Raw genomic sequence first — 136,320 nt, forward strand, 5'->3', positions numbered from 1 at the left:
CATGCAGTGAAATACAGGAGCGTGCAGGGGGCAAATGCCGTTGTCCTGGGATAAATGGACGTACCATTCCTCCTGATGCTCCGCGTTTAAATTTCATAACTCCTGGACAAACAGGCATCAGTGTGAGCTGGTGTTCCCCTCTGTCAACAGTGCAGGGATACAGGGTGCTGTATGGTGCTCCAGAAGGACCACTGGAGCAGGGACCCTTGCTCAATCAATCTTATCGCTTATTCTCAATACCCAACCTTGTCCCAGGGATGACATACAGGGTGTGTGTGGTGGCCATAAATGATGCAGGAAAAAGCCAAGTGGAGCCAAGGGATGAAGAAGAGAGATGGCCGGCCCAGAAAGGATTTGCAGGTCCATGTGCCCTCTATAATACCTATGACCCCTATGGATCATACATTTACTTGGCAGTAGGAATTGGCTTGGCAATACTTGCAGGTCTTTTAGGGATATTTGCTTTTGTTTATTGGTTTAGGTGTAGAAAGAGGAGTAGAAAAATCAAACGAGCCATTGGGGAGGAGATGGGGGTCACCAATATGTCATTTAGGGCAGAAAGTGTTGAGAATCTGTGAAAGAACATTTTTTGGGGTGTATAATATGACGCACTATTGTTATATGAATGGATAGAAGAAAGCATAGTATGTACATATATATTTTATGTTAATATTTATTTATTTATTCCAAATAAATCTATTTTTATATAGTTCTGTTCCTTTGATGTTTGATATCACACCATCATGTTGTAGATGTAATTAAATACACATGCAAACTTACAGCTTTAGCATACTGAACAACTAAAATGTATTTTGGCACATTTGAATGAAATAAGATAAAGCTTTAAAGCATATATAAAACCCCCCAAAAAATGTAGTATAATAAATAATATATTCAATCCTTAAGCCTCGTACACACGACCTGTTTTCCCGGCAGAAAAACTGCCAGGAGAGCTTTTGGCCGGGAAAACCGGACGTGTGTATGCTTCCTCGCAGTTTTCCCATCAGGAAAACATCCGGGAATCCTGTCGGGAAAATAGAGAACCTGCTCTCTATTTTCTCGTCGGGATTCGCAGCGTTTTTTTTTTCCGCCAGAACTACTACTTTCCTATGGGAAACACTGTGAGGCAGTGCCGATGGAGCATACACATGGCCGGGATTCCCGGCCAAAGCTCCATGGCAGTTTTCCTGCCTGGTTCTCTGCTTTCGCCTCGGTTTTCTCGGCCGAGAAACCGACCGTGTGTACAGGGCTTCAGATGTGATGGTTGCATTAGTTATACTTTTTATGCATTTTTCCTTTTATTCACCTGGTGGTCTGGACAGTAATACACTTCCTGTCTTAGGCTAGGCTCACACTGTAGCGGGTGGTGCAGCTCATGTTTGCGTGGGCACAGCAGCCCAATCATTTGAATGCCACTTATAATAAAACTAAGATACATGGGAATTCAGAAAAGCAAAGACTACTGTGTTAAAGCGTTTGTTACCCCAAAATTTCATATTTCTGATATGTGCCTGCTGTACCATGTATATATAAAAAGTATCCTTTTTATGGTCAGTTCTTTAGCTATGCTGGAAACCCAGCCTGATCCAATGATCAGACTTGTCCTGACAATCCCCCTCCCCCTGCACAGCCATTCACTGGGAAGATCAGTGTCCCACTGCTTCTCCTCCCCCTAGCTGTAAACACTTATAAAAAAAAGGGAAAAGGGGTATTAATACCTTTTTTTATATATATATATATATATATATATATATATATATATATATCTATACAAAAAATTATTTGTCTTTCGTTTCTATTTTAAACTGAATAGGTTGGTTTACAAGGTGAGGGTTTTACACTTTAATGCTTGCAACAGACTACATTATAGGAATAAGTCATTTTCTATTTCCATTTTCAGTTAGCCTACCTTCATATTGTCCTTCTATAACAAATGCATTTAAAAAAATGCACTTTGCTCTTCTTGCCTAGCATTCTTGTGTTGGCTGCACTACTCTGTAGAGTGCAGGGAAGTAAGAAAATCCACAGACTTCTGTGAGCGGAACACGTTAATCTCTCTGCAATGCAGGGACCGTTTTAATGATTTAGAAAGTACTAAAGTCTTTGGATTAACATAGCAGCAAGGCAGTGACAATTTTCAGAAGATGAGATCAGCAATCGCAGCCACTATATTTTTTATATTTTTCCAGTACAGGTTTTCTTGGATTATCTATTACTAAAATCAGAAAAGTGCTACTAAAATACTAATAAAATAAAGGACATATAAAAAATAAGGATTGTAAATAAGACTGTTGTAATAGAAATTAATAGGCGTTCTATTGTCAAAGCTTAGATGAACAAGCTGGAGTTAGAAGCTGATTGCGCCAGATTCTGTGTACACCAGTTTTAGTAAATCATCCCCTATTAGTCCATCTTACCATGCAAAGGAGCTCCAGGACCACAAAACAGGTCAGTCTACCTCTTTACACTTATGCTTGGATCATCTTAAAAATGCTTTTTCTTACTATAAACTCAGGCCCTTTGTAATAAAAATACTATTCCTATTTCCAACACTAATTGTCAAGTTCTATCCCACCTCCTTCAACTGACAATACAGTTCTTTTTACCAATTGGTCCGCTCCTAATTTGAATTTGTCAATGAAAAAGGAAGATCATGGTGTTATAGAACAGTTTATGTTAACCTCCCTGGCGGTAAACCCGAGCGTGACTCGGGGTTGGTTTTCAATGCTAAAATCGGTATCCCCGAGTCACGCTCGGGGTGGACGTGCAGCGGCGCGGCTTACCTTTCGCTGGATCCACAGGCAAATTACTCACCTTGTCCCTGGATCCAGCGATGCCACCCCGCTGTGTGAGCGAGCGGGACCTCCTCGCTCGATTCACAGTCTCCCCGTGTGCCGCCGATCTCCATTCCCTGCGACGTTACGACGCACGGGACCGGAGAACGGCGCCAAATTCAAAAAAGTAAACAAACACTTTACATACAGTATACTGTAATCTTATAGATTACAGTACTGTATGTAAAAAATACACCCCCCCCTTGTCCCTAGTGGTCTGCCCAGTGCCCTACATGTACTTTTATAAAAATAAAAAATGTAATTTCTGCCTAAAAACTGTAGATTGTCCAAAAGTGTCCCTATATGTCAAAAATGGTTTTAGACCAGCTAGAAAACAGCGATAATAAATTATAATCACTTGCAGAAATGTGCGATAGCGATTTGTGGGGAAATTCGTCATAAAAAAAAAAAAATAATGACAGCGACAATTCTGCAACTGAGCAAATTTCAGTGATTTTGAGTTGATTACATTATTGAATATTTTTTATTATAATTATATTATTATTTGTTATAATTATTTATAATTATTTATTATATTAGAATTTATCATTTTGTTTTAAAAAAAAAATCATACCCGGGATGCCTACAAGACTCTTGCTTGGTCAGATTTAAGTGAGTTATTTCTAAAAATTACAGGCCTACAGTATAAAACGCCAAATTTCCTTGCAAAATAATTGTACCGCTTTTGGTACGTAATTTCAGACAGAATCATACCGCCAGGGAGGTTAAAGCCCCGTACACACGATTGGATTTTCCGACAACAAATGTGTGATGGCAGTGATGGCAAACCGACCGTTTGTACACTCCATCGGACAACTGTTGTCGGAATTTCCAACAACAAATGTTTTATAGCATGCTTTCAAATTTTCCAACAACAAATGTGTGCCGTCGGATTATCTGATCGTGTGTACACAAGTCCATGTCCGAACCAATTTATCAGGGAAATAGACGTGCTGATGTGCATGCGCGCAAAAGGATGCACGGTGCCGCGAATAGGCCCACGCACGGCGTGATGATTGCCCGGCCTATTTAAAACCGATGCTGACACTGGCACATTGCTGGTGTATCTTCAGCTTGTCCTGCATTTCTGAGTTCCGTGCATATGCTGTTCCTGATCTGTGTACAGACCTGGCTTGCCCTGACCTGATCCTTCTGACCTTCTGGCTTGATCCTTGGCTTGCACTTGACTTCTCTCCGCCTGCTTCCTGCATCTGATCCTGGCCTGGCTACTGGACTCGTTTACCTTGCTCCCTGAACTTGACTCTGATTCTGGACTGATTTCCTGTGTTGACCCCTGGCTTGGCTCCCGACTCCACCGGTTCCTGCTTCCTGGACCACCCAAGCCCGCCTGTCTCCAGTTCCAGCTTCCCGACACCCGTGCTTCTGTGGGCACCACACCTGATGTATCACCTTCAGTGCTGTGCTTGGCCACAAGGGGAGCCCTCCTAGCATCTCAGCCTTCTACCAAGTTCCTGACACAATGCTAACCATAAGACAACATTTGCAGAAGTTGCCCAAAGGGTGGCGCTAAAGAGCAGAAAAAACACATAGTTTAATGCCCAACGCCCTTCGCAAAATTTCACGGATTAGTCCGATGGAAATCCGATTGTGTGTACGAGGCTTTAGTCTTGCTATCATCACCAGGTAATCAGCAGTGGAAATGAGTGGTTAAGGTGCCCTTTATTTACATTTCAAGCTTTGTACCAGAAAGTAAAAGACAGTCATGATAATTTATTCAATGTGGCCAAGGATGCAATGCATTTCATACAATATCTTAACATTTATGTAGACATGAGAAACATGGTACCTCCTCTTATTTATTATACCCTTATGTTGACTAATGGGTCCCTCTGTTATATTTGGAGGTAATAAAAAGGAACAGATGGCCAAAGTAATGGACCAGACCTTGACCATGGAATCTGTGTTTAATAATCACATGGCTAGGGTACCAACAAAACAAAGAGAGGAGAAAAACAAAGGCAGAAGGCCTTGGGAGAGATCCTTATGGAAAAGTAAAAGGAAAGACAGAGGATCAAGTGCAATGATGTATTTAGATCTTTGAGGTTGCTACGCTCCCATATGAGGGGTCAGACAACCTGGTGCAAGAATCAGTTGCTAGATGGGTTGGTCTGGTTGACCCTGTGCACTGTGATCTATGAATCCCAGTGTATTTGCAGAAAGGGGTCTTGGAGCCCCGGAAAATCCAGAGGCAGTATCAGGTGAGATGCCCGAATGTAAAAGATAGGCTAAGACAGGGGTGTTAAACTAAATTTCATGGGCTGCATCAGCATTATGACTGCCCTCAAAAGGGCCGGTTGTATCTGTAAGATTAGATGTCCATAGCATCCCCTCCACATATATTAGATGTCAAGAGCCACCCCACCATCAGATGTTGAGTCCCCCACTCTCCCTCACAGTGCACCCCCCTTTCCTTATGCTGCTACTGGGTAGAAGCTGGATGCATTGCTTGAAAGCAGAAAGTAAGGGTCTGGAGGAGGACCAGAGGAGGGCTGGAGCTCTCTTGCACCTGCAGGAGAGTTGCGAGGGCCACATGAAATGGCCTGGAGGGCCGGATTCGGCACGTGAGCCTTGTGTTTGACACCTGTGGACTAGGAAGTGAATTCTTGATGTTGATATTTATTATCCACAGATTGATATAAAAACACCATAAACACATTTTGTGACAATATATTGGCCACTCCCTCAGAATAGTGCATAAGAAAATAATGTATGTGTATATTGTATGTGGTATTTCTTACAGTAATGATCAAATCCAAATAACAAAAATATAATATAAGGTCACATAATGACACATGAGACAATAAGATAAACTATGTTAAATACGTCAAGATTTGTATTAATAAGATTTAATCATAAGCATTAGAAATATTACATGTACACATATATTCTTTTATCAGTCTATTATGGACCATCCGGAGGAAGTGGTCAGTATAGTGCCACAATGCATGTTGATGGGGTTTTTATATCATTTTGTGGATAAGAAACAAACTTTATGAAGATTCAGCTTTCTAACTTATCCTTTATATTTGAGTGTCTCTGCTGGCACTACCTTATTTGGGGCTCCAAAACCTCTTCCTGCCATTAATAACATAATAGAACAACTGGGTTTTGGTGGGCCAGAGCTTAACCATGAACATTGGTATAATTGTATAACATGATATTAATTAATGCACAGTGCAAACGTAAATGGGCTCTGAATGTTTCAATCTTTATAGAAATGGGCAGCTCTCATGCTTATCAAATCAGTAAAATTGAAATCTGATCAAAGTTTGGCCAATCCAGCATGGCCTGGCTGAATTTCGATCAGTGTGTGGGCTCCTCCACTTTACAGAGTCGATTGTTGATCAACTGACTACTTTTGAAGGGACATGTTGAAAATGTTTTTATTGATCAGCAGCTGCAGCCGCTGATAAGTGTATTCTGACAATGGTGGACGCCGCTATTAGAATACAATGTCCCCGCGGGGTGAGGGGTTGTTAGTGGGGATTCCTCCATCCACCTTATTTGTATAGATGGTAGAATCTGGCTGTGTGAAAAAATGGTGTATGGCCAGTTTAAAAGAGTAGGCTCTCACATTTCATAAATAAATCTACTTACTAATATATAATATTACTATGTTAAATTAATCATACATTATGGAAAAAACAAAGGTGCAAGTAGCAAATATGTACTAGTAGTAAAATAACATTTGTAGCACCCTCTACTTAGGTAGGTGCTAGAGTTAGGATTTTTGTGAGAGCAGGTAAATTTAAGCAGGCCTAGTTGGAAGCTAGGCCTGTTTGTTTTGATCTGTGTGGGCTGGGCGTGTCACAGAGCTGCAGCTGTGACTCACAGACAGCATCACTCCACTGTCACCTCCCTCTTTCTTCTGGGGGATTCTAAAGGAAGAGGAGGGGAAGAGAGGTGGAGTGGTCTGGGGTTTCTCAGGGAGCCTTGACCAATTCCCAACTAGGATTGGCAGGGGGCAGGCCTCCTTGAAATACCCAAGTCAGCCCAGCTGGAGAGAAGTTGTCGGGTGGAAGAACTGAGGATGGAGTACTAGGCTGTCGGGACCCTTGAGGGAGCTGCCCAGTCTGGGGCAGGGGTGACCTCAGGTCTGGAACTCGGGTGCCGGACAAATCCCTTCAAGGACTCATGAAGCATCTGAACAGGAGGCACAGAGAGGAATCAGAGAGGACAGCGGGAGCTAGTACTCCCAGGCAAGTCTTCAGGAGGGAACCACCAGTTTGCAGCCAGAAGGGCTTGTTGAATGACATGGGCAGTCGGGAGGACTGGAGAGGAAACAGTCAAAGCTGGGTGTGGAGCCAGTGAGGATTGCAATGTCACGGGCAGTGAAGTTGGGCAGCTGCAGCTAGGAGGTCTGGCAGGGCCTGAAGAGCGCTTACTGGGAGCAGTAGTCCACCATAGGACAGCTAGCACTAAAAACGTCCTTTTCTTCTTTTGTTACACTAAAAGGGACCCACTGAGTTTTCATTGGTTAACCGATGAAGTTGACTGATGGTCAGTCGTGCCTACACACCATTGGTTAAAAAAACGATCGTGTCAAAACGCGGTGACGTAAAACACAACGACGTGCTGAAAAAAAACAAGTTCAAGCATGCGTCGACTTGATTCTGAGCATGCGTGGATTTTTAACCGATGGTCGTGCCTACTAACGATCATTTTTTTTCTATCGGTTAGGAATCCATCGGTTAAATTTAAAACAAGTTGGCTTTTTTTTAACCTATGGATAAATAACTGATGGGGCCTACACACGATCGGTTTGGTCCGATGAAAACGGTCCATCGGACCGTTCTCATCGGTTTGACCGATCGTGTGTACGCGACATAACAGTTTGCAAGCAAGAGATGTGCTGGAGGAAACTGGAGTGGCCATATATACAATCAACCAATTGCTTGTTCTACTGGGCATCCCAATTATCCCTATCCCAAAGTGCAAATCCCTCAATAAAAATACAAAACAATCACATGGAGTGTTCATTGTCTCAAAAGTGACTGGGAAGTGAATGCCAGGCTGGGCAGGGTGACAGATGGGCCACATCACTTAGCAGCCTCTACGAGGGTACCTCTACACGCATTTCTGTTGATGGATTTTTTGTAGATATTGCTTTGGTGATTTTTGCTCTGTTCTTTTCAGCTATGTTCAGCGAAGTGGGAAAATAAGGTTAGAAATTTGCTGTGGATTTTTAAAAACATTTTGAAGTCTAACAGAAAAGTAACTTATGAAATTCAGCACAATCTCTGTTATGCTTTGTGTTTTTTCCCCCTTTTTTAAGTTTTGGGGGTTTTCTCTTTATCTGGAAAGAAACATGTATACATTTACACAGCCTCAACGTCTCATTGTACACCATGTACACAGTGCTTTCTTAGGTGTGATTTGTTCCAGCAGGTAACCTCTCCTCTGCAGACTCTTCTCCTTTGCTTTGCCTCCGTCTCTCAGATGCCGTGTCCTCCCCTTCACCCTCCACAAGCTGTGCTTTGCGCCTCAGACGGAATTTATCGCGAGGAGTAGTGTCCCCTTCATTAAACGATTCAGTGCTGCGAATTGTGGAACTTAATTTAGCACGGCGAAACCGAGGGGGTGTCATGTGAAATGCCTGACTGTCCACGCTGACAGAACTTTTACTGCGACGGAGAGTTACCTCACCTGAAGAGGACAAAAGCAACAATGTGCATGATGGTTAGTGAGGAGATAAATATTTGAGAATATTGGTGGATAAGGAAAGGATAATACTAATCTGGTGAAGGTGTATAACTTTTTAAAATTACTTTTATTTTTTTTAGTTCAATATAGTAAAGATTATAATAAATCATCACAAACGTTGAAAGTTTAAACTGATGATATAATACAATGAATACCCCCATAAGCAGAGGTTACCTTATATTACCTTATATTAAACCACATATCAAAACAGATAGTAGATCCAGAGATTTAGGAAGGCAGCTGAAGTTACATGTGTATCTTGACTGAGGCCTCGTACACATGACCGAGGAACTCGTCGGAAAAGACACATCGTTTTCCTCGACGAGTTCCTTGTTAGGCTTGTCGAGAAACTCGACAGGCTTTCTTTGCGTACACACTGTCAAGACCAAATCTCCTCGTTCTCAAACGCGGTGACGTACAACACATACGACAGCAGGGGAAGTTCGATTCCACTGGCATAACCCTTGGGGCTGTTACTGCGTGTTAAAGGGTCACTAAAGGAAAACATTTTTTTTGCTGAAATGACTGTTTACAGGGTATAGAGACATAAAAGTTAACTGATTTCTTTTAAAAACGATTAAAAATTGATTAAATTCAATCATATAATGTGCCTCTAGTTTCACTTTCATTTTAAACTGGTTTCATGTTTATGTGAAGTAAAGAGACCCACAGAACAAAAACAAACAAATCCAGGGCAGTGTTTTGTTTTTAAAATGAATCTGATTGGTTCTGTTAAGTTTTAGACACACAGTAATGACAGCTTAGACCAGTGGTTCTCAACCTGGGGGTCGGGGGTCGAATGACGATTTGCCAGGGGTCCCCAAATCCTGGGCTGTTCGTGAATCCCACATCACTCCCCCAGCCAATTCGTGGTCACCCAGCAGGGCTGTGCCTGGAGCCTGTGACTGCCCAGCTGGGCTGTTTCTAAAGCCCGCGGCCGCCCACTCAGCCGCTTCACAGCTGACCATTCAAATCACAGCATAGTTGGGGGGGCAGAGACTAGAGGTCAGCTGACTGATGAGGAATGTGAAGTGGGAGGGGTTGGAAGAGACCCTATCTCCTGATTTTGGCATAGTTGTCACTGCTACAAGACACCACAAAGTCAGAGACACAGTGATGGGCAGCTGACCTTGATCAAGAGCACCTAAGTTGACTGATCAGAACTCCCCCCAGCACTGCCACTGATCCCACGCCCCACCAGCACTGCCACTCATCCCAACTCCCCCAACCAAGGAGTAAGATGAGGAATAAATATAGAGAATACATGGAAGGGAGAGGAAAAGAGGGGGATGAACAAAGAAAAGGGGAGAGAAAGAATAAGAAAGAACAAGAAAGGCGGCTAGAGAGATGGATGGGGTAAACAATTTGGATAGAGAGAGATAAAATGCAAAGAAAGGAGAACAAATAGAAAGAGTGGTACATTCTAAAATGTACCATAAGGGGTATTAATACTGTACGAGTGGAAGGGACTCAGGGAGTGCCAAATATCTGGGGGCTCGGGGTGCAAATGACTTGTCTTTCCTTGGGTGCTGACAGCCCCCGCTACAATTTTTTTTTTTTTTTTATTACTGTTAGGGGTCCCCACAACTTGGGAAATTTTATCAAGGGGTCACTGCATTACAAAGGTTGAGAACCACTGGCTTAGACCATCGTGAAAAGCTCCCAGTATGATGGTTATAAGGAAACTGACAACCAGGAAGTGTGGAGATCAGAGCAGTTTTACAGCAACATCAAAGCAAAAACGAGCAATAAGGACATGAAACCAGTACTGCAGTAAGGTAAAGGAAGCTATTTAGCAAAAAAAAAATTCCTTTAGTGATCCTTTAAGTAAAAGTTTGGTAAGAGACGATTTGCACTTTTCAGTCTGTTACAACGTGACAAATATGCTATCTCCATTACAAACGCAACTTTTACCGAAGGTGCGCTCCCGTTTCATACTTTATTCTGAGCATGCGCGGGTTTCTAAGCATACACACGATCGTGTTTCTCGTCGAAAACCAGCCCGACGAGGAACACGACGAGGAAATTGAGACTCCCGTCGAGGAAAAAGAGAACTTGTTCTCTTTTTTCCTTGTCGAGTTCCTCGACAGTTTTCTCGATTGAAAAGCATACACACGACCGTTTTCCTTTGGCAAAAAAGCTCTGCCACCAAGTTTCTTGATGGATTCTGTCGAGGAAAGTCAAGCTTGAACCACCCATCTAAGGCTGCACATTACCAATATAGCTGGGAGACAGAAGGGTGGTCAAAATCGAACTTTTAATCAAGATTTGCATACAACTTCAACTGCATTTACTGTACTTCTGGATCTAATTGTATTGACATGCAGTTTTCACTGAAGGTTTTTTCTACTTATGCATTTTTGACATCAGGTTGTCATTTCAACTCCTTGAGGATTTTAACCATAGGAGATACAACCTAATAAAATGTCAACAACGTTTTTATCTCTTATGTATATCTCCTCTCCCCCTGCCACCGGTCTCTCCTTATTACTGGCAATTACCAGCTTTCAAAATGTATTGCATAGCAGGAGTCGGCCTCAAAATGCATGTGTTATTGAGTATTGCAGTATAACAATGTATTATTACATTGTATTTACTATTTTATTCCTATGTGAATCAAATATGTGACCTTTAATTTACATACGACATTAGTTAAAGAAACCTAACAAGTAAAACAGACAGCATGGATTCACAAAAGACTTGTCAAACAAACCTGATTTCTTTTTATGAGGCGGAAAGTAAAACTTTAGACAGAGGGGTGGCTGTAAACGTGATATACTTGGGTTTTGCAAAAGCGTTCTATACAATTCCCCAAACACGGCTCATGTGTAAGGTAAAGTCTACAGGATTGGAAATATCAGTTTGTAAATAGATAGAAAACTGGCTAAAAGACAGAATTCTGAGAGTAGTGGTAATGATTCTTACTCTGAATGGTCTAAGTGGTGTACCCCAAGGTTCAGTGCTGGGACCCTTACTTTTTAATATCTTTATAAATGATAATGGGTCTGAGATTAAATGTACCTTTTCAGTCTTTACAGATGACACCCAGGGCCGGCGCTACCACTAGGCAGACTAGGAAACTGCCTAGGGCGCACTGCCGCCTAGAGCGCCTGGCCACTGTAGACAGAGCTTGCAGTTGAAATTACACTATACACCAGGCAGCCGCTCTGACTCCTCTGAGCCTCTGACATGTGTGAAGCAGGGCAGCGCCCCCCACCCCCCACTCCCGGTCTCCGCTCTGACATCATGTGTGTCCACAGTGTGCAGAACATTTCCCCGCCGCTCTCCGCCTCTGACATTTTTGCAGCGGATTCACCCCCCCCCAGCCTCTCCGCTCTGCACTCTGAGCCTCTGACTCGGAACGGAGATCATTCTGACACAGTGACATGTGCCCTGTGTCCAGCACCCCTCCTAGCCCCCCCGACGCTCTCCACTCTCCACTCTCCGCTCTGACATGTGTGTGTCCAGCGTCTACCCCCCCTCCCACCCAGGACGCTCTCCTGGGCTGGCCGTGTCACACTGGAGTGGAGGGGAGTAAATCATGGGACAGTCTTGTAGCATGGCACCTGGCGGCGGCTCTCCGGGCTTGTGGACAGGTGGAGACTGGAAGAGGCACAGACAGAGGCAGGTACATGCATGTATTTTTTATACTAAACCTTGAGTGAATTTTTGCATGGTGCACCTTGAAAGTCCCATATCTCCAACCAAATCCAATTTATAGGTAAAGTTGATCCAGGGAAAATCCAAATGGCTCTCTGGGATCAGGAAATAATTTTTTCCCCTGCTGTAGCTAATTGGATCATGCTTTGCTGGGCTCTTTCGCTTTCCTCTGGATCAACTGTGGGTATAGGATTGGGTATATGGGATTGTATGATATTATTTTTTATTTATTTATTAGTTATTTAAAATGTTACTTTTATTATTTAGAATGTTTTCATTTTTATTTGTTCTGTTTATTTCTTCATTGTTGTATTAAAAAATTAGCAAAATTGAAAACAATATATATTTTGTACCAGAAACATAATTTTAATGTAATTTTAAACACTTCCATCACACCATATAGCAGAATGACGGCCGGAAAGTGGTTCTGTTATCCTGACTGGGCGTCATATGATGTCCAGCTGTCAAATCACAACTCATCACAGTGTAAATAGGAAGAGACGTTTATCAGCTTTTCCTCCACTCGCACTGACAGGCACGATTAGAGGAAATCCAATAGGCTGCTCTCCTGGCGGGGACGGGTGGGTGGGGGAATTCTGCGCTGATAATAATCAGAACATTGATTATTAGTGCTGACCCATCGAGGATGCCCACCAGGGATGCCCAACCATGACCACCAGGTATGCCAATCAGTGCTCATTAGAGATACCATGCTGTGCCCATCAGTGATGCCTGTCAGTGTCTCCTGATCAGTGCTGTCTAACAGTGCCATCTATCAGTGCTGCCCATCAGTGTCACCCATCAGTACCCATCAGTGCTGCCTATAAGTGCCCACCAGTGCCACCTACGAGTGCCCATCAGTGCCGCCTATCAGTCCCCATCAGTGCGGCATACAAGTGCCTCATCATCAGTGCCCATCAGTGTCAATCAGTACTGCCTCATCAGTGCCCCTCAGTGCAGCCTCCTCAGTGCCATCAGTGAAGGAGAAAACATACTTATTTACAAAGTTTGTAACAAAAACAAAGAAATTTTTTTTCCCCCCATCAGTTCATCCCCACAGTTATTACCTTTTGTTTCATTAGACTCTCCCTTCTAGATTGTAAACTCTAACAAGCAGGGCTCTCTGATTCCTCCTGTATTGAATTGTATTGTAACTGTACTGTCTCCCTCAAGTTGTAAAGCTCTGCGCAAACTGTTGGCACTATATAAATCCTGTTTATTAATAATAATAATAATATTCTGAATCCAAACTCAGGGTCTCTGCTGTGTCTGGTAGTGGATTCACATATTAGGCCACCTGAATTGCTGGACAGCTCCTTGTCCAATCAGTCTTCTTTGACACCCAATTTCTTGCTGAACTCTGAACTCCTTGCTCTTCGCCGTAACTTCCTATTTAAGTTATGCTTCTGTACTTACAGTTTGCCAGATTTATGTGCTTATGTTTGTATCTTGCTACCACTACTTGTGAACCCATCCTTGAGTGCATGTGCACCGACTATTCTTTGTTGCTCTCCCTTACAAACCTGATACCTTCGTCTACTGACTTTTGCCGCGTAAACATGGTCAGAATTTCCAACAACAAATGTTCGTTGTGAGCTTGTTGTCGGAAAATCCGACCGTGTGTATGCTCCATCGGCAGTGTTGTAAGTAACGGCGTTTAAATAAACGTTGTTACGTAACGATTGCCCGTCAGTGGGTAATTAGTAATGTAACTGATTACATTTGCCCCAGCGGGAGCGCCGTTGCCGTTAGATTCGCTGCGTTACCGAAAATACTTAGAGCGTCTCAGACTGTCTGTGACATGACACGTCAGTGCGGGATGGAGCTGGCCTGTGATTGGATGGCCGGGTCATGTGACGCACTCGTCGACGTGACGACGTTGGAGTGACTCGTCACTCGTCGTGGGTGGCGCTGGCCTGGCGCATGCATGCGCCTGGAGTCTCCGAGTCCTGCCCACCCTGAGGCTGTAGCAGTGCCAGTGTGTGTCACGAGGAGGGAGTGAGTCTCAGTCTGGCTCATCTCCTCACCTCAGCCGACAGCCGCCGACATCTCCCCTGTCCCCCGGGGGGGCTCCGCTCCACCATCCACCGCCGGTCCGGAGTCACCTCACCTCGCCAGCAGACCTAACAGCATTGCACCGACCGACCGTGGCCCTGCGCAGGTAAGGAGCCAAGCGGTTTGGATTGCTTGGAACGGGGAGTGGGGGCCTGGGGGGGGGGGGGGGGAGAGAGCGGCCTAGTACCAGAGAATCTTTTTTTTTTTTTTTAAATAGCTGCAGACTGGAGAGTGTGGGTGTAAAGAATTGGACTTTTGTATCGATGGCTGAATTAGCAGGGAGTGCCAGGGACAGCAATGAGCACAAGTAATTAGGGTGTGCTGCCTGGGCACACCCCGCATGTCAGTATTCCTGGCGCAGCCTGGGCAGTGATGGGCACTGGGGCAGGTGGAGTTGATATAATTAATTGTACACAGTATTGCATTTGCTGGACATGTGGAGCGGTCCGGTGGACTGTGTCACACAGTGTGACACTCTACCAGACCTCTCTACATGTCCAGCAAATGCAATACTGTGTACAATTATCATCACACTCCAGTGTCCAGCAATACTGTACAATATAGATTCAGTGTGCAGTGTGAGTGACACTGCTGCAGTGCACACCGAATCTATATTGTACAGCAGCCCTCAAAATTTCCACTCACCTACTAGCATTTGGCGAGTGGATATAAGCTGGGGGCGAGTGATGACAGGGCTGCATGACCAATCTCCCTCCAATCTGTGCCTACATTTAGAGTCCCGATGAGATTGGCAGAGGAAAGGTGCATGCTCGGGAAAAGTAGTCTGGTGAGCCGCGCACAGGCAGAGCAGTACACAGGTGCTCTCCTTACAATTCTCATTAAGCCATGGGACCCAACAGTATGACCTCTCTGAGTCTGCCCCCTCCCCCCGACCAATGTAGCTGGAGACCAGAGAGCAGGAAGCAGGAAGTAATGAGTGAGGTGAAGGATTGCCAAAATTACCACTCCGGTGCAGCGCTCACTGAAAGTTGCCCTGACATGAGAGCGGCAGCCTTCCAGTTCGTGCAGTTTTCTTCTCCTTATGCTCTATGTAAGTGACCAACAGTTCAGCCTGATCACTGCAAACAGACTGGTCTCAATGTGTGCTGTGCTCCTCACTGCCAGCCTGAATAAAAGGGGGAAGTGGGGACATGCAAGCGTGGAGCCGCACACACAGGCTCCTCCTGATGATGAGATGAATAGGAGAGAGAGAGAGGATGGATGGGAGTTGCAGAGGAGACAGCAAGAGAATGGGGAAGAGACCCAGTTCTAATGCCCTGTCCCTCTGATCTGCCCCCAGTGCCCTGTCCCTCTGGTTTGACCCCAGTGCCCTGTCCCTCTGGTCTGCCCCCAGTGCCCTGTCCCTCTGGTCTGCCCCCAGTGCCCTGTCCCTCTGGTCTGCCCCCAGTGCCCTGTCCCATTTTGTTAAAGTTGTTGTTGGTAATATTTAATTGTGTAACTTGATTCTGCATAAAACATTTAACAGTGTCATTCCATGAGATAATCTATGAGGGCGTGTTTACGGGTGCAATCAGGCGCAGGGCAGTGTATGAATTAGGTGGGGCAACTGGTGGCGAGTAACTCTTGAGGCCTGGCTAGTAGCTCAGGGCTTGAAATTTTGAGCCCTGTTGTACAGTATTGCTGCCTGGGCAGGTGGAGTGTGATGATGATATTAATAATTTTACACAGTATTGCATTTGCTGGGCCTGCCATATACTGTACTATACTGTATAACTGCACTACAAAATTCCTTTACAAATAATGCATATTTTAAAATGTTATTAGTAATAACATTTTAAAATATGCATTATTTGTAAAGGAATTTTGTAGTGCAGTTATACAGTATAGTACAGTACAGTAGATGGCAGGCCCAGCAAATGCAATACTGTGTACAATTATTAATATCATCATCACACTCCACCTGCCCAGGCAGCAATACTGTACAATATAGATTCAGTGTGCACTGCAGCAGTGTCACTCACACTGCACACTGAATCTATATTGTACAGTATTGCTGCCTGGGCAGGTGGAGTGTGATGATGATGATATTAATAATTGTACACAGTACGAAATGTTCTAAAATACTGTATATAGTGTTTTTATTCTTCAATTAGTTAATATAAACATCTTTGATATTAAAGATGTTATAGAACGTAATAGCATTGTAGAATATAAAAAAAAAAATCTCAGTTACTTTTCCGAGTAACTAGTTACTTTGCTAATAAAGTAACTGAGTCACTAACTCACATACTTTTTCGGGCAAGTAACTTGTAATTGTAACTAGTTACTTTTTTAAAGGAAGATGAACAACACTGTCCATCGGACATTTGCTGTCGGAATTTCCGACAACAAAAATTTAAGAGCTGGTTCTCAAACTTTCCGACAACAAAAGTTCTTGTCGGAAATTCCGACCGTGTGTACACAATTCAACACACAAAAATTCTACGAATGCTCGGAATCAATTTGACGCATACTCGGAATCATTGAACTTCATTTTTCTCGGCTCGTCGTAGTGTTGTACGTCACTGCGTTCTTGACGTTTGGAATTTCCGACAACATTTGTGTGACCGTGTGTATGCAAGACAAGTTTGAGCCAACATCTGTCGGAAAAAAAATCCACGATTTTGTTGTCGGAATGTTCGATCGTGTGTGCGTGGCATTTGTCTTTATCCCTGACTATGTTTCTGCTTGCTCCTATACTGCAACTTGTGTACCAAACCCAGTCTGTTATAACTACAAACGTTCCTGCTATTTCAGCTACTGTACTCCAAGCCTGATCCATGCCAGACATGAACATGGCCAGATAAATTATACTGATTTTCTAGGTATAATTGTTTTTCTTACGTACCATAACATTACATAAAACAACCACAACATGTTGATTAAACAAAAGATAATTACCTTTAGAAGGACTTTCTGGCTCTACATCAGTAGGAGGTTTAAGAAAACGAGAGGCTTCTCCAGCTCCCTTTGAAGGTCTGTCCTTATTCTTCAGGAGCCTCTTCATTTTATCTGCAATCCAGTTACCTCTCCTATGACTAAATACAAAGCATCCAATTAACTCCCATATACCATACATCTGATTACTTTTAATATTCAGAACAGTTGCTTTGTCAAGGATACATGGTGATTATCTGGATGCAGGTCTCTGGTACCCCCACTGGATCTGGAAGTTTGGAGAAACTTCTAGAAGTTAGTGGGTGGAGGCTAGGAGAGCTTTTCTGCATACTTGAAGGACCTTGGCCAATCTCCAGACAGAGGGCCTGGCAGGGGGGTTGTATCGGCCCTTAAATACGGGAGAGCTATGCCAGCAGGGAAGTCGGGTGGAAGATGGAGTGTTGAGAAAACTGTTGGTGGCCTTAAAGGGGGGCCCCTTTATTTGGGGGGCTCTGCCTTGGGCTGGGTTCGGACTGGCGTGGGAAGATCCTGACAGGAAGGTGGTTTGAAAATAATCTTGCCAAAAGAGCAGCAGGGAACAAGGTGGATAGTGTGAGTACACAGGAAAACAGCCTGAGTCATGTATTTTCAGTTTTACCATTGTGTGTAAGAACCCCTAGATGTGAAGTACTAGCCTGAGTCATCTATTTTCAGATTTACCAGTGTGTGTGTGTGTAAGAACCACTAAGGCCGGGTACTCACGACCAAACATGTATGGTGAAAGCGGTCCGTCGGACCGTTTTCACCATACATGTCTGCCAGAGGGCTTCTGTACGATGGTTGTACACACCATCGTACAGAAGTCCGCGCGTAAACAATACGCGGGGCGTGTCCGCGGTGTCGCCGCGTCGATGACGCGGTGTCGCCGCGACAATGACGCAGCGACGTGGGCGGCCCGCCTTTAAAATGCTTCCACGCATGCGTCAAAGTCATTCGACGCATGCGAGGGACGGCGGGCGCCTGGACATGTACGGTAGGTCTGTACTGACGACCGTACATGTCCGAGCGGGCAGAATTCCAGCGGACTGTTTTAAAACAAGTCCAGGAATATTTGTCTGCTGGGAAAAGGCCCGGCGGGCAAATGTTTGCTGGAATTCGGCCCGCTCGCGCCCACACACGACCAAACATGTCTGCTGAAACTGGCCTGCGGACCAGTTTCAGCAGACATGTTTGGTCGTGAGTACGGGGCCTAAGTGTAAGGCCCCTTTCAGACGGTCGGACCGTTCAAGTCCGCATGTCAGTTTTGTCGGCGGACCTGAACGGCCGCTCAATGCAATCCTATGGAGCGTCGGATGTCAGTGGAGTCATGTCCGCTGACATCCGACCCGATCTGCCAAAATCAGACGTATGGCGATACGTCCCCATCCGTCCATGGTGGATCGGATCGGGTGAGATCTGATGAAAACGGACATGCTGTCTGTTTTCATCAGATCTCTCCATAGGAGACAGCGGCGCTGCACAAGCCCCTCCCTGCTCAGTGAGTAGAGAGGGACTTGTCATTCGCCGCTTAGCAGAGATCTGCAGAGAGATCTCCTGCTGAGCTGGCGGGAGCTGGCGGACTCCTTAGCGACGGAGTCTGCCTTGTGTCAAAGAGGCCTAAAGTACTAGCCTGAGTCATCTATTTTCAGTTTACCAATGTGTGTAAGAACCCCTAAGTGTGAAGTACTAGCTTAAGTCATCTATTTTCAGATTTACCAGTGTGTGTTATGCCCCGTACACGCGACCTGTTTTCCTGTCGGAAAAACTCAGATGAGAGCTTTTGGCCAGGAATCCCAACCGTGTGTATGCTCCATCGGACTTTTTCCTACAGGAAAACTGCGGGGAAAGAAAAGAGAGCAGGATCTCTTTTTTCCCCATCAGGAAAAAATCCTAGCGGGAAAACCATTTTTCTGTATGGAATGCCGACGCGAAAAAACACACGCATGCTCGGAAACAATTTGACGCATGTTTGGAAGCATTGAAAGTCTTTTTCTTGCCTTGTCGTTGTGTTGTACTTCACCGCGTTCTTAACGGTCGAAAGTTCAGAGAACTTTTGTGTGACCTTGTGTATGCAAGGCAGACTTGAGAGGAATTTTGTCGGAAAACCGCTCGTGTGTACGGGGCATTAGAACCCCTAAGTGTGAAGTACAAGCCTGAGTCATCTATTTCCAGATTTACCAATGTGTGTGTAAGAACCCCTAATGCCTCGTACACACGGTCAGACTTTTCTCGGAAAGTCCGGCCGTGTGCAGCCTTCATCTGACTTTTTTTGTCGGAAGTACGACGGACCTAAGATAGAGAACCTGTTTCTTTTTTTTCCGACAGACTCACAGCGGACTTTTGCACGGTCAAAAGTCTTACCATGTGTACAAGGCATAAGAGTGACTAGGAACTGTCAAATAGAATAGGCCAAGGGCCAAATGACCCTTCACACCCGCAGTAGCCTATTCATAACCAGTTGAGAGGGGGCAAGTCTGGGAGTATCAAGCCATGGCTGCCAAATAGAAGAAAATGTACAGTTGGCGTTTCTGTGTTCATAAAGCCCCGTACACACGATCGGACCAAAATCACATCGGAATTCCGACAGATTTCCTTTTCGGAGTAAAAGAGATGGACATGTTCTCTATCTAAACTCCGATGCAATTCATCAGAATTTCCGATGGAATTACAGGTTTATGTAAAAATTCTTTATTTAAAAAAAAGAACTTAAATGTAAAACTGTGCGTTTCCTTGTACATTAGATTTGAGTCAGTTATCAGTGTCTGAAAATAAAACAGAAAATGGCTGAGTTTTGATACAGAAGAGAGGAAGGGGGCTAAACTTTAGCCCAGACAAATATCCTTTGTTTGGTATAGTAAGCATTTTGAGCTCTAATCCTGTGCAATTTGGATTACCTTTGTATTGCGGGAGCTGGTTCTAATACTCGGTACTGATCCATAATCTTATCAAGCAGTTTTTGCTTTTCGTGCTTAAGCTCTGTCAGCTTTTCTCTATGAATTAAAAAAAACAAAAAAACAACGATCATTTGGTATATACAATTTCTACTTGTATTTCCATAAGCTTTAGTTCTAAAATATTTGATATTTGTCAGATGTGCTATGTAATGTATTGTGTGGAATAAAGGGCAAGTTCCATCCCTGAGGTGCAGAAAAGTGCTTTTACATTTGTTAAAGCGGGGGTTCACCCTAAAAACTATTTTCTAACATTACATTGAGCTCAGTATCGACATTGACAGTATGCCGATTTTTTTTTTTTTTTTTGCTGTACATACCTCGTATAGCTATTTTCTTGGCCGGCTTCCTGGGTAGTGAATCCCGCGGGAGTGGGCATTCCTATGCAGCAGTTAGTGATTGACGTGATGACAAAAACTACTCCCCCCATCGCATAAGGAGCGTCACGAGTTGCCGAAAGAAGCCGAACGACGTTGCGCAAGCGGCTTATAGCGCCGACTCGATGTTCGGCTTCTTTCGGCAACTCGTGACGCTCATTATGCGACGGGGGGGGTAGTTTTTGTCATCACGTCAATCACTAACTGCTCATATACTTATGAGTATCAATGTATACATCAAATTTGCTAAATGGTTTACTTGGAGCACATCTCAAACCCAAATTTAGGATATTCATCTCTTTATGTGTCAGTGTCACTTTACTCTTTACTTTTATAAATACCTTCATTTAATATTCTTTTCTTCATTTGTTTTTTCAGTTGAAGCCTTCATCCTACCCTACATCCTCTACACCCATTTCTGCCTCTTTTCCTCTCCACTCTGATTCAGTGTATTTGGGTAACCTTCCAGTCCCCCTACCTCTCTCCTTTACTCTCTGGCTTGCAATTTTGGGGGGTAGAGGATGTAGGGTAGGACGAAGAAGGTATATACCTTCTGGAGGGTGTCCAACTGGGTTAAGGACTTCTCCAGGAAAGAAACTAAATTGATTTATGATCTCTATTCTTTGGCACCGGATGGTTTGAGTACCGAACTTAATTTAAATTGCTTTATTAGTAATTATTAAAGTACTGTAATTAGATATTTGTATATTTTATAAGACTTTTTTAATATTGTATGAATTCTTAAGGTTTTAGAAAGTGAGAATCAGATTTTGATGTGTTATATATAGAAAAAATGTAAAGTCATTATCACTTATAATCAAGAAATGTATGGTTCTTTGGCGGTAGTAGGGGTTTATTAAATGGCTGGATAAATATGCATAGTGATTTTGCTGACCCACTATACTTTGTCTGTTAGGATGAGGCGGATATAAAAGTATAGTTGCCATGCCATGTAGCCACTTCCTGTGATGAAGTTGGAAGGCTACGTGGCATCCGGAAGTTATATCAGAGACAGAACCAGAAGTCACATATTGCATGCGGCCGTGAGTTCAGGACGTGGTTAGAGGTGGGTGTTAGGCCGGGTACACACGAACAAACATGTACGGTGAAAGCGGTCTGTCGGACCGTTTTCACCGTACATGTCTGCCAGAGGGCTTCTGTACGATGGTTGTACACACCATCATACAGAAGTCCGCGCGTAAACAATACGCGGGGCGTGTCCGCGTCGTCGCCGCGACGATGACGCGGCGATGACGCGGAGACGTGGGCGGGCCTGCCATTTAAAGGCTTCCACGCATGCGTCGAAGTCATTCGACGCATGCGAGGGACGGCGGGCGCCTGGACATGTACGGTAGGTCTGTACTGACGACCGTACATGTCCGAGCGGGCAGGATTCCAGCGGACGGTTTTAAAACACGTCCAGGAATATTTGTCTGCTGGGAAAAGGCCCGGCGGCAAATGTTTGCTGGAATTCGGCCCGCTCGCGCCCACACACGACCGAACATGTATGCTGAAACTGGCCCGCGGACCAGTTTCAGCATACATGTTTGGTCGTGTGTACGGGGCCTTAGTGTTTCCATTACTGATGTGATGACACTGATTGAGATGAGCATTTTTAACTCTTGGTGTTTTTAAAGTTGCTACACTACCAGGGGCTGTTTTGTTATAAACCAATGAGTTGATTTATTTTACATTATTACCAATGAGTCGGTTTATAACTGGAAGGAGAAATAATAAACCAGCACCCCCCAGGAACCTATGGATAGATACAAGCTCTATATACCAAACATGCAAATGAGTGGCATATGAATCTGGCGAGTTCCTGCCTAGAGGGAGAGGTATCTCACAGTTGCACATGGTGACCACGGAAATATCTGGTGGACACTTGAATATTATTGCAGTTTCATGGACTTGTTGGGACTGTTTTTGGTGCACTATTTTTTACTATATTGGCGATAAATACTTATAACACAGTGCTGCTTTAAAATTAGAGTAGCAGTGAGTTGGCACTCCTATTTTAAGTTATTTTGTAATGGATATTGGAGTAAGGCATATGCGATTAATTGTTTTATTTAATCTTTAATTACATTTTTTATTTGTATTTTTCATTTTGTAGGGTGAAATTGGGATTTTGAAAATATGCACATGCTCTTAAGCACAGGGTAAACTCGTTACTATTGATTTTTTTTTAAATACACAATATAAAAAAAACATTGCTTCCCATAAACAGTATGTTTTTGCCCTTACTCTTCCCACAGTACATATATCATCATTTCTATATGTAGCCAGAATGCAGGTCAGTTGTTCCTAAAACTGAAATATAATTATTTTGACATTACCGGAATTGCCTCTCCTCCTCTTGTCTTAAAGCTCCGCTCTCCAGACTGCGCTCTAATAAATCGCGGTTATCGTGCGATAGAGAGTTAATCTGAGACAGCAAGATATTATTCTGATCTTGAAGAGACAATTTCACCTGGGATAATACCTGTAAAGATACCAAACAACTGTTATATGGGCTAACAGGTAAACACTCTAAACAATATACCCATTATCATTGATGTTTCCAGGGGCGATATGGGGTGGCTCCTGCACCAAACTAGTAAATCATAGGTAGACAGCTGTTCTACCATTATATCACGTTACTATAGACCAGCCCTCAAAATTTCCACTCGCCTGCTAGCATTTGGCAAGTGGATTTAAGCTGGGGGCGAGTGATGACAGGGCTGCATGACCAATGTCCCTTCAATCTGTGCCTACACTTAGAGCCCCGATGCGATCTATGTAGGTGTCCAGCAGTTCAGCCTGAGCACTGTGAGCAGACTGGTCTCAATGTGTGCTGTGCGATGTCAATGTGCGCTGTGCTATGGTGTCAACGGCTGTGCAGTTGTGTGGATCTCTGCGCTGGATTGTACTCCCTCCCGCTGTGCTGCAGCTCCTCTCCTCACTGCCAGCCTGAATAAAAGTGGGAAGTGGGGACATGCAAGCGTGGAGCCGCACACACAGGCTCCTGATGATGAGATGAATAGGAGAGGGAGAGAGAGGATGGATGGATGGGAGTTGCAGAGGAGACAGCAAGAGAATGGGGAAGAGATCCAGTTCTAGTGCCCTGTCCCTCTGGTCTGCCCCCAGTGCCCTGTCCCTCTGGTCTGTCCCCAGTGCCCTGTCCCATTTTGTTAAAGTTGTTTTTGGTAATATTTAATTGTGTAACTTGATTCTGCATAAAACATTTAACAGTGTCATTCCATGAGATAATCTACGAGGGCGTGTTAAGGGGTGCAATTAGGCGTGGAGCAGTGTATGAATTAGGTGGGGCAACTGGTGGCGAGTAACTCTTGAGGCCTGGCTAGTAGCTCAGGGCTTGAAATTTTGAGCCCTGCTATAGACAATGGGTGAACAACAAGCAAAGGCAGTAGACTGTGGTGGATTATAATGGCTGTGTATGACTGTGCATACCTTTGAGCAGTGAATAGCATAAACCAAAATGAATCTGCAGGGCCCATGGCGTATTCCCACACAAAGGAAAGAAAGCATGATGGGATGTGCCAGGTACTTAACTAGGTTTAAGGTGTCCACATAATTTAAGTATCTCCTAAATAATTTTATACACTTTATCATGGCTAACACGTATTTTTACAATGATACCAAAAAAAGAGACATTAACCTGACACTGCTCGGTTAGCACTGAATTACTGATCTCCATTCGCTGTACAAACTCTTTTAGTTCCATACGCTCTCTTTCAAGTTGTTCGCTCTGTCTCTTGACAGCTCCTAGCTCCCTCTTTAGTTCTCTCAGCTCTGATGTCTTTTCATTAGAAATCTTCTCTAAGTGTGACAGTTCCACCTGGAGCCTATATGGGTACAACAGGTTAAGAATGACTTATCCTCATACCATATCAGTTATTTTATTTTCATACCACATAAAACACTTCAATGTGCTGCCCTACAGCTGAGAAATACGCAAAAGAAGTCCCTGGCCTTTCTTTAAAATTGCGCTAAACTCTTTGATACCATGCATTTTGGGGTGTGTGAAAATATGCAAATTAGCAAGATGCGCGGCAATTCAATTAAGGATTACTGGCCCAGATTCACGTAGAATCACGGCGGCGTAACGTATCGTAGATACGTTACACCGCCGCAAGTTTTCATCGCAATTGCCTGATTCACAAAGCACTTGCAATGAAAACCTACGCCGGCGGCCTCCGGCGTAAGCCCGCGTAATTCAAAGGGGCGTGTGCCATTTAAATTAGGCGCGCTCCCGCGCCGGACCTACTGCGCATGCTCCCTTTTGAATTTCCCGCCGTGCTTTGCGCGAAGTGACGTCATTTTTAAGAACAGAGACGTGCGTAGCGTACTTCCGTATTCCCGGACGTCTTACACAAGAAGGAAACAATTTTAAATGTCGACGCGGGAACGACGGCCATACTTTATACAGCACATACGTGTGCTGTGTAAAGTTAGGGCACCTAAAACGACGACTAACTTTGCGACGGGAAACTAGACTAGCAGCGACGTATCGAACGCGAAAAACCATTGTGGATCACCGTAACTACTAATTTGCATACCTGACGCTGGTTTACGACGCAAACTCCCCCCAGCGGCGGCCGCGGTATTGAATCCTAAGATCCGACAGTGTAAAACAATTACACCTGTCGGATCTAAGGGCTATCTATGCGTAACTGATTCTATGAATCAGTCGCATAGATACTCTGAGAGATACGACGGAGTATCTGAGATACTCCGTCGTATCTCTGCTGTGAATCTGGCCCACTGGCACTGCAAAATGGCTGCTAAAGGGCTACGTGTTTTATTTTGCGGTGTAGAAGCAATGCACAAGTGTGAATGTAGCCTGAATTCAACTGAATATTTGGACAGTGGACTAACAGATACCCATATGTTCACCAGTTGTTAATTTTGACATCAGATTTCGATTTAGTTTTAGTTATAGTCTTTTGACTAACATGTCATTTTTGTTTTAGTCATATTTTAGTCTTTTGACAAAAGTGCCATTTTAGTTTTATTCGTATTTTAGTTGACTTAAATCTCCAATACATTTTAGTTGACTAAAATCGAATGGGTTTAGTTAAAGCGGAGGTCCACCCTAAAAATAGCCAAAAAGGCTACAAAAAAATTATAAAGTTTTTTTTTATCCTTTTTTTTATACCAGAAATGGCTGTTACTAGCCAGATTGTTCTAATCTTCCACTTCCTCATCCGCGGTGGTCTTCTTTCTTCTCCGCCTCGCGCTGCCTCCTGGGAAATGGGGAGCGGTGTCTTCTGGAACCTTGTGTGTGTCCCAAAAGACATCCGCCCATTCACATAGCGCCGCGCGACTCACGCATGCGCAGTAGGGAACCGGGAAGTAAAGCCGCAACACTTAATTTCCTGATTCTCTCACCGAGGATGGCGGCGGGGCAGCCGAGACCCGATCGATTGCTCGTCTTCGGCTGCCAATATCGCGGGCACCCTGGACAGGTAAGTGTCCTTATTAAAAGTCAGCAGCTACAGTGTTTGTAGCTGCTGACTTTAAAAAAAAAAATTCAACTTCTTGCATGTTTCTTGCACATATGACAGCCCATTGAAATTATTAGGCTGCCCTAAAGCTGGCTGCGGCCATTAAATTAAAGTGAACTATTGGTCCAACAGACAAGTGCAGTTGTCAGTGGATTTACTAATTCTGAATTCACACCCAGTTTCTTAGAAGATCCATTCCTTGAAGGAGCCACTCCTTTCTGGATCATAAAATCTTGTGTTCTTCAATCAGTATGATCCCGTACATTCCAATAATATTAAGACCGGGTTCACACATATGCAAATTGGATGCAGCTTTCCCCACATTCAATTCGCATGACAAGAGATTGTGACCGGCTCTCAATGGAGCAAGTTTACACACCTCTGGGGTGGCCGCGGAACGCATTTAAAAAGGGTCCTGTGTGTCTTTGGTTCAGATTCAGGAGCAAATTCAGGCAAACATTCGGATCTGATTCACACCTGAATCGGTGAACAGGGATGCACCAGACCCCATGCTGTGAACTGCAGCCGCAGCATATGTGAATCCAGCCTAAACCATTTCTAAACTGCAAGGTGTACTCTGCAATACTTTATTTAGAAGGTTGTTCTGCATGTCTTCCAGTTCACTCACCTATTTTGCTCTTCCTGAAGTTTATGATGTTCAATCTTCATCTCATGCACCTTGTCCAATTGCTCTTGCAGTTTCCGTTGATGTTCCTGCTGTGCTTGTTCCTTTTCTATAGAAAGCTGAGAAAACCTGGCAGAATTGAAATGCAATGAAAAAATATTTTACATATTGTACTAGCAAAGTATATTTCTGTTTATTCTACTGGCCCCCACAATCTCTGAACCTTCTGAGATGAACAAGACAAACACTGTATTGCAGCAACACTTGTGTAAAAGAAGACATGTATTTCACTTTAGGAATTTTAATGCATTATATCCAAAAGTAATGGCACGTGCTAGGACTGCCCTTTATCCCCCTAATCTCTATTCTGACCCTGGAGACCCTTCTTTGAACTGTAATGCCCTGTACACACGATTGGTTCATCTGATGAAAACGGTCCGATGGACCGTTTTCATTGGACGAACCGATCGTGTGTGGGTCCCATCGTTTTTTTCCCCATCAACGTAGAAAAAACGTAGAACCTGTTTAAAAATTATCTGATGGTTAAAAAAACGATAGAAAAAAACGATCTTCTGTTGGCAAGTCCATCAGTTTAAAATCCATGCATGCTCAGAATCAAGTCGACGCGTGCTCGGAAGCATTGAACTTCATTTTTATCAGCACGTCGTAGTGTTTTACGTCACCGCGTTCTGACACAAACTGATTTTTAACTGATGGTGTGTAGGCAAGACTGATGAAAGTCAGCTTCATCGGATATCTGATGAAAAAATCCATCGGTCCGTTTTCATCGGATGAACTGATCGTGTGTACGTGGCATAAGAGCTGCAGAGTAGACATGTACAACTTCAGAAAAAATTTTGGTTATTTGGAGTTTCGGATGTATTCGAATCTCCGAATGAAATAGCAATGAATAGTTGTGAATTTAGTTGAAAGTCTTTAAAATGTGTTCCATTTATTCGTTCTCTAACAAATTAGAAATTTTCAGAATAATTAGAATTCAGATCGGTTGAAAAATGATCATCCAATTCAAATTCTGTGTAAAGAATAGCTGGTTGTTAAGCAGCGGGTCGTGAAGCCGACCACCCCGTCCTTAACAAACAATGACTCATTCCCCATTGACAGCTGAAATGTAAACAAAACATTGCCGGCAATAGAAAATTCTTAAAAAAAACAGCATGGCCCCCCCCTTTGGATCTGGTATGGATTCTAAAGGAAACCCCACGCCAAAATCAAAAATAAAAACGGTGTGGGGTCGCCCTCAAAATTCATACCAGACCCTTATCCGAGCATACAGCCCTGCAGGCCAGAAAATGGGGTATTAGCGAGCACCCATCCCCCTCCTGAGCCATACCAGGCCACATGCCCTCAACATGGAGGGTGCTTTGTGGTTGTGGGGGTCTGCAGGTGGGGGGCTTAACAAAAGGGCCCCCAGATCACAGCCCCCCATGTGAATGCTCTCTTGTGACATCATCAACCCAGCATGCCTCGGTCATGACATCACAAGGGGGCAGGGTTACCCACTGATGTTATCGGGTGACTCCGCCCCTTAGCTATTTAAGAAATGTCAGATGGAGGAGCAGGCAGTCTGTTTTTTTCAGGTTCGGTGATGCGGCTGGTGGTATTAGATGGATCTACATGGGGGGGGGGACATTGTGTTTTCGTTTTTAATAAAGGAATTTCAAAAAGTTGTGTACTGCCTTTATTCACATTTCACACATTTTTTGTGAATGGGTAGGCATACTAATTCACAGGGGGTCCGGGAACTGGGGGGCCCCCTTGTTAAAGGAGGCTTCCAGATTCCGATAAGCCCCCCAGCCCACAGACTCCCACAACTACAGCCCAGGGTTGTAAGAAAGAAGCCCTTATCCCCATCAACATGGTGACAAGGTGCTTTGGGGTGGGGGGCACAGAATGGGGAAGCCCACTGACAGCTTATGATTCATCGGTTGTTAAGGACACGGCGGCCAGCCTGCTGCTTAACAACCAGCTATTCTTCACACAGAAATCAAATTGGTCGATAATTTTTCGACTATTCCGAATTCAAATCATTCTGAAAATTTGAAATTCGTTAGAAAATGTATAAACTAAACTAAATTTCAAATTAACAAAACTAAATTTAATGACAACGAAACGAAAATAAAATAATTCCGAAACGATACTAAATGAATTCAAAAACAAAATTAGTAACATAAAGAATATATTTGAAACAAATTTTTCTTCACCAACAGTCTCAATCCCTGCACTGCTTTGCAAGCTGGAATGATATAGTTACCCATCTAATTTTCGGAATCAACCTTTTAAATTCAGTCAAATGGTCTGATTTGCATATTTGTTATCCCGGTATGAACATATCAGTGTGTCTAGAGAGAATTTTCTAACTTAATTCCGCTCCCCAAGCCAAGGTCATAAAGGCAGACCTCCAGAAATGGGACAGAGAAGCCTTTACATGGTTTGGACGCAACAGCGTTCTGAAGATGAATGTTCATCCCTGTCTACTATATTTGCTAAAGACATTTCCAACTAAACTTCTGCCCAGTTTCTTAGGAAACCTAAGGGCCAGATTCCTCTCCTATCTCTGGAAGGGGATGAGAGCCATGATAAACAGAACGACCCTAACTTTGCCGAAATAGTGGGGAGTAATAAGGTTCCCCAACCCGGTTAAATACCACGCAGCAGTCCATATGTCCAGACTCTTGAACAGGTGCACCAAAAAAGTGTAAACCCTGGATAGATCCAGAACAAGCTAGCATTGAAGGGTTTGCTTTTAAAAGGGATCCCTCCTTCCCAATCCACTGCAACTTTAGGTCATACAATATTCAGCCTACTCCAAACATTACGCCCATTCACCTTGCTGGAACAGCTCTGCCATGATAGCACCCCTCTGTGACATAACGTGCCCCTGTTTTACATTATGTTGACCTCAGACATGGGGGGAGGGTGACTTGCAGAGAACATTTTAACAACCCCAAAAAGATAGGATACTCTTCTTTGCCCATAAAGCATCTATAGTTAACAGCTACCAAGAGAACGGCTACAAAATTATGTCAAGCTGGTACAGGACCTCCCAAATTCTACATAAAATTGGTTCCCAATTACACTCTGTCTGCTAGAGATGCAATTGAAACAAAGGCGCTCTACTCCACATATTTTGGGATTGTCCGGCTCTACAGGACTTCTGGACTGCAGGGCTCAAATCAATGTATACAGTGACAAATGTCTCCCTTGCGGGAGATCTAGTGGTATGCTCATTCCACGTTACCGGTCCATCCAACGCTACAAAAACTCACATAAGACATGCTTAACGCAGCTATGGCTTGTATACCTGCCATGTGGAAGAAACCTTCTCCATCTACTATTGAACAATGGTTGGATCGTGTACCTGACGTATGCCAATTGATGGAGCAGATGACAGCCGATGTCAGAGAACAAACAGAAAAGAAAATCTAAATTTGCACTTCCTGGTTCATTTACAGGGACCCCATGAACACGTATAGTATATTTAATTGAAAAGCAGAAAAAAATCAGAGCTTACTTGTTGCCAACGGCCTCAAGAAAGTCAAAATGTTGATAATTATTGTTCCCCCTGTATTTACATGTAGCAAAATTTGTTTTATATATTTTTGGGTTAAACTCAAGCATTTCTGCCTTGTCTTTTCACAAGTCAGGCGGCGTACACACGGTCGTTCCAAACCGATGAGAATGGGCCGAGGTTCAGTTTCATCGGTCCAAACCGACCGTGTGTATGGCCCATCGGTCTGTTGTCCTTCGGTCCAAAATTTTAAAACATGCTTTAAAATCAAACCGATGGACCGCTGCCCGATCTGTCCAAACCGATGGTTAGTGCACAAAAGCATTGGTTCAAAACCCGCGCATGCTCAGAATCAAGTCGACGCATGCTTGGAAGCATTGAACTTCGTTTTTTGCAGCACGTCGTGTGTTTTACGTCACCGCGTTCTGACCCGATCGGAATTAGAACTGATGGTGTGTACGCATATCAGGCCGTCAGGCCACTTCAGCGGTGAAGCGATGGAAATGGCCCGTTGGACCATTCTCATCGGTTTGGAACGACCGTGTGTACAAGGCCTCAGTCTTCATCAGAAAAATGTCTCTTGTAACCAATGCACCATTTAATCATCTCTTTGCTTTCCTACCTGTCTTGTAGGTCCCGCTGTTCTTGCTTCAGCAGCCTCATAGCACTTCGGCCTTTACGCAGCTCTCTTTGCATACGTTCTAGCTCCCCTTCTTGTCTCTGTAGGTCTCTGAGGAGAGAGTCATAACGTCCCTGAAGTTCTGACCTCTCTCTGCGCACACTATGCAATTCCAGCAGAAGCAATGACAGAGGGGACTCAGTAGCTGCTTGGATAGTTTCAGAAGCGGGTTTTACAAGAGGTAGAGATTCAAACGTATCAGATGGAGTCATTTGAAGTGGTGTTGTGGTTGATACAGGAGATTGTCCTGACATAGTTGTTGTTGCTGATGGTGATGAAGGAATGGAAACGGCAAGTTCAGAGGCTGGAGATGCCACTGGAGTAGATGGAGAAAACACTGGGAACAAAGGAACAGAACTCGTGGTCCACAAAAATTTGAGATTAGAAGAAGACTCAGAGGATGCAGCTATATAAACACTGTTTTCTTTAACGTGTTCATTTGTTTTGTATTGCTTTCCACCACCAAGCAGTTGGTTTACTTGTTCCTCTTGGTTTTTCTTCCTTGGTTCTGTGCTTTGACTGGAGCTCTCCGTTTTGTTTTCAATTTTTCTCTTGTGTGTTGTCTTTTCTCCCGTTCTATGTTCTAATTTTCTTTTAAGAGACTGAACATCTTCAGAACTTTCATACAGTTGTTTCTGCAGAAGTTCTGCCAGTTTAATGCTTTCATCTAGTTTAACCTTCAGTGACTGCTCTGATTTTTCTTTTACTTTGAGATCTTTTATCAAGGCTTCCTCCTTTCCTGTGTATTCTTCCAACTGTTTTCTTAGTAATTGCATTTCTCCTTCTTTTTCTTTAACTTGTCTCTGGGAACTTTCTGCTTCTTCAGTGCTCAACTGAAGCTGCTTTAGGAGACTTTGAGATTGTTCATCTTTTTGTTGTACCTGTTGATGCAACTCTGTATTCTGCAACTGCTCATTACTTTCATTAGTCTGCCTAGAAAGGGATTCTTTGTTTCTAATTATTCCATCCAACTGCTTCTTAAGCTGCTGGATCTGTTCATTGTCATTTAAACTTCTTTCCATTGATTGGTTATTGCTCTCATCCAAGCGCCTTTTCAATGACAGCTTCTCTCGTTCATGTTCTTCAAGCTGGATTTTCCATGAGTGCTCCTGCTCAGCAAACTCTTTTAACTGTCGCCTGAGGAACTGAAGTTCAGCAATGTTCTCCTCAAGCTGTCTCTTAAGTGACTGTTCCCTTTCCTCCAAGCGTCTGTGAAGCAAAAAGTTCTCCCCACTTCTCTCCTCCAGATGTCTTTTTTGTGACTCGGTTTCTTCTAAACATTTTTGAAGCTGTTTATTCAAGGAATCTACTTCTTCTGACTTCTCCTGAATCTGTTTGTTAAGGGCAGTTTCAGAAGTCGCCTTCTCTTTCAATTGTAGTTTTAAGGTTTGTATTTCTTCAGCATTCTCTTGCAATTTTATCTTGCATGCTTGTCTTTCTCTTGCATCTTCTTCCATCTGTCTCAGCTGGACCTTTCTCCTTCCTTCATTTTCTTCCAGATGTCGTTTTAGCAGTTGCAACTCCCAGTCACTCTCTTCTAGTTTTCTTTGCATGGACTGCTGTTTTCCAACGCTCTCATTTAACTTTCTCCCCAAAGACTGAATTTCCTCCTCTCTATCCTGAAGCTGTGTCTGAAGAGATTGTATGTCAGCTTCACTGTTTTTTATCTTTCGTAATAAACTTTCTTCTTTCTCAGCTGCAATCTGAATTTGGCTCTTCAGACTCACTATTTGCTCAGACATCTCATGGAGTTGTTGCTTAAGTGAAGTTGACTCTGCTGTTGGAGCTTGCAAATCATTATTTTCAACTGCAGGGTCTTTTATTTGCTGCATATATTTTTCTTCTAAGTCTATAAACTGTCTCTTTAAAAGTTGTATTGATGCATCTTTCTCCTGTAGCTGTCTCTGTAAGGACGTCATTTTATCTGAATTTTCTTCCAGTTCTCTGTATTGGGATTGCTTTTCTCTTTCGTTCTCCTCTAGCTGTCTTTTTAGTAACTGCTCTTCGCTGGTAGTGTCTTGCAACTGTTTCTGAAGAAAGTGGATGGTAATATTACTTTCTTCCAGCTGCCTTTTCACTAATTGCTCTATGCCCTCTATCTTCTCTATGTTTCTTTTGAGTTCCTGTACCTCTCCTGTTCTCTCTTCGAGCTGTCTTTTCATTACCTGCTCCAATTCATCCCTTTTTATCAAGTTTTGTTTGAGTTCTTGCACCTCAACTATTTTCTCTACCAATTGCCTGTTTGCCAGCTGCCCTCTTTCTTCCTCTTTTGCCAGGTTTTCTTTTAACTCTTGAGCCTCCTTAACCTTAACTTCCAATTGATTTTTCAGAAGCTCTTCAATTTCTTCGCCCCTTTCCAGGCTTCTCTTAAGCATTTGCACTTCACCTTTCTTTTCTTCCAGCTGTCTTTCCACTAACTTTTCTAATTGCTCTCTTTTGTCCAAGGTTCGTTTCAGTTCCTGTACCTCTTTACTTTTCTCATCTAACTGCTTCTTTATATAATGTTCTATTTTTTCCCTTTTCTCCAAGCCTTTCTTTAGGGTTTGTAATTCACCTGTTCTCTCCTCTAGTTGTCCCTTTACAAGCTGTTCTAACTCTTCCCTATTTTCTAAGTTTTTCCTAAGTAGCTGTATTTCTCCTGATCTCTCTTCCAACTGTTTCTTCAATAACTGTTCTACTTCTTCCCTTTGATGCCAGTTACTTCTAACAGTTTGTACCTCTATAGTTCTCTCTTCAAGATGCCTTCTTAATGACTCAACTTCCATTGCAGTATCTTCACACTGCTTCCTAATCGAGTGGTCCTCTCGTTCTTGAAGATGCAGCTTTATAGACTGCATATCTCTTGTGCTTGCTTCTACATGCTTTTTTAAAGAGAGTATCTCCTCAGAACTCTCTTGAAGGTGCTGTTTCAATGAATGTGATTCTTTCAGGTCATGTATTTGCTTCTTTAATAACTGATTCTCTAAAGATTTCTCTTGAATATGTTTCTGATGGACGGAATTTTCTATTTCTTTCTCCTGCATCTGTTTTCTAAGTGTCTGTATCTCATGTGCACCCAGTTCTACTTTGGTACCTAAAGAATGTACCTCTCTAGAACTTAATTCCAACTGTGTCTTCATAGAGTGTACTTCTTGGGTGCTTAGTTCTAACTGTGGCTTTAGTGATTGTACCTCTTGAGTGCTTAACTCCAGTTGTGTCTTCAGTGAGAGTATCTCCTGAGCATTTAGTTCAGATCGTGCTTTCAATGATTGCAACTCTATAGCACTGAACTCAAGTTGTGTCTTTAGTGAATGCACCTCACTAGTACTCACTTCCAACTGTGTCTTCAGTGAGTGCACCTGTCCATTACTCTGTTCCAGCTCTGCCTTTAATGACAGAACTTCATTAGCTTTTTGTTCTGATTGTTTCTTTTCAGATTGAACTTCATTTGCAGTCAATTTCAGTTGTTCATTTAATGAATGAATATCTCCAATGCTTAATTCAAAATTTGTCTTTAGTATTTGTATCTCTTCTAATTTTGATTCCAGCTGTGTTGTTAAAGATTGCTTATCTTTATTTGTCTGGTCTAGTTGAGTCAGTAGTGACTTTACCTCTCCAGTGCTTAGCTCCAGTTGTGTTTTAAATTTTTGCACCTCTTCAATATTAGATTCCAGCTGTACCTTTAGTGATCTCTGCTCTACATTACTCAGTTCGAGCTGTGTCTTTAAATACTGGATCTCCTCAGAATTCTTATTGTCTACAGTGCTTTCCTCCAACTGCTTTTCAATCAGCTGCACATTGTCTTCATGTTTTTTCTCTGTAATGTCCTTCTTTGCAATGGCTTCCAAATGTGCATTTGATTGTTTTTCTTCTGTTTTTTGGGACTGCAACTCTACAGAAATACTTTTGGGAATCGTCTTTTCATTTTGATTTATATCTCCATCTCCATGTTGATGATCTTTATCCACTAAACTGCCACCTTCTGGCTCCTAAAATACAAAAAAAAATAATTCAGATTACTAAGACTAAAGGTGAATTCCAGGCACAACATTTTTTGTTTAAATATATTCTTTTACATCGACAAAATACATAAATCTACAAAATAGTAGTGAAATTATCACTGTGCTTCTTGCAACCTGTTCAGAGAGCAGAGCTGTGGGGGGACCTAACAGGACCAACTCTAATGTACTGACTGCAAGAAACTAGAGGGGCAGGGACAAGACCAGTAACCCCACACAAGGAGAGAGAGCAGCAGTAACTGGTCTTTATTATAAGGAACTCCTGCACAGAGGCAAAGTTTCAAACTAGATTACTGCACAGATCTAAACACAGCACACCAAGATCCCATTAAGAATACACATGCCCAGGGACAAACTGATCCAATTCTAAATCCTACACAGGATCTACTACGTGCCCCAATGCCTCCACCGCATATACCCAGCCTCATCGGCCAGCTGCAGGAGATGCTCTGGTACTCCTGTAGGCTTTCACACATATATTCTGTGACTTCCCACAGATCTGGGATTATTGGTGAGAGGTAACTCAATTTATTTATGGTTTAACCACCATTCCTATCCCTCTAACAATTAGTGTCTGCCTCATTGGTCTAGTGGAACAACTATCACTAGCTAAAGCAACGCATACCCTCATAAGTATCTTTATTTTTTATGCGAGAAAAGCCATAGTACTGAAGTGGAAGTCAGCCAATCCCCCCACCCTGTCATCATGGAAGCATCTAGTTAACACAATGATACCCCTCTATAAAGCAATATATCTGTCCCGAGGATGCCCCAAAAAATATGATAAAGTCTGGCATCTGTGGACGGACTCAGAGTCCACAATAGATGATCAGCCCTCAAGGGATTAACCCAGATAGATTTTGTCTGTATCTTCCTGGCTCAGCTAAGAGCTGAGATCCAGAACCCAGATAGACAATAGGAGGTGTAAGCTTAGAATTCAAAATAACCACACTTATTATTAAATATCTTGATAGCATTAAAGGCCAGTAACTAAAAGATCCTGGTCCTTCAAGAAACAATATCTCCTATAGCAATCCTAGCATGCGTAACCTGAGTGATGACTGTGTTAAGTTTAGTTAGGAATGTGTAGTTTTTAAGGTAAACTGTTAGTCGTACCTTGTCATGCACATGGCTATGTGCACCGGTTGGCCGGGGTATGCCCCAAAGGCCCTGATCTGTACCTCAACAGCACAAGATTTTCAATAAAGAGAATAAAAAAATAAAAGAATACACATGCCTCTTGTATTTAGACAATGTTTGGAGGCTTCGACTAGACAAGCAGTTGTTGAACGAACAGGTGAGTGCAAACATCCCTAGCCAGGTTTGAGAGTGTATGCATCAGAAAGAGGGTAGATATTTTCATATATAAATTGGGAAGATCAAAATGACTATAATCGATTCCCTTATATAGGCTCAAAATTGTTTAAACCACAATTATTTCTTACACAAAATATTTTATACCTTACAGAAATCCATTAGGATAACATAACAGGTAAGACAGGATACTGTTTATGTTGCCTGGTCGAAGATGTCCCTACCTCACCATTGCATTTAATTTTGGCATGCCTCTTTTGGTAGAAATTGAATGATACAGAATGCACTAGCACTTGGTCTGATAGTCAGCTAAGAGGATATCATTAATACCTGTTTTTAAACAATCTAAATAGTGGAATTTGCACTTACCTCCCGGACACATGAGGCTTGTACGTTTTTCAAGACCTGACCCATGAGCTCCTTCTGCCCCGTATGATATTGTACCATGCTTTCAGTTTCTACATTTCCTCCTGTCAGTACCTGCAACCTCTCTCTTAGGATATGATTTTCTTTCTCCAGTCGCAGCAGAGCCTGGGAGAGTTCTGAGCTCAAGTCTAAAACTAGAAAATGAAATAAAAGGCAACAAGAATGCTTTGCAGATATTATCGCTCTTACAGTTTTCCATTATATACAAATATTAAAAAGAGGCAGAAGTAAAGAGATGTTTACTACTCACCTGTCCCCAGACTGACTATCTGCATGAAACCATTTAAATAGTTCTCACAAGAATTTTAAGGCTGGGTTCACACTGGTACGAACACAGACATTGCATGTAATTCACATCACATTGCTGGGCAGATCACATGCAATGTCTGTGCGATGCAAATTCAGCCATACAGACTGTATGGATGAAATTGTATCACATTCGCACCAAAATGGTGAAGGACCTTTTTTTGGCCCGCACTGGAATCAGATCGCATGGGTGTTCACACCCACAGTATGCAATCTGATTCCTGCACCATTTCATAGTGCACACTGCAATCTGAGAACCAATCTGGGGTTGTCATTAACTTTTATTTATTTTTTTAATCTTTTTATATTGGTGCCATTTACATTACATTGACACCCGCAGCAGTTCGCAGGTGTCAGTGTGAACCATCGGCAAGTGACATGCAATGTGGGAACCTGCAATGGAATCGCGCTGGTTTCCGCATCGCATATGTGTGAACCGGGACAAAAACAAGTCCCCACTTGCCTTCCTAAGTGTTTTTAATGTGAAGTTTCTAATGGAAATTCCAACTAAGAAACCTCTGCTGCATATTTACATGATCTGTTTGCAAAGCTAAGATTTTAATACCAGTGTTGTGAAATTTGAAAAATAATTTCTCCATAATGCCTATAGATACTGAGATGAATGTACTTCTACTGCTTGTTAGAAATATGTAAATACTTTATTGTGTGTGAGCACAGGATCACTTTAAACTCCTTTTAAATTTGCATAATTATCTAAGAGAACCCTATGACAACTTCCCTCTTCTCCTCCCCTATGCTGTGCAAATAGCGCATTTTTTGTTTACCCACTCACCTATGCAAATGATGTGCACTATGCTTGCTTTACCTCCTGGGATATCACAAGTCACATATCCCAGGAGGCATAGTCCTTCATTCACAAAGAAGGAGGGGGGTGGGCCAAGTGGTGCATCATGCCTGCTGGCTAAACCCAGAAGAGCTGGCAGCCTTTCGATGATGTCACACAAGAAGATGGTGGCGCGGGCTGAGTAGGGGCTGAAGAGTGCATTCTGCAAGACAATGCTGGATCCACTGGGTGGGTGAGTATCTTAACTGTGCATTACCCACAACCAGGTAAGCAGGGATTTAAAAAAAAAATGGGAGAAGGGTGAAAATGCGCTTTCATTAAAACTATGTCAATATTAATATTGTGAAATAAATATGGTGACTACTAAAACACACTTCAGTGTCAGCAATATTAAGCAGCGCTCAAATGAAATATGTGTATATTCCTCTCAAAAATGCACACACAAATGAATAGATACAAAAATAATATTGATATTGACAGTCTGCATCATATATCAATTTTTTTTATTTTTTGCCATTGGTTCAACTTTAAGTATACATAACTATAGCCAGTTTTGAAGGAAAGAGTAGTTTGACGTTTATACCAAAAGTATGATTATGTGAAGAAAAATTGCAGTGGTCAGACAATAAATAATTATTGTATGCTATCTCTTTAACTTTGAGGTAGAATTGAACAGTTAAGTCATGTGGCAAGTTAAAATTGTTAATGTTGCTTCGAATCATAAAAGGTCACTCACAATAGATTTTACTACCTACTGGTAAATATAACTTCAGCACATACAAATGCAAATAATGAATACAATATTTTTTTCATAAACCTTATTAATACATACATTCTTTTTCTGGCTCTTGCTTGACCCAGGCTTTTCCTCTGATAGTCAAGTTTTCTCTCTCCCACTTTGAGATGGTGTCTGTATCAGCCTCATAATCTCTCTCCCAGCCTTGAGTTGCCTCTTGCCTAAGTTCTCGAATCTCCTCAGCCAGAGTTAAGTTGTCCTGGAGTAGACACTGCATTCGCTGGCACTCTGTATCTCTTTCCTGAAATACAGTTTAGCCTCATAATACATACACCCATAACCAAAAGAGCAAAAATGTATTATATATATATATATATATATATATATACACACACACATAGTTAGAATGCATGTGCCTCCATTGTGGGAACACTCATTGTTTAGTGTTAGGACCACAGATTACAGGGTGCCTTGGCACGGCTCTGTGGCTCACGCATGCATTTGCAAATGTGTGCGGACAAAACCCCTGTTTTTAACGCATACTGTTAGACAGGTTAATTGGTTGTTCTGCAGGCTGGTCAGTAAGTAGGCTTGGTTGTTCCCTGGGCATTCCCCAGGTTTTGTTGTTATCTGCTTTAGCCTTCCAACGCTACTTACTGCCATGGCCAGCTATAGATGGGGCGGTGGACACGATTATGTTTCACCTGTGTTGCTTGTATTGGTCCAGCAACACACCAACACCTTTGCAGCCACTGTGCTATATGCTGGGTGTTTGGTTTGCTCCTGCACATTTAAGGAGGGGTGGCTCCCCTTCAGTCCACTTGCCCCTATCTATCTATTAGAATGCATGTGCCTCCATTGTGGGGACACTCATTGTTTAGTGTTAGGACCACAGATTACAGGGTGACTTGGCGCGGCTCTGTGGCTCACGCATGCGTTTGCAAATGCGTGCGGACAAAACCCTTGTTTTTAACGCATACTGTTAGACAGGTTTATTGGTTGTTCTGCGAGCTGGTCGGTAAGTAGGCTTGGGTTTTCCCTGGGCATTCCCCAGGTTTTGTTGTTATCTGCTTTAGCCTTCCAATGCTACTTACTGCCATGGCCAGCTATAGATGGGGCGGTGGACACGTTTATGTTTCACCTGTGTTGCTTGTATTGGTCCAGCAACACACCAACATCTTTGCAGCCATTGTGCTATATGCTGGGTGTTTGGTGTGTTCCTGCACCTTTAAGGAGGGGTGGCTCCCCTTCAGTCCACCTGCCCCTATCTATCCATTAGAATGCATGTGCCTCCATTGTGGGGGCACTCATTGTTTAGTGTTAGGACCACAGATTACAGGGTGACTTGGCGCGGCTCTGTGGCTCACGCATGCGTTTGCAAATGCGTGCGGACAAAACCCTTGTTTTTAACGCATACTGTTAGACAGGTTTATTGGTTGTTCTGCGAGCTGGTCGGTAAGTAGGCTTGGGTTTTCCCTGGGCATTCCCCAGGTTTTGTTGTTATCTGCTTTAGCCTTCCAATGCTACTTACTGCCATGGCCAGCTATAGATGGGGCGGTGGACACGTTTATGTTTCACCTGTGGTGCTTGTATTGGTCCAGCAACACACCAACATCTTTGCAGCCATTGTGCTATATGCTGGGTGTTTGGTGTGTTCCTGCACCTTTAAGGAGGGGTGGCTCCCCTTCAGTCCACCTGCCCCTATCTATCCATTAGAATGCATGTGCCTCCATTGTGGGGGCACTCATTGTTTAGTGTTAGGACCACAGATTACAGGGTGCCTTGTCGCGGCTCTGTGGCTCACGCATGCATTTGCAAATGCGTGCGGACAAAACCCCTGTTTTTAACGCATACTGTTAGACAGGTTTATTGGTGTTCTGCGAGCTGGTCGGTAAGTAGGCTTGGTTTTTCCCTGGGCATTCCCCAGGTTTTGTTGTTATACACATAGTTAGGTCCATATTTATTTGGACACAGGCACAATTTTGTGTGGGCTACTCCTTTGTTATTTCTTCATCAATTAAGCGGGTAAAAGGTCTGGAGTTGATTCTAAGTGTGGTATTTGCATTTGGAATCTATTTCTGTGAACCTACATCATGCGTTCAAAGTAACTGTCCATACAAGTGAATCAGGCCCTAGTAGGGCTTTAAAAAACAAAACAAATCCATCAGAGAGATAGCAGTAACATTAAGAGTGGTCAAATCAACAATTTGGTACATTCTAAGGAAAGAAGAACGCACTGGTGAGCTCAGCAACAAAAAAAGGCCTGGACGCCCACAGAAGACAACAGTGGTGGATGATCGCAGGATCTGCTCTATGTTAAAGAAAAACCCATTCACAACATCCAGACAAGTGAAGGACACTCTCCAGAAGGTGGGTGTATCATTGTCAAAGTCTACAATCAAGAGAAGACTTCAAAAAAGCAAATACAGAGGGTTTACCCCAAGGTGCAATCCGTTCATAAGCCTGAAGAATAGAAAAGTCAAATTATACTTTGCCAAAAAACATCTAAAAAAGCTGTGGAAAAGCATTTTTTGGACAGATGAAACTAAGATTAATCTGTACCAGAATGACGGGAAGAAAAAAATGTGGAAATGTCTTGGAACAGCTCATGATCCAAAAGCACACCAGTCATCTGTAAAACAAGGTGGAGGCAGTGTGATGGCATGGGCAATGGGTATGCAAGGCTTCCAGTGGAATATTCTGCAATGGCCGAGTGAATCACCTGATCTCAACCCAAATGAGTATGCATTTCCCTTGCTGAAGGCAAAACAAAAGGCAGAAAGACCCACAAACAAAGAACAACTGAAGACAGCTGTAGTTTGAGCCTGGCAGAGCATCAGAAAGGAAGAAAACCAGTCTTTGGTATTGTCCATGGGTTCCAGACTTCAGGCAGTCATTGCCAGTAAAGGATTCTCAACAAAGTATTACAAATTAACATTTTATTCATGATTATATTAATTTGTCCAATTACATTTAACCCCCTGAAATTGTATAAAAATGGTTGCAGTTCCTAAAATTTGTAAATTATATTTATGTTCAGCCCCTTGAATTAAAACTGAAAGACTGCACTTTAAATTAATTTGGATTGTTTAATTTTCATTTTATTCTGGTGGCATACAGAGCCAAAAGTATGAAAATTGTGCCTGTATCCAAATATATATGGACCTAATTATATAAATATATATATATATATATATATATATATATATATATATATATATATATACTGTATATATACACACACACACACATACACACGAATTTCAAGAAGTGTAAACATACCTAGATATATCTTACCATTTCTAATCGTTTGATTCTCTCTTCTAGTGAGTGCTTTTCTCTTTCGCACATGCGCAGTCTCTCAGAACGTTCTCTTTCAGCAGCTAGTTGATGTTCTAATACCTCTTTATCTTCCAACAGACTCCTAGAGAACTCTTTCTCTTCCTGTTAGAAACAAATATATTCCACATCAGTCTTTTGAACCTACCCATAGTGCCAATAAAGTGAAAGTGGGCTTTTGAAAGGACAGACCTGAAGGGATCGCTGATAAAAATCCATAATGCGTAGCCTCTCTGTGAGAGTGCTCACTTGTGTCTCAGAACGTCGTGAGCGCTCTCTTAATGCATCAAGCTCATCACGGTAACTACGAGAGAGAGCAGCCGTTTGCGAAAGTTCCCGAACCTAGGAAATGTGAAGATATGTTTAACACATTGCAGGAGCGAAAGAACGAGCCGTCAATGAAAAATACATAAATTATATATATATATATATATATGTGTGTGACATTATGAACTATGAGGTGATTGATGGATGTTATGTTTCACTTAAGATCTAAGATCAAGCTTGAGAAAGGAGTGCGCATTGATTTTATTCACTCTAGTGTGCATTCTCCGAAACGTGACACGAGCACGCCAGTGATGTTAGCACGGACAACGCTGTGTTCCGGCCTTAGTTGCAGCTTGCATTCCAGCCCTTGTTCTCCATGACCCACCACCTTCCCAGAATCCTGATAGTCAGGACAAGCTCCACGAGTGGCATGCAACAGCTCTTCAGCATGGACCAGTGCAGCTCCCCCCATCGGATTACCACATATGCCTTACATTCATGTCCTCCGTGTGAGTTTTATTCCTTTATTCTAATATTAAATGTTTTACAGGCTACACTCAGAGGCGCCTGGATTTTCTTTGTTTTCACATTATTGGTCGAGGGCTGAATAAACCTTTAGATCAATAAGATTAAGGCGGTCCAAAGTGGCCCCAACCTATCAATAAAAACAAGTTTGTGCATTTCTGGGGATCACAGGGTACTACAGGCATTTTATACCCAATTATTATACCATCTGCAGCCCCACTGACAGATCTGATGAAGGGTAGAGAGTCGGTCATGATTAAGTGGAATCCGGAGGCAGAGAAGGCATTTCAAATGTTGAAGCAGGCTCTTTGTGCACAACCTGTGCTTGTGACCCCAGATTTCACAAAGGAGTTTGTGGTACAGACTGTATTGTTGGTGCAAATACAAGATCATAATTTGTATGGATCTAAGCAGACACCCTTTCCTTTTACAGTCAATAGGCTCATGGGCATTTCACAAGGAAAAGAACAACACTCCCATAAACCCATGATTCCCAGCAATTCTAGTACCAGCTGGACTGTCCCAATACTCTGCCTCCAGTAGGGTAGTGAAAGGGTTTGATTTTGTCAATGATGAATGCTGTTTTCTAAATTATGGCTGAATTTGGGTGTAGCATGAACAACTGGCCAAGCACAGAAAATGCAGTTAATGAGGTTTGGAATATAACATTCTTCAAAAAAATAATTATCAAAAAACGAATGAGATATTGCTCTACATTATGTTCACCCCTTTACTAGCTGAACACAAATATATAACAATTAAAATGGCAACACTTGGCACATCCCAGTATTTAAATATAACTCCTTGGCTGCATGAAGTATCTATAAGGGATTCAGAATTAAGAATTGTGGGCCAGATTCACAGAAGAGATACGACGGCGTATCTCCTGATACGCCGTCGTATCTCTGTGATCCGCCCGTCCTAACTATGCGACTGATTCATAGAATCAGTTACGCATAGATAGCCATAAGATCCGACAGGTGTAATTGACTTACACTGTCGGATCTTAGGATGCAATTATGATGAATTAGGCGGACTTGCACCGAGCGTATTTACGTTACACCGCCGCAAGTTTACAGGTAAGAGCTTTGTGAATCAGGCACTTACGCTGTAAACCTGCGGCGGTGTAACCTAAATCAGATACGTTACGCTGCGGGGGAGCAACTTAAATGTCTCTGAATCTGGCCCTGTGTTCTTTGCCAATGATATTCTTCTTTTCACATTCAGGCCCCAACATAACATCCTAACCACACAACAAATCTTTGAAGAATATGGAAATGTCTCTGATCTCCATATCAACGTCTCTGAAAGCAAAATCCTCCCTATTACAAAGTTCAACAAATATACCCCAATACAACACACTTACCTAATTGTAGCACAAAAGAACCTGTATATCAGTTACTTTACTATTAAATTTGGCAAGATGCACGCCTCCCTATATCTTATCAATTTCACCCTCTGCTATTGAAAATTGTTAAAGAACTGGAGGCACTGGGAGACTTCCCCTTATCATTGTTTTGGGAAGAGCAATCTAACTATAATTTTAAGTTTTGCTCACTTGCTGTAACCTATTCAAGCAATACTTTTATTACTGAAACACAAAGATTAATCTTATTAATTAAACAACTAACTAAAGCAATGACAGAATTCTTATGGCATGGCAAATACCCTCTCGTATAGCAGACATTAAATATTTACCCATATTTTCATATAAGGTAATTTTGGATTCGTAAGGTGCCATTGAGAGAAAAAAAACAATATATTATGTATAAATATATTTTATAAATGATATATTGTTTTTTTTTCTCAAGGGCACCTTAAAAATCTAAAATTATCTTTTACAAAATATGGGTACATTTTCCAGGGATGTGGTGCCTTGAAATAGTATCTCCTGAACAGTGAGGGAGGCTTAGGTCTTCCAAACGTTATAGCAAATAACGGCCCGGCTGAAATTCAAGCCATATATGGGCAGGCTTTTGGAAAATTTTCTTTTTGATGATCAGTATATGATGAAAGAAGCAAAGTTTTCCTGCTGTTAGAATAGAATAGCTTGGCAGGAAGGAACCAAGCAATTTTCTCATGTATGACCAGCCTTAAGCCCCATACACACTATCAGTTTTCCTGCAGGTTTTTCTCTTCAGGTTTACCAAAACCATGTAGTGCAAGGGCCTGCCTGATTGCATACGAATTAAAAAATCTTAAGGTTTGACCTCATATTAGATGGCTTTGGTAAACCTGAAGAGAAAAACCTGCAGGAAAACTGATCGTGTGTATGGGGCTTAAGTCTTGCTTACATCCACATGCTCTTGACTGGATAATGCAGTCTTCTAGATACTCTAATCTCAAAGTAGAAACAGCCTTGGAACCAGACTGGAATTCTTCCCAGCAGAATTTCTCAACCATCCCCTAGTCTCTGCAATAACATTATTTTCAGAAACACCACTATAGCTTGATGTGGGTTGCAGAAAATGGGGTTATCACCTTGACTCTCTCACTAAAACCCTATAAAGGACAACCCAATGTCCTCAAAAAACAGGGACTTTGCAACCTTTACAGTGTGGGATCAGACTGGTATACAAAAATTTCTAAACATTTCTAAACATAAATGCTTCCAAGAACTTTCCCTACATACGAAATACAAAGTAATTATTAAGAAGATTCAAAACAGTCAAGTTATGTTGTGGCAAATTAAACACGGAGGGAAACGCAATTTAAAAACCTTCATGGGACCACACACCCACCATTACAGACATTACAAAAGATCTTGTGAAAAATGTCTTTCCAAACTTCACATGAGCACAAACTACTCAGCAGACTGAGAAGATTTATATAAAAAGCTTTTCAAAGACATAGACCTCTTCTGCTACATGGAGTGGTATGCAAATGCACAACTAGTGCATAGCCTAGGAGCTCTGAGAGTTGAACCTACCCAGTGCTGTGGGGTGGACATTCTGACCTTTTCCCTGTTTATGCGATAGCTGGTGTTTTGAACATCTTTCATGTTACATTTTTGTTTTTATATTGTGATTTTTTATTTTTATTTTATGAGCCAACCATGCCTGTAGTTTTCAATCTAGACGAATATCTGTGATGTGAGGAATGTTGTGACCGCCGCCATTACTAGTAAAAAAAAAAAATATTAATAAAAATGCCATAAACTACCCCCTATTTTGTAAACGCTATAACTTTTGCGCAAACCAATCAATAAACGTTAATTGCGATTTTTTTTACAAAAAATATGTAGAAGAATACGTATCGGCCTAAACTGAGGAAAACATTTTTTTTTATATATTTTTGGGGGATATTTATTATGATAAAAAGTAAAAAATATTATTTTTTTTCAAAATTGTCGCTCTATTTTTGTTTATAGCACAAAAACTAAAAACAGCAGAGGTGATCAAATACCACCAAAAGAAAGCTCTATTTCTGGGAAAAAAGGACGCCAATTTTGTTTGGGAGCCACGTCGCACGACCGCGCAATTGTCAGTTAAAGCGACGCAGTGCCGAATCGCAAAAAGTTCTCTGGTCTTTGACCAGCAATATGGTCCGGGGGTTAATACATATACATTTTAAAGGCTCAAAGGGCAGTAAGATAATTCAATATATATTATGTTGTATTAGCGAAAAAAGAGGAAATTGCTTAATGTACATTACTAACAGATAGGATTAGGGTGTGTATCTGACTAAGCATGCCATGGAGCACAGCCATGCTGGTAAAAACATACAGCGCATTTTTCAATCCATTTTATGACGTTAAACAATGACTCATTCAGTAGGAGAAGGTAGAGCATATCACCCCACCATCACCCCACCATATATGGAAAGGGATTTCTCTGTATAGACAGAAAAAAACACTGCGCTATCATGTGAATAAATTAACAGTGAAAAAATTAATTTCAGTGAAAAGCTGCCAGTATTAATTACTAAAATACCATAGTAAACAAAGAAACAAAAAACAAGATAATACGGCGCTATTGTTTAAACCTGTGAAAAAATATATGTGCGAAATATATCTCAAAAAGCTGAATACAACACTTATAAAAATAAGTGTGAAATAAATAACAAAAAGAATAATCAAAGAATTGGATAAATGAATTGACAATATGGTATTCAATGTGACAAATCCAACCATAAAAATAAGTGAAGTGAAAAAGAAATAGTCCATAAAAAATCAATGCAATTAAGTCCAATTAAGGTGAGCATCTGTGATTAATCAGGAAAGGGATCCTCCACCAAAAAGGTCACCCAATGTGTGGGAAATGAAATCTCCTTACCAGAGAAAAAGACCGGGCTCTCAACGGTCTAGTTCAACATAAGGATGTTTAAAGTCTTCCTTGAAAAGACTATTCCGGACACTGCTATGAATCACCAGTATTGATAACTCCACAAGATAGAATCCCATTCAAATCCGCTCCAGTTAAACATTGGTGTTCATAAAAAATAAAGAATGGTAGGAAACCACATAGTGCATTACTGTGTAAACATTGAGCTTTAATAAAAACAGGTGTGCACTTACAGCAAAAACTTTGTAATCTCGCATGTGGGATATGATATGGAAGGGATGGCGTTTCCCCAAGCCTCCGTTCCCTTCGTATCTCCGTCCGTCACGTGTCTCTCCCTCTAACGTGATGACGTCACTGTGGCTAAGCTCCTCCTACGCGTTTCGTCGCAATACGGACGTCTACGGGGATAGGCTGCCTGAGAGAACGTGATCACGAAGCTCATTATATATAGCCTCATCCGCCATGATGGAAGAGGGCAAAATCAATACGAGCTATGGGAAAGAAAAAACGGAGCGTGCACGTGTTAATGTGCGACGCATAAACAAAGCTAATTGTAGAAAGGAATGTTAATATTCAGATGGATGCCATCTTGTGGACAAAGGGGAGTAAGACACGTGGACGGAATAAACACAGCAAAGGATACTATAGGAAACACCATCGCAGCTATCCATAACTTAACATCTCTTAATGAAAATATGACATGCGAGGCCTGTACAACTCATATCTCCTCTAAACATGCACAGATGCATATAAGACATGAATCCTGTATGTAATTACAAAATCGTAAATTTCTTGATATATTTGAATTATATTTGTACATTGAAAACATTAGAAAATCAAGAAAAGAGCCCAAAATGTAATAAAATTACTAAAAATGTGTTAAAAACATTAATAAAAAAATGTTATAAAAAAGATGGACATAAAAATATGAACTTTAAAAAATGTGGACGGGGACAAAAACTATCTAAGCGTTATTTAAAAAACAATTAATGTCCCAATCCACATTTAACCCGTGAGGCCTATATGATCGCATATTAAAAATCCAGCGAGTCTCAAGCTGGGAGATAGTGCGCACTTTGTTTGTACCTCTCCAATGTGGACGTAATTTTTCCATAGGTAGAAACAATGTACCATCAATACTTTGGGTGTGATGCTTCGCATAATGTTTAGATAAATTATGTTTAGAGAATCCTCTACCTATGTTGCCTACATGTTCATTTAATCTAATGTTAACAGCTCGTTTGGTTCGTCCGATGTATTGTTTTTTACAGGGACACTGTATTAAGTAAACCACATGGTCACTTGTACAGGTAATAAATGTCTCAATGTCATATACCTTAAGGGTCTGAGTGGATTGAAAAGTAGTGAGCTTACGTCCCTGAAATGCATTAATTTTGCAAATATTGCATTTTCGACATGGATAAAAACCCTTCATTTCTTGAAAAAAATTTACTACTTTAGGAGGATCTATGATATTTGGGGCAACCTTTAAACGTAATGATGGTGCTCCTCTAAAAATTACTATGGGTTTCTCTGGAATGATCGATCCCAATATCTGATCATTCTTTAAAACACCCCAATGTTTTCTTAAGATCTTTTTTACAGAGAAGTGTTGGTCAGAGAACCCAGTAATTAAAGCGAAGCTAAAAAAATCTTTATCAGTAGCTGTCTTTTTTGTAGTTAAAAGCTGATCTCTATTTAAAGTACTGACAGTCAAAATAGTTTCATCAATACTGTCTTCTTTATAGCCTTTATCTAAGAATTTCTTCTTTAGAATTTGGGCCTGTTGTTGAAAATCATATAGGGAGGTACAATTGCGTCTAATTCTCTGGAATTGTCCCTTTGGGACAGCCTTAAGCCATTGTGAGTGATGGCAGCTCGTAGTAGGGATGTATGCATTGCGATCAGTTTCTTTAAAATGGGTCATGGTAGTTAATGTCTCATCTTTAGCAATGATAATAAGATCCAAAAAATTAATTGTGGATGCACTAATATCATATTTTAAAAAAATTCCTCGGTCATTAATATTTAGGCTAGATAAAAAACTATCAAGGGATGGAGTATCACCCTCCCAGATCACCAAAATGTCATCAATGTAACGTTTCCATAATTTGAGTTGACTTGGAGGGTTGACATCAATGACTTCTTTTTCCCAGAAAGACATAAACAAGTTTGCCACACTAGGGGCAAACTTGGCGCCCATTGCTACTCCGCATTTCTGTAAATAATAATCACCACCAAACCAAAAATAATTATGGCTGGTTGCAAACACCAAAAGGTTAGCAATAAAGTCTCTTTGAATAACCGAAAGTGACTTATCTTGCTGTAAGTAAAAACGGACCGCCTCTAGACCATGATGGTGTGAAATGACCGTGTACAATGAATTTACATCAGCAGTGGCTAATAAAAATCCATTCTTCCATTCACAATCTTTTAGTAAATTAATAACCTGGGTGGTGTCACGTAAATAGGATGGGGTGGAGATAACCAATGGCTGTAAGAACTCATCTATATATTTGCCAATACGTGCCGTTATAGAGTCTAGACCACTTATGATCGGACGACCCGGTGGGTTAGTGGTACTTTTATGCACCTTGGGCAAGTAATATATCACTGGTACTTTCGGTGCTGATGGAATTAAATGAGCTTTTTCTTTTTTATTTAAAACACCTAGTGAGAAACCTTCATTTATTAAGGCCTGGAGTTCTTTCTTATATTTTACTGTTGGATTGTTAGCTAAAAGGCTGTAAGTGGTGGTGTCAGACAAAAGCCTGTGCATTTCTGCTATATAATCGCTCTTGTCCAAGACCACCACTCCACCACCCTTATCCGCTGGACGTACAACCAGATCATTACGTTTACAGATTTGTTTCAGTTGACTTTGAAATTCAAATGTATTTCTAGATCTGGGAACTTTCAGGTCTGCTATATCCTTTAAAACAAGCTCCTTAAAAGTCTGTAAGGAAGATGAAATAAGACCTGGTGGGTTATATAAAGAAGCATTTGCCAGTTTGGTGTGTCTGGTTGGAACCACAACATCACCAATCGGCCCACTACTTGTTGATGGTAGAGAACCTACTGGTGCACTTATATATATAACCTGATTTTGGTCTCTAACTCCCATAGGGTTAAGAAGAAAATGCCTCTTAATGTTCAGTTTTCTAATTAGTTTGTGGGCATCTATGAAGGTCTCGAATTTATCCAGAGTTCGTGGGGGAGCAAACTTTAAACCCTGACTGAGTAAGGCCTGCTCACCTTGTGAAAGTTGGGCCGAACTAAGGTTAAAGACTCCTGAAATGTTTATCTCTTTCTTTTCTTTGGTCCTGACCCTCCTCCCCCCTCTGACACCCCTCTTTCTTCGTGAGACCTTTTTGGTCTGGTGTTGTCCATGGGAAAAAAACGAGGTGACTGGTTCCTTTCATGCACTTGGGGTGTATCATGTTCGCGTCTGAACCTTCTTGAATGGTCCAAATATTCTTCAGGGTGTCTAAGGGTACTAGATTCATCCACCGCGTCACTACCCCCATAATGCATAAGGGGGGCGAATCTGTTTTGAATAGAAACATGATTGTTCCTAGGGGTATATCCATAATTCCGACCATCATGGTACACCCCTCGTGCATCATGATGATCACGATCACGACCAGAGTGAGTATACCCTTGGTAACCTCTCAGTGGGGAATCATAAGCACCCCCATGGCTCACATGACCATAGAGGCCACGGTCATCGTCATAATACGAAGGCCTCCTCCTACGAGGTGGATGGTGGTTTACACCTCCCCCGTATTGACCCTCAAGTGTTTCTACCCGGGGTCTTAATTTTTTTGATCTATTATGACCTTTTTTAGGTTTCACCGAGGTGTAGCCATTAATATGGGGGACGTTAGTGTGACCAGTTCCTCTTATACTGGAGTTGGCACCAGAGCAGGATGGAATTTGTGTTGGAATAATGCCTTCTTGAATAGCATTAATCTGATGGGACATAGAACCCGAGACAACTTCCATAGTTTCATCTATCTTAGCCTGCCATTTGAACACTAATTTATTAGAATAGTCAACAGAATCCCTGTTATACTTTTTCTTTTTCTTCAGTTTTTGTTCTTGATCCTCTTTTTCTAAAAAGATTTTCAGAGAGTTAGATTTAGTTTTATAAATTTCATCTTCCTTAAACGGAGTAAGCTTATCATTGAGTTTGATCACCTCTTCATTGAGTGATCTTAATTTCCCCCGTTTTTTATCAATTAAAAACTGTAGGAATTTTACACCAATACCATTAAAATAAGAAAACCAACCATCTAAGTCAGTTTCCCCCTTTTCACCCCACCATATATGCTTAGAGTCTCTTATGCTGACCATGAACGATTTTCAGGCAGTTTAAACTTTTAAAAAATAGCCATTCTTAGCAGAAGAAACTGTTGCTTTGAGAAAGTAGCCTAATGTTGTGGCGTCCATCCATTGCATAATTTTTTCATCCTTCCTGGAAGGAAACAAGACACAGCATACTAATTCATATGAGGCTAATTCAAAAGATGCAGGAAGAAATATGGAATACATTTTTCTGGTAAAGGACAATGTAACCCTAAACAATTGAACATGTGTACCTGCTGATGTACTTTTCTCAGCTCTACTTCCAGTAACTGCACCTGCTGCTGACTGTCCAGTAATTCCTCCGACTTCTCCTCCCTTTGGAAATGTAAAGAAAGAGATTAACCATAAAAGTCTAAACTGCATTTTATGTACACTTAAACTGTACATGCCAAAACTATAGTGGTGCATCTATTACTGATTCCACAAAAATTTGCCCATTTTCTTCTACCAACATCCTATATTCCAAATTTGCTCTATTAATCACAGAAGTTTTCACCCTTTTCAAAAAAGATTCACCTAACATCTGTTTTGTAATGGGAAAGTACTTTTTTGGTACCATTTATGCTTTTTTATCACTAAGTGAATGTAGATTCTGAAGATTATGCTTGGCCCCGGCTAGTGGGCGAAAAAAGGTTAAAACCACCCGCAAAGCTCTGCTGCAGTGACGCTTTGCCGGCGGTTTGGCCGCGCTACCTATTCATTTCAATGGGCAAGAGCGGTGGAGGAGCGGTGCACACACTGCTCCAAGGACATTTTTTAACAGCCTGCCAGCACATCGCCTCAGTGTGAAAGCCCTTTTCAGGTGCTTTACAGAAGCTATTTTTAGCGCAAAAATGCCCCAGTGTGAAAGGGGTCTAAATGCATATGCAAAATTTGGTAGGTTTTTTATACTGCTTTTTTCCTGCCAGGAGCAAGATTGTCCAGGGGAGGAAAAAAAATGTCCTGTGTGCATGAGGCCTTTATATAGAATATGAAATGTAACCCTTCTAGTGTTGAAAGTATAAACGCAGTTTCTGGCACCATAGAGGCCATGATGGCAAAATAACCAAATGACATTCTATTTATTTAATACGATCCCCAAAAATAGCTGCTACTGTACTGTGAGATTTGTCCTGGGAAGTATCGCCACAGGGTGAATTCTGGGAGAAATTGACAGATGAATCTTATTTAGATAAATTTAAAAAAATCAATTCAATGGGCAAACTTGAGTTTACAATCACTTTAAATAGTTTTTTAGGGCTTGTGTACAAAGTTAATCACTGTGAGCCACCGTATTCACACTTTATTTGAAGCAAGTGGTGTGGAACTCTCTGAGGCCTCATACACACGATAGGTTAACCAGAGGACAACGGTCTGAAGGACCGTTTTCATCGGTCAAAACCGATCGTGTGTGGGCCCCATAGGTTATTTAAAAAAGCCAACTAGCTTTAAAATCAACCTTTGGATTCCTAACCGATAGGTCAAAACCGTTAGTAGGCACGACCATCGGTTAAAAATCCACGCATGCTCAGAATCAAGTCGACGCATGCTTGGAAGCATTGAACTTTGTTTTTTTCCAGCACGTCGTTGTGTTTTACGGCACCGCGTTCTGACGCGATCGGTTATTTAACCTATGGTGTGTAGGCGTGACGGACCATCAGTCAGCTTCATCTGTTAACCTATGACAACGGTCCTCCAGACCGTTGTCCTCTGGTTAACCTATCGTGTGTACAAGGCTTTACACAACTTCTATGGGCTGTATGGAGCTACCAATATTCTACCTAATTTCTAAAGGAGGTTGCTTTAAGGTATAGTACACATGACTTATCACAATCACTGGTAAAACACTGGTAAAAAGTGATTTCTAAAGATGAACTACAGGCAAATATTTAAAAAAAAATGCAATTAAACCCAATTATAAAAAAATGTAGATGTAATTGGTTTCTAAAGTACCTACTATACCTGCTTTCTGTTATTCCCTGTACAGTAAAAACTGGACTAAAAGAGGAATTGCATCACCAAGAATAAACCTGCCTCTGCTGAATGCAATTTGCTGATAGGGAACATGCTGACTGTACCAACCTTGATGAATAATTATATTATACATACTGTTCTTGACGCACACGTCGAAGTTTGCTCTGTAGATCAGCAATGTGCAAAGAGTGATTCTGCCAAGTGTTAGGATCAGATAGAACTGTTTTGGATACACCTTGTACTTTGGTATCACTGGGCCTGTTTTGCTGGTCACATCGCATTATGGACAGCCGCTGTAAAGAGATTAATACAAGATTTTAAATTACCAACATTCAGAATATTCTGAATGATAAGAAAACAATTTGCACCTAACCTGGCTGCGTGCATTAAATTGTTAGTAAAGGCTAATGCCAACTATTCTTAAAGCGGTAGTAAACTGCACCAATTTTTTTATTTTTAAACCCCACAAGGTAAAGGCATAACGTGCTATTATGCATCGCATACTAGCACATTATAAAAATGCTTACCTTAGAACAAAGCCCTCCAGCGGCGTGCTGTCACTGCTGAGAGGGCTTTCATCCTCACCTTGTCTTCCTTTTAGGTTTGTGTGCTCCGCCCATTTGATTGGCCACGGCGCAATGACATCATACATGAGAGTCATGGACTGTGCCATGGGGCTCTAAAGGGATAGCACGGTATGCTGTACCCTCAAAGCGCATGCGCTGGTGACATCACCGGCTGCATGCAGTTTGAATATCTCCTAAACAGTGCAGGTTTACCAGATATTGGTATGAGAGACTTACCTTACCTGTAGGTACAAGTGAAAATAAAGAGTTTACTTTCACTTTAAAAAATTTCCTGCCAACCTCCTCCTACCTATCCTAAATACCCTGTATAAAAGAAGATCTGTGTACTTAATTTTATTTAATCCAGTCTGGTTATGTTATTCAACAGCTCAGGCTCTCCTGTGTAAGGGAGCATTTAACAACAGCTGTGATTTCCCAGAGCCATGTTGTCACTCATAGGCTCCCATGGCCTATCCATTGTCAGTGCTCTCTCCTCCCCCCTGCAGCTGATTTCTGATACAGGGGAGCTGGAGCTGTTGGATCATGTAACTGGACAGGATTAAAAATAGGTGCCACGTGTTCACAATTTTTTTTTTATAAAGGGTATGCAGGATAGATAGAAGGGGGGAGTGAACATTTTAAAGTATAGTTGGAGTTAGCCCTATCTTCCACTTCAACCCCAAAGCACCTACAGAAAAACACATCTTGCTGTACAAAAAGAAAAGATAACTTATTTGGTAATAATGTCTAGTAGTTTGATGGCTGAGCTCCAAACTGGTAGACTGACGATCTGATGTTTTCGAGTGGTTAAAATATGCTGGTTTTCTATTGTTATGCCAAGAAATCAGGCAAGTAAAATCTTGCTAAATGATGCACTCTACAAATATGAATGACAGCTTGTATTTGTACTTACACAGAACTCTCTTTTAAAGAACTCTAGTCTCCAAAATGACCTTTACATACAATCTGGAAATATTATCTGTACAGGTATTGGGATTTTTTCGTTTTGTATAGAGTATTGACCTCCCCTGCCAAAGTTTTACTGCTATCGCTTTCCCAACTAGGAGGATTCACACTCATGTTTTGTCCTGGTAACCACTCTAACCAGTTCAGAAAGTGATTGAAATGCATTTTTTTCTCAATTCTTTCATTATTCACACTTCAAAATTGGTTATTACACATGGGTACTGCAGATCATAAGCATGGGACTTTAGAGACAAAATTGTGTAAACTATAATGCCCTGTACACACGATCGGTTCATCCGATAAAAACGGACGGATGTATTTTTTCATCAGATATCCGATGAAGCTGACTTTCATCAGTCTTGCCTACACACCATCAGTTAAAAATCCGATCGTGTCCAATGCGATTTTCCAATTTTCACCGATGGGAAAGAAACTGATGGGGCCCACACACGATCGGTTCGTCTGATGAAAACGGTCCATCGGTCTGTTTTCATCAGACGAACCGATCGAGTGTACAGGGCATTAGAGTAAAATAATATCTTAATAGGTTATAGATCACTGTACAGTAGCTCCTAATAATAGACATGAACATGAAATTCATGTTACACATATCAATTCATGTTACACATATAAACTAATGTATGCATGATGGTCTGGGTGATGTAAAAAATTTACTTGGTGTCTATATTTAGTTATGAAACAAGAATGCTTATTTAAACAGTACTGTTTGAGGTGACTATGTTAGAAGAGGAAGGTGACTCGAAAGTATGTTTTCCGTTTTAAGGTAAAGTATAGGAAATGGGAATAATGTGATCCAGAATGTCAAGATTGGGGTGTAAAAAGGAGTAGAGAAAGTTGTTTGTAAGATGGTAGTAGAAAGCTATGAAATTAGCTGGGTCAGGAAAGGGGTGGGGGGCAGGAAGGTGAGGTAAGGGAATGAACTAGGAAAGGGAGGGACCCTCACCAGGTTATGCAATGGTTAACGTTTACAAACAGCTACTCAGTAGGGCCTTACCCTCATCCGAGAAGATAGAATTTCAGTAGAACCATGTTCAGAGCTGTTTCACATTTATTTTGAGGAGAGTGGCTAAAATGTTCTATCCTTCTGATTTCTTCCACCTTATTGAACCACATGGTTACTATGGGTGGTTAATGGGTTTTCCATTTCAGGGGGAGGCAGAAAATGATGGAGAACTGATTTATGGCAAGATTTGAGAATTGTATCAGCGAAAGAAGGTGAGTCATTTGCAATTTTTTAATCTCAACATTTTTGGGATATGGTCTTGACTGCACTCCAAGAAGCCTTCAACTTCAGGCAGGACCAAAATATATATAGTGAAGAGTGCGCTTCTCCCTTCCCACTGCCAGAAAATATTGGTGAAGATAGGGAAGAAGGTGTGTAAGAGTGATGGGGTCTTATACCATCTTTTGAGGAGTTTAAAGTTAGTTTCCTGTAAGTTAGTGTTCAAGAAGGATTTAAGGGGAGATGTATAATTTTCTGGCATTGTTCTTGTGGTACAGGAGGCAGAAAGGGGTCCTTATGCCCCTGTTGGGGTGTGATCAATTGGGCATGTAGGATTGATAAAGAGTGCCTAATAGGGTCTTTATTGGTACAAAGGCATTTAAAGGGAGTCACTGGCCTTGAAAAAAGCATTGCTGGTGGTAACATAGTAAGAAAATGCCATAGTTGAAGTGCCTTCCGTATGTTTAGTCCAAAAGGACTGTCTGCTCTCAAGTCTCCCACCATGGCCTATTTACTCAAATGTGATATAAGGCACTGACGGTTTATGGTATAGGGAATAAAAGGGTTGGGTAAGGGATGCCAAAATGAATCTCAGATTGTAACTAAATCGGGCAAAGCTGGGATTCGAATTCCATTTAATGAATGTTGCTGAGCAGCTGGTTGGACCTAGAGCATTCTATTTACTTACTGTGGTGACTCTGGGACAGGAAGCAATAGTAAATCTTCCTAAGGACAAGATTGCATTAAAAAAACAGCTGGAGTTTAACCATGGCCTACTCTGTTCACTATGAAGACATTTCCTCTCCAATTCTCATTACCAGGACAGGAGGTGAAAGGGAAATCTCCCCGGTGGTACACAGACAGCTAAAACCAAAAATGACATTTTGGCATTACATTCACGTTACAAGATTTCACCTCACTTCCTGTATTGTATTGTTTGACACCTATGAAACAGACATGTATACAAACAGAACGAAAAAACCATGAGGGAGGTTCTAAACCTTTTTAATATTAATAGGGGACTTCATCTCACTCCCTTTTCTAACTGATACCCATCTAACAGACAGACAGATATGTAATCCTAGAGGTAGTGGTGGAAGGGCGTTGGACATGGATTTTATCAGGTTATCAAAATATGGACAAACTCATTACTTGAGCCCAATTGGCCTGTCTTTAGCAGCTCACCACAAAGACGGGGATCCCCCAGGGAAGGACATTCACCTGAGCTGAAGTGTAATAAGTAAAAAAAGCACCAAATGAAAAATCCTTGGGAGTCCAAAGTCTTTATTGCTCAGCTGGTCACAACAAGCAGGGCAAAGGACAGCCGAAAATACAATCCTAACAGAAGTTCTAACATTGCTGTACTCTTTAAAAAATAGCTTTAATTGGATTTAAACTGTATAGAATTATATATTTTTTTAAATTAGCATAAATTTTAATCAACAGTGCTGATCATTATACAAAAGTTGTTTCATTAAAATAATTAAAAGAAGCAAAACATCCAGCATATGGATATGGACATTGTTGTCCTTACCTCGAGAGCATCATCTCTCTGCTTCAGGATGTCTCTCAGGTGAGCAGAGAGTAAACGGACCAGCTCTTCCAGGTCAAAGGTTGAGAGGTCAGACAGTTCTGACCCAGGCAAAGACAATATCTTATGAGGGTCTTGTGTAATCTTAACATAAAGAGGAAGAAAATTGCTGGTGAGAAATATTATATCAAGTCTGGAAATAAAAAAGGAAATGATGGAATTATAAAATTATAAAAAAGACAACCCAAATTCACCTCCTGAATTTTTTCAGCAAGCTTTGTCTGAAAATCCAAATGTAGACTCCTTATTGTACCAATTATTTCTTCTCGACCTTCACCCTATTGTATTTTTTTTTTAAAAAAAGAAAGAAAACAATTAATTAATGGCATGAGAGCATGAAAATCTGTCTTTTTGTCAAAATACAAATTTGGATAAACTTGCTCAGGAGTCAATAAAATTTTCCATCTATGATGACGACAACGTACTAGATGGAAAAAAAAATATATAGCAAATCCAAAGAACTATATATATGCCCACACTCTTCTCTTTTATTGGTTACATTTTTTTTTATTGTATTGCCATCTGGGCTCTTGAGTTCTGCTAAGCAGTTTCTGGGGGACATGCGAATAGAAGACTACAAACGTAACTTCTTGATTAAATAAATACAAAATATTAAAATGAAATAATTCATATTTACCAGAATGACAGAAAGCAAAATCTTTTTTTCCAATTAAATTTTTTATTCCACAGCACAAGAAAAACAAAACCACTATGGCCCGGAATCACAAAGACTTACGCGGACGTATCTAATGATATGCCGCGTAAGTCCACGGATGCGCCGTCGTATCTATGCTCTTGATTCTGCAAACGAGATACGCCTGAACTTTGGCTCCATCCGACCGACGTAAGTCTCCTATGCCGTCGTATCTTGGGCGCATATTTACAATGGCCGCTAGGGGCGCTTCCATTGATTTACGCGTCGAATATGTAAATGACCTAGATACGCCAATTCACAAACGTACTTGCGACAGCCGCAGTAAGCTACACCGTTTACGTAATGCGTACGGCTCCCGGATGTCTTATCCTCGGAACGTACGTGGGCTGCGTCCCTTGGATAAGACTGACGGCCGTCTCAGCCAATCAGGTTCACCGATTCTGGTTATTGGTAACCTGATTGGCTGAAGCGTCATCGAGGGTGGGAGAGGACATCGAGGGACAAGGAAGCAGAAAGGTAAATGCATTTTACAGGGCACAGCGGCGACAATGGGCACAGAGGCGACAAAAGGGCACAGTGGCATCAATGGGTACAATGGTGACAAAGGGCACAGTGGCGACAAAGGGCACAGTGGCATCAATTAAAGGGCACAGTGACATGCACAGTGGCAACAATGGGCACAGTGGTGACAAAGGGAACAGTGGTGACAATGGGCACAGTGGCAACAATTAAAGGGCACAGTGACAACAATGGGCACAGTGGCGACAATTAAAGGGCACAGTGGTGACAATTGGCACAGTGGTGACAATTGAGGAGCACAGTGGCTGCGTTTGATGGCATGGCACAGTGGTGACAATTGATGGCACAGTGGCTGTGTTTGATGGCATGGCACAGTGACTGTGTTTGATGGCATAGCACAGTGGCTGCGTTTGATGGCATGGCACAGTGACTGCGTTTGATGGCATGGCACAGTGGTGCGAATTGATGGCATAGTGACTGCATTTGATGGCATGGCATAGTGGTGATAATTGATGGCACAGTGGCTGCATTTGATGGCATGGCACAGTGGTGACAATTGATGGCACAGTGGCTGCGTTTGATGGCATGGCACAGTGGTGACAATTGATGGCACAGTGGCTGCATTTGATGGCATGGCACAGTGGTGACAATTGATGGCACAGTGGCTGCGCTTGATGGCATGGCAGAGTGGTGACAATTGATGGCACAGTGCCTGCGTTTGATGGCATGGCACAGTGGTGACAATTGATGGCATAGTGACTGCGTTTGATGGCATGGCACAGTGGTGACAATTGATGGCACAGTGGCTGAGTTTGATGGCATGGCACAGTGGTGACAATTGATGGCACAGTGGCTGCGTTTGATGGCATGGCACAGTGGTGACAATTGATGGCACAGTGGCTGCGTTTGATGGCATGGCACAGTGGTGACAATTGATGGCACAGTGGCTGCGTTTGATGGCATGGCACAGTGGTAACAATTGATGGCACAGAGGCTGCGTTTGATGGCATGGCACAGTGGTGATAATTGATGGCACAGTGGCTGCGTTTGATGGCATGGCACAGTGGTGACAATTGATGGCACAGTGGCTGCGTTTGATGGCATGGCACAGTGGTGACAATTGATGGCACAGTGGCTGCGTTTGATGGCATGGCACAGTGGTGACAATTGATGGCACAGTGGCTGCGTTTGATGGCATGGCACAGTGGTAACAATTGATGGCACAGAGGCTGCGTTTGATGGCATGGCACAGTGGTGATAATTGATGGCACAGTGGCTGCGTTTGATGGCATGGCACAGTGGTGACAATTGATGGCATAGTGACTGCGTTTGATGGCATGGCACAGTGGCTGCGTTTGATGGCATGGCACAGTGGTGACAATTGATGGCACAGTGGCTGCGTTTGATGGCATGGCACAGTGGTGACAATTGATGGCATAGTGGCTGCATTTGATGGGCACAGTGAGGCTGCAATTATTTATTTATTTTTGTTTGCGCCCCCCCAAAAATTTTGAGCACCAGCCGCCACTGATTTTAACTTATAACTAAAGGCTATACTTTTTAGTTTTTGGATAGCGTGCATAGGGATTAAAACCTCTGTCAGGTTTTTAATACTGTTTGTGACCCCATTAGAGAGATTCACCCTCTCTATTTGTCCTGTTTACCATTTTCAGTGAAAGTAAAAGAAAATCCAATGGGAACACTAGTTCTGGTGACCCTGGTGACACCCCATGTTTCCCTCACTTTGGAGGGATTTTCTCTCACTTCCTGTTTTGGCTGTGGGACAGGAAGTGAAGAGAAATCTTCCCAATGGGACAGACATGGCAAAAATAAAAATGACCTGGGTTATAACTCTTCTTTACTCTATCCAAAATTTTAAAAAAAATTCTCCTTATACCCCTGATACAGACAAAGGTTCTGTCATTGCGTTAAGACACAGACAGCTCTTGTATTTTCTAATCAGTCTTGGCTCTTGTATGTGTTGTAAGAGCAACTTTTAGCCTGACACACAGGGAGTGTGTGTCCATACCTGTCTGGCCTACACAGACAGGCTCCCAAGTCAGAACCAGAGTCTCAGTACACTTGTATTTAATTTTTATTTTGAAGATTTAAATACATACAGTATCTTACAGAAGTAAGTACACCCCTCACATGTTTGTAAATATTTTATTCTATCTTTTAATGTGACAACACTGAAGATATGACACATTTACTACAATGTAAAGTAGTGAGTGTACAACTTGTATAACAGTGTAAATTTGCTGTCCCCTCAAAATAACTCAACACATAGCCATTAATGTCTAAACTGCTGGCAACAAAAGTGAGTACACCCCTAAGTGAAAATGTCCAAATTGGGCCCAAAGGGTCAATATTTTGTGTGGCCACCATTATTTTACAGCACTGCCTTAACCATCTTGGGGATGGAGTTCACCAGAGCTTCACCGGTTGCCAATGGAGTTCTCTTCCACTCCTCCATGATGACATCACAGAGCTCGTGGATGTTAGAGACTTTGTGCTCCACCACCTTCAGTTTGAGGATGCCCCACAGATGCGCAAGTCCATCACCTTTACCCTCAGCTTCTTTAGCAAGGAAGGGGTCATCTTGGAGGAGTGTTTGGGGTCATTATCATGTTGGAATACTGCCCTGTGGCCCAGTCTCCAAAGGGAGGGGATCATGCTCTGCTTCAGTATGTCCCCTGATTATACACTCAAACATGGACTGTGAATTTGATGGTGCTTAAAGAGAACCTGCACACAGAGCCATATGCTTATGGGTACCAGTGATTAGGGGGTGCCCAGGCACACCGGTACACCCCCTGCGTATGCCTATGCCTGGCACTGAGAGGATGGTAGGCGCAAGCAGCTTGGTACAGTATTGCAAGGTGTCTTATTTGATTTTTGGATGCCCCACAGCTCACTCTTTAGAGCTTTTGCCTTCTTCCTATAATACACGGAAGAGACTTCCAGATATTACAGGAAGAAGAGCTCTAGCTCCACGCAGTGCTCTAAAGCAGTGTCATAATAGTGAAGGGGCACGTTGTCACTATGTTAAGAAAGAGTTGTGCTGTACTGAAGGACAGGTAAGTGAAACAATTTTGTTTTTTGTTTTATCTTCACAGAGTGCTCCACTAGGCTAATCAGGGAATATAAGGGACACCTTCCAGTGCTGGGGGGCGGGGTGGGGGGGGGGTGGGGGGGATTTTACGCCTAGCCACTGGCCACCAAAGCAGGGTAGGTATTTTTTTTAAGTCAGCCAATGACAACTAATGCTGGTCTTTACACAGACCTACACAGATGAGCGCAGAGCAACCTGGAAGAGCTGAATTCATGTATAACACAGTTGAAATGAGGAAGTGGTCGATAAATACTTTTCCTGGTGTGGAGGGTCCTGATACTGGTTTGGGTCAGAGAGGTTGAATCCCACATCTAACAAAACTTTTATCGACTCATTATTATCTTAGGGACAAAAGTGTCTGGTGAGTTTCTACCTATGGGGCATGTGGCAATACAATACTGTGTGTTTTATTTCTGCCGTGGAGCACAGACCATATCCTTGTTTCAGAACACCTGTCTGGACTTGAAGTCCTGTATGTAATTTATGGACGCAAATACTGGAGCACATCAACTTGTTGGGAGAGTTTTATTTAACATTGTATTTGAATGATTCACTGAATGTATTGTTGGAATAAATATAATGCAATGTTTCAGAATTTGTGATTTATGATTAGTTATATTGATTACTTTTCTAGATTTTTTATATTTTTTTTGCCCATAGCACTGCTAATCACACTTGTTACATTTTCACATTGGTGTGCACATTGCGGGGAGTATATATTGAGCAGCTTCTGGGGTGTAAATATATACATATCCATGGTGCAGGTAAAACTTTATTTGTTTTAAATTTTGTTGCGATGTATATTAGTTACCGTATATATTTTAAAATAAATATTGTTCTTGTTTAACCCTGTTTGCAGTGTTTTTGTAGCGCCGCATTCAAATTTACAAGATACATGTCACTATGTTTTGTTACAGAAACACAACTTCAGTACTGTATGGAGGAGAAAGCTACCTCAGTTCACAGACAAGGAATGGGTATCATATTGTGTTGTATTGTGCATTGCAGTGTGCTGAGGTAAAGTGCATTTTACAGGTGTAAAGGGCCCTCTGTGGTACTGACCCAAGCTTAGTCCTGACTTCATCTGCTTGTCTGAATGGAGTTAAACAAAAATGATTGGTGCTTTTAATTACCTGAACAGCAGCTCCTAATATAAGTGAAATCAGCTTTTCCATTTCTTGTAGGGAAACATCTAGAAAAGAGATTGTAAAGGATTTCTAGTGTAAATAGTTCTAGGCAGTGTAGCATGCCACACATTATATCACAAAAAAAACAGCAATTTATTTTTTTAGAATGTAAGTAGTTAGCAACAAAGGGCCAGATTCACAAAAGGGATACGACGGCGTTTCTCCTGATATGCCGTCGTATCCTTTTTTCTATCTATGCGACTGATTCATAGAATCAGTTACGCATAGATATCCCTAAGATCCGACAGGTGTAATAGTTTTACACTGTCGGATCTTAGGATGCAGTACCGCGGCCGCCGATGGGGGGAGTTTGCGTCGTAAACCAGCGTCGGGTATGCAAATTAGGAGTTACGGCCGATCCACAACGGTTTTTCGCGTTCGCTACGTCGTCCGTAGTCAAGTTTCCCCTTGCAAAGTTAGTCGTTTTTCTTGGTGCCCTAACTTTAGTCAGCAAGTGTATTGCTGTCTAAAGTATGGCCGTCGTTCACGCGTCGAAATTCTAAATTTAACGTCGTTTGCGTAAGCTGTCCAGGAATACGGAAGTACGCTACGCGCGTTGCCGTTCAAAAAAATGACGTCACGGCGCGCAAAGCACGGCGGGAGTTAGGAGACGGAGCATGCGCAGTAGGTCCGGCGCGGGAGCGCGCCTAATTTAAATGGCACACGCCCATTTGAATTGGCCCGCCTTGCGCCGGAGGCCACGGGCATAGTTTTCATCGCAAGTGCTTGGTGAATCAGGCACTTGCGATGAAAAATTGCGGCGGTGTAACTTATCTAGGATAAGTTACGCCGCCGCGATTCTACGTGAATCTGGCCCAAACATCCTACAAGGGTTTTCAAAATTCTAAAAGTAGTGTGTTAGTTACACTCAAGAATAAACTTTTTTTTAGAGATTATTTTATTATCAACCTTTTATTAGCAGTGTCACCAAATATAAGCTTGGCAAGGCATTGGAATGCTCATTGTGAGTGTGCCAATGTTTTTGGAATCTAAAGGTTAGTGTAATGATCAGTCTAAGGCCAGCCATACACAGAGCAATTTTCTATCCTGCAACTACTGGTTGCAGGAAAGAAATTTGCTTTATTCCCCCATCAACACTGACTTCCATCATCCAATCACATGCAAGCAAAAATTATATTTTTAAAATTTTCCTTGTATGTGATTGCGTATTCTTTCCCAAATGAAGCTTTACCTCATTGACTAAGCTTTTCAAAGTAAAATTGCACTTTGCAAAGTGCACAGTCTATTTGCCTTTAGTAAATCAAACCCAATATTACACATATCTGCATATTCGACCTAGACTCATAATCAACTCTTGCAGTTAGAGGTAATCTTCTGAAAAGTACAAAGGCATTCCAATATTCTTAAGCAACATGTATACAAACTAAAAGTCATCATCTGCAACAGAGTATACGCTGTCTATCCCCCTTCCATTTTAATAAAGTTAGTATATGCAACATGCTGCTGCTGTCTCAAAGAGAACTGTATACTTAAAGCGGAGGTTCACACAAAAAATGAACCTCCGCTTTTTGGATCCCTCCCCCCCTCCGGTGACACATTTGGCACCTTTCAGGGGGAGGGGGGTGCAGATACCTGTCTGAGACGGGTATTTGCACCACTTCTGGGTCTGGTCCCCGCGGGGAATCCAGCCTGTGATGCCACAACCCCCCCCCCCCCCGTCGCTGTCTTCTGGAAAACACTGTTCCCAGGAGAGAGCGGGACCAGTGACGGCGCGCTGTGATCCTCGCACATGCGCAGTAGGGAATTGGGCCGTCAGGCTTCACTTCCTGATTTCCTCACCGAGGATGGTGGCGGAAGCAGCCGAGGACCGAGCGATTGCTCAGCCACGGCTGCTGACATCGCAGGCGCGCTGGACAGGTAAGTGTCCATTTTTTAAAAGTCAGCAGCTGCTGTATTTGTAGCTGCTGAATTAAAAAAAAAGTTGGACTTGATGGACTTGTGTCTTTTTTCAAACTCACCTACTATGTAACTATGCTGGAGCGCCCCGACATCTTAGAAATCTGAGATGTCTCACCTATGCCATCTAAGGCCCCATGCACACGAGAAGCAAATGCAAACACATGTAAACTCAAGTTTTCAAAGGCAAAAACCGGCATTTAAAACGCCCGTTTTTGCCGCAAATTTTGCAGCGTTTTGCCGCGTTATCAGCGTTCATAACAAAGACATTATAGACCCTCCCAAAGCTTTGAAATGCAAAAACGTTTGCGTCTGAACCCAAAATTTTGCGTCTGAAAAAACGAGCCTAAACCCAACTGCTTTAAAACGCAAAAAAACGTGAGTGTGTGCATGGACACATAGGATAACATTAAATGTGTTCAGGGGCAGTTGAAAAAAATGCCCAAATGCCTCTGAACTCGAGTTTACCAGCGTCTCGTGTGCATGGGGCCTAAAGAGGTTCAGGGGAGTGTGATATACTCAAAGCATTATAACTAACTGAAATTATCTCTGCGTAGGCAAAACTAAATGAAAATGTAGTTTGCAAAGTCAACATGCTCCACTCCTTTAGTAAATGAAGTGTATTGCCTACCGAAGGTCTTTACCCCCATTAGTAGTTTCCATGTCTCATTGTCATGGAAACATTGAATAACAATTAATTCAATTTAGCTTTTCTTTTTCTTATTTACATTGATTGATACAAATTAACTATACTTTTAAATGTCAAAGTGAAAACACATTTGCAAAGTTATCTGTTTTCACTTTGACATTAAAATGTAAGTAGAAACTTTTTTTTTTTTTTGGATAGAGTGTGTTTTTATTGCTTTTTATTAAAAGGTTGTGTCCCCATTCAAGCATGTCACATTCACAGGAAAGAGTAGGCTGAACTTAGAGGACCGCATTTTCCAGGGGACAGCATAATGTCTACTGAGAGTAACACCTACCTAATTCCAGAAAAAGTCCCAGAAACAATTGCAATTTACCATATTTATTCCCAGAGACAGAGCCAGAAAACATTTCCTGGGATGATGTAAGATAAAGTACCAGAGAACAGCTGGGAGTTCATTGGATTGCTTTTTTTTTTCACCAACATTCTCAACAAAACAGAAAGTAAGGAGAAATCCAAACTTTAAGTGCCGGTTCACACTATAGCGACTTGGGATCGGACTTGTGTCGCCTCAAGTCGCGCGACATGAGAAATTCCATTGAAGTGAATGAGAGCCGTCTTAACCACTAGCCGACCAGCCACCGTCATTATACGGCGGCAGGTCGGCTCTCCTGGGCGAGAGCCCGTAGCTATACGTCCTATCGTATAGCCGCCACTAGGGGGCGCGTGCGCGCCGCCGGAGGCGCGCGCGCGCGCTCCCCGCTCGCCCCCGACTCCCGTGCGTGTGCCCGGCGGGCGCGATCGCCGCCGGGCACACGCGATCGCTCGGTACAGAGCGGGGAACGGGAGCTGTGTGTGTAAACACACAGCTCTCGTTCCTGTCAGCAGGGGAAATGCTGATTTTCTGTTCATACAATGTATGAACAGAAAATCAGTGTTTCCCCTAGTGAGGCCACCCCCCCCCCCACAGTAAGAACACACCCAGGCATACTTAACCCCTTCCCCGCCCCCTAGTGTTAACCCCTTCACTGCCAGTGGCATTTTTATAGTAATCTAATGCATTTTTATAGCACTGATCGCTATAAAAATGCCAATGGTCCCAAAAATGTGTCAAAAATGTCCGAAGTGTCCGCCATAATGTCGCAATACCGAAAAAAAAATCGCTGATCGCCGCCATTACTAGTAAAAAAAATATTAATAAAAATGCCATAAAAATACCCCCTATTTTGTAAACGCTATAACTTTTGCGCAAACCAATCAATAAACGCTTATTGCGATTTTTTTTACGAAAAATATGTAGAAGAATACGTATCGGCCTAAACTGAGGAAAAAAAAAGTTTTTTTATATATTTTTGGGGGATATTTATTACAGCAAAAAGTAAAAAATATTAATTTTTTTTTAAATTGTCGCTCTATTTTTGTTTATAGCGCAAAAAATAAAAACCGCAGAGGTGATCAAATACCACCAAAAGAAAGCTCTATTTGTGGGGAAAAAAGGACGCCAATTTTGTTTGGGAGCCACGTCGCACGACCGCGCAATTGTCAGTTAAAGCGGCGCAGTCCCGAATCGCAAAAAGTCCTCTGGTCTTTGGGCAGCAATATGTTCCGGGGGTTAAGTAGTTAATGTACACTACTGACGTCACTCCGACTTCAGAAAAGGTTCCTGTACTACTTCAAGGCAACTTCTAGGCGACTTCTACCCATAGATTTCAATGGAAGTCGCCTCCAAGTTAGATCACATCTTAACTGAAGCAACTTTACAGGAAGAGAAAATAGTTTTCTCAGGCAAACCCCTCCCTCCCACAGAGCTGATTATTGTTTGAGTGGCCACTGGTAAAGTCGCCTGTCCTGGAGGCAACTTCAAGTCGCTCCAAGTCGTGCTGAACTCGCCTTGCAAAGTCACGCTGTAAGTCAGGTTGCCCCTGTGTGAACCGGCACTTAAAGGGGTTGTAAAGGTACCATTTTTTTTCTCCTAAATAGCTTCCTTTACCTTAGTGCAGTCCTCCTTCACTTACCTCATCCTTCCATTTTGCTTTTAAATGTCCTTATTTCTTCTGAGAAATCCTCACTTCCTGTTCTTCTGTCTGTAACTCCACACAGTAATGCAAGGCTTTCTCCCTGGTGTGGAGTATCGTGCTCGCCCCCTCCCTTGGACTACAGGAGAGTCAGGACGCCCACTAACACACAGCTCCTTTATCTATCTGCAACATAGAGAGCGTCCTGACTCTCCTATAGTCCAAGGAAGGGGGCGAGCACGACACTCCACACCAGGGAAAAGGCCTTGCATTACTGTGTGGAGTTACAGACAGAAGAACAGGAAGTGAGGATTTCTCAGAAGAAATAAGGACATTTAAAAGCAAAATGGAAGGATGAGGTAGGTGAAGGAGGACTGCCCTAAGGTAAAGGAAGCTATTTAGGGAAAAAAATTGTACCTTTACATCCCCTTTAAAGCGGAGGTTCACCCTAAAAACATTTTTCTAACATTACATTGAGCTCACTTCCAACATTGACAGTATGCTGATTTTTTTTATTTTTTTTATGTACATACCGTCGTATAGCTATTTTCCCCCCGGCTTCCAGGTAGTGGCTCCTGCGGGAGTAGGCGTTCCTATGCAGAGGCTAAGTGATTGACGTGATGACAAAAACCTCCCCCCGGTGCATAAGGCGCGTCACAAGTTTCCGAAAGAAGTTTCTTTCGGAAACTGGTGACGCGCCTTATGCGCCGGGGGAAAGTTTTTGTCATCACGTCAATCACTTAGCCTCTGCATAGGAACTCCCGCGGGAGCCACTATCCTGAAGCCGGGGGGGAAAATAGCTATACGACGGTATGTACAGAAAAAAATATATAAAAAATCAGCATACTGTCAATGTTGGAAGTGAGCTCAATGTAATGTTAGAAAAATGTTTTTGGGGTGAACCTCCGCTTTAAGGTTGTCAGTAGAACAACAAACAAGAATGAGTGAAGAAACCTGTTCCAATGACAATTGTATAAGAAGGGAATTACCCTCACTTTGAGGAGATTTCTACTCACTTCCAGTTGCCCCACTGGGAAAGAAACTGTTGGGGATCTCCCATATGGGACACAGATGGCATAACACTAACTTGATAGGGGTTTTAAACATTTCCTACTCTATCCAAAACAAAAAAAACTTTATGTACTGTATATAAAAATATGTTTTTGTTTATGTGATACTGTTAGATTGTTATTTATTTTGTGTTTAAAAACCAACTGTCCAGGGTCCTTTGTGTACGATAATTAGGGTTACAGCTGGTAAAAATACAGTTAAAATATTATTGTGCATTGTACAAAACCTCCGCGTACACACGATCGGAATTTCCGACAACAAATGTTCGATGGGAGCTTGTTGTCGGAAATTCCGACCGCGTGTAGGCTCCATCGGACATTTGCTGTCGGAATTTCCAACAACAAAAATTTAAAAGCCGGTTCTCAAATTTTCCGACAACAAAATCCATTCTTGTAAATTCCGAGCGTGTGTAGACAATTTCTGATGCACAAAATTCCACGCATGCTCTGAATCAAATACGAGACGGAAGCGTTCGGTCTGGTAAAACTAGAATTCGTAATGGAGATAGCACATTTGTCACGCTGTAACAGACTGAAAAGCATGAAGCTGAAAAGCGCGAATCGTCTCTCACCAAACTTCTACTAACACGAGATTAGCAGAAGGAACCCAAAGGGTGGCGCATTTGGTATTGAACTTCCCCTTTATAGTGCCATCGTACAAGTTGTATGTCACCGTGTTCTTGGTGATAGGAATTTCCGACAACATTTGCGCGACCGTGTGTATGCAAGACAAGTTTGAGCCAACATCCGTCGGAAAAAATCCACGGTTTTGTTGTCGGAATGTCCAAATTGTTGTCTGAAAATCTGAAACTGACAATCTTGATCCACAATAGCATACACTAGTGGCATTTAGACATATTCATCATCTGTTTTAGCAGGATAGTTGTAACCTAATGCCGCGTACACACGATCGGAGTATCCGATGGTCTAAATTCCGATGGATTTTTTAATCGGAATTCCGTTCAAGCTGTCTTGCATACACACTGTCAGACTAAATTCCAACCGTCCAAAACGCGGTGACATAAAATACTATGACGAGATGAGAAAAATGAAGTTCAATGCTTCCGAGCATGCCTCGACTTGATTCTGAGCATGCATGAATTTTTCTCAGACGGAATTCCACACAGACGATTGGAATTTCCCATCGGATTTTTTTCCATTGGAAGAATTTAAAACATGTTCTATTTTTTTACACCGATGGAAAAAAGTCTGATGGGGCCCACACATGATCAGAATTTTCCGATGAAACAAGTCCATCTGACTTTTTTTCATCGGAAAATCAGATTGTGTGTACGCGGCATAAGTCATCATATGAGAGTACATCAGGCATGAAGAACAGATACAGTATATTAAATGCATTAAAATGTTGGCTCACCTGACACTGGATCCTGGACTATAAGGTGTGTATCTGGGAGTGGCATCAATATCATCTGATGGAGCAAATCCTGAAACATGACATCATTTAATCATTCACGTGGTCCATTCACACATGTACAAAAGTGAATATAACACCACTTCAAAAGTTGGGTACAAGAATAAAGCAATCTGTATTTTGCCTAATATCGACACTAAAAGTATTGGAATGCCTGCCTTTACACACACATTATCTTTAATGACATCTCAGTCTTAAGCTGGATACACACTATGGGCCAGATTCAGGTACATTTACGTTACGCCACGGCGGCGTAATGTATCGCATTTACGTTACACCGCTGCAGGTTTACAGCACACTTTATGGACTTTCTTTCTATTTTATACTATAGTATTATTATGTAATTTTGCGCTGCACTATTTTCACTGTATATTTTATTGAGGTGCTTTTTGAATTTACCTTTAGTGCTGGCCTGCATATATTTTTTGTATATTTATTTAGTTGTGTGTTGTTTTCCAGCGCTGAATAATTTTCTATTTACTTTACAGCGTAAGTGCCTGATTCACAAAGCTCTTACCTGTAAACTTGCGGCGGTGTAACGTAAATCCGCTCGGCGCAAGCCCGCCTAATTCAAATGGGGCGGGCACCATTTAAATTAGGCGCGTTCCCACGCCGAACGTTCTGCGCATGCTCCGTTAGGAAATTTCCCGACGTGCTTTGCGCAAAATTATGGCACCCCGACGCTTTTTTTGAACGGCGACGTGCGTTACATTGTTTTCTATTCCCGGACGTCTTACGCAAAAAAAAAAAAAATTGAAATTCGACGCGGGAACGATGGCCATACTTTAACATGGCTGTTCTAAAGATAAGCCATGTTAAAGCAGGCCTAAGTTTGCGACGGGAAAAACCGACTAGCGACGACATAAGAGATTGCGACAAACGCGCGTATCTTCGTGGATCGCCGTAAGTAGTCATTTGCATATTCTACGCCGACCGCAATGGAATCGCCACCTAGCGGCCGGCCTAGAATTGCATCCAAAGATCCGACGGTGTAAGTCAATTACACCTGTCGGATCTTAGGGCTATCTATGCGTAACTGATTCTATGAATCAGCCGCATAGTTAGGACGGGCGGATCACAGAGATACGACGGCGTATCAGGAGATACGCCGTCGTATCTCTTTTGTGAATCTGGCCCTACACAACTATTGTTGTTAGATTTCCTTTAAATTTACCTTCAACTATGTAGTGCAAGGGCCTACCTGATTACATACAAATTGAAAGTGTTTAGGTTTGACCTCATATTATATGGTTTTGGTAAATCTAAAAGGATAAAAATCTAAAGAAAATTGTATAGTGTGTATCCAGCTTTAGTCCATAGGGTTCAATATTGAGTTGGCCCACTGGGGTTATTTTTCAGGGGTTGGGCGCAGCCCCTTCGTGGGAACTCTTAAGGCATCAGCATACCAAGACATTTTGGACAATTTCATGCTCCCAACTTCGTGAGAACAGTTTGGGGACGACCCCTTCCTGTTCCAACATGACTGCGCACCAGTGCAAAAAACAAGGTCCATAAAGAACTTAACTGGCCTGCACTGAGTCCTGACCTCAACCAGATAAAACACCTTTGGGATGAATTAGAGCAGAGACTGCAGGCCAGGCTTCCTTATCCAACATCAGTGCCTGACCTTAAAGCGGTAGTTCACCCACAATCCCATGATGTTACCATCGAGACAGGCATTGTAGCGCGAGCTACAGTATGCCTGTCCCGATTTTTTTAACCCCGTACTCACCTCGTAGTCGTCCATCGTAGATTCCGGCTCCCGCGGGGAATGGGCGTGCCTATGGAGAGGGAGGATGATTGACGGCCGGCCCTGGCACGTCACTCTCCCCGAAGACAGCCGGAGTAGGTCTCGGCTCTTCACGGCGCGTGCGCACAGGCTATGCGCACGCGTCGTGAAGACCAAGCCTATTTCGGCTATTTCCGGAGAAGCGTGACGCGCCAGAGCCGGCCGTCAATCATCCTCCGTCTCCAGAGGCACGCCCATTCCCCGGTATCTTCGATGGACGACTACAAGGTGAGTATGGGGGGAAAAAATTCGGGACAGGCATACTGTAGCTCGCGCTACAATGCCTGATTTAAAGGTAAAAGAAAATTTTTTTTTTTTTTCCCGTCGATAGGGTGAACCCCCGCTTTAAGAAAGCATTTCTGGAAGAATTGTCAAACATTCCCACAATCACATTACTATAATCTTTTTATATGGACTATAAACTGAAGGACCTATGAATTAATGGTTGTGGAACAAATCTGAGTTTCCATTATTTCCTATGGGGAAATTTGCTTTGATATACAAGTGCTTTGGATTACAAGCATGTTTCTGGAACTAATTATGACAGCAATCCAAGGTTTTTCTGTTGTTTTAAAACATATGTCTGTTTTTGATCCAATCATAGATATCACAATCAACAATATTCATAATTACAGAAATGCAAAACTAGCTTGGAGAAATGTGAACGGACATCATTTTAGTGAGTCTTCAAATATTTCTAATATAAGACGTCTGTAATGGTAGCCTGGTCGTTGGCCGCAGTATAGGGCTATGCTATAACAGGGTGCTGGTAAGGAGTTACCTGGTAGTATGATCGTAATCTCAGTTTGAGGCTGTGCAGATCCACATTTCCATGGTATGAGCGTGAATCACTAACAAAAAGGAAGAATATAGTTGTTTCAGTCAATGTACATGAATTTTTTTTAGTTAAACCATACCTCCCAACTTTCTGAGATGGGAATGAGGGACACCTATCAGCAAAAGTATGTAGGCATAGGACACATCCCTTGCCACGCCCCCTTAAAGGAGAATTGTACAAAAAAAATAAGATTGGTTAAACCCACAAGTGCTTTTTTTTACCACTACTATTTCTTTATATTGGCTTTTGGAATTTACAAATGCAGCAATTTAGAAATCAGATGAAAGGTTTAGCACTGGGAAACACTTTTTGATAGATAAAAAGTGAATTGTATATACAACTATATAGATCAGACCAAAATGAGGGACAAATGAGGAGAATGAGGGGACATTGTTCCAAATCAGGGACAGTCCCTCGAAATCAGGGACAGTTGGGAGGTATGGTTAAACCCATTACATGTGTTGTAATATAAGAAAAGTACACAATATCCTACCTTGACCATTTTGGTGCCACTTATACTTACTACTTGGTGAAATTAGTAAGTTAAAGGCTGAACAGGTGCTGGGGTTGGGTTTAGTGTTAGAGTAGTAGGTAATAAACTTTCTATGGGTGTCTGTGACTCCATTGAGGGGTTTTCTTCTCATTTCCTTTGCCTGTGACCAGGGGCGGACTGACAACTCATGGGGCCCCCGGGCAATAGAAGATTATGGGGCCCCCAGGCTTACAGATGGCCACCACGCCAAGAGGCAGTGCAGAGGCAGGGCAGTTAAAATCTCTGGATTTTCACATCAAAAGCATGTCGGTTTCTGACATATCAGGGACAGATGTAAAAAAAACACAGATTTTTACATACTGTCCCTGGTTTTATTGATCCTGGCAACCCTAATGGGGCCCCCTAGTGGCATGGGGCCCTCGGGCAGTGCCCGAGAGCCCCAATGGTCAGTCCGCCCCTGCCTGTGACACCAGGACACTAAATGAACCGGCAACCTCAGGACAGGAAGACCGCAAGAGAAGGACAAAATTCTAACCCTTTCAGACTTTTACTAAAACTAAAAAGACATTTTGACTGGAGCGTTGCTTTAAATGGAATTATTCACTATTTGTGCTTATGGATTGTATGTTTCTGTACTTAAAGAGAGGATAATCTACTTGTGAATTGTAAATTGTATTTGTAACTTTTTAGTATTTGATTGGTTTCTGGGTCATTTGCATGCATGCACAGTATAGCTTTTGTTGATGCTGACCATAGACTTTGCTTGATACTGTGAGCGTGACACCATGAATCAGAGCTAGGTCATGTGGTGATGAATAATGATGTGCGGGCAGAAGAATGTGGTTACCATAAGCATGCCTTTGTCCTTTATTTTAAGTTTTATGATTACTGTTTAATCAAACCTGTTGTAACAGTAAATAAAATCAGACTGATGGGAAATAAACTTTAATTAAAGCGGATGTGCCACTAAAAAAATATATTAAAAGCCAGCAGCTACAAATACTGCAGCTGCTGACTTTTAATATAAGGACACTTACCTGTCCTGGAGTCCAGCGCCGTCCGCAGCAGATGACGAGCGATCGCTCGTCACCCTGCTGCTCCCCCCTCCATCCACGGTGAGGGAACCAGGAAGTGAAGCGCTCCGGCTTCACTGCCCGGTTCCCTACGGCGCATGTGCGAGTCGCGCTGCGCCCGCCGATTGGCTCCCGCTGTGTGCTGGGAGCCGAGTGTTCCCAGCATACAACGGGGGACGGACGGGAAGTAAGGACAAAACCCGTCTTTTGCCCGCATCGTAGGGCCGGAAGTGGGTGCAGATACCTGTCTGTAGACAGGTATCTGCACCCCCCTGAAAGGTGTCAAATGTGACACCGGAGGGGGGGAGGGTTACGGTCAGCGGGACTTCACTTTAGAGTGGAGATCCGCTTTAAAGATATGCTATATTGATTATGGTTTCAAATTCCAATCTTTTTTTTGTACTGATTTTTACATGTCTGAATGGAATTTCCATTCTCTAATGCCGCGTACACACAACCGTTTTTTCCGTCGGAATAAACTCCGACAGGTTTTTCTGACGAAATTCCGCTCAAGCTGTCTTGCATACACACGGACACACCAAATTCTGACCGTCTAAAAAGGCGGTGACATACAACACTACGATGAGCCTAGAAAAATTAAGTTCAGTGCTTCCGAGCGTGCATCAAATTGTTTCCGAGAATGCGTGTTTTTTTCTCCGTCAGAATCTCCGACTGAAAAAGTCAGATGGGGCATACACACGGTTGGAATATCCGATTGAAAAAATTCCATAAGGCTTAGATTTTGGACAGATATGACCATAATATTTAAAGATAGTGCAAACCCTTGAATACAGCTCTTCTGTATATATAGATCTCTTGCTCAATACTCGCCAAAAAGTTCCTATCCAAAGGAGGAGGGAGGCAGAGCAGCGAGACTGAAGAGGCAAGTTTACCACCACAATGCTGGGCTGGAGTTTTTATTTTCCTTCCACTCACTAATCTCACCAATTAGGGCTTACTTTATCCCACAGACACTAATAACTGGTACTTTTTTTTTACTAGCACTGACACTGATTGGCACTTATTTTACTACAACTGCCACCAACAATTGTAATGTATTTTACTACCACTGGCACCAATGATTCAGACTAATGTAACACCTTCTAGTGTTCTACTAGTGTTGGTGTAGGTAAATTTAAGCTTATGACTTATGGTAGGTTATGTGAGTCTGTAATTGGGTTGGGTTATTGCAGGTTCAAGCTGGATGGCTGTACAGATGCAGGTCTCTGATACCTCCCCCTGGATCTAGAAGTTTGTAGAAGCTTCTGGAAGTTAGTGGGTGGAGGCCAGGAGGTTCTGATCTGTATACTCGAGGGAACTTGGCCAATCCCCAGGCAGAATGTTCTGGCAGGGTGGCTAGGTGGCTAGGTCAGCCCTTTAAATGTGGTGGAGCCATGCCAGCAGGGGAGTCAGATTGAAGATGGAGTGCTAAAGAGGCTGTTGGTGGCCTAGGAAGGGTCCCCCTGGGTCTAGGGGGCTATGCCTCCAGGCTGGGTGGGAAGGATCCTTTCAGCACCCAGTTTGAGGAGGAATCTCGCCTAAATGCAGCAGGGAGTAAAAAGGACAGAGTAAGTACATCAGCACACCCAGAGATTCACAAGGGGAGAAACTGCCACATGTAGCAAGCTTTCAAAGGACAGCATTGTGCTTAACCCTTTTTGTCCCTTGTCCTGGGAGATCTTTGGAGCAGCCATGTAGGCTGGTAGACAGCAGCCAGGAGGGCTGGTAGTACCTATAGGCACGGGAGCTATGAGCAGTTCTACAGACGAGAGGAGAGGAGAGGAGATACTCCTGAATGTGATTTTGCAACATTTTGTGCTATTTTCCAGAGGGGACTAAGAGCTCCTAGTTTGCAAGGGACTTTTGCTGACTAATTCTTAAAGACTGATTGTGTCCAGGAAGGAGAACAGTCCAGGATCCTTTCTCTGTACATAGGAAGGAAGTTGTCCCCATCTGTTGTTTCAGTCAAGTTGGGCATCCCATAACCCCTCTACCCCATCCAAGTTTGTGCTCCTAAAAAACAACAAAAACAAGCCCAGGGACTGAATTTTTGTGTCCGGATGCAAGTGGAAAATGTGTGTTTCAGAAATAAAACAGCTATTTGGTAATTTCACTACCTGCACCATTGTACAGAAGTCTGATGGTTTCAGTTAAATTACTAATTATCCTAAAGAATGTGTATTAATTCATAGGTGTGTGCAGCCTATTGCACTAGGGTTTGCCAACCTCTCCAAGGGATTCTGGGTTCCACGGGCCCCTCGCCCAAAGTGACTTCCGTCACAATTTAACTGGCATACATGAATACAATACCTAGAATTGATCTTCTAGTCGAACAAGGTGGGGGGAGACCTATATTCTTGGCACCTGACTTGCCCTGCTCTGTCCTGCCCTGCTAATATGCCCATTCTTAGGCTAAGTTTACATATGTCAGACCTTGCCAACCCTCTGAAAAGCAATTCTTGCTGGATCGTTTTTTAAAGGCATATTATAGTTGGGGAGGAAGTGATATGTTGCATCCTGGGTACCTCTTTTAACCCTATACAGGCCACCCCACTGCGCTGCAACTGCGTACATTGCATGTGGTTGCAGAATGGTTGTGGCATGGCCCATTCTATTGAAATGGCCCTGAATGGCAGCAGTACTGCCCATTGAACGCAACAGAGGATATCATTTTTATGCTGCCTTTGCAGAGAGCCGCACTAAAATGCTGCCATAGTATAGAAAACTTCCAGTACGATCCCTGATATGCCTGGAGCAGTGGTGACTTCACACACTACTAAGTTGTGGGCAAGGGGCCGGATTCACGTATCTGGGCGCATCTTTGTGCGGACGTAGCGTATCCGCAACTTAGACAGGCAAGTGCAGTATTCACAAAGCACTTTCTCCGTAAGTTGCGGCGGCGTAGCGTAAAATGGCCGGCGTAAGCCCGCCTAATTCAAAGTAGGCTGGTAGGGGGCGTGTTGTATGGAAATTAATCGTGACCCCACGTAAATGGCGCGCGCATGCTCAGTATCACGTCAAATTTTCTCCCTAAGTTACGCCGGCTCAATGCTTAGTCGACGTGAACGTAATCTACGCCCATTCATGTACGACTTACGCAAACGACGTAAAATACAACGCTGTTCCGACGTTTCCGACATCCATACCTTAACATGACTTACCCCTGCTTTATGAGGGGTAAACTTACGCCGGACCGACGCCTTACGTAAACGGCGTAACTAAATCCGACTGGTGCAAGTACGTTTCTGAATCAGCGTATCTAGCTCATTTGCATATTCTACACGTCAATCTACTGAAGCGCCCCTAGCGGCCAGCGTAAATATGCACCCAAGATACGACGGCGTAAGAGACTTACGTCAGTCGTATCTTGGACAAATTCTGGCGTATCTGATTCTTTGAATCAGGCGCCAAGATACGACGCCTCACATTCAGACTTATGACGACGTATCTGGAGATACGCCGTCGTAAGTTGTTTCTGAATCTGGGCCATTGTGTACAGGCTAGTGCCCCACAGCTGGCCTAGGAGAGCAGAAAGTATACATCTGCCTCTGGTTTTAATGCTTGAAAGTGAATGGTAAACTTTATGAGCATATGACATTGCAGGAAGAAAATATATTGTCTAATTATCCTTTAAGATACAGTAAAAAGTGTTTTCTAATTGTTTTTTATTCTCATGAAAGGTGCATTAGAATCGGGTTAGTATTAAATCTACTTTTGTAGTCAAGAAGTATTTCTCTAAGTTTTAATAAATTTGATAAATGATACCGACTGATGATAGATTATGATACACAGAAGATAAATAAACAATTATTTCAGTGATGTTTAGTTTCTTACTGGGTCATCCTTGAGATTTTCAGGTAAAGATGGTAAATGCCAGAGTTCATGCTGTTCATATATTTTTTCAAGTACCAAAAAAAACATATTACTAATCATTTTAAATTAGGGATGAATGGCAAGTTAAATGTCCTATAAGTTAGAAATGTGAAAAATTGCTGCCCCCTGGAGGAATTTACAGAAAATACAATAACTAGTCATGGCCTCGGGAAGTCAGTTTCAGGTTATTACCTGGAATTTTAGTCAGTGGAGATTACTTTTGTTGCAAAGTGGGAAAGTACTAGCTTACCGATGAAAAGAATTTTCCCAAATGGGGTTATTGCGCAGCTCAAAAGGAAAGAGGTAATACCATGTAATAAAAAAGTTGTGTTTATTCACATGTTAAAAAGTGGACAAAAATTGGGTAGCATAAATGGATGGAGCATGAGTTGTATCAAGTACACAAACAGCATTTACATAAATGTATAACAAGCAGTACACAAACAATGTTTATACAGTCAAAAATGTGCATTGTAGTAAAAACAATCTAACAAACGTTTCGACCTTTGAAGGTCTTCTTCAGAGAGTTTGTGTGGCTGGAAAGGAACATATAGTAGTTAGACATCTCATGATCATAGTTTAGGTAATAAGAGATACATTGTTGGTTTTACAAAAAGCCCTTTGGCTAGAGGAGCAGTGTGCAAAAGGATGTAATGAAAGCAAAAAGTCAAAAAATTAAGCAAATTCGTGTGCAACATTGCAAACAAAAGTATCTTAAATACATTTTTTAATTTTTAATTTTTAGTTTTTAATTATTAATTCCTTTACCTTGATGATGTGTCTCAATGATGTGCTGCAGTCCAAACGGCAGCATCAGGCGGTCTAATAAGGATAGCTTCCATCCCAGGCAGAAAAAACAGCTGTCCACATAATGTGAAACACCCCGCTCAACACCACAAGAGGTCACCCCCAAAAATTATGGGGCCAAGATGGAATGACCATATAGGAACCAGGAGGGGTAGGGGAACGTCGGTGGAACGAGGAGGTTTAATAAAGAAGCCTGTAAACAGAATAGTAAAATTGGTATTCTGGATGTCTACACATATATGTAGTGGCACGAGTTATTAAAAAGTTATTGGGGCTCTGAGGTGAGAAGTGACGGTGAATGTAGATAGCCGTCACAGGCTATAATGAAAAGAAGTGCTCAAGAGTACTAAGATAAAATAATAATCTCTAGAATACGGAAACAAGGGTCTCCCCAAGGACAAAAGGAGAATGAAGAAGAACATAAAAGGGAAAGGGAAAAATTGCCTTCCAAAAATTCACAAACAAAAAAATCCCCCGCCAGGAAGACCGATAGTCTCCGGCAATGGGTCTATATCCGAAAATTTAAGTCGTGTGGTGGACAGTTATTTACAGCCTTATGTCATACTATTACCCTCTTATGTAAAGGATACGATCCACCTTTTACAGATTACAGATGAGGGGAATTTCTTTGGTTGGCTGCAATATCAGCACTATCTCAATTATCCAGACTCCTTCAAAAATGTAAAACTATAAATTAACTTTTGGTTTAAGCATTTAAATCTTTTTTGCTCCTTAAATCCTGAGCTATGGACACAGGGTGACTGCCATGTGCCCATGTGACCTATGCTCTTTGTCCGCCGTTTGTTATCTGTCACCCTGTTATTTCATGCTTTTTTAGAATAATACTTTAATTAATTTGGAATATACCTGTAGTACACATGTACATAAGGACAAGTATGGGATGTCAATTATGTTTAGAATATACATGTATGTTGTGATAGGGTCACCAGTGTTTTTGTAATTATGTGTATTAAAATATGGAACTGTATATATTCTTAGGACTATATATGTGTTTGCTCTCATGTTTCTGAAATATATTTATAAGTAATTCCTTTTTCCTGGAGTATTCCCTCTCCCCTTTTCCCTATGACATGTCTCTTTGTTTGGCTGGTCTAGGATGCTCCCCTCCTTTCCCCAGGTTGTGGCAGCTGCCACTCATGTGGGCGTCCCGTCCACCGCCCAGCAGGGTGAGACAATAGCGCAATTCGTTGCGCTATAGCAATTCCCCACATGATGGCGACAGTGCACGGCCGCCGCGTGTGGGGAGCGCATTCTCCCCCTGCTGGTGGCATGTACGCACCGCCCTCACACCCAGTGCCGTGCAACGCGCGTGCGCGGCGGGTCCGCGCGCATGCGGTGACGTCACATCCTCACGTGGGATGGTGGGGGCGGCGGCTGTAAGCCGACGACGCTGGCGTGCGTACACGCCGAGGAGACCACCGCCGCCATGCACCTGGCTTTACCAGGTGCGTTTTTTTTTTTTTTTTTCTCGTTGCGCTATAGCAATTCCCCACATGATGGCGACTTTTTTTTTTTTTTTTTTGGGACCCTGACCCACCAGAGTGGGTGTGGAACGTTGTGCTTGATTAGGCAGAGGGGCGGATCGACCGCAGCCCCCTCAGGTGGTACTCGTTCCTTCCCCCCCTCCCCTCTCCACAGGTGGTACTTGTTTCTTCATTCCCTACAATTAGGCTAGATGCACTCTATTTAGTCTGGCCTTACCTGCTGGTTTGGAAGGATCTTGCTTGGTACTTCCAACTACTAGCATATTGGTGGCCTCTATGCTATAGGTGAGTTTTATTTTTTACATCCTTTTTCTGGCCAAACTTTTTGGCTTCTCTGGTTTCATTCCAAAAATGACCCTTTTTACTCTTATATTTTAGAAGGAATCACCTTGTCTGCTTGCTGCTGCTATTTATATCCCAGCAGCTTTTGTATCTGACACCAGTGATCTCTGCTCAGGAAGTCTTCCAGTTTCTTTTAATTCCTAACTGAATCTCTACAATTCAAAGGTACAGCTCTCTCCCCCCCCCCCACTCACCCTTATCCTTGATGCGTTTTTATCATCAGGTGTTTGCCATTCACTGTTACATTTTTGCCCAGCTACCCTCACTTCAATGTATCCTGCATTTTCCGTTCCCCATGTGTCACTTGTCTCCATTCCCATCCTTTTTGCTTTAGTTTATACAATTCCCTTTCTGCACTATCACCCCCCCCATTCTCTTTCCCCAGTCCAGTTCCCCACACCGTTGCCTACTTTTCACTTCTTGTTTCTGTACCTTCACCCCTCACTTTTTCATTTTCCCTCCTTGTCCTTCTCATTTTCCTTTTTCCCGTCTCTTTGTTTTACATTTGTGTTTTCCTATCAGCTAATTCTCACTTCCGCATTCTTGCGGCTGATGCATGTTTGTTTGTGCATCCCTAGGTCATTCACTTCAATCACTCACCGCCATCTCCACTGTTTTTTCATTCCTTTTCACTACCTCTCACTTCTCCCCTCACCTCACTCCAATCTACTCCCATCACCCCCATTTCCTTCACTCCTCATTCTTTTCTTCCCTCTTACCCTCCTTTTTTTTTTTTTTTTTCCCTTTCCCTTTTATGTTCTTCTTCATTCTCCTTTTGTCCTTGGGGAGACCCTTGTTTCCGTATTCTAGAGATTATTATTTTATCTTAGTACTCTTGAGCACTTCTTTTCATTATAGCCTGTGACGGCTATCTACATTCACCGTCACTTCTCACCTCAGAGCCCCAATAACTTTTTAATAACTCGTGCCACTACATATGTATGTAGACATCCAGAATACCAATTTTACTATTCTGTTTACAGGCTTCTTTATTAAACCTCCTCGTTCCACCGACGTTCCCCTACCCCTCCTGGTTCCTATATGGTCATTCCATCTTGGCCCCATAATTTTTGGGGGTGACCTCTTGTGGTGTTGAGCGGGGTGTTTCACATTATGTGGACAGCTGTTTTTTCTGCCTGGGATGGAAGCTATCCTTATTAGACCGCCTGATGCTGCCGTTTGGACTGCAGCACATCATTGAGACACATCATCAAGGTAAAGGAATTAATAATTAAAAACTAAAAATTAAAAATTAAAAAATGTATTTAAGATACTTTTGTTTGCAATGTTGCACACGAATTTGCTTAATTTTTTGACTTTTTGCTTTCATTACATCCTTTTGCACACTGCTCCTCTAGCCAAAGGGCTTTTTGTAAAACCAACAATGTATCTCTTATTACCTAAACTATGATCATGAGATGTCTAACTACTATATGTTCCTTTCCAGCCACACAAACTCTCTGAAGAAGACCTTCAAAGGTCGAAACGTTCGTTAGATTGTTTTTACTACAATGCACATTTTTGACTGTATAAACATTGTTTGTGTACTGCTTGTTATACATTTATGTAAACGCTGTTTGTGTACTTGATACAACTCATGCTCCATCCATTTATGCTACCCAATTTTTGTCCACTTTTTAACACGTGAATAAACACAACTTTTTTATTACATGGTATTACCTCTTTCCTTTTGAGCTGCGCAATAACCCCATTTGGGAAAATTCTTTTCATCATTTTTATCGGGGTGAGCAGCCACATTCTCTCCACCATAGTGTCCTGTCTCTTTTCTAGTACTAGCTTACCTAACTACATAAATTACATTTGCATTGATATTTTATCTGCCAGGAAATAAGAAAGGAATTCCATCCTTTGTTTTGGGTGGAACAGTGAAGCATTTTATTGCTGTTGGCAGTACATTTTTCCCTCGTTTTCTGTTCTGGAAACATAACAGGAAGTGGAAATCTTACCAAAGTGAGAAGAAATCCCAACTTTGAAATTTGTCACCATCACAGGTGCTGTCATTGGGAAAGTTCTCCAACCTCCTGTTACAGGAACTATTGTCAGTTTTTGAATGTTTTTCTGTTTCCCAGAAACCGTGATAGATACAGTATGGTTAGGTGAATCTCTGGATATTCAGGAAAAATTATAAATTTAGATTTTTCTTTATGGCATTAATAAGAATAAAAGTAGAACAAAAATTGATAAGACCTTCAATGACCTTATAGTCATTTGACTTACACAAAACTCATAATGTAGTGCAGTGTTCCACCTCCCGTCAGTTGCATATATTCTCTAACTGGATCTCTGAGAGGAGATAAAGGTCCATATTCTAATGCTCGATTTTGCTCAAAGGTTCGGATCTGTTGATAGATGTAAAAAAAAAAAAAGGAGTTATTCTGAGGAAAATTGTCTTTAACAGGGTAAAGTACACACGACCATTTTTAATGTTCTAGAAAAAACAACGTTTTTTTCAAAGTGATTCTTGTCAAACCTGCCTTGCATACACACGATCGTGAAAAAAAAATGCTCGAGCAAAGCGCGGTGACGTACAACACGTATGACGGCACTATAAAGGGGAAGTTCCATTCGGATGGCGCCACCCTTTGGGCTGCTTTTGCTGATTTTGTGTTAGTAAAAGTTTGGTGGGAGACAATTCACGCTTTTCAGTCTTCGTGCTTTTCAGTCTGTTACAGCGTGACTAATGTGCTATCTCCATTACAAATGCTAGTTTTACCAGAACGAGTGCTCCCGTTTCATAACTTGCTTCTGAGCATGCGTGTTTTTTCACATCGTTAAAGCCTACACACGACCGTTTTTCACAACGTGAAAAACGACAACGTGAAAAACGACGAGAAAATTTAGAGCATGTTCTAAATTTTGAATGTCCATTTTTCACGTCGAGAAAAATGCTCTGGAGCCCACACACGATCGTTTTTAATGATAATTTAAAAAAATTGCATTTTTCACATCATGAAAAACGGTTGTGTGTACGCAGCATAAGAGATTGTTGGAATACAGAATTGTATTTTGTGCAACAATTGCTCAGTATCAATATTTAGTAGAGATATATTCTTCAACTAGTAGACGGCAATGCAAAAATACGAAGGGAACTTGGACAGCCGCACTCCAAAAACGTTCCTTTTATTAAAATAAATCACAAAATAAACATGCCACAGCAAAAAATTGAGACAAAAGCTATTAGTAGACGGCAATGTTAATACATTTGTAGCTGCATCTATAATATGCTTTATGTCTTTTTCCTAAATAAAAGGGGCCAAATCTTCAAAGGAGATACGCAGGTGGAACTGCTGTTCAGCCTGCGTATCCCTGTGCCTATCTTTGGAACTGATCCTCAGAAGGATTTTTCCAAAGATAGTCAGAAGATCCGACATCTGTAAGAGACTTACACTGTCGGATCTTAGGATGCAGTACCGCATCCGCCGCTGGGGGCATTTCGAGTCGAAATGCCGCTTTGCGTATGCAAATGAGGACTTAGGCAGATCCACAAAGCTTTTTAGCTTTGTGTTTTCTGCGTAAGTTACATTTTGCATACGTAAAATTAGGGATGCTTTTACAAGGCCTTGTAAAAACAAACCTTTTTTTCAAACGCCGCGTTTTTTTTAAAATTTCAAAAAAAAATTCCCGGCGCGTATTTTTTTTTTTACCCGACGCAACTTTATTGTCCCGTCGCGATCCACAAAGCCCGGCGTAAAGTACGTTTGCGCGATGCACGTCGGGAAAAATTACGTCACACGCATGCGCCGAACATCCGGCGCGGGAGCGCACCTCATTTGAATAGGAATCGCCCCCTCGAGCAGACGACCGCCTTGCGACGGAGGCACTTAGGTTACACGGCGTGTAATTTCTAGGTAAGTGCTTTGTGGATCGGGCACTTAGGTAGAAATTTAACGCCTGTGTAACTTAACTGCTGAAAGTTAAGTTAGGCAGGTTTTTTGAGAATTTGGCCCAAGTTTCCTATCTACCAGCTGCAGTTAAGCAGCAGATAAACACATTGGCCCGGGTTCACAAAGCACTTACGCTAACGTATCTCGATATACGCCGCGTAAGTGTAACTATGCGCCGTCGTATCTGTGCGCCGTGCCCACAGAACTAGATACGCCTGAAAATAGGCTTCATCCGACCGACGTAACTTTCCTATGCCAGCGTATCGTGGGCGCATATTTACGCTGGCTGCCTCATTGCAAATGAGGGAGATACGCCGATTCACGAACGTAGTTGCGCCCAGCGCATAATATACGCCGTTTGCGTAAGGCTTACGTCCGGCGTATAGTTATTCCCCATCTATGAGGCGCAACTCAAGCAAAGGTATGGACCAGGGAACAGCCGTCGTATTTTACGTCGTTTACGTAGTAGTACGTGAATAGGGCTGGGCGTAGGTTACGTTCACGTCGTAGGCAGTGATCCGTCGTATCTTAGGGAGTAGTCCCGACGTGATTCTGCGCATGCGCACTGGGTTGCCTCCACGGGACGGCGCATGCGCCGTACGTTATTCGTATCTTTATGACGCTCAGTCCATCATTTACATGGGGTCACGCCTCATTAGCATGGCTCACGCCCACTTTCAGCTACGCTGGCTTACGCCGAGGAAACCCAGCGTAGATTTGGGGGCGAGTACTTTGTGAATCCAGTGCTTGCATCTGTGCGCTGCGTCAGCGTAGCGTATATTAGATATGCTACGCCCGCATAAATATGCGCTGATGTATGTGAATCCTGGCCATATGGTCTGTTCTGTGGGGGTTTTTACAGAATTTTCTAACAGGTTATGGGACGGGCCCAGACACCCACCCAGAGAAAAGCTGAGAACCCATCCATAGCCAAGTTATAACCTGTTACAGCAAGTGCAAGCTACAGCAACAGAAAAAAGACTGTAAAAGTATTTTTAACCACTTCAGCCCCGGAAGGATTTACCCCCTTCCTGACAGGGTAATTCTTTGCAATACGGCACTGCATCACTTTAACTGAGAATTGTGCTGTCGTGCAACATTGTACCCAAAGAAACATTGATATCCGTTTCTTCCCACAAATAGAGCTTTCTTTTGGTGGTATTTGATTACCTCTACGGTTTTAATGTTTTGCGTTATAAACAAAAAAAGTCAGACAAATTAAAAAAATGATTACATTTTTTACTTTTTGCTACAATAAATATCCCCTAAATTATTTTCTTCATCCGCTTAGGCCAATAAATATTCTTCTACATATTTTTGCTAAAAAAAATTGCAATAAGCGTATATTGATTGGTTTGTGTAAAAGTTATAGAGTCTACAAAATAGATTTATGGCACTTTAATTCTTTTTTTTTTTGTACTAGTAATGGCGGCAATCAGCGATTTTTTTTTTCGGGACTCCGACATTGCGGTGGACAGATCAGACACTTTTGACACTTTTTTGGGACCATTGACATTTATACAGTGATCAGTGCTATAAAAATGCACTGATTACTGTGTAAATGTCACTGGTAGGGAAGGGTTTAATAATAGGGGGCAATTAAGGGGTTAAATGTGTTACCTAGGTGTGTTTCTAACTGTGAGGGGATGGGACTGACTAGTTGAGGAGCAGCATCTTTGTTCCTACTTAGTAGGAAAAGACAATGGGCCAGATCCACAAAAGAGTTACGCTGGCGTATCTATGGATACGCCGCGTAACTTCTATTTTGCTCCGGCGTATCATTGTTTTGTATCCACAAAACAAGATACGCCTGAAGCTGTGCTAGATCCGACTGGCGTACGTCTTAGTACGCCAATCGGATCTTAGGTGCATTTTTCCGCTGGCCGCTAGGTGGCGTTTCCGTCGAATTCCGTGTTGAGAATGCAAATTAGCTAGATACGGCGATCCACGAACGTACGTCCGGCCGGCGTATTTTTTTACGTCGTTTGCGTTCGGCTTTTTCTGGCGTATAGTTACCCCTGCTATATGAGGCGTATCCTATGTTAAGTATGGCCGTCGTTCCCGCGTCTAATTTTGAAAATGTTACGTCGTTTGCGTAAGTCGTTCGCGAATAGGGATTTGCGTAGAATGACGTCACCATCGTAAGCATTGGCTTGTTCCGGTTTAATTTCGAGCATGCGCACTGGGATACCCCCACGGACGGAGCATGCGCCGTTAAAAAAAAACTTCATTTACGTCGGGTCACGATGTATTAACATAAAACACGCCCCCATCACATTGATTTGAATTGCGCGCCCTTACGCCGCCTAAGTTATGCTACGCCGCCGTAACTTACGGCGGAAATTCTTTCAGAATACCAAAAAAAAGCTGTAAGTTACGGCGGCGTAGCGTATCATAGATACGCTACGCCGGACGAAAGAATGCGCCGCGCTAAGAGGATCTGCCCCAACCTATCTCTCCTACTCTGTCAGAACCGGGATTTGTGTGAAACTGCTAAATAAATGTGTGAAGGATTACAACAGGTGCATGAAAGAGCTAATCTGACTGTATTATATTAGAAAATTATATCAAACCAAGATGATGAAAGATAATTGGGTGAGGAGAAAATTCTGGACAGCTGCACTAATAGATGCCTTTATTAAAAAGAGGTAATAATCCAAAAAATGCAAGCCACAGCAAGCTGTTCAGAATGTTCTCCTCACCCAATTGCCTATGCTTAACCTGCACCTGCTACTCCTATTCTGAGGAGAGTTACATTTCCAGACAATCGGACCCACACATCGAAGGAACCTGTCAGCAAGGAGAAGTGGTTGGTTGTGCAATATCCTGCATCCTGTTTTACATCAACATGCAGGATATAATGGCTCACCGGCCCTTTTACTCAGGTTGAACAATAGCTTCAGGGTTAATTATGAAGAAGCCAAACAGGGTTCTTCAGACTGTCAGCATTCCTGGTATTAAAGTGAAGCTCCACTCAAAAGGGGAAGTTCCACTTGAAGCACTCCAGAACTCCTCCCCCTTTACCACATTTGGCATGTTTTGGGGGGGGGGGGGGGGGTACCTAGTTATGACAGGTACCCGCTCTCAATAGGCGATACACTACCCCTCACTCCTTGCAAGCTGTCACAACTGGGTGCCCACAGTTGCAATGCCAGTGCCGGGGAGAGGAGAGGGAGAGAAGCGATGGTTCGGATGACCCCATCGCTGGTACCTGGGCCATGTGTGAGTGTCTGTTTATTAAAAGTCAACAGCGACACTTCTTGTAGCTGCTGACTTTTAATAAACCCAAACATGACTGGAGCTGCGCTTTAAGAACTGTGGGGCTTTGTTTCAAAGCATAGCAGATCTTTTCATCCTAGGAACAGGACTGTTATATATTAACCACTTAGCGACTGCCCCACGTACATATACTGTGGATATGTTTTATAGCAGAAAGTAAAAAATATTGTTTTGTACTTTCAAAATTGTCGGTCTTTGTTTATATCACAAAAAATAAAGACTGCAGAGGTGATCAAATAACATCAAAAGAAAGCTCTATTTGTGGTGAAAAAAGGACAAAAACTTTATTTGGGTAGAGCGTTGCACGACCGACCATTCCTGGCCTGGTCAGGAAAGGGGGTTAAACCTTCCAGCTCAAGTGGTTAAACAACCCAAAGATTCAGAGATGTTGCATACTCACGCCGATTCACAATCGTACGCGCGCCCTGCGTACGCATTTTACGTCGTTTGCGTAAGTCGGTTTCTGCATAACGCTGCTCCTGCTATTAGCAGGGGCAGCCAATGCTAAGTATACACGTTGTTCCCGCGTCGCGATTTTTAAAAATTACGTCGTTTGCGTAAGTGAATGGCGCTGAACACCATTTACGTTCACGTTGAAGCAAATGACGTCCTTGCGACGTCATTTACCGCAATGCACGTCGGGAAAGTTTCCCGACAGAGCATGCGCACTACGTTCGGCGCGGGAACGCGCCTAATTTAAATGATCCACACCCCCTACGGGATCATTTAAATTACGCACGCTTACGCCGGCCATTTTTACGGAGGCGTAGCGCACGTGATTTACGGAGGCGTAGCGTTAAAACGGTACGCTGCGCCTCCGTAAGAGGGCGCAAATCTACCTGAATCTAGGCCACTGTTCTTTAGCAAGGAACATACGTTCCACCTTAATAATTATGCCAGCACAATTAATGTGTGCTGTAAATTGCCTCCAGAATTATTCTTGTTTCTTCTTGTTGGAGGCTCACATTTGCTTGTGTCCTCAACCAAACTGTCAAATGATCAAATGGCTGCTGTCAAAAATGAAGATTATAAAATTTGATTCTGTTTGATCCTCAACTGCCATTAGTGTTGCACAAGTGATCAGTATCAGTGTATTGTTGGATTTTAAACAGTATAGACACCTATTTTTTATCTTTTTATTGAGTATACAACCTTTAACGACAGACAAACAACAGTTAACCTGCTACAGCATTGAAACCAGACCCACACCAGGGGTCAGTGCCAGCCGGCATAGTGTATCACATCCATCATAAATTTCAAACAGCTGTAGCACGTCAAAACCTTACTGCTATGTTGGCTCTTGCTCAATTAGAGGAACTAGAGATCATGACTACCAGTCAGGACAAAGGGGACAAGAAAATAAAAAAACAGAACCAAGGTAAAAATTACAATAGAAATGGCCCCTAAAGTATCCACAGTGGAGTGATATTTTATTGAGGGTCTATTCAGTCAGTAGTTGCTGTGGAGGCCTCAGCCAACCATTTGGCCCACACGAGGACAGGGAGGTTCTCATTTTTGCAATATATACGGAGTGATATATGCCCGATGGAGTATTTTGTACCATGTGAGATGGTCTCGAAGTGAGACAAGGATTTTGAATGGGAAATCCCAAATGTCCTCCCAGTCCTCGGAGTCAAGTTCCCGAATATCCTGCGTCCATCGCAGAGGCGTTCCTAGGGGGGTGCGGGGGGTGCGGCCCGCCCCAGGTGAAACCTGCTAGAGGGGTGACACCATCCCGATTTAAAAAAAAAAAAAAAAATAATAATTTTTAGCTGACATGTGGGGGGGGGGGGGGGGGGGCCGGCTCCCCCCCCCCCCGCGACTGCAGCAATGAGCGCCGCGGAATCGGAGCGCCGAGCGCCACGGTACAAGAGGAGGGAGGTTGCAGGGTGACACCGCAGCACCATCCATCCCCTCCTCTCACAGCCACGGGCTGTTAGCGGTGGTCGGCAGTCGGCACACAGGCACAGCCCCCTCCTCTCTGTTTGTGTGTACAGAGGGGGAGGGGCCGAGGGGACCTTATGTCCATGTGCCGTGATGTGCCGTGGCGCTGCCTGCGATGATCTGAGGTACTGAATGGGGAGGGGGGGGGTGTTTGCACCTGGGGGGATTTCACTGAAGGGGTGGGGGGGATGTACTAAGGGGGTGTTTGCACTGAGGGGGGGGTTGTACTAAGGGGGAGGGTGTTTGCACTGGGGGGTTGCACCGAGGGGGTTTGCACTGAGGGGGGGTTGCACTGAGGGGGGGGTGTCTGCACTGAAGGGGGGTCTGTGTAACATGCAGGGGTCCAGAGGTGCAAGTGGCTGTGTAATGTAAAAGGGGTGCAGTGATGCAGGGTGCTGTGTAATGTAAAGGGGTGCAGAGGGCTGTGTAGTGTAAAAGGGTCCAGAGGTGCAGGGGGCTATGTGATGTAAAGGGGTGCAGTGATGCAGGGTGCTGTGCAATGTAAAAGGGTCAAGAGATGCAGGGTGCTATGAGATGTAAAGGGGTCCAGTGATGCAGGGTGCTGTGTAATGTAAAGGGGTCCAGAGATGCAGGGTGCTGTGTAATGTAAAGGGGTCCAGAGGTGCAGGGGGCTGTGATGTAAAGGGGTCCAGTGGTGCAGGGGCTGTGTAATGTAAAGAGGTGCAGGGTGTTGTGTAATGTAAAGGAGCCCAGAGGTGCAGGGTGCTGTGTAATGTAAAAGGGTCCATAGGTGAAGGGGGCTGTGAGATGTAAAGGGGTCCAGTGATGCATGGTGCTGTGTAATTTTAAAGGGGTCCAGTGATGCAGGGTACTGTGTAATTTTAAAGGGGTCCAGTGATGCAAGGGGCTGTGTAATGTAAAGAGGTCCAGAGGTGCAGGGTGCTGTGTAATGTAAAGGGGTCCAGTGATGCAGGGTGCTGTGAAAAGTGGTCCAGAGGTGCAGTTGTGGCGAGGAGTACACAGTAGTAACAAAAAGATATTGAAGGATGCAGAGGTATGCACAGGGGGCACAGTGGGGTGTTTTTACATTTTAACATGGGGGGGTGCCAGATATTGGATCCGCCCCAGGTGCCAAATGCTCTAGGTATGCCCCTGGTCCATCGCTATAGACACCTATTTTTAATGTTTTACATAGCTACACCCAGGGTCGGTGCTAGACTATTTTGAGCCCTAGGTAAGACCAGCTACTTGCGCCCCCCGAAAAAAAAGAACCTCCTAACAGTGGGGCTATTGTGGAGGGCTGAATGCTGGATGTTTGTTTGCCAATGATTCCCCACAATCCAGTCTCCAACATTTGCCCATATACTATCTACATGAGAGAGAGAGGGGGGATTGGGGATGAGAGAGGGGGGATTGCAGATGAGAGAGAGAGAAAGCGGGATTGGGGATGAGAGAGAAAGGGTGGTTGGGGATGAGAGAGAGAGGAGGGATTGGGGATGAGTGAGAGAAAGAGATGGGGGGATTGGGGATGAGAGAGAGGGGGGATTAAGGATGAAAGAGAGGGGTATTGGGAATGAGAGAGAGGAGGAGGATGAAAGAGGGGGGATTAGTGATGAGAGAGAGGGGGGAGGATGAGAGAGGGAGTTTGGGGATGAGAGAGAGATGGGCGGATGAGAGAGGGGAGGATTAGAGAGGGAGGGAGAACAAGAGATAGGGGGATTGGGGATGAGAGAGAGGGGGGATTGGGGATTAGAGAGAGGGAAGAGTTGGGGATGAGAGAGAGGAGGGTTGGGGATGAGAGAGAGGGGGGAGGATATAAGAGGGGGGATTGAGGATGAGAGAGAGAGGGGGGATTGGGGATGAGAGAGGGGGAGGATGAGAAAGAGGGGGTTGAGGATGAGAGAGAGGATTGAGAACAAGAGAGAGGGGGAAGATGAGAGGGGGGGCTGAGCATGAGAGGGGGGTTGAGGATAAGAGAGGGGGATAGAGGATAAGGGAGGTTGAGGATGAGAGAGGGCGGTTGAGGATGAGTAAAGGGGGAATGAGAGAGGAGGGGTGTTGAGGATGAGGATGAGAAGGGAAGGATGAGAGAGAGGGGGAGGATGAGGATGAAAGAGGGGGGATAACGATGAGAGAGGGGGAAGAATGAGGATGAGAAGGGGAGGATGAGAGAGAGGGAGGATGAGAGGGGGAGAATAAGAGGGGGGAGGATGAGAGAGAGGGGGAGGATGAGGATGAGAGAGGGGGGTTGAGGATGAGAGAGGGATTTGAGGATGAGAGAGGGGGATGATAAGGATGAGCGAGGGGGGTTGAGGATGAGAGGGGGGTATGAGGATGAGAGAGGGGGTTGAGGATGAGGATGAGAGAAGGGGGTATGAGAGAGGGCGGTATGAGGATGAGAGAGGGGGTTGAGGATAAGGATGAGAGAGGGGGGGTTGAGGATGAGAGAGAGGGGGGAGAATGAGAGAGTCAGGGAGGGATCTTAGAGATAGATAAGCAGAGAGCTTGTCTATTCAGACTACAGCTCTTCACATTTATTCATTCCTCTGCCTATGTGGAGGGGGGGGGGGGGGCTTTCCTCCAATCAGCTCACACACAGTGTATGCCCAAACTCCACACCCACTGCTGAATGAGGAAACAAGATTTGTAACACGGTGTGCACTTTCTAAACAGTGTAGAAAACTGAAGACAGCACATATACAAGTAAAATGTATGTAGGAATTTGAATTTGTTTAATCTCTGTGTATCATATGAGGCTGTTCACTTCACTGGGTATATGTGAGGGTTTACATCCACTTTAAGGATGCACTCACACCTGCAAATGCAGCCCCAGTTAGTAGCTCCCAGAGCTAAACGCAGCCACTGGCATGTAATTGCTGCCTGCATCCAGCAGAAAAAGTGCGTTCAGCAAGGATCACTGCATATAATCGCTGGCTAGCAACTCACAGGTGGCAAAAACAGTTGCAAGAATCAGCAGATTTTTGCCACTGTAATTCACATTGGGACAAAACACCTGTGTGGATGTAGCCATAATACCTGAATTTAAATTGGTATCAGTGTCTTGTAAGCACCTGTACAGCAAAGTTCAGGCTAAAATATGGGTGGGCAGTAATAGGAGCCAATTAAAAGTCCTGCATGTACTGTCAGGGAACATGCTGAGAGTTTTAGAGAGCAGAGTAAGCACAGTGAACCACTGCTGCTCTTTCACTGGTCAGTTGCAGGCTGCTGCTTTCCTCCAATGATCAGACCTAACCCTACACTCCCCCTCACACACACACAGAGCCATTCACCGGAAAGACCAGTGTGCCGCTGCCCCCCCCCCCCCCCCAGCTCTTATGCAGCCGAGAGCAAAAGGAATGTGGTTACTTAGGGAAATGGGGTATTTATAAAGTTTTTTTTTTTTATACACAAATGTTTTGCCTCTAATTTCTATTTTAAACTGAATGGGTTATTTTAAGGCCCCGTACACAAGATTGGATCTGTCCGTTGGGATTTATCCACGGATCAGTTCCAGCAGACAAATCCGGTCGTGTGTATGGCCTAGCGGACATTTTACGGCGGAGATTTCTCCAGCCGACCGTTTTTCAAGCGGATAAAAATTACTTAGCATGCTAAGAAATGTATCCGCTGGAAACCTGTCCGTCGGACTTATCCGGTCGTCTGTACAGACTCACCGGATAAGTCCGACCGATCCCCACCCCTTGCATGCGTCAAAGTGATTTGACACATGCGTGGAAGTATTTACCGCAGGGATTTTGATCTGATGGTGTGTACAGCCCATCAGATCAAAATCCGGAGCAGAAATGTTCGATGGAAACGGTCCGGCGGACATCCGCTCGTGTGTACAGGGCCTTAAAGGTATAGGTGCAAAGTAAAGGTCTGTCAAAATTATTCTATAAGATTTACATAGAACAGATTTAATGAAAAATAATCCCAAAATATCCCAAAAGGTGGAGTGGCATAAAAAGGAAAATTATAGCATTGCTTTAACCACTTAAGACCCGGACCTTTAGGCAGGTAAAAGACCTGGACAGTTTTTGCGGTTCGGTACTGCGTCGCTTTAACAGACAATTGCGCGATCGTGCGACGTGGCTCCCAAACAAAATTGGCGTCCTTTTTTTCCCACAAATAGAGCTTTCTTTTGGTGGTATTTGATCACCTCTGCGGTTTTTATTTTTTTCGCTATAAACAAAAATAGAACGACAATTTTAAAAAAAAATCTATATTTTTTACTTTTTGCTATAATAAATATCCCCCAAAAACATATAAAAAACGTTTTTTTCCCCTCAGTTTAGGCCGATGCGTATTCTTCTACCTATTTTTGGTAAAAAAAATCGCAATAAACGTTTATCGATTGGTGTGCGCAAAATTTATAGCATTTACAAAATAGGGGATAGTTTTATTGCATTTTTATTATTTATTTATTTTTACTACTAATGGCTGCGATCAGCAATTTTTTCATGACTGCGACATTATGGCGGACACTTCGGACAATTTTGACAAATTTTTGGGACCATTGTCATTTTCATAGCAAAAAATGCATTAAAAATGCATTGTTTACTGTGAAAATGACAATTGCAGTTTGGGAGTTAACAACAAGGAGGCGCTGAAGGGGTTAAGTGTGACCTCATCTGTGTTTCTAACTGTAGGGGGGTGTGGCTGTAGGTGTGACGTAATTGATTGTGGTTCCCTATATCAGGGATCACACGATCGATGACGGCGCCACAGTGAAGAACGGGGAAGCTGTGTTTACACACAGCTCTCCCCGTTCTTCAGCTCCGGGGACCGATCGCGGGACTCCAGCGGTGATTGGGTCCACGGTCCCGCGGCCGCGGTCACGGAGCTGGGCACTTAAAGAGGACGTACCTGTACGTGCATGTGCCCAGCCGTGCCATTCTGCCGACGTATATGTGCAGGAGGCGGTCCTTAAGTGGTTAAACCTGATTAGGAAATCAGTTTCATTTAAATCTTCATTAGCCCAGGTTCACACTGGGCTGCGGGAGTGAAGCCGTGCGAGTTCAGCTGAACTTACGCGATTTTTACGCCAGCTGGCAGTCCCGATTTCAGCCGTGATCAGTTAACAAACAATCCCAGTGAAGAATATTTTCAGAGGAACTCTTGTGGCAGTTTTTGTGACTCACAGGAAGTATGACAGAGATCTAAGCTTATTACAACTGAATATTATTTTGTTTGTATTCTTGTTGCTACAGGATTGGATAGGTTTTACAGAAGTATGTTTTAGTAAAGGTTTAAAACTGGACTGTAGGAGGAAATTTATAAAAAATGTCAACAAATACATTTATGTATTTACTAAAAAACAAAAAAGAGATCCAACCAATTTTCTTTTAGTTTTGGACAAATCTGGGCCATCTGACCTGATGTGTTCAAAAAGGGGACCCTTTCCAAGGCTTGGTTTGGCAACTGACTTAGGGCCAGATTCACAAAAGAGATACGACGGCGTATCTCCTGATACGCCGTCGTATCTCTGTGATCCGCCCGTCCTAACTATGCGGCTGATTCCTAGAATCAGTTACGCATAGATAGCCCTAAGATCCGACAGGTGTAATTGACTTACACCGTCGGATCTTAGGACGCAATTCTAGGCCGGCTGCTAGGTGGCGAGGCCATTGCGGTCGGCGTAGAATATGCAAATGACTAGTTACGGCGATTCACGAACGTCCGCGATGCCCGTCGATCTAAATTTACGTAGTTTCTGTCGAGATACGCGTCGTAAAATTAGGGCTAACTCCTAGGTGTTCTAAGCAATGTTAAGTATGGCCGTTGTTCCCACGTCGAAATGTAAAAAATCACGTTGTTTGCGTAAGTCGTCCGTGAATGGCGCTGGACGCCATTTACGTTAACGTCTAAACAAATGACGTCCGTGCGACGTAATTTAACGCAATGCACGTCAGGTAATTTTCCCGACGGAGCATGCGCAGTACGTTCGGCGCGGGAACGCGCCTAATTTAAATGGTGCCCGCACCATTTGAATTAGGCGGGCTTGCGCCGAGCGGATTTACGTTACACCGCCGCAAGTTTACAGGTAAGAGCTTTGTGAATCAGGCACTTACGCTGTAAACCTGCGGTGGTGTAACGTAAATCAGATACGTTACGCTGCCAAGTAGCAACGTAAATGTACCTGAATCTGGCCCAGAGTTACTAAAGTAGTAAAACTTGGAAAAAAAATACTTTATACTGTTTTTGTTTACTTTACGGCGGCGTAGCGTATAAGGGCTGACGTAAGCCCGCCTAATTCAAAAATGGAAGATGTGGGCGTGTTTTATGTAAATTCAGTGTGACCCCACGTAAATGACGTTTTTAACGAACGGCGCATGCGCCGTCCGTGAACGTATCCCAGTGCGCATGCTCCAAATTACGCCGCAAATAGTCAATGCTTTCGACGTGAACGTAACTTACGCACAGCCCTATTCGCGAACGACTTACGCAAACGACGGAAAATTCGAGGCTGGCCCGACGTCCATACTTGACATTGCGTACGCCTCATATAGCAGGGGTAACTTTACGCCGGAAAAAGCCTTACGTAAACGACGTAAAAAAATGCGCCGGGCGGACGTCCGTTTCTGAATCGGCGTATCTACCTAATTTGCATATTCAACGCGGAAGTATTGGGAAGCGCCCCTAGCGGTCAGCGTAAATATTGCACCCTAAGATACGCCGCTTGTATCTAGGCAACATTGAGGCGTATCTGATTCTATGAATCAGGCACTGAGATGCGACGCCCCGCATTCAGAGTTACGACGGCGTATCTGGAGATACGCCGAAGTAACTCCTTTCTGAATCCGGGCCTAAATATACAAATTCACCTTAATGCTGCAGCATCAAGAGTGATCACATTGACCTCTGAATGCTCAGTTCTTGGTCTGCCCTCAATGTCTGTCAGTCACTTCTCTCTACCTCTCCAGAGCACAATAAATGACACAGTTTCTCTGAATTGGGGATAGGCGGATAATTGATAGCTTTGCCCCCTCCATTCAGAGACCCGGTGTCATTCGTGGAGGTTGTAGTACAGATTCTATGAATGGCAGATCAGACAGGAAAGTGTGGGCATAGTCAAGCTCCTTTGATAACGGCTTTTGACTGCTCCTTAGCTGTATTAACCTCTGCTTCATCAAAAGATTATGGCAGTGGGGACGGGGTTGCAGGACCGAGTGGATTACTACTAAAAGAAGAATCAACACTAAGAACACATCATACTAACTGTAACACAGGCGTAACTAGAACCTTCAGGGCCCCAGTGCAAGAAACCATGAAGGGACCCCTGGCCCCCGACCGATGCCCTTCCCAATTGATCCCAGGCCCTTTACTCCCATTATGGGACCCTTTTTACCGCCCGCAGTGTGACACCTTTCAGCAGTCATGAGGTCCCCCTCACAGTGGCGGACTGGAATTTTTTTTATTTTTGTTGTATTATTTTTTTATAATTTTAAAATATTTTTTTTTTTCAATTTTATTTTTATTATTTTTTACATATTTTTTAGGATGTCCATTGAGGGGCTTTGGGGAAATATCAGGGGTCTAAACAGACCGCTGATGTATCACTTTTGAGACACAGAAAGGCACCGAGGACAGATTCATCAGTCCCTTTTTCTGCAGCCTCAGCTGCACAGAATAAATAAACAGGAATAGCTCGGTACAGAGCTTTCCATTTGTTCATAAACTGAAGTTTATTATGCATCACCTATGAATAAAAAAAAGAGAGATCACGGACTCTATTCATTAAGTCAAGGAAAGGGCCTTGACACATTTACCGGCCCCTTCCCCGCCATCCATTCTGACTGATTCCCTGTAGCATCTGGTGGGAGGAGGAAACACGTCAGTAATGCGGGGGGGGGGTCAGGAAAGCACATAGGTGTCCGGGGCAGCAGGACAGGGATAGAGAGGCGGCGGGAGCAGCATGTGGAGGAACCGATGTCTCCATTTCCCTCCTACAAACCGCTGTATGTCTGTGAGGAGAGGAGGAGACGCAGGTATTTAGCGGCTGCATGGAGGGATCGCTTCCTCTACATGCTGCCGCCCTCCTATCCAGACATACAGGGGGCCGCATGGGCCCCCTGGAGCATGGGGCCAGGTTGTAATGGTGACCACTGTACGTGTGCCCCTGAACTGTAAAGTATGTTCCTTGTGCTGATTTTTCTTATACAAAAGGCTTTATTGTCTTTTTAACATACACAACAGAGCCAAAGGGGTTAACAATTTGAAAGCGTACAGTAGGTGTGAATATATGGGAATTGCAGACATAGCATTGCCGTAGTTTTCGTACAACAAAGGAATATGGCCCGGATTCTCATACCTCGGCGCATAGTTATGCCGGCGTAGCGTATCGAATATACGCTACGCCGACGTAGCGCAGAGCGGCGAGCACAGTATTCACAAAGCACTTGCTCCCAACGTTGCGCCAGCGTAACGTAAATTCTTTGGCGTAAGCCGGCCTAATTCAAAGTAGGTGGAAGTGGGCGTGATCCATTTAAATGATGCGTGACCCCATGCAAATGATGGGCCGAACGAACGGCGCATGCGCCGTCCCGTGGAAGCATCCCAGTGCGCATGCTCAGAATCACGTCGGAAATACTCCTTAAGATACGTCGAATCACTGCCTACGACGTGAATGTAACCTAAGCCCAGCCCTATTCACGTACTACTACGTAAACTACGTAAAATACGACGACTGTTCCCTGGTCCATACCTTAACATGACTTACACCTGCTTTATGAGGCTTAACTTTACGCCGGACATAAGCCTTGCGCAAACCATGTATATGATGCGCCGGGCGCAACTACGTTCGTGAATCGCCGTATCTCCCTCATTTGCATATTTGCAATGAGGCGGCCAGCGTAAATATGCGCCCAAGATACGCCGGCGTAGGAAAGTTACGTCGGTCGGAGGAAGCCTATTTTCAGGCGTATCTAGTTCTATGGGCACGGCGCATAGATACGACGGCGCACATTGAAACTTACGCGGCGTATCTTGAGATACGTCGGCGTAAGTGCTACGTGAATCTGGGCCTATGTAAATACTTCACATCATCACAAAAAGCAAAAGAACACTCTGATCGGAGAAGTAGTTCTATAGTTAGCTGAAAAATCATTCCAAAGAAATTGCAATTCCACGATTTGATCACAGAAAAAAAAAAAATAGGAAAGAGTTGAAAAGAAGATGATCAAAGTGCAATGGCTGAGCATGGGAAATCCATGGTTGCCAAACTCTGAGAAATTTGTCATGGGTGTCAAGTAAAATGGCTGTTTATTTTTCATTGACCATAATATCAGTCCCTTGTGCTGATTTTTCTATTTGTGTTTTTAGTTGCACTTATGCATTAACAGCTTCCCTAATGGGGCCCACTCCTATCCCAGGCCCAATAAGGGATGTGTGGACTGCCTTAGAAATTGTAATACCTCTGAAAATACCCCCACCTCTGAAAATACCCCCACCTCTTCCCAACCCCCCACCTTCTTCCCATCGTAAGACAGGCAAAAGATTGATCTCTATGAGACTTTGTATTATTGTAGTCATGTTACATGTCTCTTTTTACTCATGCCAAATTAATCTGTAAGTGCATCTATCGGTGTTATAATAGAATAAAAAAATACATGCATGTACAGCAAATAAAATGTATTTGACAACCTTCACACATAGATATAAATCCATAGCACTTTCCCTTCAACAAAGGTGACAGACTTCACTTTTGACTTCCTATGTGATTAGTACAATATTCCTCTTTGGTTTATTGATATGTGGAACATGTTTTCATAACATTCCCTTAACACAAGCCGCAACTTCAGTAAGTGAACAGGTTTCTACCACAATCCTCTTATTAGAGGAGGATTAGGAGAACAGATACCGAAGCAGAAGAACATTCGGTTTCTGTCTGGACAGGTTATATTTCATATCATATATTTTGCCAGTATTTGTAAGCAATGAAGCTTCAAGCAGAACTAAGCTCTCTCAATCAGTATGTTGCTAGTATTAGTAAAAAGGTACATTACATTTATCTTGAATTTTTTTTTTACATTTCTTCCATTGCTTCCTGGTTTCTGGCCTAGATCAAAATGATGTCATACATCCAGGGAATCTTCATGGGCATTTTTTTTATTTTTAATCTGGAAAAGGGCAATCTGGACTTCTTCCTGCATGCATGCCTGAGCTAAGGGCAGGTGGATTCCCGGAAGTAAATGCTACATGAATCATCTGCCCTCACTCAAGTTGGCCACTGTTAGAAATGCGAGGGGGTGGGGCCCGGGTGGTCAAAGTGATCTCTCAACAAAATAAAGCATAAATGACAAGGATGGATGGGGGAGTTTGCTCTTAATATTAAACATGGATTAAATAGTGCTTTTAGTTTGTGTTGTCAGAAAAAGTTTAGTTCCCATTTGCAATCTTTACCAATCTTTGAAAAAGCCTCCAGTTCCCAGACAACATAATAGTTGCCAGTAAAGGCAAACAAAGGGCATACCTGGATTTTCTTGATTCATTCAAGGTGGACATTCATAAATACATTAATATTCAGTTTGGGTCACTATCCATCCCACACAAAAGTTTACGGCGGGTCTTAGGCAGGGTCACTGGGATCAGCCCTAGCAATTGGGGGCAGATTTAAGGAGTAAAACCATAAATTACAGGAAATTTACAAGTACGGTAATTTGCTGTGTGTTAGGCCCCGTACACACGGCCGAGGAACTCGACGTGCCAAGCACGTCGAGTTCCTCGTCAAGTTCTGGGATGAAGCCGCCGAGGAGCTCGGCGGGCCGCCTTCTCCCATAGAACAATGAGAAAATAGAATACATGTTCTCTATTTTCTCGACGAGCTCCTCGGCGGCTCCATCGAGCCAAAAGTGTACAGACGACGAGTTTCTCGGCAGAATCCGAGCAGAATCCGAGTTTCTCGGCAGAATCCGGGTTTTGACCGAGTTTCTCTGTGAATTCTGCCGAGAAACTCTGTCGTGTGTACGAGGCCTTACTGTTGTAGCTTGGTCGCAAAAATATTTTTCAACTAATTTAAGTGGTTTCTTCTTTTCTATATTTAGATTTTTATGCTGCAGCAAGAGGAACATTTTCTCTACCAATTTTTATTATGTATTAGTGACTAAGTCAATCCCTTACTTATATCGTCAATAAAAATAAAACAAATATGGTGTAGTACTTATATGAATGATTTGTAAATGCTACTAGCGGGCAATTCTGTTTTTCTCTGTTTTTCTTATCTTTATTACTTCTCACACCTGTTCACCCCCTATGGACCAGAGCAATGTTTACATTTCTGCAATAACTCGGTCATTACATAAAATACTGTAACAAAGTAATACATTGGGCTAGATTCAGCAACAACATACGGCGGCGTATCTCCAGATACGCTGCCGTAATTTCAAATCTGCGCCGTCGTATCTTTACGCCGATTTTCAAAGGCAGATACGTTGAAAAAATAGGCTTCCTCCGCCGACGTAACTTGAATACGCCGGCGTATAATTGTGTGCAATTTTACGCTGGCCGCTAGGGGCGCTTCCGTAGATTTCAGCGTAGAATATGCAAATGCGCTGGATACGCCGATTCAGAAACGTACGTGCGCCCGGCGGAATTTTTTTCCGTCGTTTGCGTAAGGCTTTTTCCGGCGCAACGTTGCTCCTGCTATAAGAGGAGCAACCAATGTTAAGTATAGACGTCGTTCCCACATCGAATTTTGAAATGTTTACATCGTTTGCGTAAGTCGTTCGCGAATAGGGCTTTGCGTAAATTACGTCCATGTCGATAGCATTGACGATTTGCGGCGGAATTTCGAGCATGCGCACTGGGATTCTTTCACGAACGACGCATGCGCCGTTCGTTAAAGACGTCATTTACGTGGGGTCATGTTTTATTTACATAAAACACGCCCACCTCTTCTCAATTTGAATTCGGCGCGCTTACGCCGGCTGATTTATGCTACGCCGCCGCAACTTACGGAGCAAGTGCTTTGTGAATACTGCACTTGCCCGTCTAAGTTGCGGAGGCGTAGCGTAAATGGGATACGCTACGCCCGCACTAAAATACGCCAATCTACCTGAATCTAGCCCATTGTTTTTTAACCACATCCCACCCAGTCACTGCACATATATACGGCCGGGTGGGTGCTTCCTCCTTCTGAGTGGACTTTCAGGAACGTCCCTCAGAAGGAGGGGGATCGTGCCCGTGCAACGGTGCGATCCCGATCAGCAGGAGGGCTCTGTGATTGGCCCTCCTAAACACATGATGGCTGTGTCCAATCACAGCCGTCATGTAATGTATATAAAGAGCCGGTTGCTAGGCGATCGGCTCTCCTCTCCTCACATGGAAGTTGTCTTTTTTTATATCAATTTTTTTTTTTTTTATTATTGCTCATTCCATATAAAAATAGGACAACAGAAAACACCAAAAACATAATATCCATAAACACTTCTTAGTATACATACAATTAGATATGATAAAGAATAAATAAAAATAAAGACATCTAACAAGAAAAACAACACAAAACTAACACCTCTCAAATTAAAACAACTAAGTTTCAATAGGCAATACTTAGTAAAGACCAAAGTGACTACCACAACCTCCTTTTTCCACTCTGTTTGTCTATCTTTAACCATATAGTTGCATCTATTCTCTTAAAAACCCTTCTCCCCTTCATCAGTCAGCTTCATCGGTTAACCTATGACAACGGTCTGAGACGTGAATTATATCTTTTTTTTTTTCTATCTTTCTATACCTTTTTCTGGGGGGGGGGGGGGGCAGAATAATTGATACGTTTTTGATATGACAATCTTAGATTTTCCCTGCAATGTTAAATTGTGTCTAGTAAGTAAATGATGGAACATAAGAATGTACAATGTTGTATGGAATATTGTTAATAATAAGAAACATTTTGATAAAAAAAAAAAAAAAAGAGCACAAACCAAGCCATGAAGTCCAAGGAATTGTCTGTAGACCTCCGAGGCAGGATTGTATCGAGGCACAGATATGGGGGAAGGGTACAGAAAAATGTCCGCAGCATTGAAGGTCCCAATGAGCACAGTGGCATCCATCATCCATAAATGGAAGAAGTCTGAAACCAGCAGGATTCCTCCAAGAATAGGCCAGCCAGCCAAATGGAGCGATCGGGGAGAAGGGCCTTAGTCAGAGAGGTGACCAAGAAATAGATGGTCACTCTGACAGAGCTCCAGAGGTTTACTGTGGAGAGAGGAGAACCTTCCAGAAGAACAACCATCTCTGCAGCACTCCACCAATCAGGCCCATATGGTAAAGTGGCCAGATAGAAGCCACTCCTCAGTAAAAGGCACATGACAGCCCACCTGTAATTTGCCAAAAAAGGTCAAATGGACTCTCAGACCATGAGGAACAAAATTCTCTGGTCTGATGAAAAAAAGATTGAACTCTTTGGCCAGAATGGCAAGTATCATGTCTGGAGGAAACCAGGCACCGCCCATCACCTAACCAATACCATCCCTACAGTGAAGCATGGTGGTGCAGCATCAGGCTGTAGGGATGTTTTTCAACGGCAGGAACTGGGAGACTAGTCAGGATCAAGGGAAAGATGAGGGCAGCAATGTACAGAGACATCCTTGATGAAAACCTGCTCCAGAGCGCTGTGGACCTAAGACTGGGGCGAAGGCTCATCTTCCAACAGGGCAAGGACCCTAAGCACACAGCCAAGACAACAAAGGAGTGGCTATGGGGGAACAACTCTGTGAATGTCCTTGAGTGGCCTAGCAAGAGCCCAGACTTTAACTTGTTTGAACATCTCTGGAGAGATCTGAAAATGGCTGTGCAACCAAACTTACAGTGATTTAGTGTGTCCAGCCGCAATAACCGCATGCAATCAATGGCTGTGCAAACAGAGATGATCATAGCCATGGCCTCCAACAGTGTAAGGGCTTGGGGGCCACTGCTATCCACGTGCAGCTGTCAAACCCAGCAGCAGGAAACAGTAGATTCTTGTCGCTGAGATTCAAAGCACACCTGTGCACACCAGCAGGGTTGAAGATGATCAGTCCTTTTGCAAACACACAGCAGTGCGAATAATTCTTAGTGGCCCCCCCCCATGCATCTTGTGAACGTCTACATTTTGGTGCAGCAACATTTTTTTTTAAAAGGGTCAAGCACTTCTTCTGTGCATTTTTCATGTGTGGGGCAGCCCATTAAAGTTAGAGGCTGCCCTAAATGCAACGGAGCCTAAAGCCTCATATACACAATCTGATTTTCTGTGGACAAAAGGTAGGACTTTTGTCCGAAGGGCATTGGCCATGAACTTGTATTGCATACAAACGGCAAAGAATTGTCGGCCAACAAACACAAAACTATGTGTTTTTTCAGCTCTTTAGCACCACCCTATGGGCAACTTCTGCTAATGTTGTGTTATGGGAGCATTGCTTCTGAGCATGCGTGTTTGTACTTTGGAGTTTTGTCCGACGGACTTGTGTACACACGATCGACATCACGCATTTGTTGCAAACAATTTTAAAGCATGCTAACCCACATTTGTCCGCAGAATTTTCCGATGGAGGATACAAACGGACGGATTTTCCGACAACAGCCTGTCATCACACAATTCCCGTCGGATAATCCGATTGTGTGTACGAGGCTTTGGGCTAATTTCTAGGTGGGCAGCTCTAGCTCAGGTAATGCTGCTTGCTCATAGCCCTCAGTATATCAGATGTTTAGGAAGAGACAGAGGGCTGATTATAGATTATAACTGCAATGTGTGTTAAAATCACCTACCGTATATACTCGACTTGAGGATAAGCCGAGTTTTTCAGCACATTTTTTTGTGTTGAAAATGACGCCCTCGGCATATCCTTGAGTCACTTTTTTGTGCCTGATCTCCCAGACTTTGGGGACACATATAGCCCCACTCTTCCTCTACAAGTGTGCAAAGTTTGTTGTCTGGGGGACCTACGGCTGGGGAGCACCGATTTTTCAAAGCCGGGCACCCCTTCCATAGACTCCCATGTTAAATGGTAATTTCTCTGGTGAATTTGGGGACCTGGTACCGGCTGGTCGTAGGTCACCTGGACCCAGAACTTGGCATACATGTAGCCTCATTTTTCCTCTACATGTGTGCAAAGTTTGTTGTCTGGGGGACCTACAGCTGCGGAGCATTGATTTTTCAAATCCTGGAACCCCTTCCATAGACTCCCATGTTAAACATCAGTCTAGTCATGTACACAGTGAGGCATGGGCACAGTGAGGCATGGACACAGAGAGGCATGGACACAGTGAGGCATGGACATGGACACAGTGAGCAGGGGAGGGCTGGCAGGGGGGGGCAGAGTGGAAATCTCCCCCGGGCTGGTGACACTATGCACAGCCACTGGCCACCACTACCAAATGGTGTTTTTGCAGAGCAGGAATATGCCTGCTGGAGCTCTGTTAACACAGGTCACGGCTGCTGCTCACCTCCCACTGTGCAGCCGTGCCTGTGTCAGCTCCGAGGTAGATAGCTGCAGAGCTGAGCTATGTCTCGTCTCACACATAGCTCAGCCTCAGCGCACACCATCGCTGACATCCCCTTCTCTCTCTGCACAGACACGAGGAAAGATAGAGCTCATCTGCTCCTTCTCCTTCTGAGTCTGCCCTGCCCACACTCCCCGGGCATGTATGGGCACTGGACAGGAAGTTTGAACCCAAAAAAGCATCAGACAGCCTGCCTGTGCCTCAGCCTCCATCCTGGAAAGCTCACCCTCTCTAGTCTCTCCTGCCTCCCAGTGTATAAAAAGGGGTGCTCTGTGGACTTTGTTAAAGAAGAGGGGGGGCAGGCTTTGGTGAGCAGAGACCCTCTTTACACAATAGTCCACAGAATGCACCCTTAACCACTTAAGCCCCGGACCAATATGCAGCCTAAAGACCCAAGGTGTTTTTACAGTTCGGGACTGCGTCGCTTTAACAGACAATTGCGCGGTCGTGCGACGTGGCTCCCAAACAAAATTGGCGTCCTTTTTTCCCCACAAATAGAGCTTTCTTTTGGTGGTATTTGATCACATCTGCGGTTTTTAGTTTTTGCGCTATAAACAAAAATAGAGCGACAATTTTGAAAAAAAAGCAATATTTTTTACTTTTTGCTGTAATAAATATCCCCCAAAAACATATATAAAAACATTTTTTTTCCTCAGTTTAGGCCGATACGTATTCTTCTACCTATTTTTAGTAAAAAAAATCGCAATAAGCGTTTATCGATTGGTTTGCGCAAAATTTATAGTGTTTACAAAATAGGGGATAGTTTTATTGCATTTTTATTTTTTATTTTTTTTTTACTACTAATGGCGGCGATCAGCAATTTTTTTCGTGACTGCGACATTATGGCGGACACTTCGGACAATTTTGACACATTTTTGGGACCATTGTCATTTTCACAGCAAAAAATGCATTTAAATTGCATTCTTTATTGTGAAAATGACAGTTGCAGTTTGGGAGTTAACCACAGGTGGCGCTGTAGGAGTTAGGGTGCACCTAGTATGTGTTTACAACTGTTTGGGGGTGTGGCTGTAGGAATGACGTCATCGATCGTGTCTTCCCTATAAAGGGAATGACGCGATCGATGCGCCGCCATAGTGAAGGACGGGGAAGCCGTGTTTACACACGGCTCTCCTCGTTCTTCAGCTCCGGGGAGCGATCGCGACGGAGCGGCTATAAACAAATAGCCGCGCCGTGGTCCCGGATCGCTCCCCGAGCGGACCCGACCTCCGCATGTAGCGGGGGGGGTCCCGATCGGACCCCCCACCCGCTAATAGGCGAGGACGTACCTATACGCCCATGTGCCTGTACGTGCCATATTGTGGACGTATATGTACATGGGCTGGTCCTTAAGTGGTTAAATTACGTTTCCCAGAACACCCCTTACATCAGATCTGATGTATATGGGGTCTGTGCGGACTCTGATGTAAGGGGAGGCCTCTGCGCGGACTCTTGTGATCATGAAAAATCTTAGACTGTTTTCCTCGATCCATCACTTTTCCACGCTCTATGGGCCATTTGACTGGACTTTCCCCCCAGGCCTAAGGCTGCCAGCCCTCCCCTGACAGTGAGGCATAGGCACAGTGAGGCATGGGCACAGTGAGGCATGGGCACAGTGAGGCATGGACACAGTGAGGCATGGACACAGTGAGGCATGCACATGGGCACAGTGAGGCATGGACACAGTGAGGCATGGACACAGTGAGGCATGCAGAAGGACACCCTAGGCTTATACTTGAGTCAATACATTTTCTCTTTTTTTTGTGGTAAAATTAGGTGCCTCGGGTTATTCTCGAGTAAATACGGTAAATTGTGACTGTCCAAAAATACAGTTCAGCTCTCATGAGTAATATGAAATGACATCACTCTTCTCTGTGGGGGAAGCACATTAGCTAGCTACTGACCACACAGCTCTCAACTTTGGCTTCCTGATGCAGGCTCCAAGGTCTTTAGGCATCCAGAGAGTTATCACAATTTTGCAGGTTCTTGTACTGGCCCTCAAAACCAGAAGAATCACTTTGCTTTTGTTCCACCCTGCCTTCGTCGTATAAATCCCCTTGATGGTACAGATCTCTTACACAAGTAAAATGCGCAAGAACCCAATAGCAACAAAGTCTCGTTAGTATATAAAGAAATGGAAACCGTGTTCCAATACTGTAGACAAAAAGCAAGAGGCGCCTCTGAGTGTAGACGTTTAAAACAATTTAATAGACAAGTTAGTACAGGCAACTCACATTTAGGTAAAAGCAGGCATTGTACAAATTCCATGAAAAGGGATCCTCAGATCAGTCCATCTGTTCCTTCTCCTGCTGGGGCGCTGTGCTGCATGAAGTCATCATACACCGCTGATAGGTGGTAGGAGGCCGGCGGCGGTGGAGGAGCTTCAGAGCGAGGCCTGGAGTATGGTGAACCTAGGCGAGGCGAGGGGCAGTAACGTCACTGGTAAGCAACGGGTTTCGTGAGCGGGCATACTGTGTGTGTTGTGGCAGTCGCGCTCCTTTGTCAAATTGATTGATAAAAGGAGCGCGACTGCCACAACACACGCAGTATGCCCGCTCACGAAACGCGTTGCTTACCAGTGACGTCACTGCCCCTCGCCTGCCTAGATTCACCATACTCCAGGCCTCGCTCTGAAGCTCCTTCACCGCCGCCGGCCTCCTACCACCTATCAGCTGTGTATGATGACTTCATGCAGCACAGCGCCCCAGCAGGAGAAGGAACAGATGGACTGATCTGAGGATCCCTTTTCATGGAATTTGTACAATGCCTGCTTTTACCTAAATGTGAGTTGTCTGTACTAACTTGTCTATTAAATTGTTTTAAACGTCTACACTCAGAGGCGCCTCTTCCCTTTGCTTTTTATGGTACAGATCTCTATGTTTGCAACCCTCTGCCGCTGACCTAGAATTTTTTCATTCTCTTCATCTGGTATTCTACACTCCCCAGCATTGTTTGGCTTTGATTGTCATTTGAATTTGGACTTGGCACTTTCTGACCATTTTACAGTGAGGAAGTGAGAAATTCAGACAAAGAAAAAAAACATTTAGAAGGGAAATCGAAGGAAAAGGTAAGTGAACCAACAATGCACTAGCTAAAAGGAACCTATTTAGAAAATAAAAAACAAACCTTTACAACCCCTTTAACCACTTCAATACCGGTCCATAGTCATTTGACGTCCACAGATGGAATCTCCCATCCTGGTTGGACGTCAGATGACGTCCTGGGCTTTGTGGGGGGATATCTGAGTGATGCCTGCAGCTAGAGGCATCATTCAGATATCCTTCTCTTCTGCCGGCGATTCTGTGCAACATTAGAATGATCATAGCGGCGGTTCCGCCGCTTGATCGTTCTTATAGGCAGCGGGAGGGGACATCCCCCCCCTTCCGCCGCCATCCGGTGTTTCTCTGGGCTCTCCCGTGCCATGGGGGGCCCGGAGAAAGAATCGTCCGGCGCAGGCAGGAAGCATAGAGATGACTGGTGACCAGATGGTCACCAGTCATCTCTATGACCGTCGGAGGCCCGGGCGCGATGTGATGACGTCACGCCCGGGTACCCGTAAGTAAACAAAGCCGCGATTGCGGCTAGTAAGCAACACTAATCATGAGATTGGTGAAATTTTTTTCACCGATCTCATGCTTTCCAGCCCGGAGGAGAGATGTGGGGTCTTATTGACCCTGCATCTCTCCATAAAGAGGACCTGTCACACACATTTCCTATTACAAGGGATGTTTACACTTTTTTTTTTAAAGTGTAAAAAAAAAAAAAAAAAGTAAAAAAAAAAAATAAAAGAATAAAAAAAAAAAAATTAAAACGCCCCTGTCCCTGGTAGCTCGTGTGCAGAAGTGAACGCACACGTAAGCCCCGCCGACAAATGTAAACGCCGTTTAAACCACATATGTGAGGTATTGCCGCATGCGTTAGAGTGCCAGCAACAATTCTAGCACTAGATCTCCTCTGTAAATCTAAACTGGTAACCTGTAAAAAAAATTCATGGAGATTTTTAAGTACCGAAGTTTGGTGCCATTCCATAAGTGTGCGCAATTTTAAAGCGTGACATGTTAGGTATCTATTTACTTGGTGTAACTTAATCTTTCATACTTTACAAAAAAATTGGACTAACTTTACTGTTTTGTTATTTTTTTAATTCATGAAACAACTTTTTCCCCAAAAAAAGGCGTTTGAAAAATTATTGCGCAAATACCGTGCAAGATAAAACGTTGCAATGACCGTCGTTTTATTCCCTAGGGTGTCTTCTAAAAAAACATATATAATGTTTGGGGGTTCTGCGTAATTTTCTAGCAAAAGAATGATGATTTGTACATGTAGGAGAGAAGTGCCAGAATAGGCCCGGTATTGAGGTGGGTATAAAAGCCCGGTATTGAAGTGGTTAAGAAACACTGGCCTATTACATGTGCTCTTCAGTACAGTTATGTAAAAGATCCAGGGAACTAGCATTTCCTATCCACTTGTGCACTACCCAGAAGTAGTTCCTTCAGGGTCATTACTCGTGGCACAAAACCAGTGTCTGTAGGGAGAGCTGAAGAGAGAGAAAATCAGGGGGAGCTAGCTGGAGAGTATATAAAAAGGTGTGTGGATAGTGTACCCCCTGACTTTTTTTTATCACACCCCCAGATGAGACAGGTCAAATCCAGCATTTCTCCCTTCCCTCTCTGGCCATTGCGCCCATAACACCGAGAGGCGCATGGCCTTGGAGTTTTATATTGGAGGTGAACTGACAGCGTACAGCAGTCGCTTCTCAGTCCAATAGCGGTTTTTGAATTTGCCCACCGCCATGAACAAGGGTACCATTATTTATGTAAAACTTTTATTCCAAAAGGGTAAAAAAACATTGCTGTAACTGCCTAAACAAATGTAAGCAGAAGTTTGGCTTTAATTTGTTAATCAAATCCATCTAAATCTGCTAGTGCATCTAAAGGCCCATACACACGATCGGATATTCCGACAACAATTGTCCAACGGACGAGTTTTGGGGGATAATCCGACCGTCTGTATGCTCCATCGGACAATTGTTGTCTGAATTTCCGACAACAAATGTTGGCTGTGCATGCTCTCAGATTGTCCGACAACAAATGTGTTGCATCGGATCATCCAATCCTGTGTACACAAATCCGTTGGACTAAAATCCAAAGTACAAACAGGCATGCTCAGCCGCGGACATGTTCGGTCGTGTGTACGGCTGACCGGACAATTTTCCGGCGGATCGGACAGGTTTCCAGCGGACAGAGGGCCGCTGCCGGGTGTACCAAGATGGCCGCCTCTCCGGAGCTAGGCCGAAGCCGGGGACTTTCCTAGGCCAAGGCTCCTGAGCGCTCCGCACATCGCGGAGTGTGCCGATCCAAACGGGGTGACCCGTTCGGATCACGGATCGGTGACGATCCGTTGCACCCCTAGTCAGAAGGAGCCGGAACTACAAGGTAAACATCAGCTCTTTCTGACAGCTCAGCAGACACTCAGCGGCACGGGGGGGGGGGGGGGGTGGATGGAATGATTTTGTGGGTCGCAGGTTCCCCACCCCTGCGCTACACTGATGCAGCGCAGAGAGGCAAGCACTGGATTCACAAAGCCAGTGCTGCCAAATCTGCGCTGGGTTTCCTAGGCGTAAGCCGGCGTATGTGGAAGTGGGCGTGAGCCATGCAAATGATGGGCTGAGTCTCAGACAGATACGTATAATGAACAGCGCATGCGCCGTCCCGTGGACGCATCCCAGTGCGCATGCTCAGAATCACGTCGGAACTACTCCCTAAGATACGCCGGATCACTGCCTACGGCGTGAACGTAACCTACGCCCAGTCATATTCACGTCCTACGTAAACTACGTAAAATACGTTGGCTTGTGTTCCCTGGTGCAGCCCTTTGCATGGATGCTGCTGAGTTACACCTGCTTTATGGGGCATAACTTTACGCCGGACGTATGACTTTACACGCACTGCGTCGGACGGACGGACGGACGTTCGTGAATCGGCGTATCTCCCTCATTTGCATATGTGAATAGAAAATCAATGGGTGCGCCAAATACGTCCAGCGTAAATATGCGCCCACTCTACGCCGACGTAGGAAAGTTACGCCAGTCGAATGAAGCCTATTTTCAGGAGTATCTTAGTTTCGAGTCCGGTGCATAGATACGACGGCGCATATTTGCACTTACGCGGCGTATCTCGAGATACGTCGGCGCAAGTGCTTTGTGAATCCGGGCCATGGTATGCATTTAGCAAAAATGCATATTGCAATTTTAATGTGTTTTTGGTGCTTTTTCTGGATTCCTGACTTCCAGCATGCACATGTGAAACTTGGACAAGGGCCTCAAAAAACAAACACCAAATAAGCACTGCTGTTGTATTTTTTGTGTTTTTGGTGTTTCCTATAGAAATCAATAGGAGGTGTGTTTTTGAAACAGAGCACCAAAAACACAGCATGCAGGACTTCAAAACGCACCGCACCCGCAGCACACTGATGTGAAGAAGTTCCATAGGAATGGTGCCACCGATCGTTTGGAAAAAAACTCAACATGCTGGTTGCACGCAAGTCGATCGATAGACTTGTTTACAACCAGCTTGTCCTTCGATGGATCTTAATTTGGCAGGTCTCTGCTGAACAGGCCAAATTCCGACCCATATATGGCCGGCTTTAGAGCAAACCCACAGTACACAATTTCAACAATCTTCCTTTATTTCCTATTCACTAGAAGAAGAGAGGAAGTGGTAAGCAGGCAAGGCAGCCAGAATAAAATAAATAAATTCTATTGTGGAGTTTTCTGATCTTTATACTATCCCAATCATCAGTCGCTGCACAGTACGGTTTTCATACCGGGCATATGCAGTTGTGCTCTAGATAGAAGTGAAAACACAAACGTAACAGCTGTGCAATGTCTAAGGCTGCATTCACACCTGAACGCGGCGTATTTTACTGCGATTTGCCGTGACAAATTGCAGCGTTTTGTCCCGCGATTTGCCGTGACAAAACGCTGCGTTTTTTAAGCCTAACATACGCCGGAGGGGTGATCAACATTGTCGGCTATGCCAAACACCGCAAGCCACCTGAAAAAAAGGTCCGGGACTTGTTTTGAGCTTCAGGCTTACGGCGTTTCGGCGTTCGGCGTGGAGATGTGAACCATCTCTATAGCCGACAATGTTCACCCCTCCAGCGTATTGCAGGCTGCAATAGCGTTGCGCTACAGGCGACAAAAACGCCTAGGTGTGACTGGAGCTTAACAGGTGCATATTTAGCATTGTAAATTCTTTTAGAATACATTATACATTCTTGTCTCCTTAGAATACATTATACATTCTTGTCTCCTTAGAATACGTTATACACACAGCTGTACTAGAATTAGTGTTGGATTGATCTCTTTACACAGTAGGATTGATTTACTAAAGGCAAATCCACTGTGTACTACAAATGCATTCGCTGAGGAGAAGATCTGAAATGAGGGGAACCTCTGCTGATTTTATCATCCAATCACGTACAAGCTAAAATGCTGTTTTTTTTATTTTCCTTGCATGTCCCCCTCAGATCTACTGAGACTGCACTTCCAATTGTATTTACCTTTTGTAAATAATCCCCTCGGGTTAAAAATGCTAAGGAATTATATTTAAAAAAAAGAAAGGAAGAAACAAAAAAACAAAAAAAAGGAAGAAACAAAAAAACAAAAAAAAGTTTTCCTTACCCACGTGACCAGTGCTCCATCCATCAAGCGTTCGAGGGTTTTCCCCTCACGGTTGTCCATGATCTCCTGACTGGTTGTCACAACTTATCTAGCTTCTCCTACTTCCACACAGGCTGTCTCAGATCCCATCCACCCATTTCTCACTGTCTAGCATTCCGATTTTTTGTTGTCATCCCTCTCACTGTGTTCTTTCTACTTAACACTACTTTAATGTGTCACAGCCTGTGGTTTCTGCATGTACATCAGTTCCTCTCTTTGCCTTGTCCCCTCCCTTTTCTTACCACACAGGCACTGTGATACAGGAAACCTCCCATTGCGCAGTCTCCAACAGCCAAATGTCACCCAAAGATATCTAGTTTGAAAAAGATAAGAACTTTTTTTCTTGGAGTACATCACAGGAAATGGTTAATCGTAGACCAATGGGTGATTGGACACTGGCACTTTAGCAAAGCCTAAACTAGCCCTACATAACCCCCTTCCACTCCTAGCATTACCTCTGTTCTGTCAGCAATCAATATCGGAGTGAAAAAAAGGGGAAGGAACCTTTATCCTGTGATGTACTTCAAGAAAAGGATTTTGAAGGCAAGTCAAAAATCCTATTTTCTTAATCATACATACAGGCCCGGATTTCCCACAAGGCCACCGAGGCCAGGCCTCGGGGCGGCAGGGCACAGAGGGGTGGCAGCGGCATGGAGTCCCCCGACGGTCGGAACATACAGTTAAGGGTGGTAAGTTGCTTTCTAGCAGGGCTAAATGTAGTGTGGGGAAATCCGCTCGCTCGTTAAAAAGTGATTGTGGCGATGTTGCCGAAATCACTTGTAAAATGTGTGCGGCCGTACGTCCACCCCTCCCCCCCCCCTCACATACCTCTCTCTGCTGATTCTGGGCCATATTCTTGGCCCGTGTATCTATGCGACCGATTCTTAGAATCATTTTCGCATAGATACACTTAAGATCCGCCATGTGTAAGTCACTTACACTGTCGGATCTTAAATGTAATTACGCCGCCCGCCGCTAGATGGCATTTACGTGAAGGTCTCATTTGTTTATGCAAATGAGCCTGCTACGCCGATTCCCGAACGATTTCGCGTCGCGTACCCGTCGCTAACGTCGTTTGCGTAAGCGGAAACTTACTCCTGCTATATGAGGAGTACGTTTCCGCATGTCCCACGTAGGCCATGTTACGGATAGCGTCGGGTCCGCGACGTGTTTTTCCGTCGGCTACGTCGTTTCCCTAAGTCGTTCTTGAATACGACTTTACGTCAATGACGCACACGTCGGCGTCATTGACGTTTTCCGCCGAGAACTGGAGCATGCACACTGGGCTTTTTTAAGCCCGGCGCATGCGCAGTTACTTAGAATCGGGGGCGCGCTTAATTTGAATAGAAGCCGCCCCCTTGAAGATACGCGTGGCTACGCCGGGCCATTTACACTCCGCCGCCCCAAACTACGGAGCAAGTGTTTGGGGAATACAGCACTTGCTCCTGTAGTTTGGGGCGGCGGAGTGTAAATGCCTTACGCGCCGCCCGCGGACATTTAGAGAGAATATGGGCCTCTGTCTTCGTGACTCCGTTCTCCTCCTAGCCGCCGAGTCCGTCTCCTGTGCCTCCCCCCGATGTACACAGTGAGAGGGGTGAGCTGTGCTCTTCCCATCTCAGCTGTGACAGGAGTTCTAGCAAAGTTCTAGGACTCCTGTTTTGGAGGTGACAGGGTCAATAAAGAGAACCTGTACCCTCAAATTGCTATTACACAGGGAATTGTTTTCTCCTGCGTGATAGCAATAAAGTTTGGTGAAAAAATAAATAAAATAAGAAATAATCGTTTAATTAATAAAATAAAAAAGTAATTAAAAAGTAAAGAATAAGAATAATATATATATAAAAAAAAGTAAACGACAAGCTACAAATAAATAAAAATAAAAAAAGTAATAAAGTAAAAAAAAAAAGAAAGAAACAAAAAATATTTGAACTAACCGTGCCGCCCCTGCCATCCGGTTACCATTCTCTGTTGATTTGGGGGGGTACATTGCGGAACCTGGCCTTGGGGCGGCAGGGAGAGCAAATCCGGCCCTGCATACATAACCAGACGCAGGAAATAGTTAAATTTAGACCATTTGGCAATCCAATGAGGAGTGCGCAACAGCAAACAACGGCTAACGAGCCTGCCACAAAAAAAGAGGGCAAAGAGCCAAGGCCCCTATAGGGTTGTCTGGAGGAAGGTCTGAACAAGCTGGCAAATTTGGGGAACATGTGCATGAAAGACCAGATGACAATCTTAAAGACCTCGGAAGCTTCTGTTGCAGTAAGTTTTTACAGGGAATGGCGGCGGGGGGTGGCTTTCCTGAGAAATTAGTTGCCAACTCCACCTAGCAATTGTGGACTGACTGAGAGGCAGTCTATCCCTCCTGGGAGCTCAAAGCATTCTCTGATTATATGGGGTAAAGAGGCAGGACAGTGGCATCATGCTCCCAGCTCTCCATCTCATCCAATCAGAGTACACCTTGAAATAATTCAGAAAATGTAAAGCATTCTCTGAATGGCATCCATGCGGAGCGGCCCCTCAGCACAGCACCCAAAAGCGAGTGCAATGGACCAGCTGTGTCTATTTCAGTGGTTTTCAGCATCCAGGGGCATCAGCCAAGTATGTATGTATACAGGGTGGACTGACCATTAGGGCACTGCCCGGGGGCCCCATGCCACTAGGGGGCCCCATCAGGTTTGCCAGCCTCAGTAAAACCAGGGACAGTATGTGAAAATCTGTGTTTTTTTTACATCTGTCCCTGAAATGTCTAACGAATATCTATTAGCCTGAATGATTTTTGGCCCAAAAAAATGATAAGGGGGGGCCAACACCCCCTCATTAATCACTTAATAAGTCTCTAATTATGTGAGATCTAACGTTAAAACCACTTGATCTTACCGGGTCTAACGAATATCTATTAGTCTGAATGATTTTTGACCAAAAAATTTGATAAGGGGGGGCTGATGACGGGTTAGCCCCCAGAGCAAATAACTGTTAATATTGCTTCTTCTGTGTGAGATCTAACGCAAACAATGATTGAACTAACCTGATCTAACAAAGATCTAACAAATGCATAAAAAAGTCAACATTTTTTATATGGGGGGGGGGGGGGGGGGCTAACCCGGCAGAGGTGACATGAGGCCCCACTCTGGGAAAAATAATTAAAGCGATAAAAAATGTAACTATATAAATTGCTTTAAGAGCTTTAAAGTACTGGTGTCAGTGCTCTGTATCTCGGTGCTGGTGTCAGTGTTCTCTATCTGGGTGCTGGTGTCAGTGTTCTCTATCCGGGTGCTGGTGTCAGTGTTCTCTATCCGGGTGCTGGTGTCAGTGTTCTCTATCTGGGTGCTGGTGTCAGTGTTCTCTATCTGGGTGCTGGTGTCAGTGTTCTCTATCTGGGTGCTGGTGTCAGTGTTCTCTATCTGGGTGTTGGTGTCAGTGTTCTCTGTCTGGGTGCTGGTGTCAGTGCTCTGTATCTCGGTGCTGGTGTCAAAGAGCACTGACACCAGCACCGAGATACAGAGCACTGACACCAGCACCCGGATAGAGAACACTGACACCAGCACCGAGATACAGAGCACTGACACCAGCACCCAGATAGAGGGACTGACACCAGCACCCAGATAGAGAACACTGACACCAGCAACCAGAAAGAGGGACTGACACCAGCACCCAGATAGAGGGACTGACACCAGCACCGAGATACAGAGCACTGACACCAGCACCCAGATAGAGAACACTGACACCAGCACAGAGATACAGAGCACTGACACCAGCACCCAGATAGAGGGACTGACACCAGCACCCAGATAGAGAACACTGACACCAGCAACCAGAAAGAGGGACTGACACCAGCACCCAGATAGAGGGACTGACACCAGCACCGAGATATAGGGACTGACACCAGCACCCAGATAGAGAACACTGACACCAGCACCGAGATATAGGGACTGACACCAGCACCCAGATAGAGGGACTGACACCAACACCCAGAAAGAGAACACTGACACCAGCATCCAGATAGAGGGACTGACACCAGCACCCAGATAGAGGGACTGACACCAGAACCCAGATAGAGAACACTGACACCAGCACCCAGAAAGAGGGACTGACACCAGCACCCAGATAGAGGGACTGACACCAGCACCCAGATAGAGGGACTGACACCAGAACCCAGATAGAGAACACTGACACCAACACCCAGATAGAGGGACTGACACCAGCACCCAGATAGAGGGACTGACACCAGCACCGAGAAAAAGGGACTGACACCAGCACCCAGATAGAGGGACTGACACCAACACCCAGAAAGAGAACACTGACACCAGCACCCAGATAGAGGGACTGACACCAACAACCAGATAGAGGGACTGACACCAGCACCCAGATAGAGAACACTGACACCAGCACAGAGCTAGAGGGACTGACACCAGCACCCAGATAGAGGGACTGACACCAGAACCCAGATAGAGAACACTGACACCAGCACCCAGAAAGAGGGACTGACACCAGCACCCAGATAGAGGGACTGACACCAGCACCCAGATAGAGGGACTGACACCAGAACCCAGATAGAGAACACTGACACCAACACCCAGATAGAGGGACTGAAACCAGCACCCAGATAGAGGGACTGACACCAGCACCGAGAAAAAGGGACTGACACCAGCACCCAGATAGAGGGACTGACACCAACACCCAGAAAGAGAACACTGACACCAGCACCCAGATAGAGGGACTGACACCAACAACCAGATAGAGGGACTGACACCAGCACCCAGATAGAGGGACTGACAAGAGCACCCAGATAGAGAACACTGACACCAGCACAGAGCTAGAGGGACTGACACCAGCACCCAGATAGAGGGACTGACACCAGAACCCAGATAGAGAACACTGACACCAGCACCCAGAAAGAGGGACTGACACCAGCACCCAGATAGAGGGACTGACACCAGAACCCAGATAGAGAACACTGACACCAACACCCAGATAGAGGGACTGACACCAGCACCCAGATAGAGGGACTGACACCAGCACCCAGATAGAGGGACTGACACCAGCACCCAGATAGAGGGACTGACACCAGCACCCAGACAGAGAACACTGACACCAGCACCCAGATAGAGGGACTGACACCAGCACCCAGATAGAGGGACTGACACCAGCACCGAGATAAAGGGACTGACACCAGCACCCAGATAGAGGGACTGACACCAACAACCAGATAGAGGGACTGACACCAGCACCCAGATAGAGGGACTGACAAGAGCACCCAGATAGAGAACACTGACACCAGCACAGAGCTAGAGGGACTGACACCAGCACCCAGATAGAGGGACTGACACCAGCACAGAGCTAGAGGGACTGACACCAGCACCGAGATAGAGAACACTGACACCAGCACCCAGATAGAGGGACTGACACCAGCACCCAGATAGAGGGACTGACACCAGCACCCGGATAGAGGGACTGACACCAGCACCCAGATAGAGAACACTGACACCAGCACCCAGATAGAGGGACTGACACCAGCACCCAGACAGAGAACACTGACACCAGCACCCAGATAGAGAACACTGACACCAGCACCGAGATACAGAGCACTATCTGGGTGCTGGTGTCAGTGTTCTATCGCAGTGCTGGTGCCAGTGAGGAAGGTAGCCAATCAGCAGGCAGTGCCAGCATAGGATGCAGAGCGCCCCCGGCCCACCACAACCGAGCATCAGCACCAGTGGTGCCCTGTATAGGTGGGGGTAAGGGCAGGGTGGAGGGGTCAGGGGCTGTCAAGCACAGGTTGGCACTAGGGTTGCCACCTGTCCGTGATTTACCCGGACAGTCCGGTTTTTACATCCTCTGCCCGGGTTTCTGACTGCCTATCACCCGGACAACAGCCAACTGGGAACCCTCAAAAATTCTTATAACACCCCCATAAAAACATAATCAGAATTCAGGATCCATAACCTGTATCAGAATGTGACCTATCTTTACATATATGTAACTGTTTGGGTTGAAACAGCCCTAATTACAAGGGACTTGTTTCTCTCTGTGGAGGGATACAGAACCTCCTGGCCGCATAAGCCGATGCTCTGCTCCTAGTCCCGGCTACTGGAGCCCTGCCAGGACTCTTCACTGTTTACAGAGAGAGCTGTGAGTTATTGGGCGGGAAGAGGAAGGAGCTGCACGGTGTGTGAGGGGAGGAGAGAAGCTGGCTGCACATTACCAAACTATTCATGTAAGTATTCATCTCACAGTAGGGTGACCACATTTCCAAACTGCCATTCAGGGACACCCCCCCCCCCCCCTAAAAAATATATGTTTTTTTACATATTTGTTTGCGTATTTTGGGGGCAGGGGCGTATCATGAAATCAGCGGGCCCGTGTGCAAGATCAAAAGAGGGCCCTAGGCCCCATCAAATGCTGCCACTGTGCCCCATCTAATGCCACCACTTGTGCCTCATCAAATGTAGCTACTTGTACCCCATCAAATGCAGCCACTTGTGCCCCATCAAATGCAGTCACTTGTGCCCGTCAAATGCCACCACTGTGCCCCATCTAATGCCGCCACTGTTCCCATCATATGCCGCCACTGTTCCCATCAAATGCAATCACTTGTGCCCCATCAGATGCAATCACTTGTGCCCCATCAAATGCCACCACTGTGCCCTATCTAATGCCACCACTGTGCCCCATCATATGTAATCACTTGTGCCATCAAATGCAATCACTTGTGCCATCAAATGCAATCACTCGTGCCATCAAATGCAATCACTCGTGCCATCAAATGCAGTCACTTGTGCCATCAAATGCAGTCACTTGTGCCATCAAATGCAGTCACTTGTGCCATCAAATGCAGCCACTGTGCCCCATCAAATGCCGCCACTGTTCCCATCAAATGCCGCCACTGTTCCCCATCAAATGCAGCCACTGTTCCCCACCAAATGCCACTACTGTGCCCCATCAAATGCTGCCAGTGTGTCCAAAAATTGTTGCTACTGTGCCCCATCAGATGCTGCCAGTGTGCCCATGAATTGTTGCTACTGTGCCCCCATCAGATGCTGCCAGTGTACCCATGAATTGTCGCTACTGTGCCCATCAGATGCTGCCAGTGTGCCCATGAAATGTTACTACTGTGCCCCATCAGATGCTGCCAGTGTGCCCATGAAATGTTACTACTGTGCCCCATCTAATGCCACCACTTGTGCCTCATCAAATGTAGCCACTTGTACCCCATCAAATGCAGCCACTTGTGCCCCATCAAATGCAGTCACTTGTGCCCGTCGAAAGCCGCCACTGTTCCGATCATATGCCACCGCTGTTCCCATCATATGCCGCCACTGTTCCCATCAAATGCAATCACTTGTGCCCCATCAGATGCAATCACTTGTGCCCCATCAAATGCCACCACTGTGCCCTAACTAATGCCACCACTGTGCCCCATCATATGCAATCACTTGTGCCATCAAATGCAATCACTCGTGCCATCAAATGCAGTCACTTGTGCCATCAAATGCAGTCACTTGTGCCATCAAATGCAGCCACTGTGCCCCATCAAATGCCGCCACTGTTCCCATCAAATGCCGCCACTGTTCCCCATCAAATGCAGCCACTGTTCCCCATCAAATGCCACTACTGTGCCCCATCAAATGCTGCCAGTGTGTCCACAAATTGTTGCTACTGTGCCCCATCAGATGCTGCCAGTGTGCCCATGAATTGTCGCTACTGTGCCCCCATCAGATGCTGCCAGTGTGCCCATGAATTGTCGCTACTGTGCCCATCAGATGCTGCCAGTGTGCCCATGAAATGTTACTACTGTGCCCCATCAGATGCTGCCAGTGTGCCCATGAAATGTTACTACTGTGCCCCATCAGATGCTGCCAGTGTGCCCATGAATTGTCGCTACTGTGCCCCATCAGATTCTGCCAGTGTGCCTATCAATTGCCGCTACTGTGCCCATCAGATCAGATGCTGCCAGTGTGCCGATTAATTGTCACTACTGTGCCCCATCAAATGCTGCCAGTGTGCCCATGAATTGTCGCTACTGTGCCCCCATCAGATGCTGCCAGTGTGCCCATGAATTGTCGCTACTGTGCCCATCAGATCAGATGCTGCCAGTGTGCCGATTAATTGTCACTACTGTGCCCCATCAAATGCTGCCAGTGTGCCCATGAAATGTTACTACTGTGCCCCATCAGATGCTGCCAGTGTGCCCATGAAATGTTACTACTGTGCCCCATCAGATGCCAGTGTGCCCATGAATTGTCGCTACTGTGCCCCATCAGATTCTGCCAGTGTGCCTATCAATTGCCGCTACTGTACCCATCAGATCAGATGCTGCCAGTGTGCCGAAAAAATTGTCACTACTGTGCCCCATCAAATGCTGCCAGTGTGCCCATGAATTGTCGCTACAGTGCCCAATCAAATGCTGCCAGTGTGCCCATGAATTGTCACTACTGTGCCCCATCAGATGCTGCCAGTGTGCCCATGAATTGTTGCTACTGTGCCCCATCAGATTCTGCCAGTGTGCCTATCAATTGCCGCTACTGTGCCCATCAGATGCTGCCAGTGTGCCGATTAATTGTCACTACTGTGCCCTATCAAATGCTGCCAGTGTGCCCATGAATTGTCACTACTGTGCCCCATCAGATGCTGCCAGCCAGTGTCAATTGCCCCTATTTGCTCACCTTTTAAGATTATATGGATGAAGTCTGCATCTGTTGGTGGTGGGGCAGGGGGCAGTCTTCAGCCAGCGCCGGGCGGTCTTCTCTTACTCAGACAGTCGGGCCGCTCGGGCGGGAGGAGGAGGAGCCAGGCCTAAAAACAGTGCACTGAGTTGCCCACTTGCCCTGCGGCAGCTGGAGGTCGCGGGACGGACGGTGGAGGCCTGCGCTGGGCTGGGCTGGAGCCTGGAGCAGTGGAGGCGGAGCGTGGTGGAAGAGGTCAGAGCTCGGAGGGCTCGGTCTGCGCCGCGGTAGTGCTGCTGAGCTGCTCTCTCTGTTAACCGCGGCTGAAGGAGGAGAGGAGGAGGAGGTGGGGGCGGAGTCAGAGCCTCAGAGAGAGAGAGAGAGAGAGCTGGGCACGGTGACGTCACTGGTTGCTACACGCCATGCGGGGCGGCCTTAGCAACCAGTGACTTAGACTTATGTAATTACAGCGGCACTGACTGCGGCAGTGAGTGTGGCAGCCGGGAGGTAGTCAAATGTGTTTGATACTTTGATTCCGGGACACTCTATTGTCCCGGATTGAAGGCTTCCGGGACACGGGACACAATTTTAAATTACAGGACGATCCCGGGCAAACCGGGACACGTGGTCACCCTATCTCACAGTATGTTGTCAAGTGTATTTATGTCTGTTTGGGTGTATCTGAGTGCATGTATCTATCTCAGTGTGTGTGTATATATGTGTGTGTATCTGAGTGCATGTATGTATCTCAGTGTGTGTGTGTGTGTATCTGAGTGCATGTATGTATCTCAGTGTGTGTGTATATATGTGTGTGTATCTGAGTGCATGTGTGTATCTCAGTGTGTGTGTATATATGTGTGTGTATCTGAGTGCATGTATGTATCTCAGTGTGTGTGTGTATATATGTGTGTGTATCTGAGTGCATGTATGTATCTCAGTGTTTGTGTGTATATATGTGTGTGTGTATCTGAGTGCATGTATGTATCTCAGTGTGTGTGTATATATGTGTGTGTGTGTATCTGAGTGCATGTATGTATCTCAGTGTGTGTGTATATATGTGTGTGTGTATCTGAGTGCATGTATGTATCTCAGTGTGTGTGTTTGTGTGTATATATGTGTGTGTGTATCTGAGTGCATGTATGTATCTCAGTGTGTGTGTGTATATATGTGTGTGTATATATGTGTGTGTGTGTATCTGAGTGCATGTATGTATCTCAGTGTGTGTGTTTGTGTGTATATATGTGTGTGTGTATCTGAGTGCATGTATGTATCGCAGTGTGTGTGTGTGTGTATATATGTGTGTGTATCTGAGTGCATGTATGTATCTCAGTGTGTGTGTGTGTGTATATATGTCTGTGTATCTGAGTGCATGTATGTATCTCAGTGTGTATATATGTGTGTGTATCCGAGTGCATGTATGTATCTCAGTGTGTGTGTGTGTATCTGAGTGCATGTATGTATCTCAGTGTGTGTGTATATATGTGTGTGTATGTAGATAATTGAGCACATGTACAGTATATATATAGTGTGTATGCATGTACCTGAGTGTGTATATAGGTATGTATGCATGTTTCTTAGTATATATATCTTAGTGTTTCTTTACAGCATGTGTATATGCATGTATCTGAGTATTATATATATGTGCATGTACTGTATGTAATTGAGCATATGTATATATCTGAGTGTGTATGTGTATATATCTCAGTATCTGTATGTATTTGAGTGTTTATGCATGTTATTAACTGAACATATTTTTATATCTATGTAATTTACTATATACAATATATATGGAATAGTGTGTTAATTGTTTTTAGGTTTATGTTTATATGGGAAGAATTGTTATTTAAAGCGGAGCTCCACCCTAAAGTGGAACTTCCGCTTCTCGGATTCCTCTCCCCCTCTGGTGTCACATTTGGCACCTTTCAGGGGGGAGGGGGGTGCAGATACCTGTCTAATGCTACGTTTCCACTGAGCGGATCGGTTCGGGTCGTTTAGAATGGAACGGTTTAGAATGGTCCGGTCTATTCTGGTGAGCGTTTCCACTGCCAGTCGGACTGCCAGGGCCATACAGGTTTTAGAAAAAATGCCTCTCGTGATGTCACACTAGTGCGACGAGAAACATGATGCAGCGTCACTCAGCGTCAACCAAACAACAAAAACAATAATGGAGGTCATTCAGCAGCTCATGTTTTCTCTGCTAGCCTTTTGGTTCTTTATAGGCAAAATACATGCCGCACTGTATGAGTCCATGGCGTCGTACCACCTCCAAGCAGTTGGACTATTTCCAGTACGGCTGTTGGCGTCCTTAATTTTTTTATATTGAGCTTTAAGCTTTTTAAGCTTTGCCCTACACTGGCCCGACGTCCGTTCGAATCCCTCGGCTGCCATCCGCTGAGAAATATCTTTGTAGACCTTTTCATTTCTCACTGATCCATCAAGCTCACTCTGAATAACGCCATCACCAATAATTGCTAAGAAAGTAGATAGTTCCTCAGATAACCAGACCCTGCTGTTGTTTGCTGGCATCCTTCTCCTTTATATGGACTAGCGACATGGTGATTGGTCGGCGCTTTGCTTTGACGTCAGCATAGCTGTTTTCTGTCCACCAATCAGTGGAATGTACCGTGTGACGCCAGTAGCTCCGCCCTAACCGTACCGTTCCATTTTCCTATGGACCCACATGAGAAGCAGGACCCTGAATGGTCTGGTACGGTTCGCTTTTATGGCACGCTTTCATAATGGAAACACCAAAATAGCGAACCGTACCGAACCGTACCGAACCGATCGGCTCAGTGGAAATGAGGCATAAGATATTTGCACCCACTTCTGGGAATACACACTGTGGGTAGACTGCGGGTAGTGCGTCAATTAGCGCCCCCCCCCCCCCATTGTGTTCTGGGAAACACACGGCTCCCAGAACACAGCGGGGACCAGTGAAAGACGCTTAGCGCTGATCGGGCATGCGCAGTAGGGAATCTGGAAGTGAAGCCGCAACGCTTCACTTCCTGATTCCCTCACCCATGATGGCGGTGGGGGCAGCAGAGTAATGAGCGATCGCTCGTCTTCTGCTGCGGACGGCGTTGGACTCCAGGACAGGTAAGTGTCCTAATATTAAAAGTCAGCAGCTGCAGTATTTGTAGCTGCTGGCTTTTAATATTTTTTTTACAGTGGAGCTCCGCTTTAAGGTTAAGTTCATCTTTTGGAAAAAAATATTAAAATTACAATTTTTTTGCAGGTAAAAAATGTGCAAATATTTTTTTTCTAAGAAATCTGTGAATAAAAGACACTGAGCCTTGTGGACGCACACTGTCATGGGGGGGGAATAGGGGGTGGATGCTGAACATGTTACATTTTATGCCCTAAATACGGGTGTAACATGTAACTTGTTCAGAAGGGTGAACTCAGCCATTCATTTTAGTGACCAGGGGGTAGTAAAACCAGTGCTAGGGGAAAAGGGCTGTGCTGGGAGAAAGAATTTGGTGGGAGAAGGATTTGTGCTAGGACAGTGGTTCTCAACCTGGGGGTCGGGACCCCCTTGGGGGTCAAATGATGATTTGCCAGGGGGTCACCAAATCATGGGCTGTTCCTGAAGCCCGCAGCCGCCCACTCAGCCGCCCATTCAGTTCACGGCATGACTGGGGGGGCAGAGACTAGAAGTCAGCTGACATGAGGAATGTGAAGTGAGAGGGGCTGGAGGAGACCCTATCTCCTGATTTCAGCATAGGTGTCACTGCTACGAGACACTACAAAGTCTGAGACACCGTGAATGCGGAGACACAGTGAGTAACACTACCTGTGATTATAGTTGCCATTAAAAGTCCCCACTATAGTTCTCAGATCAGCAGATGACCTTGATTAAGAGCACCTAAATTGACTGATCAGAACTCTCCGCCAGCACCGCCACTGATCCTACTAACCCCACCCCCCACCAAGAAATAAGAGAAGAAATAAAAATGGAGAATGCATGGAAGGGAGAGAAAAAGAGGGGAAGGAACAAAGAAAAAGGGAGTGAAAGATGGCTAGAGAGAGGGATTGGGGGGGGGGGGGGGGGCAGAAAGGAGAACAAAGAGATAGAGGGGTACATCCTCAAATGTAGCATAAGGGGTTTTAATATTGTACGAGTGGAAGGTAATCAGGGAGCGCTAAATGTAAGCGGGTTAGGGGCACAAATTACTTGTCTTGCCTTGGATGCTGACAACCCATGCTAAAATAATTTTACCGTTAGGGGTCCCCGCAACTTGGGAAATTTTACGAAAGGGGTCACGGCACTAGTAAGGTTGAGAACCACTGTGCTAGGAGGAGGAATTTGGGCTTAGAGGAAGGACTGGATGGAGAGGATTTGTGCTGGGGAGGGGGCATTTGTAGGGGAGGGGCTTGTGCTAGGAGGGGGATTTTGGGGGGAAGGATTTGTTCTAAGGTTGATTTTGGGTGGGTGGGAAAATATTTGTGCTGGGGGGGGGGGACTGGGAGGGGGTTGTACTAGAAGGTAGAATGTGGGGGAGCTACAGCTGCTGATTAGCATTTTCTGACAGGGTCTAGTGCTGCTGTCAGAATCCAATAGGGAGATTCCTCCATCTACAGGACTTGATTTGCTTGGATCGAGTTAATTTCTTTTTTGTTCATCCCACTGGCTGAATAAAAAGTAACTGTGTATGGTCAGCTTAACAGACTCCTGCACTATTCACACTATTGTACATTACATACTTCTGAACAAAGTGATCATTGGGGGTAATCCACAAAAGGGATACGCCGGCGTATCTACTGATACGCCGTCGTATCCCTGTTTCTATCTATGGAACTGATCCACAGAATCAGTTTACCATAGATAGGCAGAAGATCCGACATGTGTAATTGAATTACACTGTCGGATCTTAAGGATGCAATTCTAGGCCGGCCGCTAGGTGGCGAGGCCATTGCGGCCAGCCTAGAATATGGAAATGAACACTTACGGCGATCCACGAACGTTCCGACGGGCCCGTCACGCTAAATCTACGTCGTTTACGTCGAGTTACGCCGCGTAAAAATAGGGCTGAGTCCTATTTGACTAAGCCCTATTAAGTATGGCCGTCGTTCCCGCGTCGAAATTTTAAACTCTACGTCGTTTGCGTAAGACGTTCGTGAATGGCGCTGGACGCCATTTACGTTAACGTCTAAGCAAATGACATCGGAGCGACGTCAGTTAGCGCAATGCACGTCGGGTAAGTTACCCGACGGAGCATGTGCAGTACGTCCGGCGCGGGAGCGCGCCTAATTTAAATGGGACTCGCCCCATTAGATTCGGCACGCCTTGTGCCGGACGGATTTGAGTTACACCGCCACAAATTTCCAGGTAAGTGTGTTGTGGATCGATACCTAACTTAGGAAATTTGCGGCAGTGTAGCTTAAATCGCTTAAGTTACGTTGCGCTGCGGGGCTGTGGATTTGGCCCTTTGTCTCCACAGTTGCTGGTTGCTAATCAGTCCCTGGCTTTTTTTAACGACGGTCTTCTTTAAGGTAGGCTCAGACAGAGTTAGCTGTCTTCTGTTTATTTTCAGTGCACATAAAATTATATGTAATGGTAGCGTTTCATTTTTTTTAAATAATAGTGCTGATGGGAATGCATATCTGTGAGACTACTTCTTGGGGCACAGCAATCAAAGCCTCTTTTATGAGTTCACGAAGGTTTGATTTATTAAACCATACTCCATTCACTGTTCTCTGTAATAGGGCCAGCACCCAGTGTTCACCGTGATGTGCATGCCACATTACTGCTCAAGTTTAGGTGCCCAAAGGTGCCCCAGGTCTTGTATAGTTCTAGCAACACCCCTGTATTATACCCATGCCCACCAACCCCATAAGGTAAGCAATACTCCACTCCTGGGCTGATTTAACCTAACATTTAAACAGGCTGTTTTGCAAAGTATTCATTGATTTTTTTTTTTTTTTTTTAAGAATTGTCCATCTCACTACACCCCCTGTTCACTCCCACTCCAAGATCTTTAACAACCCTATCGTCTATAGTGTATACTAAAAAAAAAAAAAAAAAAATTCTGTGCGCCAGTAAAGTGTTCGGGTTTGGCTTGAAGAAAAGGTGGCAATCCTAGTTGGCACACTGGCACATAACTGAGCTGCCCTAAGTGTGGCACTGATGATCAGGAGGAAGGGAGTGGGGGGATGGGGCAGAGGTGGATATAAAGACCAATGGCTGAGGGATGCTGGAGGCAGGGCCGGCCTTTGCGTTGTGCGGGCTGTGCGGCCGCACAGAGCGCCATAGCCACCAGGGGCGCTGTGCGGCCGTCACAGCTCGCAGTCAGTTTAGTTGAATTATTCATCCGGCCGGCTGGCCGAGGCACTTCTCAGCAGCGCGACACCCCAGCGCTGCAGAGGGGGGGGAGGCGCCGTCGTGCCAAAGTGCTGGACACTGGTCCCCTCCCCCCTCTCCTTCTCCTTGTCTCAGCCCAGTGGATAGCGCCGACGCCGTTGCGTAAAGCGTGCGTGCGTCGTGCGTAATGCAGCTTTGAAACCTAAAGGCGCCAGGAGCAGAGGGCACTCGGACTCGCACTGAAACCGGGACGGGACTGCCAGACTGCCGTACTCTGAAGAAATGTTACGGTAAGGCCGCCCGTCCCCTCCCCCTTATCTAGCAGGCTTAGGCTGACAGTCTTCACACCTGCCAGTGTCTATCTTCACACCTGTCTTCCCTCCTCCCCCCTCGCCTGTACTCCAATGATGAGGGGGGGGGGGGGGGTGGCACCATAACAGATGTGAGCCTGGCACTTTGAATTTATTAAAAAATGTTAAAAATTGGATGTATATAGGAAAATGTATAATTATTATTTTTATTCAAAATTGGTCGTTTGTTAAAAAAATAAAATCAATATACCACCGCGCAGTTGTCATTTTAAGTTAAGCAGTGCATATATCAAAAAAATTACCTGTCATGAAAGAGGGGGGGGGGGGGAAATCTTCGAGGTCGTATGGTTAATCAGTGAAATTTTTTCCCCAGAGTTTATTTATACTTCAGGCAGTCTGTGATTGGCCTGTACTGGTACCATGTACCCCTGGCTATGTCTGCACCTCTGCCATATGGAAAACTCCTACAGATGATCGCTCTGTCTGTACCATAGCCTGCTGATCATCTCCCATCTGATCCCTCCCTAAACTTGTCTGCATGGAGTTTGTATGTCCCTTTCATGTTTGCCTGAAGTATAAATAAACTCTGGGCAAAGAAATTTCACTGATTAACCACGTGACCTCTGGAAGATTCCCCCCCCCCCCCCCTTCATGACAGGCCATTTTTTGCGATGTGCACTGCCGTAACTTAAGCTGACAACTGCGCAGCAATGCGACGCTGTACACAAATACAATTTTGTATTTTTTTTTTCGGTGGTATTTGATCACCTCTGCGTATTTGTACCACCATACACTCCGCACTCCTCTCCTGCACATACTCCCCACCGCCATACACTCTGCACTTCTCACCTGTACATACTACCCACCACCATACACTCTGCACACCTCTCCTGTACATACTACCCACCACCATACACTCCGCACTTCTCGCCTGTACATACTACCCACCACCATACACTCTGCACACCTCTCCTGTACATACTACTCACCACCATACACTCCGCACTTCTCTCCTGTACATACTACCCACTGCCATACACTCTGCACACCTCTCCTGTACATACTACTCACCACCATACTCTCCTGTACATACTACCCACCACAATACACGCTACACCCCTGGCGTAGTACTCACCACCATACACTCCGCACTCCTTTCCTGCAAATACTACCCACCAGCATACACTCCACACCTCTCTCCTGCACATACTACTCACCACCATACACTCCACACCCCTCTCCTGTACATACTACTCACCACCATACACTCCACACTCCTCTCCTGCACATACTACCCACCACCATATACTCCGCAGTTCTCTCCAGCATATACCACCCACTGCCATACACTCCTCTCCTGTACGTACTGCCCACCACCATACACTCCACACTCCTCTCCTGCACATACTACCCACCACCATACACTCTGCACAGCTCTCCTGCACATACTACCCACCACCATACACTCCGCACTCCTCTCCTGCACATACTACCCACCGCCATACACTCCGCACTTCTCACCTGTACATACTACCCACCACCATACACTCTGCACACCTCTCCTGTACATACTACCCACCACCATACACTCCGCACTTCTCTCCTGTACATACTACCCACCACCATACACTCTGCACAACTCTCCTGTACATACTACTCACCACCATACACTCCGCACTTCTCTCCTGTACATACTACCCACTGCCATACACTCTGCACACCTCTCCTGTACATACTACTCACCACCATACACTCTGCACAGCTCTCCTGCACATACTACCCACCACCATACACTCCGCACTCCTCTCCTGCACATGTAAGGAACTGCTGATGGGGCACTCTAATGTAAGGGGGCTGCTGATGGGGACACTCAAACTTTAAGTGGGCCGCTCTGGATGAAGTCCAGGGCCAATTTTTTGTCCCAGTCCAGCCCTGTGCATGTGTGAGGCAGTGTGATGGTGAGCAAAACCATAACTAAAATCATACAAAAAGGTATCAATGAAGTTGTTTGATGTGAATCAATCACTAAGACAATGACATATAGTCATAAAATCATAATAAATGGAATACATTGTCATTTCATTTGTGTCAATAATATATTGGCTCAGGTTGGCGGCAGCGCAGGCGCACATATATTTTATTCAGTAAGTGATTGCAATTATAATAATAATATATTTCATTCTATAAAATTAATTTTACATTACGATACCTTTTTTTTAGTTTTTAATGGTTTATGTCTTGTCTTATGCCTCGTACACACGACCAGTTTTCCCATCGGGAAAACTTCCATGACAGCTTTTGGCCGTGAAAACTGCCCGTGTGTATGCTCCATGGCAGTTTTCCTGACGGGAAAACTGCTGGGAATCGCAGCAGGAAAAAAAGAGAGCTGGTTCTCTTTTTTTTCCCACCGGGATTCAAGGCGGTTTTTAACCCGGCAGTTTTCTTATGGCAAACACTGCGATGGACACACGGCCGTGATTCCCGGCCAGAGCTCTCACCGCAGTTTTCCAGACGGGAAAACCTCTGGTGTGTACAGGGGGAAAGTTACTGAGCAGGTTCTCGGTTTTTCCCCCCTTTTTACCTCTGGGAATCCCGGTTGTGTGTACAGGGCTTTAGTGATCTTTTCACAAATACGGTGTAATTTTTTTTAAATAGCAGATAAAAATAAACATCTTTCTTCATTTTCTGACTGCTTGAATACATTTTTTGATGAAAAGTTGAAAACCACGGGCACTTGGGTACTAATCGTGATGCATCGCGGAATGGAATCGAATTGTGGACAGGATAATCGTAATCGAATTGAATCGTGAGACCAGTGAAGATGCGCACTCCTAATAGAAGAAGCCATAGAGCCCCTTCCAGCCTTGCAAATGTGGCCTGTGCATCCAAGTGGTAATGACCTCCGGTCATGAAAGGATTAAATAAAAGAGGAAGCAATTCAAATGTAAATATACCAAATTTTTATTGGGTGTTCTATGAAAGTATAATTATGGACCTAAACACATTTTTTTCCTTTTCCAACTATATATACTCTGATTAAACCAAGAGTCCTTTAGTAAAATCAATTGGCCAGAAGTGAAGATCTAGTGATCGTCTCGCCCATTCGCTGACACACTTTTGACCAAGAGATTCCAAGCCTGCCCACCACGGCAAGGTAGACTCTTCTAGGGCAGGACCTACACTATCTACCCTACTGGATGCTAGTCATCCTTTTTCTAATGTTGGGTGTATGTTTGTAGTACGGCCTCATCCTATAATCTGTGTGTGCGATCTACTCTCTCCTAATTTGGTTGTGTGTGCGTGTGCATCTGTCTAAAGCATGGAGCGGTCAGTTTATGTGGGAAAAAGGGAGTAATAGGAATGAATACTGTATAGATAGGGCTCTGGAGTAGGACAGTTTACGTGAATTATGTATTTGTAAATGTAATATTATTGGCAGAAGTACTTTAAGTTAACTGTATGGTATTCGTTGGAGAAAATAAAAATAAAAGATAAGTAAAAAAAAAAAAGAAATTATATTTTAGCAGTATAGAAGTTTGATTTAATTTTTATTTTTTTTGGGGGGGGCGCAAGTAGGGTTGCCAACTCATCCCTTTAAAACAGAACACATATTAATTACACAGGTTCTGAGGCTAATTTAATGCAAATAAGGCACCAAGTGAGTTTAATTACCTCCTTAATCAACCACAGAACCTGTGTAATTAATATGTGTTCTGTTTTAAAGGGATGAGTTGGCAACCCTAGGCGCAAGTAGCTGGTCTCGCCTAGGGCGCAAAAAAGTCTAGCAATGGCCCTGATCCAGAGTCGTGCTGATCCTTTAGAAGAGATGGGTCTTCAGTTTTTTCCTAAAAGCCTGATGGTTTTCTTCCATGCGAATGGTCGTGGTAGAGCATTCCAAAGTCGAGGTCCTTGGACTGAAAATCTACGTTCTCCCTTAGATTTGTAGCGGGCTGTGGGGATTTCGAGAAGGTTTTGGTTAGTTGATCGGAGCACCCGATTGGTGACGTAGGGTTTGATTTTCTCGTTTAAGTATTGCGGAGCGATTCCTTGTGCGCATTTGGGAGTGAGGCAGAGTGTCTTGAATGTGATCCGATCCTTTACGGCTAGCCAGTGGAGGGACCTCAAGACCGGGGCAATAGATTCCCATGTTTTTTTTACCTGTTACCAGTCTGGCTGCCATGTTCTGGATGACTTGTAGACGCGAAATCTGGTATTTGGGTAGTCCTAAGTAGAGGGAGTTTGCGTAGTCGAGTCGGGAATTGATGATTGTACCAACCACTACTGCTTTATCCTCTTCCGGGATGAAGGGGATGAATCTACGTAGCATGCGGAGAAGGTGGCCAAACTCATCTTGCCTTCTGGTAAAAAAAAAACCGGTCCTCCCGATTTGAGGATGAAGGAATCACATGCTCTGTCCCATACCTCCCAACTTTTCAAAATGCAACCGCGGGACATTCATTCAATTTATTTTTCCATGCCATTTTGGTCAAAAATTTTGGTCCTCCCGATTTGAGGATGAAGGAATCGCATGCTCCTACCCCCTTACTGTGCTCCCCTAACCCCCTGTTCTGTGACCTCCTAAAAAATGGTATTGGTGCATTCCTAACTGAATGTAAACAAAAGAATTGCCAGAAATAAAATTTGAAGATATATCAGCATGGGGTTCCCCCCAATCCATACTATGCCCATCAGGTCTGGTATGGATTCGAAGGAGAACCTCACGCCAAAATGTAAAAAATAATTATGTGGTTTCCACCAAAATGAATACCAGAGATTTATCAAAGCATGCAACCTGGCAGGCTAGGAAAGGGAGGGGCGAGCGAGCGCCCAGTCCCCCACCCCCAACCATACCAGGCCACATGTCCTCAACATGGAGGGTGCTTTGGGGTAGAGGGGCTCCCCTCCCCCTCCCCCAAAGCACCTTGTCCCTATGTTGATGCGGACAAGGTACTCTGAGGGAGGGGAGCCCCCTACTCCAAAGCACCCCCACATGTTGAGGGCATGTGGCCTGGTATGGTTCAGGAGGTAGGCGGGAAAGGACGCTCACTCGTCCCCCTCCCCCCCTTTCCTGGACTACCAGGCTGCATACTCGGATAAAGGTCGGATTTTGGACCCCCAAACCATTATTTTTTATTTTTTTTATTTTGGCGTGTGGTTCCCCTTAAAATCCATACCAGACCTGATGGACATAGTATGGATTGGGGGGAACCCCATGTTGATTTATCTTAAAATTGTATTGCTGGCAATTCTTTGGTTTTCATTCAGATGTCAGCGGGAAACCTGCCGACAGCTGATGAGTCATTAGTTGTTAGGACACACAGGTCCCAGAAGACAGCAGGGACCAGTGACATCGCTCAGCACGAGTCGGGCATGCACAGCAGGGAACCAGCAAATGAAGCAGCTTCCCTTTCCGAAGGTGGCGGCGGCATCCGACATTGCGGGCGCCCTGGACAGGTAAGTGTCCTTATTTTTAAAAAGTCAGCAGCTGCAGTATTTGTGGCTGCTGACTTTAAAAAAAAAAAATTGGCGGGCATCCGCTTTAGTCTTGGTCTTCTTCCCTCACTTATTTTTTAGTTCTTTCATCTCTGCAAATTCCTCTTGCAAGTTCTTCTTGCTCACTGCGAGTTCTTTTTTCACTGGTAGTTCTTTTTTTTTTTGTCTGTGCAGATTTCTCTTGCATCTTTGAACTGCGAGTTCTTGTTCCCTTACCACACCTTTTTTTAGTCGCTGATAGTTGTTCTTTCGTCACTGCGAGTTCTCCTTCCATGGCTGTGACTTTTTCTTCTATCTCCATGAGTGTGTCTTGATACATTTTTTGTAGGCCTGACAATCTTTCTTTTGTCTCTGTAAGTTCTTTTTCCTTCACTGCCAGTTCATTTTTAGTTTCTGACAGTTCTCCTTGCGTCTCTGCAAGTTTTTCCCTCACTGACAGTTCTCCTTGTGTCTCTGCAAGTTTTTCCCTCACTGACAGTTCTCCTTGCATCTCTGCAAGTTTTTCCCTCACTGACAGTTCTCCTTGTGTCTCTGCAAGTTTTTCCCTCACTGACAGTTCTCCTTGCGTCTCTGCAAGTTTTTCCCTCACTGACAGTTCTCCTTGTGTCTCTGCAAGTTTTTCCCTCACTGACAGTTCTCCTTGCGTCTCTGCAAGTTTTTCCCTCACTGACAGTTCTCCTTGTGTCTCTGCAAGTTTTTCCCTCACTGACAGTTCTCCTTGCGTCTCTGCAAGTTTTTCCCTCACTGACAGTTCTCCTTGTGTCTCTGCAAGTTTTTCCCTCACTGACAGTTCTCCTTGCGTCTCTGCAAGTTTTTCCCTCACTGACAGTTCTCCTTGCGTCTCTGCAAGTTTTTCTTGCATCTTTGCAAGTTGTTTTTCCCTCACTGGTTCCAGGTGGGTTTGGTCCTCCCTGACCGCCTCGGTATCAGCGGTCTCAGTGGAAGTGACTGGAGGGGTCTCCCATTGTGGTTGTTCTTCCCCAGGGCTGCTGAAAAGCCAGGACAGCCAGCCCTGTGCTTCCCTAACTGTGAGTTGTTCTTTCCTCACTGCAAGTTCTTGTATCTCTGCAAATTTTTCTTGCATCTTTGCAAGTCGTTCTTCCCACACTGCGAGTCGTTCTTCCCTAATTGCGAGTTGTTTTTCCGTAACCACGAGTTGTTCTTCTTTCCTCACTGTCAGTTCTTGCGTCTCTGCAAATTTTTCTTGCATCTTTGCAAGTTGTTGTTCCCTAACTGCGAGTTCTTCTTTGCTCCCTGCGAGTCTTTGCGTCTCTGCAAGTTTTTCTTGCATCTTTGCAAGTTGTTCTTCCCTCGCTGCAAGTTCTTCTTTTTTCCTCACTGCGAGTTCTTGCACCTCTGCAAGTTTTTGTTTAGTCGCTGAGAGTTCTTCTTCCATCGCTGAAACTTCTTCCGTCAATGTGTGTCTTTTTTCCTTTATTATGCACACTTCAGTCAGCTGTGTTTGCGTTTTGTTCCTCTCAGTGATTCCTCTTTCCACATCTCTGCTTTGCTCCATCATGATGCGTCTTTTCTTGCAGTAACAAATTCTGTGGAGATAAAGAAAGAAATGTTATAAGAATGTTTCCATAAACCAGCAGAAATTTTCAGAATTAATAGCTGATGCCACTTAAATCTGTGTTTGATCGAAAACAAATAGTCACACGCCATCACCCCATTTGTTACTGTTACCAGCAGCCTCCGTTCATTCACCCCTCCCCCATAGAACGAAATGTTATGCCCCGTACACACAATCAAATTTTCCGTCGGAAAAACCATCAACGGAATTCCCCTCAAGCTTGGCTTGCATACACACGGTCACACAAGTTCTCTGAACTTTTGACTGTCAAGAACGTGGTGACGTACAAAACACTACGACGAGCCGAGAAAAGTAAGTTCAATGCTTCCGAGCATGCGTCGAATTGTTTCCGAGCATGCGTCGGAATTTTGCACGTCGGAATTGCCACGGACGATCTGAATTTTTTCAGTCGAAAAGATAGAGAACCTGCTCTCAATCTTTTGCTGGCGGAAATTCCACCAGCAAAAGTCCAAAGGAGCATACACGTGGTCGGAATTTCCGACCAAAAGCTCACATCGGACTTTTGCTGGCGGAAAATCCGATCATGTGTATCTGGCATAAGAGGTGCATTATGACCAGTGAGGGGCTTGTGCTGCTAAACCCCGGAAAATAAGTACAGAAAACACACCGCTTCGGTCTGATCAACTGCTCGCCTATAGGAAAAGTGGTAAATATTGGGAGGGGGAGGGCTCATACAGTGGGTGATAGCATGAAGTGTAATGGAGAAAACCTATGAAGAATTTGCAATAACTTACATAACTATCGAAATGATGACGATGACTACTAGAAGACCGACTCCAGCTAAGATGCATGCTAATGGAAGGTAGCCATTTCTCTTCAGTTGATAGAAGGTCTTGGTGATAAGTTC

General features: G+C 44.0%; 3 protein-coding genes and 2 long non-coding RNA genes across 6 annotated transcripts in view; 2 read left to right on the forward strand and 3 right to left on the reverse strand.

The window, feature by feature from the left end:
• Window positions 1–623, forward strand: part of LOC120917590 (LRRN4 C-terminal-like protein) — a 4,934-nt gene extending 4,311 nt beyond the window's left edge. Inside the window, exon 2 of the mRNA XM_040329000.1 lies at window positions 1–623. This exon is cut by the window's left edge and continues 367 nt beyond it. Within this exon, the coding sequence (XP_040184934.1) occupies window positions 1–578 (578 nt within the window). The 3' untranslated portion in view covers window positions 579–623.
• A 7,084-nt stretch (window positions 624–7,707) lies between these two features.
• CCDC88B (coiled-coil domain containing 88B) lies at window positions 7,708–113,555 on the reverse strand. The gene is made up of 20 exons (XM_040329001.1): window positions 113,067–113,555; window positions 83,061–83,182; window positions 72,673–72,742; window positions 70,046–70,115; window positions 62,969–63,027; window positions 57,741–57,824; window positions 57,490–57,630; window positions 53,316–53,473; window positions 51,461–51,542; window positions 41,977–42,126; window positions 41,743–41,889; window positions 38,542–38,746; window positions 36,542–36,732; window positions 30,804–34,828; window positions 26,656–26,781; window positions 24,179–24,365; window positions 22,857–23,002; window positions 20,084–20,179; window positions 17,175–17,311; window positions 7,708–8,501 (listed from the first exon to the last, which is right to left on the reverse strand). The coding sequence occupies exons 1-20, from the start codon at window positions 113,124–113,126 to the stop codon at window positions 8,221–8,223; spliced, it is 6,537 nt and encodes a 2,178-aa protein (XP_040184935.1). The 5' UTR covers window positions 113,127–113,555; the 3' UTR covers window positions 7,708–8,220.
• Window positions 78,587–81,379, reverse strand: LOC120917593. Of its 2 annotated transcripts, none has more exons than XR_005744217.1 (3): window positions 81,255–81,379; window positions 78,937–79,168; window positions 78,587–78,704 (listed from the first exon to the last, which is right to left on the reverse strand). It is a non-coding gene; the product is annotated as an uncharacterized LOC120917593 (long non-coding RNA). The 2 variants fall into 2 exon arrangements; XR_005744218.1 differs by having other exon boundaries at window positions 81,233–81,379.
• On the forward strand, window positions 80,681–82,309 carry LOC120917592. The gene is made up of 4 exons (XR_005744216.1): window positions 80,681–80,765; window positions 80,859–80,987; window positions 81,806–82,037; window positions 82,270–82,309. It is a non-coding gene; the product is annotated as an uncharacterized LOC120917592 (long non-coding RNA).
• Window positions 113,556–133,946: 20,391 nt separating the features above from the next.
• The window catches only part of LOC120916823, a 4,732-nt gene continuing 2,358 nt past the window's right edge, over window positions 133,947–136,320 (reverse strand). Inside the window, exons 2-3 of the mRNA XM_040327765.1 lie at window positions 136,208–136,320; window positions 133,947–135,423 (exon numbers count right to left, since the gene is read on the reverse strand). The exon at window positions 136,208–136,320 is cut by the window's right edge and continues 917 nt beyond it. Of these exons, the coding sequence (XP_040183699.1) occupies window positions 133,947–135,423; window positions 136,208–136,320 (1,590 nt within the window). The remainder of the gene's footprint in view (window positions 135,424–136,207) is intronic.

The sequence above is a fragment of the Rana temporaria genome, chromosome 11, assembly GCF_905171775.1.
Source record: "Rana temporaria chromosome 11, aRanTem1.1, whole genome shotgun sequence".
Lineage (NCBI taxonomy): Eukaryota > Metazoa > Chordata > Amphibia > Anura > Ranidae > Rana > Rana temporaria.

Excerpts from the sequence above, each read along its gene's own strand:
- CCDC88B (XM_040329001.1), bottom strand. The coding sequence starts at position 113,126 with ATGGACAACCGTGAGGGGAAAACCCTCGAACGCTTGATGGATGGAGCA. Across the intron at positions 57,631-57,740 it reads TTGCTGAAAAAATTCAGGAG|ATTACACAAGACCCTCATAA; the intron begins GTGAATTTGGGT and ends CTTTATGTTAAG. Across the intron at positions 34,829-36,541 it reads AAGCCTCATGTGTCCGGGAG|GAGCCAGAAGGTGGCAGTTT; the intron begins GTAAGTGCAAAT and ends TTTGTATTTTAG.